The 144,179-nt window shown below is 41.1% G+C and overlaps 7 protein-coding genes and 1 long non-coding RNA gene across 10 annotated transcripts in view; 3 read left to right on the plus strand and 5 right to left on the minus strand.

The window, feature by feature from the left end:
* Positions 1–22,643: 22,643 nt before the first annotated feature.
* Positions 22,644–23,581, plus strand: LOC131682294 (uncharacterized). Its single transcript, XM_058963676.1, has 2 exons — positions 22,644–22,728; positions 22,816–23,581. Exon 2 carries the CDS (start codon positions 22,861–22,863, stop codon positions 23,467–23,469), a length of 609 nt encoding a protein of 202 aa, XP_058819659.1. The 5' UTR covers positions 22,644–22,728; positions 22,816–22,860; the 3' UTR covers positions 23,470–23,581.
* A 55-nt stretch (positions 23,582–23,636) lies between these two features.
* Positions 23,637–25,337, plus strand: LOC131686050 (MAPK/MAK/MRK overlapping kinase-like). The gene is made up of 6 exons (XM_058970168.1): positions 23,637–23,718; positions 23,781–23,985; positions 24,101–24,323; positions 24,384–24,835; positions 24,897–25,002; positions 25,070–25,337. Exons 1-6 carry the CDS (start codon positions 23,697–23,699, stop codon positions 25,283–25,285), a joined length of 1,224 nt encoding a protein of 407 aa, XP_058826151.1. The 5' UTR covers positions 23,637–23,696; the 3' UTR covers positions 25,286–25,337.
* Positions 25,338–25,655: 318 nt separating this feature from the next.
* Positions 25,656–52,449, minus strand: LOC131686049 (uncharacterized). Its single transcript, XM_058970167.1, has 4 exons — positions 51,967–52,449; positions 50,999–51,849; positions 48,499–50,696; positions 25,656–25,892 (listed from the first exon to the last, which is right to left on the minus strand). The coding sequence occupies exons 1-4, from the start codon at positions 52,064–52,066 to the stop codon at positions 25,805–25,807; spliced, it is 3,237 nt and encodes a 1,078-aa protein (XP_058826150.1). The 5' UTR covers positions 52,067–52,449; the 3' UTR covers positions 25,656–25,804.
* LOC131686051 (uncharacterized) lies at positions 43,364–44,649 on the minus strand. Of its 2 annotated transcripts, XM_058970171.1 has the most exons (3): positions 44,413–44,649; positions 43,878–44,348; positions 43,364–43,795 (listed from the first exon to the last, which is right to left on the minus strand). In XM_058970171.1, the coding sequence occupies exons 1-3, from the start codon at positions 44,444–44,446 to the stop codon at positions 43,704–43,706; spliced, it is 597 nt and encodes a 198-aa protein (XP_058826154.1). In that variant the 5' UTR covers positions 44,447–44,649; the 3' UTR covers positions 43,364–43,703. The 2 variants fall into 2 exon arrangements, with proteins under 2 accessions (XP_058826154.1, XP_058826153.1); XM_058970170.1 differs by having other exon boundaries at positions 43,365–44,348; positions 44,413–44,647.
* Positions 52,450–54,145: 1,696 nt separating the features above from the next.
* LOC131682295 (uncharacterized) lies at positions 54,146–55,913 on the minus strand. Of its 2 annotated transcripts, XR_009304058.1 has the most exons (4): positions 55,786–55,913; positions 55,663–55,725; positions 54,539–55,594; positions 54,146–54,480 (listed from the first exon to the last, which is right to left on the minus strand). It is a non-coding gene; the product is annotated as an uncharacterized LOC131682295 (long non-coding RNA). The 2 variants fall into 2 exon arrangements; XR_009304057.1 differs by having other exon boundaries at positions 54,146–55,594.
* Positions 55,914–72,440: 16,527 nt separating this feature from the next.
* Positions 72,441–73,615, plus strand: LOC131682296 (nuclear receptor-binding factor 2-like). Its single transcript, XM_058963677.1, has 2 exons — positions 72,441–72,551; positions 72,614–73,615. The coding sequence occupies exons 1-2, from the start codon at positions 72,528–72,530 to the stop codon at positions 73,319–73,321; spliced, it is 732 nt and encodes a 243-aa protein (XP_058819660.1). The 5' UTR covers positions 72,441–72,527; the 3' UTR covers positions 73,322–73,615.
* A 19,650-nt stretch (positions 73,616–93,265) lies between these two features.
* Positions 93,266–144,179, minus strand: part of LOC131686053 (delta-1-pyrroline-5-carboxylate synthase) — a 68,914-nt gene continuing 18,000 nt past the window's right edge. The window contains exons 2-6 of the mRNA XM_058970173.1: positions 94,925–95,921; positions 94,626–94,867; positions 94,081–94,564; positions 93,735–94,016; positions 93,266–93,674 (exon numbers count right to left, since the gene is read on the minus strand). Of these exons, the coding sequence (XP_058826156.1) occupies positions 93,415–93,674; positions 93,735–94,016; positions 94,081–94,564; positions 94,626–94,867; positions 94,925–95,921 (2,265 nt within the window). The 3' untranslated portion in view covers positions 93,266–93,414. The remainder of the gene's footprint in view (positions 93,675–93,734; positions 94,017–94,080; positions 94,565–94,625; positions 94,868–94,924; positions 95,922–144,179) is intronic.
* On the minus strand, positions 138,908–141,963 carry LOC131686054 (uncharacterized). Its single transcript, XM_058970174.1, has 2 exons — positions 141,038–141,963; positions 138,908–140,802 (listed from the first exon to the last, which is right to left on the minus strand). Exons 1-2 carry the CDS (start codon positions 141,302–141,304, stop codon positions 139,597–139,599), a joined length of 1,473 nt encoding a protein of 490 aa, XP_058826157.1. The 5' UTR covers positions 141,305–141,963; the 3' UTR covers positions 138,908–139,596.

Genomic DNA, 144,179 nt, shown 5'->3' on the forward strand with positions numbered 1-144,179 from the left:
TGGGGTGGCGGCGGTTTCGATGATGGCTTTCTCTGGTGATTATTAATCTCGGCGAAGCAATGCGCAACTCAGCAACGTCACGGAGGTTTATCCGTCCAGCGGTAAGTTTTCGATGGTCGTACTGTTGTTGGTCGTAGATGGTTTGCGACCAATCGCACTGCAATGGCGGACTCACGGGTCACGCGGTCGTCCTTAGCTTTTAGCGGGTGGAGCGAATACCGACTAACAATCGGGGAACCCGCGACGACGGCCTGCTATCTCCTCTTACGATTAGCCGTATCAGCTCGAAAGCTGATCAGGGCGAGACAGGCACGATTTGACTGGTCCTTTGCGTTTAGCTGGCGGTCGAGGACCACACCAGCGACCAGGGCTATCACAGCCGGTTTCACCGTATCTCCAGGTTTGGTATAATAACTAGCAGCTAACTTAAGCACGTCTTCTCGCTTCCACGGTCGAAACCTCAAGACCGAGAGTCTCTTCATCATGATCACTCGACCCATCTCATTCCATTTTCCAACCGTTCCGCGATCATCCGTTTTGCCTCACTGCAGCCAACCACCCACATAGCCACCTATTGAGAGATATTCCACTGCCACCCACCAGAATTATACCCACTAAACAATACGGTTTTCTACCAAATTTTTCTAATAATCTAACGAATATATTTCGACCACAACCACCATAACAAACTATCCAGATAAACAACAGAATTTATACAAAAAAACATTTTGTAACCTCAGCGGTTACAATCCGCCCGTGGTTGGTAAAAAAAACAAAGAATGCAGTTTTTTTCCACTTACTTTCAGTTTCGTGACATAGCTGGAGCTGGCGACAGAGGAGCTTGGAATATGTCCGATATTTCTACGTCTTTCAACAAGGGAGATGACGAGCGGGAGGGCTTGCGCAAATCTGTCTTCAAGCTTTTAAATTCAGATGATAAATCCTTAAACAGATTTCCGATTTCCTTCATTGCCGAAGTGAAATCGTCTATCGTAACATATCTGGGTTTTACTTTCTTAGGTATTGTGCCGGTTTTGGCGGGCAATGTTTTATTTTTCATAGCAGCTGCCCCTGATGGGGTGTCACTACTGCTTGAAGATAAATCTTCATCAGTAAAAAAACTTATCTCCTTCCAAAAATGCTCAGAAAACAATAAGGCGACTTGTTTATATTCTTCCTGGCATTTTACTTTCAATTCTTCATTGCTGTGATTTTTAATTAGTACTAGACGATGGCCTAAATGTAGCAACCGTGCTTTACAATGACTGTAATTCTTTTCCCTCGAAGCTAAAATTCTATTAATTTCCCGGTACAGTGTTTTACAGCACTCAAAATCCATTTCGGGGTCTTGATCATAACTAGTAAGAAACTCATGACCGGCTCTTTCTTCCTGTAGGATCTGATTAAGTCTACATCGGCGCTTACAACGCGATTCGTCATTGTGTATTACTATGTCACGGAGACGAAGCTCATAGTCTAGCTCGGCGGGAGCCAGATGGTCGACGCACATTGTACGGTATAAGGCACAGAAATTAGGACCGGAAAATCTAGACATTTTGTGAATAATAGTTTAATTCGTCTATCACGTAAGTTTCGAAGTGTGAATAAATGTTCTAATGGGTGATGGTTCTGTAGTGGGTGCTCTAACCTACTAAACGATGTATTATCCGAAAATCCGGAGTTTGGCGAAATTCCTCAAAAGCGCGTGGAATTCTTGGTGGAAATTAGTAAATTAACGCGAACCGATGGATGGTACTCGCTCAGATTTCTTCGGGCAACTCTATATCTTTATCGAAAACCACGTGTCACTCGCGTTGTAAAACCGACTAATTTCACTTGCACTGGCTATATCCAACAAACCTTTTTAATCGAAATAACCAACCACGGCGATTTATTTGATTTGAGAGAAAATGCTATTTTCACGAAAACTCCCCCACAACTTGAAAGAAAAATTATTTCAAGAATAATTTTCCTTCTCCTAGGAAACTTTCCAAGATTTTAGTTGGGCGCCAAATGTTACCGTTTACGGGATCGCGGCTGCTCTCAGCCCCCGAGGATGGACGATGCAGTTCCTGAAGGGAACCTGCTTAACGCCTGGTATGGACGTTCCCGGGGTGGGCACGGAAGGCCTCTTTTTGGTCCTCGGGTCCCAGGGTCGTATATTGTTGTGGGAGGGTTTTCGGATCTGGTCGAAGGGTGTGAATTGAATTTAATTTTTTCTAGATTTATTAACTTACTCAATTAATTTGTTCAGCTTCCCAATTTGTGGCGGCGGGCGGATGGGCAGGGTAGGGCGTGGTGGTGCACTGGCGGTAATCTCTGGTGATCGCGATAGGGCAGATCGTGCCTGGTGTCAATCTTTCTGCTGCGGCGGGCCCTCGAGCCACGCGGTCGTCCTTGGCGTTTAGCGGGAGGAGCGATTAACGACACACGGTCGATGAAACCCGCGACGACGGCCTGCTATCTCTTTTACGGTTAGCCGTATTAGCACTAGCACTGATCAGGGCGAGACAGGCAAACTCTTCGCTGGTCCTTGATAATTAGCCGGCGACTTCAGTCAGACCGGCGACCAGGGCTAAGCAAGCCGGTTTCACCACTTCTGGTTAACAACAATAACTTGAATAACTTTTATTTTGATCCACTCGCTTCCGTGGTTGAAACCCAAGAGAACGGCTTCCCGTCGTGCAGCTACTACGAACCTCCTCATTCCAATTTCCTTCTGTTCCTTCTTGTACCAACCCTTCCCAATGCAGCCAACCACCCTCGTAGCTGACTCCTGCCAGATTTCCCAAATTCCGCCCACTGAAGTTGTACCCACAAGGCTGATAGGGTTTGGTTTTATTTTTTTTATATATTATTATTTACATCGGTATTAAACCTTCCACCAGATTAAACAAAATTGCATCTTAACTTAGAAATATTTATTATTTGTAACCGAGCGGTTACAGTCACGAAACCCTTCGACCCGAAAACGGAGTCGATACCGCGAATGGCCAACTATACTCCCAACCAATCCCGGTCTGTGAAGTGACCATGGCCGTAAGTCAAAGTATCCCCTTTCCACCACAGACAATCGGAAAATACCACGATACGGTGGCTGATCAGACGTTTTCCGCTACACCGAAAACCACTCCGTTCGAGAGCACTAGATTTTCATCCAACCACACTTTTCCTAAACCACCGTTGTTGTACCAAGAAATTAGTACTTCATACCCTTCAGCTCAGTACCCTACGTGGGCTGACCCAAATAGATATTCAAAACCGATCACCTGGTCAGGTCCCACAGTATCGTTCGCTAACCCTCTCAATGTCACCCCGATGATTTCGCCTTACGCGCCACAAGTTTTACCTCCCTTGATTCCACCACCGGTAAACCAGCAGCGTTTTGAAACGCACTCTCGCAAAGTTATACCAGTCTCGCAATGGAAAATACAGAAGTACAAAGCTGACGATCAAGGACTTGGGATGAACGAATTTCTGGAAAAGGTAACTCAGATGGCTATATCGGAGCATGTCTCTGAAGTTGAATTATTTGACTCAGCCATACATTTATTCGAAGGCGCCGCTTTAAATTGGTATACAGCCATGCGAAGCCAAAACCGTCTCTATAATTGGAGCCACTTAGTGTCAGAGCTCAGAGCTGCGTTTCGCCACCCCGATTTAGATGCTGTATTGCGAGTTAAAATTTACCAAAATCGCCAACAGCGAACCGAAAGCTTCCAACAATATTATCTTCAGATGGAGAAATTGTTCCGAAGCATGTCGCAGCCTATGGCCGAAAGTGACAAGCTTGAAGTACTGAAGATGAATCTCAGGTACGACTACCGAAAACTCCTAGTAGGCAAGCGAATAACAACGCTCACACAGCTAGTGTCTTTAGGGCATGATCTTGATGCAGCGGACTCCTCGGCTTTCGCTAGGGTTTTTGGCAATCCAAAGAAAGAAGCCTGTGCAATTGCGAATAAAAAGAGTGATTCCCCACAGCCTACGAGAACATTCCATAATCGAAATCAACCCTCAGATCAAAATGCCAATCCGAATTATAAAGGCCACCCAAATAATTCGAATCAGACGTTTCAGAATCGATCTACAAAATTGGAACAAAAGGAACCTACGCCAGGTCCCTCGAAACCTAAACCTAGTGAATCGACTACGAAAAATAATTCCACTAATGCAGACCAAGCTTTCGCCAAGCTGGTTAGAAATTACCATCCACCGCGTAATGGCGAATGTTACAATTGCTTGGAGTTTCACAAACCCTTGGAATGCTCATTACCAAGGAGACTATTTTGCGAAGTATGTGCTTTCCCTGGGGTCGCCTCCCCAAGTTGCCCATACTGTAAAAAAAACTCCCCGAGGGAATTCTAAAGTCGCAGAATTCTCTTCTAGCGCCTCTTAAGGAATCATTTTCATTATTACTTTCGGAGCTTGGCGAACATTATTTGCCAAGAACGTATGAAAATGAAAATGAAACCACTTTTACCCAAGTTAGTAAAATTACGCTAACTTCACCCGACGGTAATGATGACCGTCCTCATGTCGAAATCAATATTTTCGATGTTCCACTTAGTGCACTGCTCGATAGTGGAAGCCACCGGACAATGTTTAATTCCAATGTGTTCAAACAATTACGCAATGTTCGGCTAAGACCTCCAGTCGCGCCCATAGAGCTCGTGACTGCCAGTGGCGACCCCTTAGAGATCGCCGGTGAAGTGCTGGTACCATACTCGTTTCAAGGAAAAACCAGGGTCATCCCCACCCTATATGTTCCCGATCTGACGAACGACTGTATATGCGGGATTGACTTCTGGCGTGCGTATAAAATCCTGCCGACGGTGGCCTCGTGTTCGATCACCACAGTAAAACCCAGTGCAATTATGAACGAAGCAAGCCCAGTCACTCTAACAGAATCACAGAAACTACAACTGGAACAGGTTAAGAAGACGTTCAAAGTAGCCACCCCTGATAAATTAGATACCACCTCACTAATCGAGCATGAAATCCTTATAAGATATGATTGTAAATCAGAAAAACCCGTTCGTCAATACCCATACCCCATTGCTCCAAAAGTCCAGGCAGGTCTTTTCGCCGAAATAGATCGCCTTCTCTCCCGTGGGATTATAGAAGAATCCAACTCAGATTGGTCCTTAAACATTGTCCCAGTTCGAAAGTCTTCGGGCGATATCAGGCTGTGCCTCGATGCTCGCAAACTCAATGCACGGACGGTTCGGGATGGCTACCCGCTTCCACACCCTGGACGCATACTCGGTAGGTTGCCACGAGCCCGCTTTTTAAGCACGATCGACCTCACGGAAGCGTTTTTGCAAATTCCCCTGGCTCGAACCTCGCGAAAATATTGTGCGTTCAGTGTGCAAGGAAAGGGTATGTTCCAATTCACCCGCCTTCCCTTCGGTCTCATCAACAGCCCGGCTACTCTTGCTCGTTTAATGAATCGAGTTCTGGGACAGGGTGTTTTGGAACCAAACGTCTTTGTGTACTTGGACGATATTGTCATAGTCACAGAGACGTTTGAAGAACACGTCCGTCTGCTCAAAGAGGTCGCGAGGCGCCTGCGAGAGGCCAACCTTTCCATCAAATTGGAAAAGTCCCATTTTTGTCTTTCAGAAATCCCATTTTTAGGCTATATTCTGTCTTCCCGTGGATTGCACACCAATCCTGAGAAGATCAGACCGATCGTGGAGTATGAGCCGCCCACAACGGTTACAAAATTACGCCGTTTCATGGGTATGGCCAACTATTATCGGAGATTCATTTCTGATTTTAGTAATATCACCGCCCCCCTTTCAGAACTTTTGAAAACCCAATCAAAAAATCTGAAATGGACTCTAGCCGCGGAAGAATCATTCCAAGCAATTAAATCCAGGCTCATTACTGCTCCCATTCTAAATTCCCCTAATTTTGACTTCGAGTTCATTATTCACACCGATGCCAGCGACCATGCCGTTGCAGGAGTTTTAACTCAGAAAATTGATGGGTGCGAACAGGTAATAGAATACTTCTCAAAAAAATTAACTACACCCGAGCGCAACTATCACGCCACCGAGAAAGAAGGTTTAGCTGCCCTTCTCTCGATTGAGCATTTCCGTGGTTACGTGGAAGGTAGCCATTTCACGCTGGTAACCGACTCATCCGCGTTAACATTCGTGATGCGAACGAAGTGGAAAACCTCATCACGTTTAAGTCGCTGGAGTTTAACGCTCCAGCAATATGACTTGACCTTACAGCACCGACGTGGTAAAGAAAATGTTGTACCTGACGCGCTTTCTCGGAGTGTAGCAACCATAGACGCCAAAACGGAGTCGGCTTGGTACAACGAACTGAAAAAAAAGATCGAGGATACACCGGAGGATTATCCAGACTTTCGAATTAAAGATAATCGTCTCATGAAATTTGTCTTCTCAAACGATCCTACAGATCCTCGATTCGATTGGAAAACCGTTCCAAGTCCCGAAGCCCGCAAACTAATCATTTCCTCTGCACACGATGATTCCATGCATATAGGGACCGATAAAACAATCGCTAAAGTTCGCCTACAATATTTCTGGCCTAAAATGACTTGCGAAATACGTGCTTATGTGCAGAAATGTCAGGTGTGCAAAGAAATTATACCAGCAAACATACCAACCACCCCCTTGATGGGTGATATGCGAGTGGCTAGCCAACCGTGGCAAATCATTGCGCTCGATTATATCGGGCCATTAACAAGAACCAGATCTGGAAAACAGTATATCTTGGTAATTATGGACTTATTCAGTAAATGGACACAGCTGCATGCATTCCCTGCTATATCGGTTGGATCCCTTAAGACAGTACTGCGAGATCAATGGTTCTTCAGGAACTCTGTTCCATCCATTCTTCTCACTGATAATGCTAGCACATTCCTATCCAAAGACTTCGGCACATTACTGGAAATGTATGGAGTAAAGCATTGGCTCACATCCAGATATCACTCGCAGGCTAATCCCGTCGAGCGCGTGAATCGATCAATAAACACGGCTATCAGATCGTACGCTAGAAACGATCAACGGTCCTGGGACACACGACTGTCCGAAATAGAACTGGTGATCAACTCCACCGTTCACAGTTCTACCGGTTTCAGCCCGTTTTTCGTTACCCGTTGCGAAGAAGTAGTCTTAAAAGGTACGGACTACAATCTTATTCAGGATGAAGACGAAATGTCAATCGAGTCACGGGTAGCCCGCATAAAAGAGAACTCGCCTAAAATTTTCGAAATTGTGACTAACAACCTAATTAAAGCACATAAAACATCCACCCATAATTATAATCTGCGCCACCGCCGTGCAGCCAAACAGTTTGAGGTGGGCGAGACTGTCTACAAGCGCAATACCAGGTTGTCAAACGCGAATGATCATTATAACGCTAAATTAGGTCCCCAATATGTACCTTGCACAGTGATCGCCCGACACGGTTCATCCTCATATGAACTGACTGATTCGGCTGGCCGAAACTTAGGCATATGGCCTGCCAATCTATTAAAGCCTGCATAGTTTGCGTTCCCAGTCTCTGGAGGCTGAAGCTAAAAAAAAAAATTAAAGATAAGACAATAGACTCATGATCGTTGCTCATATAAAACTATAGCTATCGGGAAACTCACCGTCAGATCTGATCCTCAGCTGCCAGGTCCTGTAAGCACAACCGCGGAGTGTGGGATAGGGTAGATATGTTGGAAAGTGTAATAGACACGTGCAGGTCTCATAGTAGATGCGTTAACTTGTGAGGAACAAAACCGCGTTACCGTGATATCACTTAGTCAATCAAGCTCACGCGGACTCGCATCCATAATAACCAAATGGTAATTTGGAACTATTCTCGGTTAAAACTCCGATCTAAATCGATTGATTCGCGAATCAAAATTTGACCCGATGGAAGAAAACATCGCAAACCCGAATAAAGGGGAAATAATACGGTTGTACTACCAATAGAACAAATCTTAGTTGCTTTGCTGTAGGCGAACTACCACAACAACGACTTTCGGTTCAGTGTAAGGCTGAATGTATGCGCTTCGTTGGTTGATCGGTCGCTGCCAAACACGAATAGATCACATGTAGGATAGAATAAGAGGAGATTGATTAGGCCCGACAGTCGTCGTATGACTCTTCGCTGGAGTGTTTCTGCCAGTTTACGGCAATTTTACCCGCGACGCGCGCGATTAGGGTGTCGGGCAAGAAAAACCCATGGTGTTTAAGAAGATCGATATTTATTTAATATTAGTGTTCATTATAAGTGTCTCAAGTTTTTGTTATTTCTCATTATAAGCGCATGGAATTTTGATTAGATTCGGTGTAAACCCGCTGTTGTTTGAGTTTGTGGTTGTCGTGATGAGTGTTCATAGGAGAATTCACTGTCGACGTCGTTAAACCATTTAATGTTCTTTAATGAGCCAGTTAGAAGAATGGTTGCACCAGTTATATTACAAACCAAGAGTAAGTGTAAATTTAAAAAAAATCGTTCATTTTTTTTCAACCAACCACGGGCGGATTGTAACCGCTCGGTTACAAATAATAAATATTTCTAAGTTAAGATGCAATTTTGTTTAATCTGGTGGAAGGTTTAATACCGATGTAAATAATAATATATAAAAAAAATAAAACCAAACCCTATCAGCCTTGTGGGTACAACTTCAGTGGGCGGAATTTGGGAAATCTGGCAGGAGTCAGCTACGAGGGTGGTTGGCTGCATTGGGAAGGGTTGGTACAAGAAGGAACAGAAGGAAATTGGAATGAGGAGGTTCGTAGTAGCTGCACGACGGGAAGCCGTTCTCTTGGGTTTCAACCACGGAAGCGAGTGGATCAAAATAAAAGTTATTCAAGTTATTGTTGTTAACCAGAAGTGGTGAAACCGGCTTGCTTAGCCCTGGTCGCCGGTCTGACTGAAGTCGCCGGCTAATTATCAAGGACCAGCGAAGAGTTTGCCTGTCTCGCCCTGATCAGTGCTAGTGCTAATACGGCTAACCGTAAAAGAGATAGCAGGCCGTCGTCGCGGGTTTCATCGACCGTGTGTCGTTAATCGCTCCTCCCGCTAAACGCCAAGGACGACCGCGTGGCTCGAGGGCCCGCCGCAGCAGAAAGATTGACACCAGGCACGATCTGCCCTATCGCGATCACCAGAGATTACCGCCAGTGCACCACCACGCCCTACCCTGCCCATCCGCCCGCCGCCACAAATTGGGAAGCTGAACAAATTAATTGAGTAAGTTAATAAATCTAGAAAAAATTAAATTCAATTCACACCCTTCGACCAGATCCGAAAACCCTCCCACAACAATATACGACCCTGGGACCCGAGGACCAAAAAGAGGCCTTCCGTGCCCACCCCGGGAACGTCCATACCAGGCGTTAAGCAGGTTCCCTTCAGGAACTGCATCGTCCATCCTCGGGGGCTGAGAGCAGCCACGATCCCGTAAACGGTAACAATTTCCAAAAAAAAATCCACCGATTCCCCTTTCTAGCCGTGTGCTTCCAAACGGTCCTTGGGAGATACTGCAGGTAGACTTTTTGTCTATACATGGATGCGGATCTGGACAATTTCTGGTGAGTGTTGATACGTATTCTCGTTACCTGCACATCGTTGAAATGAAACACACGGACGCCCGTAGTACAAATGCTGCCTTATGTAAAATCTTTGTTGTTTGGGGACTACCGCTGATAATTCAGAGTGATAGCGGTCCTCCTTTTCAAAGCAATGAGTTTATTGATTATTGGGAAGCGAAAGGTGTGCGAGTTCGCAAATCGATTCCTTTAAGTGCTCAATCGAACGGGGCCATCGAACGACAAAATCAAGGCGTGATCAAGGCCATGGCAGCGGCAAAAAGTGAGCAAAGGAACTGGAAGGAGGCTTTGGATGAATATGTGCACACTCACAACACTAGAAAGCATCACTCTCGATTGGGTATCACGCCGTTTGAATTGTTAGTGGGATGGCGCTATCGCGGGACATTCCCAAGCCTGTGGAGTTCAGAGAGGATCCTAGACAGAAATGCTGTTCAAGAAAATGATGCGGTGGATAAGCTATCGAGCAAGAAATATGCTGACAAACATCGAAGGGCAAAAGAAAGCAGCATAGCTGCAGGCGATATGGTCATAGTCGCTGTTGCGCAACGAACCAAGACTGACCCAACTTTTTCCAAGGATAAGTATACAGTTCTGACTAGAGAAGGAGCAAAAGTAGTCATCTGTGGAGAAAATGGCATCAAATTGACCCGGAATATTCAAGACGTGAAACGTGTTCCAGATCAATCTAACTCAGATAACAACGTGGCATCAGCCATCGACAATTTCCAAAGTAGTTCAAGTATAAAATCTTCATATTTCAGTAAAAATACATTTTTATTCCAGATCAATCAATGGAAGATAGCGTCGACACCCGGCTTATAGGACATTCCGGAGCTCATCCCCATACCTTAACAACAATACCAACAGAAGATATAAAAAAAGCATCAAGACCCACCAGAGAAATTCGGAAACCCGAAAAATATAGGGATATGGTGATGTATCAAGTTTCTCAGCAAAGTGTAGATAAGGTGGAGAATGTAGGGATTGAGTGGGGCAAGTAGGAGAGTAGAAAAGGATTTAAGAGAGTACGAGAGAAAGAGAGAAATAAGATAGAGCAATATACATTTGATAGTCTGTAAAATAAATTCAGTCTTGTGATAGATTGCGGAAAGGAAGGACATACGCGTTTTTATTTAACGGCAAAAAATGGCGTCCGCTCGAAGCAGAAGTCACGACAGTCGAGATTTTGTGTTATCTACACGGAAACGAAAAACTACCTAAAATTGAGTTCCTTTGACTCAATCTCGTGGTATCGTGGGGGAACTTAAAATTAGGTAAACCGTGTTGAAGGTAGTTTCCATTTAACCACGGCAAAAATTACAACTCATTGATAGGTTTTTCATACTCAAATTTAAGTTGAATTCACCTAATTTTGAGTATACCCCAAACAACTCAAAAGTACCTTCCTCCACGGAAGACCTCGACTGAGTCGAATCTCGCGTTTTGTTTTTGACAACACTAATAAGTGCGAAAGCGACGCACAACTCAAAAGTAAGTTAAAAGAACTGATGCTGCAGGTTGTTTTATTTAACCGTGTAGAAAATATTTCATTTTTAAGAAAAAAATTTTTTTTAATAATATTATCAAAAAAATAACGATTTTTTCCAACTTCCCCTTCGACGCAGTTCGGACTCGGTACACGCCCGAATAGAAATGTACAGCAGCAAAACCATGATTGTCACTGTGACAGTACAGTAATTTTACATTAATTTACAGTAAGTTTTAGTGTTATTCTACACTACAAAAACAATAAACTTTAACGTTTTTACAGCAAATTTCTATGTAAAATAAACTTTTACTGTAAAAAAGGGGGGTGGTTATGTATCTTAACATTTAAAAAAAATCGATTTTATTTATTTATTGTTTTATGATTGTTTGTAGAGTAAAGGCTATTGTAAAATTCTATCCGGGCGGTAATCACAACAAACTTTATTATAACTATGAAGTACGCATTTTGGTGGGAAACTATGGGACTACCCATAAAATGAATATATTGTCAAATTCATTGTACTTTAATTACTGAAACAATTTTAAGTAAAGCGCCTTCGTACTTTAAATACGCAAAATACTTTTATTACCGTCAAGATGTATTTTAAGTACGTACACATCGACATTAATTACATTAAGTACTTTATTAAATACAGTAGAAGTATTTTTAAATACTTTCATTACTTACTTCAATTATATTCAAAATACGTTGGTATTTTCAATACGATGCACTCAAACCTGCTAGTGCTTGCCCCTCGGTTTTTACTCTCTTTTGTGTAAACAGAATGTACGTCAGAATCTGCACATTGAAAAAAACTTAACACGTTAACATCATGTGGGAATCTATTGAATTATTTCAATCCACAAACACATGAAATGCACAAGGTTGCTACTTGAATATCCATTCGAGTGTGGGAAATATGGTTTTCAAATGTAACTCATACGGGTGAATGACCTATTAGGCTAAAACCCGGTCAATAAAATCAATCAATCAATCAATGAAATTCATGCGAATATGGTGCGAAAAGCACATCAACATCATAAGAAATACTATTGACTAAAATTTCCAAATGAATTACACACGAATATCACATTGTTTTACTCATAGATTTCATTGGCAGAAGAATCGGTGAAATCAATTGTTTTACAGGTAGAAATGCACTACATGTTTTTCGTGCGAAAGTCAATAGCATGGCAATGAACATTCAATGGATAAATATGTCGTATTCACGTGGAATTTGTTTGAATTTAATTTAAAACACCACATGAAATGCTTTTTAATGGATTTTTATGTGAAATTCCAAGGGAAATCGTTTCTTTTACTTTTCACATGAAAGTGGTGTTTAATTGCATATGATTTAATCGTGTTGATTATTTTCAGTGCATACTTTCTACTCCACACAACAAAGTAAAAAATGATAGTTTTGACTCTTTCAACGAAGTATAAAATGGGGAATTTATACTCATACCTACGAAGTTAAATGTATAATTATTTTTTACTTCTTCGAAGAAGTCAGTTAATGCGTAAACACTGTAAAACTTTTGTTTTAAATTTTCCAAGAAGTAAAAAAATCAAATTAATTTTTATTTATCTAATTTATTTAAATACAGTCAATAATAGTCGATAGTCGTCATGTGCTGTAATCGACTCAAGCATTAAACTGAGAGTCGGGTGCTGTTATTGTTAACTTTGTAACATACAACTTCGTATGCGTTCGTATGCCTTTCGAAACTGAAACAAACGAAGAAACTTGATATTTCAAATAAAATTAACAACAAGAAAACATACATACCATAGCACCATTATATGATTTATAATGAGGTTTAGAAATTTCTCTGCCTTCGATAAATAACCGCGGAAGTAAAAATGAAACGTTGTTTGCAACACAAACACTTATTTGATAATGGCCTCACGTCGAAGTGTAACAAAGACGGATCATAGTAGCCATGCATGTTGGGTGCACCAAATTTTCGCTGTCGTCAATTTTGTAAAAGTTTTGTGATTTTTCGCCTAGCTCAGGATTAAATAGTCAGTAGAATATTGAAAAGGAACTACCTTTTCGATATTCTGCGATTGGAAAAGGAATTATCCGTGTACAAATGGAGTTCAAGCTATCCTGCAAGACAGAAGAATTATCGGTGACAACTTTTCACTGATATAAGAACGATTTCTTCGTAGAACCGACAATGGCTACATGTAATGTGAAAGCGGTTATAGTCCTGTACTCTGAAGATTATTACACGATTAGGACGTCGCCAAGGCGAGCGGCATGAATAAGGCATCTGTTATCGAAAGTGTAAATTCTCGAAACTCTTTCCTTCATGTATGACACTTTTTTGAGGCAACTCGCTGCTTCTACTATACCTTTCTCAGGACTCCAGTGAATAGTAAGACTAAATAAGGAGCCCTTTTCCAATCAAGCCCCTAGATCAGAGATGTGGGAAGATAACTATCCAGGCCCCGGAGTGGCTGACATTTGATTTATCCCAGTGCACCTTTATCGAGATTGAAGAATACAGCGCAAAATGATTTGCCTTCCCGACCTTGAATGCAGCTGTCGAAAAACTAACATTGGCATACACGGAGAATGAGATAGAACCTGGTGCTTAACGACTGAACCTGTTATAGGGCATTCAAAAAAATTTGGTGAGATCAACCCAATTTATTATTTTTTATATATTTATTTCGTAACCTTCGTTAACAGTATGCAAAACTTTTGTTATATATCATATAATTCGTACCAAATCTGATTCGATGCGTAATTTTTGTGTCAAAATAATTTTTATTAATGGCTCACGAAGGTTCTATTAATGAAAATATGCGACCAGTTGTTGATGTTCTAGAGAGAATCAATTATGACAATGGAACTAGACTTAGATGTAAACCTACTGTCAGGAGTCTAAGGTTATATCTGAGAGTTTCATTTTAAGCTCATAACTTCTATAACGTATAATCATCTTTTTGTTTCACTTGTTTCCTTTCTGTTAGTCATCAACTGAACGAAAATAACCATTCTGCCACGCTCCAATCTATTTATACTTAAATACTAAAACTAGGAAATAATCACATATATTTTTTTTCTCGAAATAATCTGCTAAGGACAAGGAAAGTTTAAAGCACAGGTGCATGCTAATGCTGATTTTATTTTTGGATCGCGGTCGCTCTATGTTCACTCTGAACTGTCATTTTAATATGGCTTTTGTAAATATTAGAGCGCACCTGGAGCGATTCGGATCTAAAACCGATGTCAGCATTCGTTTGGAGGAGAGCGAATAAAGGCGCTTAAACCTAGGCTTGATGAGCCAGGGCAAGGTGTAAATACCTCTGTCCCATCCCGAAGGAGCAAAGGAGTGACATTAACCTTCTTAGCAAAGTCACTCCCAACGTTTTATCCTAACCCCCTATAAACTGAAGCGGTCGGTACGGTTGTCCTCGTTTCTTCCTCATTCAAGTTTCATTAAATGAATAATTCAATTGCCGTATAATATTGAAACATCTTCAAACCCAACTCTGCACCGTAGGCCTGGCTGTTTTAATATTTGCGACATATTGTAATATGCTTCAAATATTAATGTTGACAAGAAAAACACTAAAGAATATCTGCAGTGTTTTCCAGGATGCTTTTCAATACTGGCTGTGTAAGGGTTAGAATAGAATAGAATAGAAAATGGCCTCACGTCGAAGTGTAAATTTTCTTCTCTGTGAGATATTCTTTTTACGATTTTTTCTTTAGAGTTGACATTCTTGAAAATGTGTAAAACATACTCTTCGTTCATAACTAAAATTTAATCACTTTTTGACGTATAAATGGTATTCTCAAAAATTTGTGAAGCATATTAATGAAATAGCTCTAGACTTACCGTGCATCTAGACTTACCGTGCATGCAGGTAGATCGCCCATGCCTGCTCGAAAGTAACTGATACAATTTCTAGTTACATTTCTGAAAGTTGTCTTTGCGCGCAACGGCCTAAATCGCTGCATGATACTAACTAGTAGTCCCTTCTGTCCGACGTGAAGATTTTTCTGGATCAACCTCTCATTCACGGGATATCCATAAGTTTCTGCGAAATTGTTTTTTTTTTGATTCGATGTTTTCGTTACAGAGAAAAACACTAAAACAAGCTTTATGCGGTCAAACTTTCCCCGGTGATCAAAGAGCAATAGCTTAACACATCAGGAAAATCTATAGTAGCACTCGTTCACGTATTCCAGAAATAACAACTAGATTCCTACTCCTACTAATTTGAATCTTTATCACTGAAAAGCACTGGTTATTTTCTGGGTATACCCTTACTTTTCCGCATATTTTGTCCGAATTTCAACCAGATATGTTTTGAAAAAAATACATTAACATGCCACATGCTAACTGCAGCTAATACCAGCTACAATTTCTTATTGGATTATTCCTACCTTTTGGAAATTGCAGACTGAATGTTTTACGATTAATCATTTCGTGATCGGTAAATAGAACACTCTATATTTTCAAAGACCCATTTACCGATTATGATAGTGTGGGAAATTAAATGAGTAAGCTTTGCTAGATAGGAAATATAAAAGGCAGATATAAAGTAATGACTGACGTGGATTGATGTTCATAAAAAAGATTGCAGAAAAGATTATGGAAAGTTGGAATATAGCTTCATTTAAATTTAACCATCTACCAGAAACCAAAATTCGCAAGGAATGGTTAAGATGGAAGCGATACTTCGATGTTGTGGCCGCTGCAAGTGAGTCGTCGTGAATTGCCAGTGAAAGCGTGGGTCGATGTGGCGAATAATTTTATGGGTCCACTTCCATCAGGAGAATATTTACTGATAATATTTGATTTTTTGAGCAGGTACAAAGAGGTAGAAATCATGACACGAACAACATCTCGAGAAACGGTGGACAGACTAAATACAATATTCATCATATTGGACAACGCGAAACAGTTCATGGGAAGAGATTTTGAAGAATATTGTAAAGTACATGGAATATGCCTAAATCATTCTACTCCTTACTGGCTACAGAAAAATGGACTTGTAGAACGTCAGAGTCGTTCACTCTTGAAGAGACTACAGATAAGTCATGCTTTAGGAAGCAATTGGAAGAAATATTTAAACGATTATCATGTACTATACGACACCTCATTCATCTACAGGAAAAACACCAACAGAACTGTGTTACGGTCGAACCATATGCTCTAAACTTCCATGTATTGAAGACATAGACCCTGCTTCACCTACTTCGAATTATCGTGATCGTGATTGCATTAGAAAACACAATGAAAAAGATGGGTGGGTAATGTCTGCGACATAACCGGAGAGATGTAGAATACATAAGGAACACGTTCTTTAAATATTTTGATACTCATTGGAATTTTCGGACAAAAGGTGATTTGGGCGAGGAATATTTCAAATTATTCTTTACAAAAATGATGGTGGTCCTGAAAAGGACCGGTTTTGTTGGCGTTGTTGGCCTTGGTGAGGGAGATGGCTAACGATGAAATTAATTGTTAGCATGAGGAAGTCGCGTAGTACTGGCCAATGGAAGAACAGATAATAATTGATTCCTGAAAATCAATTTTTCTTTATTCATGTAAATTATACATACTTACAAATCTAACAGAAGATTCCTGATCATATTTCTGAATCATTAGTGCGAACATTGTGTAATTTGGTTAAGTACAATGAAAGTTACAAACTTTCCAAACTCGACCTTCTGTTCCTTCAGAAATATTGAAATGGGGTGTCTATATTAAACCGTTAGTCGTGGTCACAATAAAAAAAGATGGGTGGGTAATGTCTGTCACATAACCGGAGCGTCGTGATTTCAATTCGAGACGTTAATTTAAATCTAATAATATTCAACAGAATCACGTTTGAGTGGGAAATTTTCAAATAATTCTCTATGGTAATAATGGTGGTTCTGAAAAGAACCTTTGGTATCGGCGTTGGTGTTGATGGTGATGCGCTGGATCGTTGGATATTTTTGGCATGATAGTTACGTGCCTGGCGAACTGTTTTGTAGCCTCGAACAAAACGACAAGACTGGCTTCTTCGGGTACCATTACGGCTGAACTTTATAAGCTTAGCTCGACTTTGAAATCTTGCACAATCTCACGAATCAGACACTAGTAGGGCCATTTTGTTTGCTACTAGCACGGAGCTGCACAAAAAAACCATTTAATGCAGTTAGTTCACGGGGGCTGCCAAAAAGCTTGAATATAAGCATGCGACTTCAACGTTTCTCTTAAACACATGCAACAACACATTCGTTTTGGTAATACTGATAATAACAGTAGAAAGGAATGGAAAAGCAGTGCACGAAACGAGCGAGAGGATAATTTAAATTTTTGTTCCGTGTGCAAGCTACTTCTTTCCACACAACGTATTATGTTGCTTGTTGAAAATTTGCTACACACCTTAAAATGAAAGTTTCAGTTTAACTCTCACTAGAACACAATTGATTGGTCCTGAAAAGAACCGTTACTTTTATTGTAATTTACGCCCACTCCCACAAACCGACCAAGTAGGCATCACTGGCTTCATTACGGCTGAGTTTTGTAAGCGTAGCTCGACTTTGAAGTAATACACAACCTTACGAACCAGACGCTGGAATGTTAGCCAGCGGATTAGTTGCTCCGTTGCCCTTTAGTTGGGGCGAAATACTAGCACGGCGACAGTTCCTGATCGGTAGTTGATTGCGATGGGCCACCAGTAGCTGGGGCACTTTTGCGGACCGTCATCATCGCCAACTGCTTTCCTCCGGTGGACTGGCTGCTTGCTAGTGCTTGAACGAATACGAATGATGAGAAAAACCGACCGACCAATATTCATATATGAAAACACGAGAAAGCACTACTATCGCTCTCTCGCTCGTTTTCGTGCCATTCCTGTGCCTTTCCTTTCCGTTCGGCTACCAATACTAGCATAACCAAAACGAATATTCTGTCTTTCCATCGCCTTCAATTTAGTGGCCAGTGCTAGCAAACTTGCATGTTCAGTTTTTCAATAACAACATTTTCAATATTTTCAAAGAATGTTGCAGATTTGAAAAGAAGGAAGGAGAAGATTTTCACAAATTTAAATTCTTTTGTCTTATTTGTTAGCGCTGATAAAGGCTATTTAGTTTGCTACTAGCAAGGAGCTGCACAAACAAATCGATTTATGCAGTTAATCAACGGAGGCTGCCAAAAAGTTCGAAAAAAAGCATGCGACTAGTGTACTTTGCATATTCTATATTTTATCAATACTAGAGAGGATCAATAAAATAATTCAAATTGTTATAGCGACATGCAATTGTGGCAACACTGGCCATGAGATGGTGGGAGAACACGCACATTCGTTTTAGTTATGATGGTAGTAGCAGCAGAAAGGAATGGAAAAGCAGTGCACGAAAACGAGCGAGAGAGGATAATTTAAATTCTCTTTCTTTCTTTCCACACATCGTATTTCTTATATAGCTTTCTGAAAATTATTTGTTATACACCATAAAATGTAAATTTCAGTTTAACTCTTATTAGAACACAATTAATTGGTCCTGTAAAGAACCGTTTATTGTTTTATTGCGGGAGCATAATTCAGACGCACTCCCCGCGGACACGGTGAACCACTTTAACTCTTATTAGAACACAGATTAGTTTCTCTGTTGCCCTTTAGTTGGGGCGAAATTCTTGCAGGGCGACAGTTCCTGATCGGGTTGCGATGAGTCACCAGTAGCTGGGGCACTTTTTCCGACCGTCGTCATCGCCAACTTCTTTCCTTCGGTGGACTGGCTGCTTGCTAGTGCTTGAACGAATACGAATGATGAGAAAAACCGACCGACCAATATTCATATATGAACACACGAGAAAGCGCTACTATCGCTCTCGCTCGTTTTCGTGCCATTCCTGTGCCTTTCCTTTCCGTTCGGCTACCAATACTAGCATAACCAAAACGAATATTCTGTCTTTCCATCGCCTTCAATCTAGTGCTAGCAAACTTGCATGTTCAGTTTTTCAATAAAAACATTCAAACAATATTTTCAAAGAATGCTGCAGATTTGAAAAGAAGGAAATGATTTTCACAAATTTAAATTCTTTCGTGTTATTTGTTAGCGCTGATAAAGGCTATTTAGTTTGCTACTAGCAAGGAGCTGCACAAACAAATCGATTTATGCAGTTAATCAACGGAGGCTGCCAAAAAGTTCGAATAAAAGCATGCGACTAGTGTACTTTGCACGTTCTATATTTTATCAATACTAGAGAGGATCAATAAAATAATTCAAATTGTAATAGCGACATGCAATTGTGGCAACACTGGCCAATTGCTGGCTGGGGGAACACGCACATTCGTTTTAGTTATGATGGTAGTAGCAGCAGAAAGGAAAGGAAAAGCAGTGCACGAAAACGAGCAAGAGAGGATAATTTAAATTCTCTTTCTTTCTTTCCACACATCGTATTTTTTATATAGCTTTCTGAAAATTATTTGTTATACACCATAAAATGTAAATTTCAGTTTAACTCTTATTACAACACAATTAATTGGTCCTGTAAAGAACCGTTTATTGTTTTATTGCGGGAGCATAATTCGGACGCACTCCCCGCGGACACGGTGAGCCACAAAGCACTATTTTGCATCCTCGAACAAACCGACCAAGTAGGCATCGTTGGCTTCTCGGGGCATCATTACGACTGAGCTTTGTAAGCGTGGCTCGATTTTGCAGTCCTGCACAATCTCACGACCCAGACGCTGGAACGATAGCCTACTCTGATGCCCTTTAGTTGGGGCGAAATTCTTGCAGGTCGACAGTTCCTGATCGGGTTGCGATGAGTCACCAGTAGCTGGGGCACTTTTTCCGCCGTCGTCATTGCCAACTGCTTTCCTTCGGTGGACTGGCTACTTGCTAGTGCTTGAACGAATACGAATGATGAGAAAAACCGACCGACAGATATTTATATAATCGCGCTAATATGCACTACTATCGCTTTCTCGCTCGTTCTCGTGCCGTGCATGAGCCTTTCCTTTCCGTCCGGCTTCTAATGGCCTAACCAAAGGAATATGCCGTCTTTCCCCCACCAACTGCTCTCGTCAAGCAACCCAATGCGAATAACCATAGGAACAAACATGTAGTGGACCTATATATAAACTTTTCATTATTTTATTGTTCGGTTGGTCCACCATTTTGACGGCTCTGTGCGGGATGGGCTGAAAATTTTCACTTTTCCGAGTCGTTTTCGAAAGATTTTTCAAAACACATTTTTTTGTTATTAGTGCATGTTATACATACTTCAAATTTTAATACAGCATAGAGGAACATATTTGCAACAAATTGGCCTAAAAATCAAATCATTCTGTTAAGTATGATAAAAGTTATTAACGTTCAAAATCTGACGCGGCGCCGCAGCCGATATTTTGAAACGGGACCCCTATATTGAAAGCTTAAATGTATTCTACATTAAAAAAAAAACGCGAGGACACCAGGCGACGCGAAACGGAATCGGATGTCCAGACAGGCGACACCCTCAGGTAACCAATAAGCATGTTCAGTGCGTTTCAATGGTTACTTGATAAGCACTTAAGTCATTTTAAATGATATTTAAAAGTCGCTTTTGGCAAAATATACGGATACATTTTTGATGTGTCATGAAAATGTTTTTTTTTACTGCTGTTGTGCATTTAGAATACTGCTTACTAGCAAGAAGTTTTTGACCGTTTTTTGAATGCTGATTAACAACAGTTATGCATAACGAATGCTAGTATACTGCAAGAAGCATATGAAATGCAAATTTTATGCTTCTTTATTGCTCGTTGGTTATCTGAGCCGTTTTAATGCAACATTTGACACCATCCAACAAAATGCAAATAACCTTTAACCAAAACAGATATACGATTGTTAGAAGAACAAGTCCAAAGGAAATAGTTTAAGATTCAAGAACAAATGTTCCAACAACGTCAAAAACCCCAGATAAGGAAATAGAATTAACTTCCACTAATACAAGTCTAGATCCTGAAAATGTTTATGGATTTGATCATGAAGACAGAGATTCAAGACAGTTTCTAAAAAACAAAACCACGAGCTCGTGAGCTTCCGAATAAATATAAAGATTATATTATGTACTTAACCATTCATATAAAAAAATGATACAAAAGGAGATGTGATACTGTGGGAAATGAAATGGGTACCCTAACCAAAGGAGAAAACAACTCAAATTTAGTTAAAATCAAACAAGGATTCTGTTGGTTTTTAACAAAGGGAACAGTTGGATCTGACAAATTTTATTTTGTTTCAACAAAGTTTCTGTTCAGAGGCATTGTTGAGCCTAACCAAATACGTGCTTTCGAGAAACACCCATTTCAGTTTGAAACAATCATTCGTCAAATTTGAAATTCAACTAAACGTTTTGTTGTTTCTAAAAGGCCTGATACTTCTGCATGTGGGTTAATAAGTTTTTATTCGCAGAAAATTAGATCAAAACGTGTTCTGTATGCCTTGTGCATACTGTTTGTAAGTTGGTTACTCTGAAATATTAGCCATAAAACAAGTTTATCTCCTTAAATTGCAAGATAGCTTTTTGGGCGACAAAAATAACAGAAGCGCAAAAATGGCATTTGATGCAATGCATCATACAAAAATGACTATTTGGCGAAATAATAAAAGTTGCATACTGAATATTTATATTATATCGATGTTGTAAGTACTGCTTCCATAATTCATTTTAATTTTAATTTCTTAGTTCCATTCAGCGCTACAAAATTTCAAAATCAGTTACCTATTTCTGCTTGCATTTACCGAAACCGACATTCAGATTCAGCGCTTCCCTCATTCATTAACTTTCCAACTGACTGTAATTTTACGCAGAATCGAATGTTTGAGTGCGAAGGAAATATAAATTCATTCACCAACCAAAGTATTCATTTGTTATTATGTGCAAAATTTGAAGCCAGAAGTTAGCATCTTCTACATTCTCTCAATCATAAGTGAACTGCGTAATCTATATCTGGGGCACTTTTGCTCAATAATCCCTCTCAGAGCTAGCATGGAAACAAAATTCAGTTTGCTTCTGAAACCGAGCATGTCCGAACCTGAACGCGCTGCGTCGGGGGAACGAATGACGAGGGAAACGAACCAAACATTTCATTCATCGCAGCGGGCATGAATTGAATTGGTTTCATTTAATATACGAAACTTTTGCGTCAAAATGATTGGTGAATGGAACCCGATCGGTGGATGGACTGTGTACGGTAGATGCAATCTTGAAAAATAATCTTAAAAATTTCATGCTTAATTTATGTGGTTTTTGTTTGAGGCGAAACTGAGTCAGTTCCTAACCCCAACTGCTGTCAAAATGTATGAACTGACAGTAGTTGGGGTTAGAACCTGACTCAGTTTCAGGTTCAAGCGAAATCGCCATTAGTGAGATTCAAAACCCGATTATGCATCAAAAATAAAAATTGTTCGAATAATCAAACCTAGTTTCGACCCTGAAATTTCGTACCAAACAAAAACGACAAACCTGACGTTCGATTTTTGTTGCACAAGGTAGGTAGATAAAAATTGCGTCGACGTTCGACTTTTCAGCCCAACCCCTTTTTGTCACCGATGCGTCAAAACATCGTTTTTAGCCGATTGTGTTTACCTGGATGCCGACACGGACAGAAAGTGTACAGAAGAGGATGCAAAAGGTTTGCGCTGAGTAATTTAGGATTTATAACATATCCTGGCTCGAAAACTACCTGCTCGGTTACACGTTTCCTTTCTCCTCATTCCAGAAATAGGCTGGCACTATTTAATTTGACTTCCGCCCCCTGTGAATCATGACCGAACCAGGTAACATTCAGCAACATTCCTCGCCAGTGCACGAAAACCGGATGGATTGGTTAGCTCAGTCCGATTCCTCATCAGAAGAGGAAGGATACGTATCACCTTACTGTTGTTCGAGCGACGAAGAGCCCGATCGATCTCACCGCAGCTTGCTAGATGAACTGCCAGCTTTTTCCACCCAATCGCTGTCGCCTTCCGGGAGATCCCTTTCACCGATCGATTTGGATTCATCGCCACCGCGCAGATCCTGGAGTTCCACATTCTGCAGCACACCGGTGGATAGTCCCGCCCAGCAAGCGCCAGGGAATGGTTTCGTGACGCTAGAGGAAATAAACGCTCGCATTGGAATTACACCGCCGGCGGATGCCGACCGGAGCCGGTCGCGTAATTTGGAGACGATATTCGAGGACAAGTTCCTGGAAACCCCTCCGAGCAAGGAGTTCGAATCACGGAACAGTAGAAATCTTTTGCGACGATCGGTGCGTAATCGGGTACTGCTAGGGGTAACGGCCGGAAACTGGACGTCCGATAAGTCCCCGTCTTCTCCGGTGGGAGGTCTGAACAAACAGTTTGATGGAAAGCGGAAATTATCTTTGGACTAGGTTGTGCAGTAAGGTTAGATATAATTTTCACTTAGCTTATAAGAGCCTTTTTCTGTCCGGAATTGAATGAGTGGACACTTTTTTTTAAATAAAAGATGAATTTATATTTGAAGATGGGGTGCATTGTTGGTAGAGGTGTGCGATTATTTTTCAAAAGAAACCCAGCCTACTTTGGGGCATCTGTCATCTTATGCTGCTGTTTTCAACCTTTTCGCGAACGGCGAAAAATGCCGGAAATTGACCTAAATGGTAAGTAACGATGTTCAAAAGTACCGGAATTATTTCCGCGAATAACGATGTATTCGAATAAGACTACAGGATTTTGGAAAAAATCGGCGAAGGATCATTTTCTGAGGTTTACCGTGTGAAACACAAACGAACCGGATTATTTTATGCGGCAAAGAAGCTCAACAAGATCTACCTGGACACGGCTGAGGCGCTGCAATGTTCGGAGATTCAGGTTATGAAGGTGCTGGACTATCATCCGAACGTGGTCAGCTTCGTAGATATACTGCAGTAAGCATTTTGAAAATATTGTCGAGTAGTTGGGAAGCAGTGCACGTGGGCTTTGCTTAAATTGAATTGAAGGAATTATCAGCCTTATTCGGATAAATTTCCCAATTACTTTCAGCGATGAGTTAAACGGCAACTTGACCCTCGTCATGGAACTGATGGACATGAGCATGTACGATTACATAAAAAATCGAAAACGGTGCCTGTCGGAGAAACGTGTCAGGCGGTTTCTTTTTCAGATCGTCTGCGGACTACACCATCTTCACCGGAACGGTATTTTCCATCGGGACATTAAACCGGAGAACATTTTGATAAAGATTCCCCACAAGCTAAAGGAAAGTGTAAGTACAGTCCATATTTGAATAAAAGAAAGATTTCATAGAAAATTATACCTAATTTAGGAACTGGTTCAAATAGCAGACTTCGGTTCGATCTGTAGTATCACTCAGCAGCCACCGTTTTCCGCGTACATCTCAACCCGCTGGTACCGGTCGCCGGAGTGTCTGCTCACGTCCGGCTACTACGGACCGAAGATGGATATTTGGGCAGTTGGTTGTTGTTTCTACGAAATGCTGACCCTTAACCCTCTTTTTCCTGGCGAAAATGAGTTGGACCAACTGGATCGGATCCACGAGATTCTTGGTTCACCATCCGTTCAAGTGTTGGATAAATTCAAACATATAAATCAGTTGAGTTACGATTTCCCGAAACGAAAGCCCATCGACTTCCGAAGTCACATTCCGCTTCTCAGTCACTATGGGGTGGACGTGCTGACGAGGATGTTGACCTACGTGCCGGAAGCGAGAATAAACACCACCAAACTTATGCAGCATTTGTACTTTGAGGACATATGGTAGTCTCCTAAATATTTCGTTCAGTTCTGGGTTCTGTTCTAACGAATATTCCTCTCTCAGCAAAACCAAGAAACACTCCCGTCTTTCGTCTTCCATGCAGTGTCTGGATGAAGGTGGCGATGGCCAGCACAACAAGTCTAGCCCTCGTAGAAAAAGTACAAAAAGTGTAAGTATCACTTACCATATCATCATATCAGAATTGATCTAGATGCCTCTTTATCTCTACGATCCAGTCAATTGGTAGTACCGAATCTCTGGATCGAACGCTTCGTAGCAGTGGCAGTAGTATATTGACAACCTATACCAGCTGCCGATCTACTACCAACAGCTGCAAGAGCACGCTGACTCTGGAAATGATGAAAAACAAAAACCTTGAACGAATGTGGGGCATGAATCCTGGTCCGGGGAAAACGCGCCTAGGTCTGCAGATACATACCAGCAGAATGTGACGAAGGGAAGGTCAAGCTGATGGAGGGGCTGTTTCTTTTCTGGTTGACAAGTGACAAGTTTTTATTTTTGTAGGCACATATTTTTTTTCCTCTATTTCTTATACTTAATCCGACCGATTTTATTTCGTTACGCTTGGCGCATTTTTACAAGCGCAAATAAATTTTACATCGCACAATGAAACGTTTGTGAAAAAAACCATTGCCTTCGCTTGAAATTTTTAGAAATCAGGTACACGTGTTTGGTTTTGAAGCTAGTGCATAGCTTTCGTCTATATTACTTAACAATGAAGTTTAGTTCACCTGAGCAACAAACAAAATGGCAGCACTGTTAAAACTATTTAAGAAACAAAAAAAATCTTTCACTCCTAAATGCGGAAGAAATCTTGGTTTTTGGTTATTTATGTCAATCAATTCAAATGCTTATCATAAAATAGGTTTTTGATTGTCCCATTCTCGTTAAAATATAACTTACACGAATCCAATGCACTGACGGTGGTTGTGGGTTGAGGTCCGGTTCCGCTAGCCATTGGATACCATGAGTCGATCCAGCATGTCGGTGTTGTTGTACAGTTTGATCTTCAGAAATCCTGGATTCAGTTCGACACATCTGGAAGAAAACGTTATGAATTAAACAATCATCAGTGGTTCTTAGTGGCTTCCTTGAGTAATTTCAAGTAAGATTAAATATCGCTACTTATTACCCGGGACGTTCTCCAACTAAAAAAGGCAATTTTCCGATATATATATCTCAAGAACCAGATGTGTGTTCATTGCTATTCGGAAGATTATTCTTATACAGTTACCGAACAGGACCTTGCTGCAGTAACAACAAGTAAAATGATTGTTATAATCTTGATTTCAAGTCGCAAGAACAGACGCAATCTTACACATCGCTTGGTCCTACAAATATTCAGAAGGGCCCTGCCAATGTCAGCTAGATTAAAATTAAAAATTACATTGCTAAATAAGTTGACCCCCGAGAAAAGGACCCGGTCAGCAGATTTTATAGGATAATGAAGGTTAGAGCTCGTTAGACGTGAGAAAAGATGCGTAATACTGTCAGAGCAGAGAGATAGATCTAGCACATCTCTCGTCTCAGAGAAATGTTTGGCAATTTTCTGCGTTGAGCAGTTATATGAAGATATGGGCTATCCATTCAAAGCCTTGTTTTGTTATGATATAAAACACTGGTTCGAATATTTTATACTTTTATATTTAACTTTATGCGATAGCGTCTTATTCGGCTGGCTGTTCCTACTTGAATGACTACCTGTGTTGTTATGATGATGTGTGTGTAATGTTACTGCAGGAAACATACGAGGGGTCACTACATAACGCAACATCTTCCCCTCAATAAAATTTAAAGATTTAGTTGGTATTCCATCAAACGGGCCAGCAGGCGTGTCTCTCTTCTCGGGCGAAGACTCTTTTCCTGAGCTGGTTTGCTTTTGGTTTGCGTATCGCTGTCATCACTGTTCACTGTACTAAACGCACTCTGCGGGAAATTGTTCGAATCCAACACAGCAACCGGTGTGTTAGTTGAATCGGTAGAATCTTTTTGACGTGTGCTTTTGTCATCGTCTTTATTGTTTTGTTGTTCTCCACCTGCTGAGTTCTCTGGATTATTTGCTGAATGCTGTGGCTGCGATGTTCGCGGTTTCAGATGTACAAGACTTCGCCGATACTTATTACCTCCCACATCTACTAGGTATGAGCGTTCATTCAAGCGGTTGTTTATGGTTCCTGGAGTCCATATTTTTGATGATGCCGGATCCAGCTGTACAAACACAGGTGCACCAACTTGAAGCTCCGGTAGGTAGCGAATCTTTTTATCGTAATGCTGCTTGTTCCGCTTACGTTGTATTTCTATCATAGATGGAACATCTACCACCTTCAGGAGTAAACGATTTGCGCTGGTTGCTACTCAACTCCTAGTCGAACGGGAAAATAGGCGTGCGACCGGACTCGAACCGATTTTATTTCGCCAGTGAAGTAACGCATACCAAAATTCCGACCCACTTTCTTCGGATTTCTTCAAAAGATGTTTTGCAATTTCGACGGCGGCTTCCTACTTCCCGTTTGCCTGCTGATGATGAGGCGCTGACGTGACTTACTTGAAGCACCAGTCGGAAGCAAATTGAATCATTTTGCGGTTAACGAAATTGGTTCCGTTGTCAGACAGTACTAGTTGAGGAATGCCGCGACGGGCAAAATTTTCTTTGCAGATAGCGACCACGGAATCTGGCGTTAAGTCCTTCAGTACTTTGACCTCAAAAAAATCCGAATAGTGATCCACCGTTACGAGAAATTTATGCTTTATTCCTTTGTAGTCCGCGAAGAACACGAAACCAACGAAACCATCTGGAAAGGATACACTGGAATCTGATGGGTTTTTATCGGTGGATTTGCCTGCGATGCGGCGAATTTTGCGCATACTGCGCACTGCCTTACGACGTCCTTAACCTGTGAGCTCATACCAGCCCAGAACAAGTTAGCTCGTGCCAGCCTCAAAGTGGTTTCCATTCCGTTATGGCTTGCATGACAATTATCTATAAGCTATCTTCTTAATAAGTGTGGAACGACAGTGCGATCATTACGAAACTCTAAGCCGTCATGTGATGAGAATTCATGTCGATGATTGAAGAAAATTTTTACACCATCGGGTACTTGGTCGACTGATTTAGGTCAACCTTGTTGGATGAACTTGGTTATGATCTGCATTGTCTGATCCTGTGCCGTATGTTCTGCGATCTCTTGCATCCGAGTCACTGAGAAAGCTACTGATTTTCATTTGGGCAGCTTCATCGAGTATTGTGTATACATTTAGTTTCTCGTACGTGTCCGAAATCTCCTGATTTACAGCAGAGGCACGAGAAAGCGCATCTGCCACCACGTTATCTTTCCCGGTTACAAATTCCAGTGTCAAGTTATACCGCTGCAATTTCAATAACATATGTTGCAAACGTTTTGGCGATGAAAGAAGAGGCTTGTTGAACACGTTTATCAATGGCTTGTGATCCGTTTCGGTAATTGTTCGAGGGTTCCCTACGATTATCTGGTCAAATCTGGTGCAAGCGAAGATAATTGCCAGGAGTTCCTTCTCTATTTGGGCATAGTTTCGTTCGGTGGATGTCAGTGTTCGTGATGCGTAAGCTATGACACTGTTTTCTTGGAAAACTGCCACTCCTAATCCAAAGCAGCTGTAATCGCACTCGATGGTTAATGGTTTTGTCACGTCGTAGTACTTCAAAGTGCCTATATCGGATACCTACGATTTCACCTGCTCAAATTCATTCTGTTCAGCTGACGACCACTGCCAAGGTTCGGTTTCCAAGATAAGCTTGCGGAGACATGTGAGATTAACGCTCAAGTTGCGAATGAACTTGCTCAGGTAGCTGACCATACCCACAAATCTGTGTTGTTATTTTCGTTTCATCCGGTCGTAGACCCTGGGTGGTTAAAACGTGACCGTAGTACCTAACCGATGTCTGGCAACGATTCAATTTTGAACGGTTCAGTTTGACATTATTTGCTTTGAGTCGATGAAGAAGTTCCTTTAGACAGTGGTTGCGATTTGATAATGCTTCTTCTAGCGTGTCTCCTACGCCAAAAACAAGCAAATCGTCTGCAATGCACTCAACACCTTTTAACTCCTGGATAACTTCTTGCAGTTTTAATTGAAATAGTTCTGGTGCGGATGCTATTCCAAACGGTAGACGGGTCCAACGATATCTGCCAAAGGGAGTCCAGAATGTTGTTAATTTACTGCTGTCCACGTCTAGAACCACGTGCCAGAATCCTTTCTTCGTGTCCATTGTTAAGAATACACGAGCTTTTCCAAGTTCTGGTAGAATTTCGTCCAGTGTAGTGAATTGTAAATTCGGTCTACGCAGTGCCTTGTTCAATAACACCGGATCTAAGTAAATTCGTACGCCTGCACCCGGTCCGCCTCGTTGTACTAAGACTAGATTGCTGACCCATTCGGTGTGGTTGGCTTCCTTGACGATGATTTCGCTTTCCTCCAATGACTAGCTCTTTCTTGAGCTCATTGCGCAATGCAATTGGTGTACGACGTGGCAGTTGGATTGATAGTGTCACGTTGCCGTCAAGTTCGAGCATCACTGTTCCCGTAAATTTTCCGTATCCTTCAAAAAGCTCTTTATGTTCTGCTGCGCTTCAACTCGATAAGCATAAAGTAATTTTACTGACGAAGTACTTGGTTCCGGCGTACTAAATTCAACTGCTTTACAAAACTCAACGAAACCAAGCTCTCGAGAAGCCCTGGCTGACAGTAGCGGACGATGATCCACATCCACGACTTGCAATATCAAACGATATTTGCGATCTAAACGACGACACTTCACTTTTACTTGTCCCAGTACCTTTATTGGGCTACCACCGAAGCTTTGCAGTCGAACCGTCGATGGCTGCAAAGACGGTTTACGTTTACCTGTGAGCTCCGCTAGACGAGTGAAACCAATTAGGCTAGTACTAGCTCCAGTATCCAGATCGCAGAGTACTGATTTCCAAGACTTGTTGAATTTCAAATCCAGCTCGGCTGCTACACCACCTCCGTTATCCGAGTTATCAAAAATCTTAGATATTTCGTACTCCTATTCACTTTCGTTCGACGACTCTTCATCTCCGGAATACTCATCATTAGAGTTATCTTCCTTCACCTCCCGGACAGATCGAGATCTCCGGTTCTTTGATTTTTCCGTAGCTCTACATACCTTCTCGAAGTGGTTTTTTCCATTACATCGGTGACATCGTTTACCAAGAGCGGGGCATGTCCCCTTCGAAAACGCGTGCGCGTCTCCGCAAAACTTGCATCGGGGAGATTTCCACTGTTTGGAACTAGGTTTTCCCTTGCTGACCTTGTTGACTTCTGATTCTGCAGTTGTATATGTCAATTCTTGGGACTTTTTTCCGTGATTTTTTCTGCTTGGCATAGATCCCTTGCTTTATCCAATGTTATGTCGGGTTTAGTCAACATTTTGGTTCTTAGGTGTTGCTATTGGGACTCTAAACAGAGCTGACACGATGGTCCTCCGGCGAGACAGGGGTTTGGGGAAGGCCCAACAAGCCGCCCTGGAAAACTAACCGTTACGAACAATGCAGAAGAAAATACGAATCGGAACAATCGGCAAAGACCTACGCGACGAAATAAGGACTACGATTGGAAACTCGGAACATGGAACTGTAGGTCACTTTGCTTTCTAGCTTTCGACAGGATAATCTACGAGGCTTTGCTTGACAGGACAAAAGGTATGGAAAAGCGGGCATCGGGCGGCTACTTTCTACCAGATCGAGCTGGAAACCAGCTTTGTAGTGCTGGGTAGGATGCGTCAACGCGTGATTGGATGGACTCCGATCAACGCAAGGATGTGTAAGTTGAGGATCAAAGGCCGTTTCTTCAACTATAGCATCATCAACGTACACTGCCCACACGATGGGAGACCCAACGACGAGAAGGAAGCGTTCTACGCAAAGCTGGAGGAGGTGTACGACGGCTGTTCGCAACGGGACGTGAAAATCGTCATCGGTGATATGAACGCTCAGGCAGGACGTGAGGTAATGTTTAGACCGGCAATCGGGCCAAACAGCTTGCACACCGTATCGAATGGCAATAGCCAACGATGCGTGAACTTCGCAGCCTCCCGCAGCATGGTAGTCCGAAGTACCTTCAACGCACCGAACACCAAATCGACCACGTTCTAATCGACAGGCGATTCTTCTCTGATATCACCAACGTTCGTACATACCGCAGTGCGAATACAGACTCGAACCATTACCTAATTGCAGAATGCATGCGCTCAAAACTCGCGACGGTGTACAACACTCGTCGTAGTCGGACGCCAAGGCCCAATATCGCGCAACTTCGCGATGCCGGGGTTGCCCAAGACTACGCACAACGGCTGGAAGTAGCACTACCCACGGAAGAACAGCTGGGCGCAGCTACTCTTGAAGCCATCTTCAGAGAAGGAGATCCGTTCCGCCATAGGAATTACTGCTATAGCGGCACTAGGTACAGAGATTCCGAATCGAAGAAACGACTAGTTCGATGACGAATGTAAGCAGTTAATAGAGGAGAATAATGCAGGACGGGCGAGGATGCTGCACTGCGGAACGAGACAGAATGTGGAGCGATACAAACAAGCACGGAACAGGCAAACTTCGGTCCTCCGGAGAAAGAAGCGCCAACAGGAAGAACGAGATCGCGAAGCAATGGAACAACTGCACCGCGTAAACGACACACGGTAGTTCTACGAGAAGCTGGACAGGTTGCGCAAAGGTTACGTGCCGCAAGCCGATCTGTCCAGGGACTTAGACGGCAACCTTCTTACGAACGAGTGTGTGGTGATTGAGAGGTGGAAGCAGTACTATGACGAGCACCTCAACGGTAAAGCAGCAGAGGACGAAGGCAACGGATATTGGAGCACGCGCAGAAGACGATAGGCTGCCGGCCTCTAATCTCCAAGAAGTCGAGATCAGCTATGGCAGATAATGCACGAGTACGGTTTTCCGGATAAGCTAACACGATTAGTCAAAGCGACGATGGATCGGGTGATGTGCGTTGTTGGAGTATCAGGGACACTCTCGAGTCGCTTTGAATCTCGAAGAGGGTTACGGCAAGGTGAAGTTCTATCGTACCTGTTGTTCAACGTTGCGTTAGAAGGTGTAATAAGGAGAGCGGAGATAGACACGAGTGGCACGATCTTCAGGAAGTCCGTCCAGCTTCTTGGCTTCGCCGACGACATTGACATAATGGCACGGAACTTTGAGGCGATGTCGGAAACGTACATCACACTGAAAGCTGAAGTCAGCAAGATTGGACTTGCCAGCAACGTTTCGAAGACAAAGTACATGAGAGGAAGAGGTTCTAGAGACGACAATGTGAACCTCCCATCCCGAGTTCGGATTGACAGTGACGAAATCGAGATGGTCGACGAATTCGTGTATTTGGGCTCCCTGGTAACCGCCGACAATGATACCAACGGAGAGAACTACATCCGTAAAATCTTCAACTGTGAAACTGAACCCCTCTCGTCACCCGGGACGTTATCCAATAAAACAACGTCCCCTAATTTTCGGGAGCACGTCGTTTGACATAAGCTCGTTTAGCATAATGTTCAATTGGCATAACCGCAGCTGACACTTGCTTACTTTTGGCATAATGATCGTTTGGCATAATTTGAAGTATGCATTGAATTATCTGTTATTAGGCGTTGGCGCCTAACGTGGCTACGCCACATCGCTTTCAGTTTAGTGATTAAAGTAGTTAGTATGTTTGAATAATCCGAGCAAACGAGTGGATCACAGGTTTGCTTGCAAGGGGCCGCCGCTTCCAACGGCGGGTCGGCGGCCACCAAACCAGGCGGAGCGCCGCTTCGGATTTTTGGTCTCGCTTATGCGACAAAGCCAAGGGTAAAATGGTACATAGGTTCAAGGACTGTCCATGTTTGAAAGAAGAATCATCCCTTATGTTTAAGTAAACCGGGCAAACGAGCAATATAACAGTGTGCTTGCGAACTTACTTGGCAAGCAGATTCAAATAACTGCTCATGTTTGAAACCAGGATTCAACACCTAAGTTTTGGGAAACCGGGCAAACGAGTGGATCACCAGCATACTTGCGAGGGCTATTTGGTATATACATTTAAAGAACAGCTCATTACTGAAAGAAATAATCAACCTTTGTGGTTCTGGCAAATATATACATATATTTGTCAGTAACATAAGTGTTGAGTCCTTCTTTCAGACATGAGCAATTCTTTGAATTTGTATACCAAATAGCCCTCGCAAGTAAACTAGTGATCCACTCGTTCGCCCGGTTTATTCAAACGTATGGAGAAAGCTGGAGTACCGTTGTATGTCAGAAGAAGAAACACGGGAAACAGCAAATGCAGAAGGAAGAGCAAAAAGTAGAACAGAAGAGAAAAGTAAAACCTCGGGGTCGTCAGAAGGCACCAAAGAGAGAAGCCGTGCTCGTCAAAGTCAGGAAAGCAACGACGTATGTAGCGCTACTCAGCAAGGTCAGAGAAGACCCGGAGCTGAAATATTTGGGGGGAAACGTGGTTTGAATAAGGCGAGATTCTCTTCGAGTTGAAGAAGGATTCCACGACTAGTAGCTAGACCTTGCAGGAGACTATAACCAAATCGATGGGTCAAAAGGTAGAAGTTAAAGTCTTCAGCTCGGAGATGGTGATTGTGTGCAAAGACCTTGATGAAATCACGACGGAAGACGAGCTGAGAGGTGCACTGAAGCAGCAGTGTAACCTGAGCGAGGTGCGCATGACGATCCGGCTTAAGTAGGGATACTGAAGAACTCAGACAGCGATGAGTCGTTTACCGGTAAACGATACCGATAAGGCACTGGAGGTAGGCTAGGTTACGGTTGGATGGTCGAGATGTCCATCGAGAACCGCCCCACGATTGAATAAACAAACGGAGAAATGCTTCAAGTGTATGGGTTTTGGACATTTGGCTGGGGCTTTCAAAGGTCCGGATGGATCCGGGATGCGCTGGAATGCGGGGGGACGGGCCGTCTTGCGAGAGACTGCACGCAGACGCCGAAGTGCTTTAAATGCCCTACCTATAAGAAGGCGATTACAGGCCAACGGTAATGGAGATAAGCCAGATAAATCTTAATCGCTGTGACACCGCATAACAACTGTTGTGGCAGTCTACGAGAGAAACAATGCGTGATGTCGCTTAGATTGCAGAGCCGTACCAAGTCCCCTCTGATAACGGTAACTGGGTGGCGGATAGATCGGGAAAAGCTGCCATACAAGTTATGGACAGATTCCCCATTCAAGAAGTGATAGAACTCTCATACGATGGCAAATGATTACGGCTTAAAAGCCAACTGTCAAAATTCTCTTTGAAAGGGAATTCCGGATAAACCGTTACTGGCTAACCACAGTTCATAGCAGTTAATGAAAGAGAAAACTTTTCTCTTTTGTTTACTACCAACATCTATGATTGGCGAGTAACAGTTTGTCCGGAATTTCCTTTCAAAGAGAATTTTGACAGTTGGCGCATTCTGTAGTCCTTCATTGACGGCGAACATGGATTGGAGAGTATGCGAAACGTATACGCATAGTGACCCCCAGGCGATTCGCTACTGTATCGGTCAACGGAACCCTGCTGCAGCACGGAAAAGGATGACCGGTGAGCGAAAGTGGAAGACGAAAACCTTCAACAACAGACCTCTTCGTTTAAGGGCACTTCGGCCGAACGGCGTGATGGGAACGTGGATGCGGCTGACCTAACAAGGATTGTGGCGGCTTGTGGCGCGAAAACTGGAAACACGCAATAAACGGCGTCCAGTTTACTGGTGGAACGAGACGGGAGATCAGACTTAGCAGGTCAGATTGCCACAAGAAGCTGTGCTGAGAAGCAGACGCCAATCGCTGGGGCGACGCATAGCGAATCGTGATGGCGAAAATGAAGGGCTCGACGACGCTAACCGAAAAGTGGCCGAGCAAGCTGAAGATAATCGTCGAGGGTCTTTTCTCGAAGCACGATCCAACTATCTGGCCACCGGCACCGTACGTCGAAGAAGAAGGAGCAAACACGGACAATCGGCAAGTGACTAACGACAGGCTCGCAGAAACATCGAAGCGCCTGAAATCAAAGAAAGCCCCCGGTCCGGATGGAATATCAAACGTGGTGCTGAAAGCTGCGATCCTGGCATATCCGGACATGTTCAGGATGGTGCTGCAGAAGTGTCTAAATGAAGACAACTTTCCCGAAATGTGGAAGGTTCAGAAGGTGGTGTTGCTGCCAAAGTCAGGGAAGCCATTTGACGATCCAGCCTCATCTACTGGATACACTCAGAAAACTCCTGGAAAGGATCGTCCTTAACAGGTTGATGAAATTCACGGAAGGTGAGCGCGAGCTGTCCAATATGCTGTTCGGATTCCGAAAAGGAGCATCGACAGTGGATGCAATTCGGACAGTGCTGAGAGAGTGCTGAGAAAGCATCTAAAAAGAAGCGAAGAGGAAATCGATACTGCGCTGTAGTCACGATAGATGTGAATAATGCATTTGACAGCGCCAGCTGGGAAGCCATCGATGCAGCGCTGCGCAGAATGAGGGTTCCCGACTACCTACGATCCTGAAGAGCTATTTCCAGAGCAGAGTGCTGCTGTACGAGATGAGCGAAGGGCAGAAGTCAATGCGAATTACAGCGGGCGTTCCTCAGAGCTCCATTCTCGGTCCAACTCGATATACGATGGGTTGCCCAGGAAAAATCGTGGGTTTCGCAGACGACGTGTCACTAACGCTGATGAGTGAGACACTTGAAGAATTGGAGGTGTCAGTGACGGAGACAATAGATACGATCGAGCTGGATGAACGGGATCAAGCTGCAAATAGCTTTGCAACCAGCAACTGCAAAGCGGTTCAGCGGATGCAGATCGACGTCGGAGGGCACGTGATTACATCGAAGCGAAGCAATTGGGAGTAATAATCAACGACCGGTTAGGCTTCAACAACCACGTCGACTACGTCTGCGAAAAGTCGGCGAAGGCAACGAACGCAATAGCGAGAATCGTGCCAAACGTCGGCGGCCGAGAAGCAACCCGAGACGTCCGCTATCTACTGTTTCGTCATTGATCCTTCGATATAGGGTTCCTGCTTGGGATGCTGCGCTGAAAACCAAGCGGAACCGTGAAAAGGTGAACAAGACGTTCCGGCTAACGGCCGTACGAGTCGCGAGCGCGTAAAGAACAATATTGTCGGAGGCAATATGCATTATCGACGGGATGATCCCCATCAGCATAAATCTGACTGAGGACGTGGAATGCAACCAGCGGAGTAATGCACGTAATGCAAGGAGACTGGTCTGAGCGGACTCGTTGGCTAAATGGCTTTCACCTAAGTCTCATCATCGCTTACGAGACTTTCGAGACAGTGCGATTTCGTCAGCAACTCAGTGTAGAGCTTCCGCACCGTACAATTACTAAAAATAACAGAAATAATGGATTTTTTGAAAGTGAACCTGGCGAATGACCTAAAAATGTTAAAGCCACAAATAAACAAAAAAAGGATTCTTGAAAGTAGCAATTATCTGATCCATAATTGGTCGGTACAATTCGCTCAAGTAGCAAACGTTGCTAGGACTGCCTCTTTTTCATCGAATGAACCACGACACATATAAAAAGGGAACTTAAAAAATATTCGTAAGTTTGTGTTCTGACGTTGTAAGCGTAGCAGCTGCTGCGTTTCATGTCCGCTCGCATTCTTCAGTGATAGGTAATACATTGCATAACTGCTGCCAGGTGCTGATAGCATTTCATTTTTATGATGCACTGGCGTGCCAGTTTCATGCATACACGGAAGATACTTTCTTTTGGAGCTAAAGAAATGGATTGGCGATGGGGTGGTTTGGTGCGAGAGAACCGTATGTGGAATTATATGTGGCGTCAGGTGCGTGTATAGATAAATTCACCACGGCGCGCGTTCTAGAGTGCACTGTGGTGTATACAATGAAGTTATAACTGGCGTGTGCTCTTTGGTATGTTTTCCTCTGGCAAGCGGTAGTTAGTTAGTTATTTTTTTATTTGGGCTTTAACCATAAGGTCATTCGCCCATTAGGGAAGAAAAGGTATGTTACATCGCATTAACAAGTGTATGTCATTTAGTTATTGCTTGTGTCGTATCTTGTTCGGTGCAGATGTGGGTCTTAAGACCGGTGGGTCCGCAGTGTTTCATCCTTCTTTCGCATTGGTTGCAGCTCGATGGGTCGATGCTCGGTAGTGTTGATGGTCCGCGGGAAACCTCCCCTACACCCGCGCTAAAGGTGATGCGGAGGGCCCGCATGGTTTGTAGTTATCATGGATGTTGCGGGTGGTCGTGGTTGTTTGTTGTTTGTGAGCCGCGGTTAACCTCCCCTACACTCGGTTCGAGTGAGGCGGAGGGCCCGTGGGATTGTACAAATTAGATTGCAAGAGATGTTTAGTGCGTTCGATGTTCGTGTACTAGATGCGTTCGAGTAGCCTCGCATCTCTTAAAAAGGAGATTAGAGTGTCTTCGCTCACTGGATCGTTTGCTAGGATGTTCCTGATGGAGAGTGGGAGTCGGTGGAGGATACGGAGGTTGGCGAACTCCGGACAGTTCACCAAGAGGTGTTCCACAGTAAGCCTTATTTGGCATATAGGGCACACAGGTGGATCGACCCTGGTGATTGTGTGTTCGTGGGTGATCTTAGTGTGGCCAGTTCGCAATCGGGAGAGGGCTCTCTGCTCGAGTCTTGTGGGGCGGTCAATCCAACATGCTAGCTCCCCTTTAACCTCCTGGGGGTGACCGTATTGGTTCCTCCAATGGGTGGTGAAATGTTCTCTTGTTTTCCTCCGGAATTCTGTGACTATATCTGAGGAGGGTACCAATTTGGTAAGAAGTTTCACGGTACGTCTCCCGCGCGCTGCCAGGGCATCGGCTTCTTCAGTTCCGCTGATCCCACAATGACCAGGAACCCAACAAATTGTAGTCAGCGAATCGCAGTAGTTCTCGATAGCCTGTATGTACGGGTGGCGGGATGTACCAGTTTCCAAGGCGGTGATTACCGACAGGGAGTCGGATAGTATAACGGTCGGGATGCCATCTGTTTTGTTGGCCAGCGCAAGGCTAATCGCTGCGGCTTCTGCTGAGAATACGGAGCAGATTGGAGGGAGGCGGAAGGCGAGGCCTGTGCCTATCCCCCGGATTCCCACTCCAACTCTGTCGACTAGCTTGGACGCATCTGTGAAGATCCGGGCGGTTTGTGAACCGATCTTTCATTAGTTGGTGGAACTTAGCTCGGGCTACCTCTGGGGAGGGTCCAGCGCCAAGTGACCTAGATAAGCTGGTGTTCGTGCACGGCCGACTTTCTTACCAGGAACGGTCCCGGATTCTATGAAGAGGAGCCAGTTGGGGAAGTTCCGTACCGGTATACTCGCGAAATATGTTTTGGGCGGACTGTAGTAAGCTGCAGTCGTTGCCCGATGTCCTCTCCAGATATCTTAGGGCACATCGGATCATAATGTTTTTTGGTTTTGTTCCGGTTAGGCCGATTTCCCCCGGGGGGTTGGGTCACGGGAACCACTGTCGAGCTTCATGCTGAGTTTGTTGAACGCGTGACGGAGGGATTGCAATTCGGCAAGGGTGGTTTGACACTGTTTTTGTAACTTCGCGCCTTGTTGTTTGAGATACTTGATCTCCTTGTCCTTCTCATCCTCTGTCTGTTGTTGTTTGACCTGTTTCAGTTGTCGGATTTCCTCACGGAGAAGTTGGATGGTTTTGTCCCGGTTGTCGGGTTTGGGTTCTCCGCGGACTGCATTGGAAAAATTCATGCCGGAGGTTTTCTTAGCTAGCAACGCCCTGGCTTCGGGGAATGTCAGGTTTCTGTTGGTTTTGATCTTGATGACTTCTTCTTCTTCCAAATACTTCGGGCATTTTCGGTCACGAGTTGGGTGTTCTTGGCCGCAATTTACGCATTTGCTGGTGTTGACACAAGGGTTTTCTTTGCTGGATTCGTGGGCTTGGCTACAATTGAAGCAGACCGCCTGATTCGGACAAGACCGACTACCGTGTCCGAAGCATCCGCAGTTGTAACACATCATGGGTGCTTGGTAGTAAGGGCGTATGTTGGTACGAAGAAGTCCGAGGTAAATGCTTTCTGGGAGATTGGAACCAGCGAAAGAGAGAACTACGAGTGGCGTGTTCGTAGGGCTCTTGTCGATCATTTTGGTGATCCTACGGATCCGAACTACGCCTTGGTCTTGCAGTTCCTTTAGTAAGTCACTTTCACTCATGTTGATTGTATCAGGGTCATAGATAACCCCTTGCACTATATCAAGTGTAGGATGAGGTATAACCTTAACTTTTTGGCCATTTGCTAGCTCCTTCTTGGAAAGTAGGGCGTTGTAAACCTTTCTAGAGGTAGTACGGAGTACATATCTAGATCCTCGTGCTTCTTTGGTGGCGCTGACCAGTTTGGTCGGGTCGGCTTGAAGGACATCTCGTACCGAACGCATGATCAAGAACGGATCCGATGGCAAGCGTTGTTCTTCTTGTCCGTCTTCGTTAGCTGCCTTCATCAGCAGGGTTCGTCGATCGATCACATCCCCGGAATTTAGGTAACTCGGGAGGGAATGACTGATGGGAGGATCCCCGCCCCAGTCAGGGGGGATGGTGGTGGCATATCTATGGCGTGCCGGCTTATTTATGGTTGTCTCCTCTACGTCGCACAGTGGGGCGAAACAACACTGTTTCAACAATTTTTTTTCCCAAAGAGGGGCCTTGAAAGGAAAGTTTTTAAGCCCTGCAGGGTGGATTTGCCACTAAAAAAACACTTGTCCTTCTTGGTTAGTCGCTGCCGACACTTTAAAAAACTTTTCTTATTTTTTTTTTGATCTTCCGACGCACTATTATTTTTCGACTATAAATTGTCTGCTTCGGCCCACAGTGTTATCGCCTACAACTGCACTGCTGAACGAGACACTCCCGCCAGGAGAAATGGCGCGCGATTGTTTATTTTCGTTAGTGTCACTGGTTAAGTTTTCTATACCGTTTTTAACCACTTGTAACACTATTTCCACCAAATCTTCACTATCTCTCGCATCTAAATCACTTTTTAATACCGCTCAAATGTTTTCACTGTGATTCACCCGCGAAATATCGCCAATAAAACCAAAAATACGCGAGATCGTACGTTACTGTTCCGTACAGGTACAGTGGGCTGACTCGAGTTGTGGCAAGCGGTAGTTCGGGTGCGATTGACGATTAGATAAGCACTGGTTGTTTCGTTGTGTAAAGGAGATGGTGTTGGCTTATTGCATGCTGATATTATGATATTCTGTCGATGATTTGATACGAGATACTTCGGAAAGTTTATTTACGAGTTTGTAGAGCATTTTTACACTACCAGGGGTAATTTAAAATACTCGGTCCTCTGAGCAAACTGAGAAGAAGTTTTACGTAATAACGATCCATAAACCCCATTAATTGTATCCACATCTTTTTACACCGTGTAGTTTGTTTACAAGGTGTTCATGCTTTTTCGCTCAAGTGAAAGATCAATTTTATGTGTGTTATACCTATCGTTTTCTAATTCTAGTGCAAAAGTGCCTTATTTCGCCTTGTGAAAACTTCGTCAGTCTACGGAAAAACATAAACGAGCCAGTCAACACTCTCTCTTTCGATATCAGCAAAATAATCAGCGTAATCTTAAGTCGCATCCTAAACGTTTCTGGAAATACGTGAACGAGCAACGTAAGGAATCCTGACAGCCGTTGCACAGTGGGAAAAAATGAACCCAAAACGCAACTTTTTATGAACAGGCCGACTAAAGTAAACCAAAAAGTATTAGAATATTTCGAAAAATGACTGCATAAATTAGAAGACAACATAATGCGGTTGGCCAAAAATAGCATTCCTTATGTCAAAAAGTGCTAGAAATCTCTTGCACATAGCTAGAATGGCCGCACGAAACATTTTGACCCGTTTTATCCCAATTCTTCCCAAAATTCAAATTTGGTGTTAAACAAGGATCTACATTTCGGAAGTAGGCTGACTGCGGTTGATCAAAAGTAGTGTTTATTATATAAAAACGACCATAGAATCGATTTCAATTAGTTAGAATGACCGCACGAAACGTTTGAATCCGTTTTACCCCAATTCTTCCCATAACTGTAATTTGCCGTTAAACATGGATCTTCATCTCGGGAATAGGCTGAATGCGACTCATCAAAAGTAAAGTGTCTTATGTAAAAAAGCTCAGTGATTCGATTGCAGACAATAGTAATGACCGTACTAAACGTGTGAATCCGTTTTACAGCAATATTTCCATTACTCAAGTTTTCCATTAAATAGGAATTTATATTCCTGAAAGAGACTGAATACGGCTGATCAAAACTAGTGTTTCTTATGTAAAAAGCTTAGAGAAACGTTTGCAGATTATCGCACGGAACGTTTTAACCTGTTTTCCCACAATTCCATTGAATACTTTACGGAGACGTCATAAATGAATTGAGTGTTCATTTTTGATAGTTCGCTTGTACTGTTTACATGGACTTAGAAAAATTCTTTACGATTTTATGGGAAGAATTGGGGTAAAACGGATTCGCATGTATTGTACGTTCATTTCTCGACTAACATATGATTAGGGCCGTAAAGCCAACGATGTCAAACCGAGAAAAATGGGAATGAAGTTTAGCATATCTTTTTTTATTCATTAATTAAAGTGGTCTATTATGCCGAATGAAAAAATATCGCTATTTGGTAGATAAAACATTATTATTTCACATCAAAATACAAAATAGAAGCAAAACATTACATATCACCACTTTTTTTAACAAAATGCAATTTACGTCCTTTTTGCGCACTACTGGCATCCCTGGTATATTATCGGCCGTTTGCTCCACGCCGTTTACATCAATGCATTAGTTTTGTTTTGGCTTTCAAGTCCTTGCCTTGCGCCGTTTACTTGACTTGTTTGTTTTGTTTTGGTTTTTGAGCCGCAAGTTAACGGTGCAAAAGTTATAAAAAATTTGCTTGTTCCTGCTTCTGATTACGAGCATTCTGATTGTGGAAACGGCCCAAATCGCCCGGTGGATCACAAGTGAAACCGTACAGTCAAAGAATAACTGGGCCACGGGTTTGTGAATTTTGACGGTGTCTATTACGATGCCGTGGAGACCACCAGAGTTTAGTACGTAGTGCTCGACAATATCGAATGTGCCGAACCGCGGGAGTTTATGCGGGACGGGTTTCCCTGCGTCAAGTACACGGACCATTTTCTTCGTGACCACACTGTTGTACAGTATACTGTTGGAATTTCTGGGCATTTAGTGATTCTGTCTCGGTCAGATCGGTATCGCCGTCGAAAAATTGCTCACGCTGGGAGGCGTCGGAATCTGGTGGATTGTCGATATCGTGCTATTAATAACGAACAATCTGCTGCCCGGGGATGGGAGTAACTGGAACTGGAGGTGTAGCGTAGGGAGAGGTAAGTGGCTTACGGGTTTATCTTCAACGGAATGGGTGTTGATTGGTTGAATTTTATTTTAGTTATAGTGTGACAATTGAATAGAGGGAACAGACTGATCGACTATGGGAATGGATAATATGTTTCTACAATACCATGGCTTTCGAGGGCGCCATCGAGGAGCCGTCTGGATGTTAACGTAGGAGATGCCATATGTGCGCGACTGCTAATAACCAATCGGGATTTGGAACCGGAACTGATTTGTGTTGATTCCCGCCGGAAGAAAGGCAAAATTGGTGTACTTCGCGAGGAATACATTTTTGGTTGCAGCATCAATTTGGTACGGAAAACTCGTAGTCCAAGTGCTGGCGAAACAGTAATGGAAATTACTGCGGTCGGCAAAGCGATATTAGCCGTGGAATATAAATCTAACGAAGAGTTGAAGGAGTTTTGTGATGAAATAGGGAATCACCTAGCGGGATAGTGTAAGAATTTTATGATTATATTTTCTCGTTAACCGATTCTCTAGTTTGTAATTAATTTTTTAATGTAAAACTTTCCATAACATCTCTCCTTGTCCTGCTCCTGACAAATAGTTCATCCACCAGACTCTCGTTCGCTTAATAAATTTCAAATTACAATTGGATTACTTTTTAATGGCACGAAAAATCAGAAAGCATATCGTTACTGACCATTTTGGGTAGCGTCCAAAATCTAGTATTAAATGTTTTATTCGAAAGTAGAACTGTTTTATCGTTAAATTGTAAATAAATTTAGCTATTTCAAACAACTTTGTCACTGGGATCTACCAATAAGTTGTTTAAACTAAAGGGCTCAAACGCGCTTACGTTTTATTTGAAAGTCAGTCAAGGACTCAAGTTAACGGCTCAAAAGCCAAAACAAAACAACCATGTGAAGTAAACGGCGCAAAGCAAAGGACTTGAAAACCATATCAAAACAAAAATTTTGATTTGGCTTTTAAGTCCTTTGCTTTGCGCCGTTTACTTCAACATATGTTTTTTGTTTTGGTTTTGAAGCCGTTAATTTGAGTCCTTGACTGACTTTCAAATACAACTTAAGCACGTTTAAGCCTTTTACCGTTGAAATATATATAATACTGTTGTATTTTATGTAAAATAATAAACGTTGCATTTTTATTTTTATTGTCAGCATATACACAAACAATCATATGAGAGGATCACACTCGCTAAACAAAGGGTTACATCAATTTCTTCTTCATGAAGTTCCATGTCCATATCCATATCGAAGTTATCGGGAGCTTATTCACTGGTTTCCGACCTCTTTTTTTTGGGAACTATTTCTTTGAGGAACGTTTCGTAGTATGGTTTGTTTTTAATATATTTTAATTGCTTCCTCAAATCATCCAACTTAGCTTGTGGCAAAGCGATTGGCTTTCTGTTAATTGGATCCGGTCAAACAACAGTTCTTATATTAGCACTCCCAAATATGAACTGTGACCAGGTTGGATTTGATATATCGTATTTGAGCTCAATACATCCGGGAAGTGTCGTTTGGTACCTGAAGCACATAATTTTTTGAAATCTTAAACCATTACCATCACTATCAGGAGAAGGCTTTTTGAACATTTTGTCCAAATCACCGGCAAAGTAAACCGAGCGTTTGAAGATTTTTCCAGATATTCGACAGATTCGGGAAGAATCCCTTGATGAGTGGACGGAAGAGATGATATGGTTAAGCTTTGGTTCTGTTCGGGTATCGCCACACAAATTTATCGTCTTTTCCGTTGCTAACTTCTTCGGAGTATTACTTTTCGGCATAGCCAGATCTAATGGAACATCGCTAGTGTGGATCGTTAAATTTAAAGGTTGCTCGTTCTCAATCATTGATACTGACAGATCTAGTGGAAGTGTTTGTCGGGGATCAGTGAATGTTATGACTCCGCTTCTTCTTATCGGCGTTGACGATATAATCATCGAAACACCTTCGAGGAAAGTGTTGTTTGTAGTTTTGTTTACAAATTCTACTTCCTCGAAATTTGCAACCGTGGGAGTATCAGCAACTATACTTGCCACCTCTTCCCCAACTGGAGGGTCAGAAATACCAGCGGCCACTGAAAAAGAAAATAGTACATTGCTTTGTGTATAGACAAAACAGTAAGTTGAGGTAATACTTACGAAGATGTAAGTCGAATCCTGTTGACGAGAACATTATTACAAATCGTAAATCGATCAGTAGTATTCGGGAGGTTTGCTTTTTTGCCGTTCACTCTGTTTGTTTATGTTTGTTTTCGTACAGTTTTTGAGCCGTTGAATGAATTTTGAATATAGCGTAAGCGTTTACTGTTAAATTGTAAAAAAATTAAGCTATTTAAAAAAGCTTTGTCACTGGGATCTACTAATAGGTGGTTTGAACTAAAGGGCTCAAAAACGCTTACGTTGTATTTGAAAGTCAGTCAAGGACTTAAGATAAAGGCTGAAAAGCCAAAACAAAACAAACATGTGAAGTTAACGGCGCAAAGCAAAGGACTTGAAAGCCAAATCAAATCATTTTTATTATTTGGCTTTCAAGTCCTTTGCTTTGCGCCGTTTACCTCAACATGTTTGCTTTGTTTTGGTTTTGCAGCCGTTAATTTGAGTCCTTCACTGACTTTCAAATATAACGTAAGCACGTTTGAGTCTTTTAATATATAATATTATAACAAAGTTTTCATTGGTTTTACTGTTTTTGTTAGCAATGTTGCACAGGTTACTTACAAAAAAAATAGTGATGCAAGAAGTCCATTATTGTTTGAAGGATCAGGCAATAACAATTATGTACAAAAATTGGAAAAAACGACCAACCACAAATTTGACATATTAAATATTAATATTAAATTTTTTACATTTGATACGATAACTCTTTGGTTGGAAATCGACATCAATAAAGTCAATAAAGCCTATACAATAATAAAATCCTCCTAAAATAACTCACAAGATTATATAAGGACAAAAAGTAAAGGTCCGGAATGCCAATTCAAGCGCTTAATGCAGCTAAGCCGTAAACTGAAGCAAAGGGCGTGAAAACCATTCGTTTAATATGGATTGTGCGCCGTTTACTGTGAACTATAATAACATAATTTTGATAATTTTTTTCGAATATAAACTCACAATAGCGTAAAGAATGAATAATAAGGATGCTATTTATACAATAAAACGAAAAACATGAATTTGGCTTTACGGCCCTAATCATATGTTAGTCGAGATTTCATCCATTTACATTTGTTTCATTGGACTATTTACATAAAAAGCAATACTTTTAATCAGCCGCAATTAGTCGTATTTCGAGATACAGGTTTAACTACGAACTTGAGTCATACAAAGAATTGGGGTAAAACGGGTTCACACGTATTGTGTGGTCATTCTAACTATTTGCATTCGATTCCTTTGACTATTTTACATAGGAAGTAATACTTTTGATCAGCCGTTATCTATCGTTTTCTTAGATGTAGAGCCAAGTTTAACTTGAGTTATACGAAGAATTGGGGTAAAACGGGCTCACATGTTTCACGTGGTTATTTTGCGCTCGGCAATAGATTCCTTGGCCTTTTTTACATAAGAAACACTAGTCTTGATCAGCTGGGTGTAGCCTCTTCTGAAACGTAGAGTCAGGTTTAACTACGAAATTGAGTCATAGAAAGAATTGGGGTAAAACGGGTTCATGTGCTTAGTACGGTTATTTTGACTATCCGCAATCAATTGAATAGACGTTTGCATATAGAAAAATACAACTTGTGATCAACAGCATTCAGCACACAATTCAAGATGTTTAATTGAAAATTATGCGAAGAATAAGGGTAAAACGGATTCACACGTAAAGTGTGGTCATTCTAACTATTTGTATTCGATTCCTTGGACTATTTTACATTAGAAGTAGTACTTTTGATCAGCCGCATTGAACCACTTTTCAAAATGTAGAGCCAAGTTCAACTGCAAACTTTAGTTTTAGGAAGAATTGGGGTAAAACGCGTCCCACGTTTCGTGCAATCATTTTCACTAGTAACAATTGATTCCTTGGACTTTTTTACATAATTAATGCTTGCTTTGGTAAGACGCATTAGGTTTTTTCCCGAGATATAAGGTCAACCTTGAAAATAAACTCAAACAAAAGGGAGATTTGGGGTAAAATGAGCGATTAAATAGCTTCAATCGATTCCCCAGACATTTTTACATAAATAACATACATTTTAGAAAACCTCTAACTATTGAGCAAATCGAACTCGCTGCTAGCAGAGCTCCACTTGTAGGCCAAGCTTTGGGTGCTATCTATGTCGATGCAACCAGACCTTCCTCTCGGCTTAAGTCATCTTTCAATCCGGAACCCGACGGATTCCCCTTCGTTATCCTGAAAAGGCATATCGAAGCTTTGATTTGAGTTTTGGAGCATCCATTACTAGAGGAGTTTTCCCATGTTGCTGGAAATACGCGAACATGTTCACAGTCCACAAGAAGGGTAATAAGCGAGGCGTCAATAATTACCGTGGAATAACTTCATTGAGTGCTGTTTCGAAGTTGTTTGAGCTGGTCATTATGGAACCTCTCCAGGCTCATTGTAAGCAGTACCTAAGTGACGAACAACACGGCTTCACGTCCGGACGGTCAACAGCATCTAACCGACTTATCTGTTGTTTTCGATAAGATAGATCACGATATCGCAATCGCAAAAATGAAGAGCTTTGGAACAAATGGTAGTGTTTTTCTGTTGTTTCTATCCTACCTCACAGACTGAGAGATAGCGGTTGTCATAGGAGACTGCCAGGCCCCTATATTCACTTCTACATCAGGAGTACCTCAAGGAAGTCACTTGGGACCGTTGATGTTTCTGCTATACTTCATTGATGTACATCTAGCTCTGAAGACTCCACGATTGTCCTTCGCAGATGACCTCAAGATGTTTCAACTAATTCGTTCAATTGAAGATTGCAGCTTGATGTCTTTGCTGATTGGTATAACACGAACCGCATGTGCGTGAACCCGAAGAACTGTTCGGTAATATCTTTTTCGGTTTTAACTACCTGTACGTATCTTTACATGAAGAACCAAAAATTCGGATACGCAATTGCATTATTGCAGGGCGGTAATATTTCAAAAAAATGAGGTTCTCTAATCGGATTCACAAAGATCACACGAATAATACTCAGCACGCTGAATAGGGGTCATGTGCTATTTGAGTTTGCAATATCCTGTAAGTGCCCTGACTAGAATACTGCGATTGTGCTTGGAAAAATACGCAACCATCTAAGCCGCAAGCTCAAAATTAAACATCAGAAGCGAGGTCCGCGCGAACATTCAAAACTCCACGCGAATGTACATATGACCGCATGGCTTTACAAACGAATTTATATACGCGAAGTTACATGGATGCTAACACGCGACAAGCAAACGCGACGTGATCAAACACGTTAACATACAATCGCTTGAGCCCTTCGCGAACGCGAACCACTAATCAAAATCGAATACGTACGTGCTCAATGTGAAACACTCTAACACAGAAACATTAAAAAAGTAACGCTTATGCAATCAAGAAACGTCCACGCAATGTTCAAACAGACACATACCAAAGCGCACAAGCAAACGAACGCTCATTAAACGTCGCAGACTCGCACACATACTGAAAACAATCGAAGTACATTTCCAAACGTAGAACTTGTTATTTCGTTGATCGTCATTGTTTTGCGTTGATATTGCTCATATACGACACCACATTCTAGTACCTTTGTTAAGAATGAATGGAACCCGAAAGTCCCCACCCTAGGCCCTAGCAGCCTATGACGAAACAAATAAATTATTCGGCATTAGATCGCCTTATAATCGAAGTGCCAAAACTTCATCCATGATTTACTAAGAATGCGCTGATATCGTGTGAGCATGTTCCTAATGGCGATTAACGTCTACGGTTGGTGGCATAGTCAACTGTATCATACCGATAAAACGAAGTCGAAACGTTACTCCCGATTTTTTGAGAACACGGTGATCTTGATATACTTAGTCGCAATTAGCAGATTATCCCTAGAATATAAAATAAGAGAATATTTACACCCTGAAGCAAACCACGACTCTACTTCAAACGGAACAAACACTGCTCTCCTGAAGGTAAATGAATGAATCAGATCTACGGCATACTGACAATCAGCTACAATACCAAAGGGCTAACAACAATCTTCTTGAACAATAAAAAAAAGTCACGCAAAATTACCGAATATAAAAAAAGTAAAAACCACTCACCTTAACCCTAAATCACGCAGCATCGCCTTCACTCGGTGTTTGATAATCGGAATACCGTCAGCCGAATGCAACCCTCGACCGGTGATGATGAACAGCTCCTTGTACTGTTGCTGTCGATGCTTTAGCCTTCCAGCTTGTTCGGCCAGGAAAATCTCCAAACACCGGAGGGCTTCCTCCGAGTGCAGATAATGCAAATCCAGCACGTCAACGTTGTTCAGCGTCAGCTTGTGCACCTCCATGATCGCATTCGAAGCCTTACTGTTGAACATATCGATCTTTGTCCGATGCAATCGGGCTATTTGGGCGTAGTACTCCGCCACTCCAGCCATCCCCCGCTGGATTGCGTTACGTGCCTTCTCGTGACATTCGTTTTTCAGCTCCTGGTGATGCTGAGCCAAATTGCGACACTCTTCTGCCGTTCTCAAGTGCAGGTTGATGGCGTCCTCGCCGGTGATTCGTCCGTTCGTGTCCTGTTCCGCTAGGTTTTCGGCAGGTACTGCCATCGGTGGGGAAGGTGGTTTGTGTTTTTCAATTTCTGCCCGTTTTAGCAGAGCTTCTCTTTCGCGAGCAATTTGGTTGCGCAGTTCTTCCGGTATCGAGTTGTTAAGTACCTTCACCGTATCGTGGAATTTGTTGTCGTGCGCGTGTAGGATTTCGGTCAGGACGGTGTGTTCTACGCTGGGGAACATTTCAGCTAGTTTCTGGCGGGTCATTTGTGATGCCAGATCTTGGGGGACATGCTTAATCCAGCCATTGATCTCGTTCCGATATGCCGCCAGAGCATGCTCCATTTCGATTATGTCGTTTAGATTAGGGGTATCCGAGGGATTGTCGATGAATAAGGCAGGATATCGTTGTCGAGCTTCAAATTGTTGAGCCATGTGAACGTCTTTCTTCAATGTGCTGAGTTTCTTCTCTTCGCTTAGACTGTAAGCGGAGTCCATGAAGGAAAGATACAGCTGTTCGGCCATTTCGTTGGTCACGAACACCTTTGTCTGTTCTGCAGTTAGTTCATCGATTGAAACCGATTTCAAGGCATGTTTATCTTTAAAAATTTCGTGGAGTTGTTTCACAAGATCTACCCCTAGCGTTACTTCCAACACTTCTGGAACCGGTTCGGTAGCTTCCTCTATGCAGGTTATTTCAGGCTCTGCAAAATTGCGATTGGCTTCCTCCTTACTAATGATTCCTTTTGCGGCTCGAATCTGCTGAATATGGTCCGAATAGTGTTCCTTCCCTAGAACTACGAACGCTTCCAGTTGTTTCTTTGCTTGCTGTAAATCTCCCGATAATGGTTTTTCTTTCTTTTTTATAGTATTTCGTGGCGAACCGGAACTCACCGTGGATCGATCCGTTTCATAACCTCCTGTAGACGGTACTTGCAAAGCTTGTGTTTCATTACAATTACAGTCAAACTGACCGCCGTCGGTTTCCGTCTCTAACCCTTCTTTGCCTTGTTCAAAGTCGTATATCTTTTGTTCCTCCAATAGCAAATTGGCAGTCCAGTCGCCATCTCCGTTGCACTTCTCGAACAAATCCCACAAATAGTGCGCTGGAATTTGCGGGTAAAGGTTGCAAATTTCCGAAAAACTAGCATTCTCGTTCTGACAGCCCCTCCGGTGCTTCACCAGAGCAATTCTGCTCTCATCGGATTTTTTCTTGTTACTCTGCCTTACCGGGGTGACACCGGTTGAATTTTCCGGTGTACGCCATTCGACAGGGATCGTCACATTCGCCAGCAGAAATGAGGTTCGATCTGAAATCGAATTTTGCTCGGAGGGCTTTGCTCGTGGAGTTTTAGGAGGGCTCGGAACCGAATTCGTAATCTGCTCACCAGAGTCCGGTTTCAGCCAGAATGATACGCTTTCCTCGTCGTACGGTTTCCAGCTAGATTCCGTATCCGATGGCCATTTCCACTGGGGGTTATCACTTTCGCCAGATAATGGGATCGATTGAACGGCAAGTACTTGGTTCGTGTTTGGATTTTCGAACGTTGGAACACTGGTGCTGGCAGAGGCAGCCAACACGTGTTTTGGAGTGTTTTGCCGTGGTGGTTTCGGAATGGGACTGTCCGTTTGACTGGTGGAGCCATTGTTAGGGTCGTGAGGTAAAGGTGGTCCATCGTTCGAAGCATCCCAATCGACGGTCGTCCAATCTTGGTTTTCCGTATCCGACTGGACAATTTCCACGACAGGTTCCTGCAAAGAGAGATACATTTTACCAAGATTACAATCATCAGTAGGAAAATCAGTGAACAGTGAAATTGAACTGATTTCCATCGAGCATATCTCCCGGCGAAATAATTTTGAAATTTTATGAAATGACCATTCTTTAATTCAAACAGTTTTGTTTCCAGTTTGTGTACGAATTCAAAGCATATATTTTTGTACCGTTCGGTTCCGTCACTTTCTCTGCGCTAACATGGAAGAATTCGGATTAAACAACTTTGCGCAAACCAAGTTCACACTCACGCTCACTGACGCTTCCCCTTTGCCTTTACCTTCTGCAGCAAATCTTCCTTCACGATTGGAAAATGCCTCTTCTTCGGAGGCAAACAAAGTGCGTGTTCCAGCTTGCACAGAGTGTACAGCTCCGTCACATCCTTCAACTTTTCGTAGTTTCCCAGAATAATCTTAATCTTGTACTCCGGCACCCCGTGTACGGTCTTAGCTGACAGTCCCTTCGCGTTGTTCTTCCAATGGGTAACCGGTTCCATCACTTCCAAATAGTACCCATGCTCCGCCGCCATCTGTACGTACGCGTACATCTCCCACAGCTTTATGTTGGTATTGTCCACCACGATCGGACTCCATCCGTCTCGGGCTTTTGCCTGGACATTGTTCTGATTGAACCGATGGGCATCCTCGATTCTGTCCGATTGATACCGGTACACCCCGTTGACTAGAAAATAGTCATCCGCACTGAAAATGTGATTTCGATAGTCACCATTTCCGACTGTCTTATCGATCAGAGCTCGCGAAAGATGCGATTTGCCTGAACCGGGAGCACCGCGCATCAGCACCATAACCCGGTAGCCTTTATTGATTATTTCCACTGTGGACTCAAAATTCGGTGGCCATAGATCGTTTCGACGACCGGCATTTTTAGAGGCACGTTGTGGTTGTGAGGCACCGCCAAAACCTTGATTGTTTTTTTGAATAAATGACGCAAAACTATGTGGCTCTGATGCTTTTGCTGTTTGGAGTACCGTCTTTTTTATGGCACCGGTCGAGACAGTTGGTTTTGGTTCCGAGGCAGGCATAATCAGCAAATCTTTTTCTACTCTGCACAGTTGGTCTTTGGTTTCACTGGTTTCCTGATGGTTGAGAAGCGCTTCGATGCATTCTTCCACTGCAATCGTTTCAAAACAATAGATAGGGAAGTAAAATCATTAATAATGTTTACCGAGCGGAGGTCATCAACTGACTCAATACTCAAGGTGGATCAAAGTTCTATGAAAACACTTACGATCGTTGTTATATCGCTGCACCGTCGTCTGAATTCGATGCTGGTCGATGTAATCGCCAAACATATCAGTCAGATGCGCCAATATTTCGTCACTTTGCATCTTGGCAGGATTTTTGCGGTTATTGTCACCAGTATCGTGTTGTTTGATTATAGCTGTGAGTCAACTGATTGGATCTCACTTTTACAATTTCAAGGTCGAAACACTTCGCAGTCAACACTTTTGAAGCACAATAATTACGAACATAAGCAAAAACACAAGCTCGAAATTTGGTGTCCGATTTCAAACAATGACTAATAATCTAATCACTCCCAACAATCTTCTACATAACACAACGAATCGATAGCGGGTAGATACCAATTTTTATCTAAACGTTAGAACAAAGCGAATCTCTATTTTCAGAATGAAAATAATTTGTATTATTGTCGAGATTTTATTCGATGCTAATGGAGATGCAAAAGTAAAATGAATAACAAACATTCAACACCTTCAGAACGCTTTCAACTTCTTTTTGCCGCCGCTGAGAACTGTCAAACAATCAGAGACTCGGAACGATTACACGGTAAATGTGGACTGCACATTATATGGCTATACATTATAAACTTTACCGGGATATTTTTAACCCTGTTCATATGCATTTTTTGTCTTTTTTACTGCCATTTTTTTCCAAATTCGTTTCACTTTGTCTTAAATTTGCTGATAATAGCCAACAAAATCGATGCAGTAGAACATTGCGGTAATTAGAGCATACTAACAGAATTCGTTTGGTTTGATGAAGGCAATTATATCCTTTGAGTTGTCATCGAAAACGATTAATAATTTCACGGTTTCCAAGAGGCATCGGTAGCAGTGATCTAGATTCAGAGATTGAGATTACTCTAGAACTGTATGTTGTACCAAATACATATTTGTATTTAGTTGTACGTTTACTCTCTAGCTTTACACGATCGGTTAAAGTATTCGTTCGGTCGAGTCGTTGCTAGAATAGTCGCTGTCACTTCATTGTCAATCGGGTTGTCAAAAATTAATCGAGCTATTCAGTTCGGGCTAAAGGGACCGTTCATGAACCACGTAGACCGAAATTTGAGAATTTTTAACCCCCCTCCCCCCTAGTAGACCTTAGTAGACTTTTACCAAATACAAATATGTTAATACGGAATGCTCTGATGATTTTTCGTGGACACGTTTTAAGCTACCCTGTACCTGAAAAGGTACAGTGTCAAAGTGACAGCGTACTTTGATACAAATATATAGAAAACTAGGACCACTGTAGACCGCATAAACAATCTATAACAGCGTTACCATGGATAAGATTTATTATTTAGAAAATATCGAATAGAGAGTTTCAATTGAAAATGTGTGATGGGAATTCAAAAATAAATACTTTGTGACGACCAACGTGCTAATTTTTCAAATTAGTGGTGAATTTATCAGTAGCACAAATCCTTCGAGGACGGCCGGGAAATCATCGAAGACCAACTCGCGGAAACTGTCGACATCGAAATGTCCTGCATAGCAAATTGTTGCACAATACGGTGCGGCAAATTTGGATCTAGCTCCGCCCACGTTTTATTTTGCTTCAACCTGAATGGTTTTCTCCTGGGCGACTTTCATCTTCGACTTGTTCCCGGCTGTTCTTGACGGCCTTGTGCCCCTGGTAGGTTTGCAACCAGGACGGAACTGCATGTCCGTAGGCCTTTAAAAGAAGGACTTGAGTCCTTTTTTTAATGAGATTCACATAAAACTTAATTGCTTAGTGCTACTTTATCGAGCGTAACGTTTTTACAACTCTAATTAAGTAACAGCACAAGAACCACTTACATGTCAAGCGATGCTACCCCAACTACTAACGTCAGCAACCGGCGTTGTGTTGCATTTGAAAGGGGAATATTTAATGAAACTTCGGATACCTCGAAGCCTCGGCATGACAAAAGTTAGGTTACTTTCTGTATGGTGGTAGTTCTATGCTTCGTCAACATGTTCTCGCAGATTACCTCAGGTTGTTAGTCTTAAGTAATACAGAAGTAAAATTTCTCGATTAGGCCACAAGACGAGGCAAATTATCAAACTTTTAAGAACTTGCTGGCAATTTGAGCTAAATCATTTGGTTGATTAATTTCAATGGAATTCTGGGAAGCTTCCCTTTATGAAGCTGGCTTACTTATCAAAAAACTTCTGAGATATGAATTGAGCATGAATATGTGAATTTATTTCCTTTCATTTTCAGTAATAATTGGTAGTACATATTGAATTATATAACGTGTACTTTTCCGTTGAAGCATTGATTTGCCAATAGCCTATTGTACTCAACTCCACTGAAAAGTCAACTTCAGCAGATTGTGGACAGAATCGTCAATCCATAATGCGCTGCTTTCGTTGTCTCTGCGATCCACTGATTGGCGCTTGAAGACTATAAGCTGCTGTACTCCAGGGCCGGGATTTTGCGCCGGATTTTGATCACGGTAAATTTTCTGCCGCAATCTCTCTAGACAGTCAAACCAAAAGTTCTGCTGCTTCTAAAAATACAAAATCTTTCTAAAATGGCACAGAATTTTAAAACTAATAAATATGTACGTTTATCCCGTCGGAAACAATTCATGTTGGATTGCCCGGCCGGATTATTTGTGTGTAGATTTGTTAAAATCCGTGATGTTTTCCGCGATTGAGTTTATACCTCGGGAATACTGAAATTCATCTCCCATTGAAAATACATGGGGAACAAAATTCCGCGTAGCCTTTAAGGCTACTTTACACCCCGGGAATCTGATCGCGAATTTTGCTCTCCATGTATTTTAAACGGAAAATGGATTTCCGCGACGGGAAAAAGTCTACACGAAAAACTCAAGATTCGTAAAGTGTAAATCCAAATTCTAGAAAACGTCACGGATTTTTAAAAATCTCCACACATGAAATCCACTCGGAAACAATTCAACATGAATTGTTTCCGACGGAAAAATGGTGTTTTATCAAGTTCAAAATTCGGTGTTATTTTGAAATCGGTGGTATTTTTTTAGAAATAGTAGAACTTTTGGTTTGACAGTTTCTAGAGATAACAGCGGAAAATTTTCCGCGCCAAAAATCCGGCGCAACATCCCGGCCCAAATTCCGTGATCAAAGTGTACAGTAGCCTTAAAGGCTTGTTTATAGTTCGAGAAATGGGTCACGGGATTGGTGTCGAGATTTGATCAGCGAAAATTTTCCGCCGAGATTTTTCCAAATTGTCAAACCAAAAGCTCTACTGCTTCTAAAAATACCAGCAGCATCAAATTTTAAACCAATTTTAAACCAAATTAAAACACCCTTTTCCCTGTAGGAAACAATTTCTGTTGAATTATTCCCGGACGGATTTTTGTGTGGAGTTTTAAAATCCCGTGACGTTTTCCGCTGTTGGGTTTAAACTTCATTAAAACGGTCATGTTTGTGAAGGCTCATTTCCTGCTACGAGATTTGAAATCCCGTGCTCCATTTAAAATACATAGGAGCCAAAATCCCGTGACACATTTCCCGAATAGTAAACTCGCCTTAAAGTTCGTGAAGTTTTCCGCGGTTGGGTTTACACAATTCCTGATGAGTACAGTACCTTTATATCAGCGCTATCCGCCAACAAGTTATTCGGGGAAATCCTTTTTCCTGAAAGGAAATGGCCATTCATAATTATGGAACTGTGAAGTGTGCTCATATTGTTCGAGTTGTTTTACCGAGGAGCAGCGAAAAGTACCTAGTATAGCCTTTCAACTCGCGTAACATTCCGAACTCGTGACCTGTATAGAAAATATGAGCAAAATTAGTTATCAATATTTTGATATGAACATTTATTTCACCAGTTCCACAAGTCTGGTTGAATTTTGAATCCTGTATTGGCTACTTCCACTGAAGCAGAAGCTGTCGACGACGGTAACAACATTTTTTATGGCTTTATAAACAAATGAAAATAGCCAAATCGGAAAACTCCAAACTGTCAAAGCGACACAGAGGAATAGGGTAGCGAAATTTGTTTGATCGGTGAACCAAAAAGTGATAACCCGTTTGTATGGGACCTTTACGTATTTAATTTGTATTTGCTTTTACCAAGCTCCCCCCCGCCAAAAGTCTACGCAGACTTTTATTTTTTTTTATACGCGGGAAACGTGGAATTAGCAAGAAGCACATTATAATGTTCAATTAATAAATAGCGTTCAGATTTATTTTAAATTTTTTAAATATTAAAGGAAGGTTTTTCACATTGGTTTCTTATCACTCAAGTATATGTAAAAAGATACATTGCTATAACTAGTTCAAATTTTGGCCGAAGTGAGACCTAATCCAACAATGCACAATTGCTAAACACGTTTTGAGCCTTACTGGTGTATTCAAAATTGTTAAATTATAAGAAGCAATTACAAAATAATGCTGTCGATGTGTACTATCATCTAGACTAAAATAATAAACCAAACATGCACACAAATTTTACTTTTCGTGAACTAATTTCAATATTTCTAAGGTAATAAGATTATGTAAATTGCCTTATTTGATTAAGGGAACGAAGCTTTTTAAATCTTCCCAAAAATATTTATTTTTGTTATGTAATTAATAGCCTGAGAGTATTATCGCAATGTATCAAAGCTTAACTCTGAATATTTTTGAAGATAAATATACTAGAACCGGTTTGCACGAGTTGCGTAGGGTCAAGACGTAAAATTTAACGGGTGTTTGAAGATTTTAAAATCAGTGTAAATAATTGCAAAAGAAACTGCTTAACTCGAGTAAACACTTTGTTGTAGAAGTTTAACTACACCACTGATTTAACCAGCGAAATCAATGAATAAAAAAATCAAGCCACTTACTGTTAAAAGTCGGGTGTTTTGTTGTTATAATGGTGGTTTTATTGCTTAATTTTGACCATTTTTTTTAACTTTTTATGGTTCATACATTTAATGGTCTATGCATGTGTCTCAGATGATTTTACAGTCAAAATCTTCCGTAGAGAGGAATTTTGGGCCATCATCTTTAGAACTGATCAAAACTATATCAAAATATACGCAATGAAACAACAACGTGTGAGGTTGCCCAAAAAATCGTGGGTTCTGGGTTGAGTGGTTGCTTAATGAGTAGTTCGTCGCTGTTGTGCTATCTTGTGACAAACGCCATTTTGGGGCAAACTGAGTTAGATATGCCACATTACTTGTCTGAAAGATCTCTACAAAGTGGCGTTATTAGAATTTTGAAATTCTACTTGGTTACTAAGACATAGCGAGAAACATAATGAGAAACTATGAGTTTTTTGTTTCAAATCACTGTACCTTGGGATTTGCTCAAGTGTTCAAGTTATATTGAAGTTTTAGATGTTTTTATATGTAAAACTGTCTAAGGATGACATAAAAATTTTCAAAAGAAAAATACACGAGTTGCGAGAAAAACACCGTTTAAGTTTTAAACTGGAAATATAGCACATTTGGCATCGCTCTAACCAAAGGCTACTATTTTTTCTAGATTTTCTGATTCATTTCCTTCAAAATGCATCTAATCGATTGTGTATAAACCAAATTAAACTAAAGATATGAAAAAAAAGTTTATAATTGATGCTTTTTTTCTAATATTCCTTGCACGATTATGACACGCCATACAAACTTTGTCATTAATACACACCTATGACACACATTTTTAGTAAAAACTCGCAATATAGTTCACCGATCTACGTCATATTTGGGAGTTTAATACAGAACAGATAGAAGCATCAATTGTCTTCTCTGAATTGGCTCTACCATTTATAAGTTATAAGATATTCAATCTCAAACTTTAAAAATCGTTTTGCTCGAAATGTGCTAAATGGCGCTGATCATAAGATAGCACAACAGCGACGAGTTACCGCAAAAGTGTACTACACGCAGAAAAAAGATTTGTAGGTTCAATAAAATTATGCATTAAATCCAATAAATTAAATTATTGGTCGGGAGACAATAAAATTATTTATTGAATTCAATAAAATTTATTTATTGTTTCAATAAAACAAGGTTATCGTTCCGTTTTTCTATAATTATTTTATTGAAATTAAAAAAAAATTATTGATACTAAAAATGTATTTATTGAAAGCAAAAATTTTTTGTTGTTCTAATAAAAAAATATTTTCAAACCAATAAGTTTGTTTGTTAAAGTGATAAACAATAAATGATTGGATTCAATAACACATATTTTTGGTTTAAATATGCTAATTTTTTCTGCGTGTAGCTTTAAAGTGTCTCTATAAATACACCTAGCTGAATAGACCAATATTTTGAGTACAACTCTCTTTAAATGCCATTTATAATTAATGACACGAGAATAACAAAAAAATAAAAGTCTACGTAGAATTTTTCAAAGACCCCCCCTCCTCCTCGTAGACAAACGTAGACTTTTGCTAACCCCCCCCCCGTCCCCCCTTTGAATCTACGTAGTTTATGGACGGCCCCTAACCAAGAAGATCGGTAGAGTGTTTTTAGTGAAAACCCCGCATAACGGGCCGTCGACTCCCGGTGCGGGGCGATCAAAAAATTTTAACGACGAAGCCAGCCAGTACTAATCATAATCAAACCTCCGGCTCCAGGTTCAGTGCAGTAAAGGATAGACTCAGTGCGGTTCAAATAAACAGCTCCCTCGCGGGGCAAGTACAGTCCTCTACAGCATCAGTTACTGGTGGAAATCAGCTAGCAATCGTTGGAGGGATCGTGACAGAACTGTGGCGACGCACATATGCCTAATAATTGCCACGTTGCAGAAGCCGCAACAGAAACCATGGAGCTGCCGACAGAGAATGCTCGGAAAGGTTAAGAAGAAAGGCGATAGTAAAGGAGATGGCAACACAGCGATTACCTTTTGCAGAAGCGGAGCATTCCTTCCCATTAACGACGAATCGGTCGCAAACTTGTCGGAAGAAAATTTCTCAAGCCTACCTACTATCGAAATCGACGAGGGCGCAAGGCCATACGTCCAAAATGGAGAACACTACCCAGAGGGCCCCAGCCAGAAACCGAAGCAGAAGCGCCCTCCGCGAATTGTACAACCAGGACAACGAAAGGAAGAGTATGCGGAACCTTTTCAACCGAAAACCTCCTCAGAGCCAAAGAATTCGAATCATTCATCAATCAGCTCAGAAAGCTGCTCCTTAAGCACCTACGATGGCACCGCTGGCGTATTTGAGAAACATGATCACAAATAAAATAAAAGGAGAAATATCCCCAACAGAAATAGATGGCCCCTTGATTGAAATCCGAATCATTTGCTGCTCAAAACCCCAGTAAAATTTTACTTTATCCAGTAATTCAAATTAAGTGTGTAATGTTCAACCTTCACAAGTTGAGAATGATTTTAAAAGATTTTCAACGAATATCTAATCACGTCCTTGTTAGACACCGGTCATACTTGACAATAGTTTTTACCTGAGTTTGTTATAAGGAGAATGACAACAACTGGCACAAATGGCACAATGATTTTTTGTCAGTGTCATTCCAAAATTTTGTGAGCAGAGATTAAAAAAAATTCTGAAAATCCGGCTGATCTCGAAATCCAGCCATTATGATTTTGAAATAAATACTACTATAAGTTTACTGGTTGAATTGTAATGTTTGTCGAAAACTCTGAAAAATAATACAATGAACTGCATAAGAGAAGCTTTTCTTTTTCGATAGGTTGTTTTTGTTGATTTTATTCACCAACGGTCTAGAAGCCATGATTAATTTCGCTAGCAAGAAACAAACACATTGCTTATGTTTTAACCTCCTATTTTGTCATCTCTTTGTGAGTGGGATAAAAAGACTAAGTCTTCAACGATATTCTGTGACTTATATTTACATTTATGTGATCAATTAGATGATGGGAAATAAGCTTTGTTTACCAAAACACTTCGAAAACCACATCAAAAAGAGTTTCGATTCTTCTATAAAGCATAAAGCATCATTCATTTATTCCACTTCTCGTAAAAAAAAGTCATTAGGAATAAATTTTTTAAACACTTTTACCGTTGCTTTCCGTTTTAATTCCACTATGATGTGGAATTAAAACGGAAGACAACGGTAAAAGTGTTTAATATAACATTCCACTAAGTCGCTCAAAACAGTGCTGTAGTTAAAAAATAAATTTTTAATCCAAACAAATTATGTACAGGGCAAAACCAACATATGGGCAACAATGCTGTATTACTTTCAGCAGGGGTCAAAAAATTAAGAAGAGACTTTTTGCTTGGAAAAAACTGGAATCAACACAGCGGGGAAAAAAGGCCAGCAGGAAAAACGATCGCTGCGCCACCTACATGTCAAAAATTAAACTACAAAGCCACGCCTTTTCCCGCTAACTTCACACACTCTGGCAGGAAAAAATAATATATGCTCCGCCTTTTCCCGCTAACTTCACACATTCTAGCAGGAAAAAGTAATATATGCCCCACCTTTTCCTGCTAACTTCACACAATCTAGCAAGGAAAACAACAGTATGGCCCGCCTTTACCTGCTAACATCACACAATCTAGCAAGGTAAACAAATATAAGGGCCCGCCTTTTCCTGCTAAGTTTACAGAATCTAGCCAGAAAAATAAAAAATTCCTGCTATCTTCCACAACATGGTAGAAAAAATTGAAAAAAAAATCTCGCAAATTTTCCTAACTTTGTATTTTCAAGAGTACCTAAATGTATACCGCTGGTTACATACTTTCATTTTTCACGCAGATGAACGGCGCATTCTAACAAATTAGCGGCAGAAAAAATTTAATTTAGTTGTTAGGGGGCAAACAAAAAAGATAACAAATTAGACATTTAACAATACGACGGATTGATTTTTGGAAAAAACGTAGTTCTAGATAATCAAACTGGTGTTAAAGAAAATGAGAGTCGAACACTGCCGCTAGAAGCATAATTGTCCCATGTGTATAGGGTTTCCCATAGCACACGGGACAGTTATGCTTCTAGCGGCAGAACACAACCTGATCAAATGGGTCGTTAGACCAAAAGGCATCGATTCAATTGAAAAATATATGCATTATATAGTATTTTGGCGTTTTATTTTTGCGAATCTACTGGGTCCATATGGAAGAGTTAATTTTTGTTATAACTAGTTTCTTTTTCCCTCTCGTGAGGCTTTTTACTACAGCTCAGTTGGCTACATGTTAAAGGTGGTAAAATCATGAAGCACTTCAGCACCAATATCTTCCTCATTGGAGTCCAACCTATCACTGACATTCACATTCAAACTTGATTAATTCATAATACTTCTTTAGCAGCTTTCTAGTTCCCTCTTGAGCGTTCTCCGTAATTCGAATTGCTAGACGGAAACTTATATTTTCATAAACATCATTAGAGTACAGTTCGAACGCAGACCCTATCATCCAATGCAGCGACCAAAACAGGCGTAGGCTTTCCATGGACAGTCTGGCTTACTGTCAGCAATCATTGCACTACGGCATACAGTGGGACGGAATCAAAAAAAGCCGGACATTGATATTTGGGACGAAATTATTGGTTAAGGCACTTTAATGTCTTCGGAAAGATTTCTTTATTTTTTAAGTAGTTTAATATAATGTTGGGAAATTTTTATTTAAGTGGGTATATACACAGTTTAATATAACATTATATTCAACTACTAAAAAAATTAAGAAACCTTTCCGAAGCCATCAAAGTGCCATAACCAATAGTTTCGTCGCAAAAATTTAAATGTCCGGCTTTTTTGATTCCGTCCCACTGTGCGGCACTGGAAAATCGAGAGAAAAAACCTATTTTAATCCACCTAGCGGTGCAATTGTGCCTTTCTCAATCATGAATCACGAGAATGTGTGCGTTGTTTATACTCATTAAAAACTTTTAAATGCATATATTACATTTTATTATCATACATCACATGACAACTATATACAGGAAAATAAATCATTATTCGAGTTCTAAAATTTTGAAAAAGAAAAAACAGCCACGGTAATATTGAACTGAAAAAAGGTGCGAAATCGGCAAAGTCCCAAAAAGTCGATTTTTATAAAAAAAATTTTTCGAGATAACATTAAATCTCGACGTTTCATGCATTTTAAAGATATTTGGCATCAAAAATACGAATTCGATTTCTGAAATTTCATGGGGTCCCCCCTTTGAAAAAAAATTTTGAGTTCCGGCTTATATGGGAATTTCATGTGTGACCGGACCGTTCAGTCTATATTTCCGGAACCATACAAGCGATCCGTGCGAAATTTGACAGACATCTGTGGGGATAATATAGCTATCATTTGGGACTAAGTTTGTGAAAATCGGCCCAACCATTTTCGAGAAACTGATATGAGTTTGCTAGTTATGAAAGATGGCCGCTTTTCCCGGGCACTTCTGGAACCGTCTATGGTGGTCAATGTAGTCAACGAAAGTTTGTTTGGCCGTCGGTGACCTAGAACTGCAAAGTTAAGTTATTTGAGAGACATTTTAGCGAAATTTTTACCTTTTTTGCTTCCATCGGGGTATCGGTTTGAATCACAATTTGCTATGTGATCGCACGCCACAACCCGTAACTCCGGAACCGGAAGTCGGTTGGGGATAAAATTTAATAGCCATTTGCGGGGACGCAACATCTTTCATTTGAGACTAAGTTTGGTTGATTCGGTCTAGCCATCTCCGAGAAACCAATGTGACTGTTACTCTGAATTTGGATACTTCCGCCGGGGCTTCCGGAACCGATGATGGTGGCCAATGTGACCAAAGAGACTTTGAATGGCTGTTAATGACCTAGTACTACAAATCGAAGCAGTTGTGGTCACATTTTGGAAAAATTTTCACCATTATACATTCATTGCAGAATTTCTTAAAATCGACGTTTTCTGCGTGATCGTACTCAGCACCCTGTAATTCCGGAACCGGAAGTCGGATCCATTAGAAATTCAATAGCAGCCTATGGGAACGTTGCACCTTTCATTTGGGACTAAGTTTGTAAAAATCGGTTCATCCATCTCTGAGAAAAGTGAGTGAGATTGTGTTCGCGTACACACACAGACGCACATACACACACATACATACACACACAGACATTTGCCGAACTCGACGAACTGAATCGAATGGTATATGTCACACTGCCCTCCGGGCCTCCGTTAAAAAGTCGGTTTTCAGAGCAATTGCAATACCTTTCTATTGAGAAAGGCAAAAAGGTGCGAAATCGGCAAAGTCCGAAAAAGTCGTTTGTTATAAAAAATTTTTTTTTCGAGATAACATAAAATCTCGACGTTTCATGCATTTTAAAGATGTTTGGCATCAAAAATACGAATTCGATTTTTGAAATTTCATGGGGTCCCCCCTTTGAAAAAAAATTTTGAGTTCCGGCTTATATGGGAATTTCATGTGTGACCGGACCGTTCAGTCTATATTTCCGGAACCATACAAGCGATCCGTGCGAAATTTTACAGACATCTGTGGGGATAATATAGCTATCATTTGGGACTAAGTTTGTGAAAATCGGCCCAACCATTTCCGAGAAACTGATATGAGTTTGCTAGTTATGAAAGATGGCCGCTTTTCCCGGGCACTTCCGGAACCGTCTATGGTGGTCAATGTAGTCAACGAAAGTTTGTTTGGCCGTCGGTGACCTAGAACTGCAAAGTTAAGTTATTTGAGAGACATTTTAGCGAAATTTTTACCTTTTTTGCTTCCATCGGGGTATCGGTTTGAATCACAATTTGCTATGTGATCGCACGCCACAACCCGTAACTCCGGAACCGGAAGTCGGTTGGGGATAAAATTTAATAGCCATTTACGGGGACGCAACATCTTTCATTTGAGACTAAGTTTGGTTGATTCGGTCTAGCCATCTCCGAGAAACCAATGTGACTGTTACTCTGAATTTGGATACTTCCGCCGGGGCTTCCGGAACCGATGATGGTGGCCAATGTGACCAAAGAGACTTTGAATGGCTGTTAATGACCTAGTACTACAAATCGAAGCAGTTGTGGTCACATTTTGGAAAAATTTTCACCATTATACATTCATTGCAGAATTTCTTAAAATCGACATTTTCTGCGTGATCGTACTCATCACCCTGTAATTCCGGAACTGGAAGTCGGATCCATTAGAAATTCAATAGCAGCCTATGGGAACGTTGCACCTTTCATTTGGGACTAAGTTTGTAAAAATCGGTTCATCCATCTCTGAGAAAAGTGAGTGAGATTGTGTTCGCGTACACACACACAGACGCACATACACACACACATACATACACACACACACACACATACACACAGACATTTGCCGAACTCGACGAACTGAATCGAATGGTATATGTCACTCGGCCCTCCGGGCCTCCGTTAAAAAGTCGGTTTTCAGAGCAATTGCAATACCTTTCTATTGAGAAAGGCAAAAAAATACGAACTCACATCAGTTTCCCGGAAATGGCTGGGCCGATTTTCACAAGCTTAGTCCCAAATGAAAGGTGCAACGTTCCCATAGGCTGCTATTGAATTTCTAATGGATCCGACTTCCGGTTCCGGAATTACAGGGTGATGAGTACGATCACGCAGAAAACGTCGATTTTAAGAAATTCTGCAATGAATGTATAATGGTGAAAATTTTTCCAAAATGTGACCACAACTGCTTCGATTTGTAGTACTAGGTCATTAACAGCCATTCAAAGTCTCTTTGGTCACATTGGCCACCATCATCGGTTCCGGAAGCCCCGGCGGAAGTATCCAAATTCAGAGTAACAGTCACATTGGTTGTAAGGGGGATTCTGGTAGGGCCTCTAAATACCCGGCTTATGCGCCAGACGACGAAGTCGTCTGCCGGGATTACAAATCAGTTTGCCCTGGCTAGCTTTAATTCCTAACCCTACCGCAGAATCCGCCTCCAGTTCATCTCCCACTCCAAAGCTCCCAATACCTATTCCTACCAGTCTTTACGAATATTCCCAAAACTTTCCAAAATAATGAAATTCAAATTATCTTGCTTTAAAACAGTCTACAGAAACTTTTTATTTAAACCCTTTTATTTTTAATTGCAAATTTCGTCGACTTTAATATCGTTTCAGAGTTTATTTTCCTGTTTCTCTCCTATCGCTATCCTACCTTCGTGACGTCATCTAACCTTGGTTTCTTAATTTCTCCCGAACTGTGCGGGGCCTAATCTCTCTCTCACTTCTACCCTACTTTACAATTTCCAATTCCCTACTCTTAACGCGCACTATGAAAGTTCGTATGTATGGTTGTGGTTGGTCGTACTTACAGGCACTGGAACGGTTACCTGGTTCGCACTCGAGTGGTGAATATGCCAATGGTTTCGGCTCACCGTCGGGTGCTGATGGATTCGCTGCCCACCGGCGATGCTGGTTCGTTGCTACGATGTGCGACGAGGCGTTCGTTGTAGGCCACCCGGTGGGTGGGTGGTAAATTGCACCGTATCGATGCTCGACGGACGATGCTGTGTTCACTGTGGTCCACCAGTGGGTGGTGGCAAAGCGTGCTGCTTCGGTTCGCCCACGGACGATTTGTACGGCGGTCGATGCGGGCCACCAATGGATAGTGGCGAAGCGTACTGCTTTGGTTTCACTGTTGCTGATGCTGCGGTTGGATGATTTCGAGCAGCGCGAAGCGGAACTGATGCTGTTCGCTGCGGCGGGGACGGCGTTTGACAGCCGGTGCACTGCGGGCGGTGATGGCGTGCACCAAGGATTGCACACGTGGTCGCACGACGAGGACGCGGTACAGCGTCGCTTCTGGGCTGTTAGCTGCGTGAGTAGCAGGCGAATCTCTCTGGCGTTGGGGAAAATCTTTCCCTTTGAACACGACTCGCTTTCGTGGCAACCGGTAATGGCGGGTGGTGCCGCGAGGCCGAGATTTTTATTGCAGCCAACGCACTCCAGATGTGCCAATAGTAGCACGCAGCCACGAGGCGATTGTCACATCCGGGGGATTGCCAAGAATACCCGAGGTCACTGCACTCACCAGAAATAGCAGAATTAGTCCGTCGCCGCCCTGCTGGGTGAAATTGCGTTGCACTCCTGTACTTAGTAGGTCCTTATACCAGCGAATAAACAATCGGAAAACCCAACGATGTTGACCACCAACGTGGCCGCTGTGGAACAACCAAAATTTTAGAATACGAACTTTCAAATATTTTCTCCCACTTTACCTGAGTATTCTCGATTCCTAAACACTTTATTTTTTTTATTCTTCTTTATTTTCAACTCATTCTCTACCTAAACTTTCCTAAAGCAATTAATAACAAATTACATTTTTTTTTTATTTCAGAAATTAAATTACTCACATCTCAAATATATATTGTGTTTTAAACTCACTCACGACTTTTTAAAAGATTGATCACGAAAAGAAACTCTGAAATTATCAAATATAAACTATCAAAGAGAAGACTTTTTTTTTAATAAGCGATTATCTCCTACTTCGGGCTAAATAACTAGCTTCTCTCACTGCACTTTTTTCAGCACAAAAAATTTACTGTTGTTCACTCGGCGGTTCGCAAGGGAAAGAGCCGATCTTCCGTGAACGACGATCTACCAGCTAAATTTCTCTTCGATTTTCCCCCTAAACAGATTTCCGGTTTGATTGTGTTTCCGGTTGCTTGATTTTATTCCTCTACTCGATATTTTGTTGTAAAAACAAGGTTTCCGGTACAACTGGTTAATATTAGTTTTCCCCCCTTTCTCCCACATTACACTTACGCGAAAATTTATATTTGCGATTCGAGCACTGTCCTCCACGTTGCATACGTGTAGGCTAAATTTACTTAAAACTATTGCTTCTATGAAACGACTATGAACTCGTTTCATGGTTTCTCGGAGATGGCTAGACCGAATCAACCAAACTTAGTCTCAAATGAAAGATGTTGCGTCCCCGTAAATGGCTATTAAATTTTATCCCCAACCGACTTCCGGTTCCGGAGTTACGGGTTGTGGCGTGCGATCACATAGCAAATTGTGATTCAAACCGATACCCCGATGGAAGCAAAAAAGGTAAAAATTTCGCTAAAATGTCTCTCAAATAACTTAACTTTGCAGTTCTAGGTCACCGACGGCCAAACAAACTTTCGTTGACTACATTGACCACCATAGACGGTTCCGGAAGTGCCCGGGAAAAGCGGCCATCTTTCATAACTAGCAAACTCATATCAGTTTCTCGGAAATGGTTGGGCCGATTTTCACAAACTTAGTCCCAAATGATAGCTATATTATCCCCACAGATGTCTGTAAAATTTCGCACGGATCGCTTGTATGGTTCCGGAAATATAGACTGAACGGTCCGGTCACACATGAAATTCCCATATAAGCCGGAACTCAAAATTTTTTTTCAAAGGGGGGACCCCATGAAATTTCAAAAATCGAATTCGTATTTTTGATGCCAAACATCTTTAAAATGCATGAAACGTCGAGATTTTATGTTATCTCGAAAAAAAAATTTTTTATAACAAACGACTTTTTCGGACTTTGCCGATTTCGCACCTTTTTGCCTTTCTCAATAGAAAGGTATTGCAATTGCTCTGAAAACCGAACTTTTTAACGGAGGCCCGGAGGGCCGTGTGACATATACCATTCGATTCAGTTCGTCGAGTTCGGCAAATGTCTGTGTGTGTGTGTATGTATGTGCGTCTGTGTGTGTGTACGCGAACACAATCTCACTCACTTTTCTCAGAGATGGATGAACCGATTTTTACAAACTTAGTCCCAAATGAAAGGTGCAACGTTCCCATAGGCTGCTATTGAATTTCTAATGGATCCGACTTCCGGTTCCGGAATTACAGGGTGATGAGTACGATCACGCAGAAAACGTCGATTTTAAGAAATTCTGCAATGAATGTATAATGGTGAAAATTTTTCCAAAATGTGACCACAACTGCTTCGATTTGTAGTACTAGGTCATTAACAGCCATTCAAAGTCTCTTTGGTCACATTGGCCACCATCATCGGTTCCGGAAGCCCCGGCGGAAGTATCCAAATTCAGAGTAACAGTCACATCGGTTTCTCGGAGATGGCTAGACCGATTCGACTAAACTTGACCTCAAATGAAAGGTATTGCGTCCCCGTAAATGGCTATTAAATTTTATCCCCAACCGACTTCCGGTTCCGGAGTTACGGGTTGTGGCGTGCGATCACATAGCAAATTGTGATTCAAACCGATACCCCGATGGAAGCAAAAAAGGTAAAAATTTCGCTAAAATGTCTCTCAAATAACTTAACTTTGCAGTTCTAGGTCACCGACGGCCAAACAAACTTTCGTTGACTACATTGACCACCATAGACGGTTCCGGAGGTGCCCGGGAAAAGCGGCCATCTTTCAAAATTTACGAACTCACATCAGTTTCCCGGAAATGGTTGGGCCGATTTTTACAAACTTAGTCCCAAATGATAGCTATAATATCCCCATAGATGTCTATAAAATTTCGTACTGATCGCTTATATGGGTCCGGAAATATAGACTAAATCGTCCGGTCACATATGAAATTCCCATATAAGCCGGAACTCAAAATTTTTTTCAAAGGGGGGACCTCATGAAATTTCAGAAATCGAATTCGTATTTTTGATGCCAAACATCTTTAAAATGCATGAAACGTCGAGATTTTATGTTATCTCGAAAATTTTTTTTTATAAAAATCGACTTTTTGGGACTTTGCCGATTTCGCACCTTTTTTCAGTTCAATATTACCGTGGCTGTTTTTTCTTTTTCAAAATTTTAGAACTCGAATAATGATATTTTCCTGTATATAGTTGTCATGTGATGTATAATAATAAAATGTAATATATGCATTTAAAAGTTTTTAATGAATATAAACAACGCACACATTCTCGTGATTCATGATTGAGAAAGGCACAATTGCACCGCTAGGTGGATTAAAATAGGTTTTTGCTTTTTGCGGGCACTACCGGAACCGTTTATGGTGGTCAATGTAGTCAACGAAAGTTTGGTTGGCCGTCGGTGACCTAGAACAGCAAATTTAAGTTGTTTGAGAGACATTTTAGCGAAATTTTTACCCTTTTTTGCTTTCATTGGAGTATCGGTCACAATTTGCTATGTGATCGCACGCCACAACCTGTAACTCCGGAACCGGAAGTCGGATCGGGATGAAATTAAATAGCCATTTACGGGGACGTAATACCTTTCATTTTAGGCCAAGTTTAGTGGTATCGGTCTAGCCATCTCCGAGAAACCGATGTGACTGTTATTCTGAATTTAGATACTTCCGCCGGGGCTTCCGGAACCGATGATGGTGGCCAATGTGGCCAAATAGACTTTGAATGGATGTTAGTGACCTAATACTACAAATCGAAGCAGTTGTGGTCATATTTTGGAAAAATTGTCACCTTTATACATTCATTGCAGAATTTATTAAAATCGACATTTTCTGCGTGTTCGTACTCATCACCCTGTAATTCCGGAACCGGAAGTGGGATCCATTAGAAATTCAATAGCAGCCTATGGGAACGTTGCACCTTTCTCTTGAGACTAAGTTTGTCAAAATCGGTTCAGCCATCTCTGAGCAAAATGAGTAACATTTTCGGTCACATACACACACATACGCACATACACATACATACATACACACATACATACACACAGACATTTGCCGAACTCGACGAACTGAATCGAATGGTATATGTCACTCGGCCCTCCGGGCCTCCGTTAAAAAGTCGGTTTTCAGAGCAATTGCAATACCTTTCTATTGAGAAAGGCAAAAATATTGCTTAAATGTTGCACTATTGACTGAATAGACTAACACTCTAGTTCTCGCCAATTTTTTTTTGGATACGATATTTTTTTCAACAATAATCCTACCCCCTTAAGTAAGAACGGATTTCATCAGTAGGTGTCAACTAACGGGTAAAATTTGACGAAGATCGCCGACCACTCCACCAAATATTCGATTGGTTCTTTTTATGGGTCATTGTGAATTCGTCCTATATAACAGTGTTGCGTTCTGTCAGCATTTTGCTTACATTCGAATTTTGATTGACATTGTAAGTAACGTTTTCCGCAAGCGCAAGATTGAGTGGCTATTTTAGGGAATTTTTTGCAATTTTCAATATAAATTTCGACAAATTCATGCAATTCATCAGTATTATATTGTTATTCGCGTAATAGATCTCTATCAAATAAATTCTTACATTTCCATTTATGTGCTGGTAAACAAACATGCAACAAAATTTTAGATTTTTGAAGTAATTGATAGATATTGCACCAGAAACCCTCCCTCTTCTTCAGATTCCGAAACCAACAATTATGTCCACCTTCTTGGTGGAAGAAATACGTATGCCAAATCATATATAATATATACAGCTAAAAAAAGTTCTTCAGTACACCCCCTCTCCCTTTCCTCGGCTTAGGTACTTCTCACCCACCCCATCGTGCACAAAAACCACCCCATGACCATCTCCTTAGTGGAAGCTATTGTCAATTGAATTCATCGCTAATAATCACATTGAATGAATAGAACCCTCTTCCCAACCCTTTCGTGGTCCACTCCCATCAACCATTGGCTCAGTGGGAGAAATACATATATTATATATATATATATATATATATATATATATATATATATATATATATATATATATATATATATATATATATATATATATATATATATATATATATATATATATATATATATATATATATATATATATATATATATATATATATATATATATATATATATATATATATATATATATATATATATATATATATATATAGATAGATTTCTTCAAAAACGTTAGTAAGTTTCAGGACGCGATAGTCATAAACTTTATTGATTGTATTCTAACGTCTGAATTTCACACTTAAGTCATACTTTTAAGTAGTTTTAGTGGGTAACATTTCCCGTTTCATCTGGTATTTCAGGGTCTTCAGTTGGACTACTCAAATAGCAAAAAATTATCCAGATACAGCAAAATAAAAAACAAATTTCTTTACTTGTAAATAAAACAAAAATTTCTTCACATAATTAAACGCATAATTGAAAATATTGCAGATTACTATTCTGACCTTACCTTCTATGTGAATACAACGTGGCTGCTAGAAGTCAGATAAGACTAATAGGTACTCATATAAACATTTTTTGGATCAGCCAAGTGATACGGCAAGACGTACCCTAGCTTCCTCAAGAATTTCAAGGAAAAAATGTACACCCACGAGTTATATCAGCGTGCCTTCTATTTTTGAACAAAATGGAAGCCAAAACTTCTCCAATCTTCAAGCTGGCCAAGACGTGAAACGGAGATAACGATTATGGAGCCTGAATCAGAAAACTGGATGCAGCGAAAGAAAATTTAATAAGTAAACTTTTTTTATATAACACAAATATGTATAGTATAAGTCCAGATAGGTAGTATAAACCCAATTAAAGTCAAGATAGGTAGTTTAAAGCTAAGAACGACAATCAATTTTTTGAATAGAAAAGCTCACATTAGCTAGCTATATATTCAGGGGAATAGTGTTACTAGACGGTTGAACGTCGTACAACAGAGATTATTCATATAGATAATTCATGTGGGTTAAAGCACATTAGTAACCAGAGGTGTAGGCAAAGGTTTTAGAAAAACCCTTTCTTTTAAGTTAACACTTCCCTTCACAGAACCAGCGTGTCATGATTATACTCCCCAAATAGTGATAAAAGATTAAATATTTATTTCAAGCAAATTATCGGTAATAAAAATAAATCAAAATAATATGTGAATAATACCTATCAATCTTATAACAATATGAGCCTCGTAAAAACTGTTGTACACAGACGCCTCTGAAGTCGCCCAGAATCATTCAGGAATGAGTGTGGCATGGCACATGTAACGAAATAAGCGACTTAGCAACGCTGCATGTTCAACATAATCGTTTACTCGTTTTGCTGTGAGGATCCCATCATAAAATTTATCCTGTTTTTCCTGCAAATATAACAATTTATTTGATCCATCCACCACAAGTTGATCCAGTTTTGTCTTTTTGTTCCAGCTCACTTCACGAACCGTGGGGGGATATTTTTTTTAATTTTTGCTCCGCTCACAATCCACTCTGTCATTTTACCCGCTTACTTCACGAACCTATTGGGAAAAAATATTGTTTTTGTTTTTATGCTCCGCCCACTAACCAATAAGTCTCCACCTTGTTGTTTTTTCCGGCTCACTTCACGAACCTAGCGGGAAAAAATATTGTTTTTGTTTTTATGCTCCGCCCACTAACCAATAAGTCTCCACCTTGTTGTTTTTTTCCGGCTCACTTCACGAACTCGGCGGGAATTTTTTTATTTTTTTTTCAAGCTTTTCATTTTTTTCCTGCGGACTTCACACTTTTTATTTCCAACATTCACATGTAGATGGCGCGGCAGTAGAATATATTTTTTTTCCTGCTCGTTTTTTCCCGCCCGTTTGACCGAAGTTGGAAAAAGAAAACAGCAGTTTGAACCGTTGGTCGCCCTATTAAAATTTTACTCACAATGAAATTCCAGAGACTAGGAACGTTAGCACCGAATGCATGAAACTAGCAACACGCTTCTTGAACAGCTGATGACTGCAGGCAAAACAAAACAAAATCACCAAACAGTATCGTTTTGGAAAGCGAAGTCGACGTATTTTTTGCCTCTATTGCATTCCCAGTCTAGATTGTCGATCTATGGAAAACTCATATCTAAATGTGGTAAGTCACTATTTGTATTCTTGTCCCAGACCACATAGTTGCAGTTTCAGAATATTTCCCAGGCTCACGTTTACGGTCGGAAAGCAGAACACTATGCCAAACATCGTCGCTATGATGAAGCAATCGAGAGCCATCGTCGGGCTGTATCAAATATGGACGAAGCGTTGAAGATATCACCTCCGTCAGCAGTTATCCTTGAATCACTGCAGCTGCAGCGCAAGTATCACCTGAAGCAGGCCGAATTTCTTCGCCACAAGAAGCAACAACACGAGCGCTACATGAAGGCCGTCGAGTATCAGCGACGGAGAAATCCGGAGTATCTAGCCCAGCAGATGGAGAAGTTAGAGAAGGCCAGCGAGCTCCAGGTTGCAATCTATCGCAACATGGACGAAACAGATTCATTGCTGGAGACACTGGCTAAACCTCGAAGTGGCGGTGGCCCGGAAATTGCTGCGGGAAGTGAGAAAAAGACACTCGCCGTTGAAGAGCTTATTTCTTTGAACCACTCACTGCACCTACTGATTCACCGGATGGTTCAAAACTTGGACGAGGCCAGTACGGAAAATGAAGCTCTAAAGGAAAGGATTAGTATGTACGAAAAGGAAAGTCATCCTGCTTCGATGGGCGCTGGAAAGCGAGCTATCGATAGGGGCCGAGATCCGTTGCTGGAAACCGGACGAGATGCGCTGGAGGCGATGGATTATCACTCGGAAGAGCTACCAGCGCTCGAGTTGCCCACGTTCGATCTGTCGGGGTTTGAAAATCATTAATATGTATTACTAAGCTCATCAACTCTGATGAAATATTTCATACACTAAGTGAAATGTGTGCTTGAGCGTGGTGAACGATGACGCTTCGTTATTGAGTGGGGTAATGATTTTTTTCCTCAGAGTTGGTATAACCATTTCCAATTTCTTTAGGTAGTGCCACGATTCCGGTACAATAGACAGATTTTTAAAATATTTTATGCAATAGTTTAGTTTTATTTGAATGTAGTTATATATTAGTATTATATCAGAGCAATCGATTTTATGTGACCCGCGAAATAAATTCCACATATACAAATATAACATCAATTTCTTTTACCCGACGATATGATTTTGTATCTGAGTGAATCTAGGGAAAATTATCAGTAGGATCTTAATGGGTGTACCCCATATGGCGTAATGAACGTTTGGCACAACGGTTTTGGCATAAGGACGTTTGGCATAATGACCATTGGGAGAATACCTGTTGGGGGTTTAGGGACATTTGGCATAATACCTATTGGGGTTTAAAAGACATTCGGCATAACGGACGTTTGGCATAAACTTATTAGGGCGACCCAACGCGTTGCGTTGATTCTCCCAATCTTCACGAGTAGCTGTCCCAAGAAATTGAGGCCTACATACGTTAACGGTTTAGTGGATGCGGCCATGCGTGCAGCTGTTAATGGAACCATCTGCGGAGTCTGCAGCTTGATCTTATTTATTTTGCACCATTGACAAGCTGTTGCTCGCTGCTTTACTGCTACTCTCAATTCCGGCACATAATACTTTTGGTGTATTTTATTAGTCACGGTTTCGTGGTTACCATGACGAAACTTACGGTGGTAGTCGTCCACCAATAGGGCGGTTAACCTACGATTTCGTGGGAGTATGACCGGAAACTTCGCATCTAGGTCGGTATTAGGGGCTTTCCCAATGCGTCCGCCGATCCGGAGCACCCCATAATCATCCGCGACTTGCTCCCCTCTTATGTTAGTAAAGGGAAAAGGTAGGATGTGGGATACATCTTGTAAAATTAAAATTCTCGTTGGTTGGTTAATGATTGTGGGGGATATGCAAACTTTATTGTAATCGCAGGGGCGAGGAGAAGGTCGATATTTCGAATGATTATTGGCATTCCGATGCTGTCATTATGTTCTGGATGGACGGTTATCAAGAAGGTTATGCATCGTAGACTCGTGAAGCAAGGCCATATTGTAGATACAGGGGGAGGTTGATGGGGTTCTACTGTGAATGAGAGGAGAAAATGTATTAAACTTGGACATCAATAGTTTTCAAAAAGATATAGATAAATAAATATAACTGTGGTCACGACTTGCCTGGACATCCCAGACTGGCACAAAATGTGATCTACCTCGGGCCCGAAGGGAATCTATTAGTTGGGACCTGGCAACACAGTACTCTGCGCACAGCCAAACAACATGCTCGATGTCGTGATAGCCATTCTCACAAACACAATGATTACTTTCGGCAAGTCCTATACGACGAAGATCCGCATCAAATGTGTAATGGTTGGGCATGAACCTTGACATCGTACGAATAAAGTCCCGGTTCACATCCAAGCCCTTAAACCAAGCATTCGTTGATATCTTCGGGATAATGGAATGTAGTCACCGATAACTTCACTGCGAATCTGCTGCCTAACCATTTTTGCTGACTAATCCCATCGCGGCAGAGAACTTTACCTGTTTCAAACTTCCAACGGGCTTAGTCAACAAATCCGTTGTCATGTCTTCCGACGCACAATACTGCAAGGTAACTGTTCCGTTCTCCACAAGTTCACGAGTGAAATGCATTCGAGTGTCAATATGTTTTGACCTTCGTGACTGACGCTCGATTTTGACAAAATTTATGCAGCTTATGTTGTCTTCAAACATTATTGTTGGTCCTTCCTGCCTGCAGTTCATATTTTCCAGTAGTCTGCGGATCCAAATCAACTCTTTGCACGCTTCAGATAGGGCAGTGTACTCTGCTTCCATGCTTAAAAGAGAGACACACGTTTGTTTTCGACTAGCCCAAGATATGGTAGCTCCACTCAGTTTAAAAAAGTATCCGGTGTTTGACTTCCGGTCGGTGATATCACTACTCCAGTCGGCGTCGCTAAAACCATGTAGTACCAAAGAACTCTTCCTGTCTGACTTCAACATCAACTTATAGTCATTCGTCTTCAACAGGTACCGGACTACTCTCTTGAGCTTCAACCAGTTTACTTCTGTTGGGCCACTAACGCTTCTGCTCAGAATTGACACGCTAGCAGCCACGTCAGGACGCGTGTTCACTGTCTCGTACAAAAGTGCTCCAACTAGGCTGTGGTAATCTTGATTATCCGTTAACTTCTTGCTGCTTACACGATTTTTGTAGTAACCGGGATTTAGAGGTATCTTCGATCCTTTCGAATCTGCAAGACCGAATCGGCTGGTAATCTTCCGAATAAACGTTTCTTGATCCAGTGCGAAATACCCGTTGTTGTCCTTCGTTATACGAATACCTAGGAACTGATTCACCGCTCCAAGAGCCGGCAACTTGATTTTCTGCAGTAGCTCTTGTTCTACATTGATGATTTCCGCTTCGTTAGTGTTAGCAATAATCATATCATCTCCGTATATCAACAAAATAATCGCTTCTCTCTACGACAAATTTTTGTATACAAGCAAGGATCGGACTGCGAACCTCATATCAGACAAAATTCTGTCAATCATGTCAAATCCTTTGGGTTGTTGCATAAATATCACCTCTTGTAATTTTCCGTGTAAGTATGCACACTTCACGTCGACATGCCGCACAATCATCTGCTTCTGTCCCGCTATTGTTAGAAGGGTCCATAATGTGTTCTGCGTAGCGACCGGTGCAAATACCGCATCGTAATCGACGCCATATCGTTGCCAGAAGCCTTGAGCAACTAGTCGGGCTTTGAACCGTGCTACGTTACCTTCAGCATCCTCCTTTCTTTTTATACCCATTTACATCCGATGGGCGAACGACCCGCAGGCAACTCCACCAACGACCACGTTCTATTCTGCATTAAAGACTCGTACTCATCTTTCATGGCCGCTTGCCACAACGATCGCTCCGGACTGCTCAACGCCTCCTCGTAGCTGGTGGGGTCAAGCTGTGCAATCATAGCAACGTCAACTTCGTAATCCTTCAGCCGTTGCGGAACTGGCTTCTTCACTAGTCTCGTCACAGCCGAAGTACTCTTCTCCCGAGTCACTTAACTCCTCCTGAATCGATGACTGTCGTTCACCTATCGGCTTCTTCGGCGCAACGTCGATCAGCTGTTCCTCATTCTTCTCATCAAGATCATCGTTCATCAGCGAACCGTTCTGCAGCTCAATGAATCGAGCATCTCGACTGATAATGATTCTGTCGGATGTCGGATCCAGGAACCTATAGCCCTTACGGTTGTCGCAGTAGCCTACAAACACTAACTTTTGCGTCTTGTTGTCAAGTTTCGCCCGCTTCATATCAGGAATTTGTACCTAAGCGACACTTCCCAAAATGCTTCAGTGAAGGCGTTTCCCCATACCATTTTTCGTACGGAGTCGTGTCCACTGAGCGCGAGGGTAATCTATTCTGAACGTGCGACGCAGTCATGATCGCCTCGCCCCAATACCTTTTTGGAAGTCCCGCGTCCAGCAACATATAGGTGCCCATCTCCTGCAGGGTACGGTTTTTCCGTTCGGCCACGCCATTCTGTTGGGGTGAGTACGCTGTCGTAAACTGAACTTGGATCCCTTCTAACTCATAAAACTCCTTCAGCTCCTGATTTGTGTACTCGCCGCGCCCATCTGAACGAATAACACATGGTGCCCTGCCGAATCTATTCTTCACGTGGGCCCCGTACCGTTTAATGCACCGAGCTGCATCGGATTTCTGTCTCAATAGGCAGACTACCGTGTACCGACTGAAGTCGTCAATAAGAGTCATAAGGTAACAGCAGCCCCCCGGGGTTACGTTCACAACCGGTCCACATACGTCCGTGTGAACCAAATCTAATACCCGTTTGGCTCTACTCTTAGTTGATTTTGGGAAGGAATTTCTAGGCAGTTTACCATGAAGGCAGTGTTCACATACTAGCCTTAATCCGCAATCCTGCACTACTAGTCCATCGCCAAGGTTTTCAGCGACAATCTGTTCCAGCACCGCTGAGTCACGAAGCCCGAAACGTCGGTGTCAAATCCGCTACTGCTACCACCTTTCCTTCACGATCAACGATTTCACATTTCGACGCACCAAATTGCACAGCCTACCCCTTTTGTGTCAGCTTCCGAACGGAGACTAGACCGCTGTCAAGATCGGGAATATACAAGACTTCTTTGACCAAAATTTGCTGTGCTGTGCCATCGACGCTAAGGCACTTTACATATCCTTCACCGATACCGACGGATTTTGTGGTAGATCCATCCGCCAGCACAACTTCGATCTTCACATTGTCGTTGAGCTTCTCGAAAAACGACCTGTCATTGGTCATGTGGCTGGAGCATCCACTATTTACATACCAACGACCTTTTCGCCGGATGCCACCAACAACGAAACACAACGAATCAGATTGTCTGTTTCAGCAATCTGCTTTGCTTTTGTTCCATCCTGCTTACCACCGCTAGCTTCTCCGTTCTTCCTCTGCTGCTGATGTAGCAGCCTGCAATACCGACGGAAACGTCCGGGTTTCCGACAATGGAAACAAACCTTTTCCTTCTTCTCAGGCCTCTGTTGCTTACCCCACAATTTCATAGCCTTCTCCCCTGTGTCGCCAGATCGCTCGACACGACGCTGATGCTCATCCAACAGTTTCTGTTTTACCAATTCCATCGTTTGGTCAGCGTCCGGCCGGCTCTCCATCGCCGTAACCAAGCCGCCAACGCTTTCTCATCGGACTTTCGCCAGGCTACTTTTTGATTTCCTGTTGCTTTTTTTGTTGGCGGATCACTTGACACTATGCGACAGTTCTTCGCGTTTAAGTAACATCTCCGTACGCGTTTTCCAGACGAGATAGTTCAAATTATTGAGCCGGGGAAAAAGCAGTTTCTCAGCCATTCTTTATTAACTACGTGAAACAATAATCTTCCGTGTTCAACCAACAAGCGCACTGTTTGTGGAAATCAAAATCGACCGCACCCAAAAAAGTAAACAAAATCAGTCACTTTCACGCCATTCCAGTACCAGCTGCCGTTCGCATACACCAAAAGTTCGAACTGTGCTCCCGATAAAAAAAACAATTGCAGACTTATCTCACAAACGAGTGTGCAAATTCTTAGAAATACACTCACACCGTGTAGCAGCGGCCGCTTTCGGTTCTCAGCCGAACGTGATGCCAAAAGTGAAAAAATGGGAACCACGCGCAAAAAAAAAAAACAATTCACCATCCACTTTCACAATCTGGGCCCATAACTTGTTAGCGGGGACAGGGTCATCAACACGGACTCACTTTCCGGATTATGCAGCGTACGCCGAAAGACCGAACACCGACGGATAATGCGGATGCGCGTGATCGCGACAGATAAACGTAATACGAAAGTATAGAAAACACGTCTTTATTGTATCGATAGCGTTACAGGAAAGGAAAAAAGGAAAGGAAAATATTCTTCTTCACTTATGTCTACAGTGCTGACAACCGTCGTTGGCTGTCATTGCAATCCAGTGGCGCAGGGAAAATATCGCTCATATCTATACTACCAACATTTCCCCATCAAATACGGTGAGTGCTTTCCAGGCTTAGCCGCACGGGTGGCCTCAATGGAGCTGAGACTGTCCGAAACGACAAAGCAATGGTCTGCGGGCACTTGTGGGCGAATGTGATCCGGGATTTCACAAACCTCTTCCTTCATGGATGTGTCGAAAAATACAGGATCAGAAGCATCTAAGAGATGAGCACGGTTAACGTTTTACGAAGATGAATTGATCTTCTGTGCCATGTAATCGAAGTACAAGGACATCGCCAGGCACCTTTAGAGTCGAACCAGACCCCGAGATATTTGTATGTTGAAACCTGAACAATAGTTTTATTTATTTTTTTCCTAGAAAATACGACAAGCTCAGTTTTCTCCGTGTAGCGATGTAATGAAGCTTTCGAATAAAGATCGATTCGGCAGAAGAAACAGTCCCCTCGAAGAGACTGGAAGAAAGAGAACGAGAGTAGGAAAATAGAGAATGAGGGCGAGAGTAGAAAGCAGTTGTCTGTTGTGTGATGGGAGAAATACATATGGCCATCCCTGCTTTGACTGTTAACTAAATTGGAAGTATAGTTACTGTGAGTCCGAAACATCCATTTTACTCCGTAGAGAACTCGATACCCAGCTGGAGAACACAAGCAGACAAATTGTCCAAGGTATCTTGCAGTGGTCCTTGCAAGTCGACGGCCTTGGGACCTGAATTGACAAGACATTCGACAATGTCATTTTCGTAAAAATTGTAGAGAAGAGAGCTTAGACATGAGCCCTGGGGAAGGTCCATGTAGATAAATCGTGATGTCGATAAATCACCATGCGAGAAATGCATTTGTTTTTCAGACAACAGGTTAAGCAAAAAGTTGTTTAAAATTGGTGAAACACCATGCTGGTGAAACTTCTTATAAAGAATGTTGATACAAACTGAATCGAAAGCCCCCGTAATATCTAAGAATACTGATGCCATCTGCTCTTTGTTAGCATATGCCATTTGAATTTCTGTTGAGAGCAACGCAAGGCAATCGTTCGTCCCTTTGCCATTGCGGAAGCCAAATTGTGTATCTGACAGTAAGCCATTTGCTTCGACTCAAATGTCGAGGCGAAACAAGATCATTTTCTCGAGTTACTTCCGGATACAGGATAGCATTGCAATCGGTCGATACGAATTGTGGTCGGAGGCTGGTTATCCTGGTTTTTGGATAGCGATGACAATGACAATGACAATTGTCTCCAATCATGTGGGACAATATTACCCTCAAGAAACTCATTAAATAAATTCAACCAGCGTCTTTCGGCAGAGTCTGGTAGATTCTTGAACAAGTTGAATTTGATTCTGTCTAGCTCTGGAGCTTTATTGTTACATGATAAGAGAGCAAATGAGAACTCCACCATCGAAAACGGTGTTTCGTTCGCGATATGGTGAGGCGACGCGGCGCGGTAATTTTCTGTGCCGGGACGGAATCCGGACAAACCTTCTTGGCGAAATCGAATATCCCAACGGTTTGAATATTCTGTAGCCCCTCGACTTGCTCAGTGGGTGGTTGGAGGGGGATTATGCTCTCTACTGCTGGTATACATTCAGGGTTTTAGTTGTACTCACCACGGAACTCATTCCCTTCGGGAACAGGGGAAACCGGACCATCAATCGCTGCTGGAACCAAGGTGGACAACTAAAAAAGTAAAGCAATATTTTAATATGCTCAAAAGCGATACCGTGAATGCTCTTTCAGCGGAAACATCCTAGGACGAGGACTGACGACTCCTTTCGAGTCCGGAAACCGATTCAAAGTAGTGGTGTTATTGTACGGACAATGTTATACGAGAATATACAGATGGTACAGAATTTTAATTTATACATACAATTTATTACCATACCCTAACTAAACTTAATGCTATGTGACGTCACGATTTAGCTACTTGCGGATCTTTTTATCTGGTGCAGGTTTACAGTGGTTGTGCGGCTGACTATTACAGCCATGGCAAATTCTGGTGGATCTGGGTTCGCTGGTGGCAGGAAAACGGTCCGGAACTTTGAAGGCGACAAACCTGCCGACCTCGTAATTGTACACCGTCAATAACAATGGCGGCGTTAGCACACTGGCGGAGTTGCCAAAAATGGCGGCGAATCTCCCCAGCGCTTCGGATCTAGGGTTCTTCAGCAAGGACTCTCGGTTCTCTAATCGGTTCGCTTTGAGGATTTCTGTTTAGCGTGCTTCCTGCGAAGAAACCCTTCGGACGTAGTCCGAAGCCAGAGAAAAAAAGGCCCGCTGTGGACCTGCACAGCGCAAATTAGCATATACTAAGGTGTTTCGAAACCCTATCCTGCACCATCTTTTAACCTGTTTTATGTAGCAATTTTACCTTTTTAACTTGATTTTAATTTGTATGTGATTCGTGCTTTTCAATTTCTTCGTTTTTTCTTCGTTTTGTGACACTGTTAAAATACATACAAAAATTTACAATTTGTTTTATACTAGGACAATACGCTATCACTATTTACTAACCGTACTATAACCGTTTACTTTTACTGTTGCAAGTTTTCGTAGTCCGTTTTTGCGTGACTCGAACTATAATGATTTTTATTAGGCCAAATTCATTTAAATCCATTAATTATTACTTACAATAAGTTTCCTTGCGAAATATTTCAACGGTAACAAATTGTTGCACCCTTTGGGGAGATTTTTTCCAAGTAGTCTAATTATAAGTAGGAATATGATTACATAATACATAATTGTTTCACAAATTCATCGGTCTTACTTTAACTCTATCGCTCTAGTTTCAGAGGGAAATGTATAGTTCCTATATGATTCTATATAAATGTGCCTGCCACGAAATAGTAAGGATTTGTTAGGTTGGGTCGCAACAAATTTCCTTCGCGGGACTCGGCGAGAGAAATTATTCGTTATATTATTAATATACCTGTTCAACGATATCAATAAAGCGATCACGAATAAAGCGATCACGAATAAAGCACATATGGCCTATTTTGTTCCAAACGACCTGCTCCTAGTTCGTCTAATCTAACGTGGTTTCGATTTACTTCAGTTAGTCTACTGTCTCATTACCGGAGGATCGCACAGTGACGGCGCCGCGTCGAAGTAGCTTTACACACTCAACGCATCGCTTTTCAGAAAACGAGGGGCTCGATAAAGAGTGCCCTAACATTTACATTTAATCTAATCTATCTATATCTAAAACAAAAAAAGAACATTATTCACACAATACACCACTTAAACTGTACAAGAAAAATCACATTAAATAATGAGAAAAAACCGCGCGCACTTCTGACTTCCTCGAATGTCGAGAACCGAAAGAACTATCTCGGCGACCGCCGAGCCTAACTCAGCTCGGATGATACCGAAAAAACCTCAATTTTTGCAATATCATCCGAACTGACATTTAAATTGTCAAAACCTTGGCAGCCCTTCCAATGGCTGGGACAGCGATGGATAGCATGTGGCGCTACGTTATGCTCACACCGTTGTGATGAGACACCTTGGGTGAGCGCCTGCAACCATTCTGCGTGAGTGACCCACCCGTCTCAGATGACAACCTGGACTTGGAAGGCCATCACTCACACATTTTGATGTTTTACACAGAGTAGGAGTTAGGGATTGGGAAAGGGAATGAGCAAACCTAGCGACACTTATCAATTTGGCAAAGCCAACTAACAACTGTCGTAACCGGTGGTTACAATTCCACGCTCTCGTTAGTACATCCTTCCACTTCTCTTGCTTAAATACTTCTGCTCTTTCTACTCCATTCTTCCGTCACCTCTCTCTTCTCCATCCTTCCCGCTCTTCTTACTCTACTCATTTCACTTTTCGGTGTGCACCCTCACACTATATGCTACGACTCACGAATTCCGATAGCCATCCATCTGCGACGGTGAGTGGTTCACTCCCTGACGGTCACGCCGTTCAAACTTCCCAACGTTGTATTTGTCCGTCTGAGCCACGTGCTTCCGCCGCTCCTAGCGGTTGCTCGTCGGATGCTCGAGTCTAATCGTCGACACTGCTTCCAACCCAGTGGAACTTGAACCAAAGCGATCCACCAACAAAACCCTGGAAAAGTATTTACTGCCCATGAGTAAAGGTGCTTACAGAGTGGCGGCGAGAAGCTGAGCTGGGGCTGAAACTGACATTAAGATGCGAGAAACCTGCTTGCTGCAAACCAAAGGATGGATGTCAGAGTGAAAGCTGAGCGGATCGGCGCCAACTGCCTGCTTTTACTCTGACAGGCTCCATTTGATATGCTGCGAGCAGGTTTCTCGCATTCCAATATCAGTACAAGCGCCTACTCAGCTTCTCGCCGCCACCCTGCAAGCGGCCTAAGGCATTACTACGGGTGCAAAAACCTTACCTCTGGTGAGGGTTTTTAGGTGCTCAGTTACTGGTTACCGCCTCTCGTGGTCTTTATGTAATGCCACGCGGACTGTAAATTCTCGCGTCCCGGATTTGTGTCGCGTGTTCGCCGTTTGTTCTGAACGGAAAAGTTTGACGTGTGTCAAGTAAAGCTCTACAAATGAGAGTGATAAGTGTTTTACCTTTTCCTGCGTTCAGCAACTGTGACTACACGGTGTGCTATCGGTTGCCGTGAGCTGTCTTTAAGTCGGTCAACACTTTGCAGCTGTAAGTGAAGTAGAAAGGCGATTGTTTCCATGTTTTGTATCTCAGAATGATCATCAAATTACCTTGCTCGTTTGTGTCAATGCTCTAGCCTTCCGACGGAGTTTTACTGACGAGGGTGCTCTGACACCTTCGCTGGGTGTCGTTTCGGCCGCTTGTCCGGTTTTAAACTTGACGACTTCAATAATGCACCACCTTCTTTAGTGCTCGAAAACCTACAGCGTCCGTGGATTGGGTTTAATGCCACAGCTAAACAACAGCTTCTCGGATCCGATGTTTCCAGCGGGTTCGATACTTGAAGGTGTCCGTGTTGAACCACGCGATACTTAACCCCACTTTTACGTCGCTCGCAAAACTTGCGACGTCAGTTCGATCTGAACATTCAGAGTGACCGGTGCTATCAATCGCAAGCTATTTTCCCTGTAGTTTTTCGACAGTTTAAGGGTATTTATTGTGGTGATAGTGACGATTAAAACGCTGATCGGTATACTGGCCGTCGATTCCCAACGGGAAGTGCCAGCTATAGGGTGAAAGTAGTGCGATTTTTGGAGATAAACAAGACGAAGTTCTGGTATAGAAAGTGCTATAGCTTGTGATACTAAGCGAAACTCGACCAGGGCAAGGCATCACGACACCCGGCGAGGACGTCATAGTAATAAACAACGTACAGAAGAAAAAAAGCTTCGCATATAATCCGCAAAGGCTCAGTTGAGTGCAAGAAAAATTCAAGCGTGCAATCTTGACCGCAAGATAAGAGAGGTGGGATAGCAAAAGTGCGAATCGCGAATGGGCCGTCTACTCCCAAAGCGTAGTGAAAAATCTGCCTGTAGAAAAGAAAATTTCGGATTCCGGTGTTAAAAGTGCAATCCCGTGACTAGGCGAGTGAACTCCGGTAAAAGTGTCGAGCTCCGTTATAATCGTGCATCAAACGTTGAACGCCAGTCGAAAGCTCCGACTGAAATCTCACGCAGTAATAAGTTCAGTTTATTGTGTACAAGGCAGCACATATCGTGACAAAGTGCAACAAGAATCTTTTACTTGCGACCGTAGTCGAATAGGGGAGGGCATTCTTCGGCCAGTAAATTGAACCACCGAGGATACTGCCAGAAGTTTTTGCAAGCTAACGAATGATTTCGGACCTGCGGCCCCCGGACGGGGGGCCGTCAGCTAGTCATGCTATACCGCTTTACATGAATACCGGCGACGTTATCGACCAGCAAACCCGACGTCGACGGTAACATTGCAAAATTGCCACCTGATCCTTTCATCATTCATCACACGCTAAAACAAGCGCTGGGTATCGAACCAACGAAGGTTATTTCGGCGGCCAAAGAGGCGAGAGGTGCACAATATGTACTCCGAACATCTTCTAGGAAGGTATACCATCATCTGCTAAAAGTCGACAAACTAACGAATGGCCAATCAGTGGAGATAATCCCCCACCCAATTTTGAACAAAATACAAGGGGTAATACACAACCTAGATACCATAACTATGGATACCGATACGTTGCTGAGTAAGCTAAAGGAGCAAAACGTGATTGAAATAAGGAGAATAACAAAAAAAGTAAATGGGAACCATGTTAACACACCGCTGCCATCGGCCTAGTGAGAGTGAAAGTAAGGCGGTATTACCCGAGCCCCATGCAGTGTTTCCGATGTGGGAAGTTGGGACATGGAACAAGAGTCTGCACCCAAAAATAGGTATGCCTGAGCTGCAGTAGATAGCACCAATCGAACAAAGACAATCCCTGTTTAGTACAAAGCAAATGCGTTAATTGCGGTGATGAACATTCTGCGAGGGATAGAGGGTGTCCGATACAAAAAATGGAAACCGATATAATCAAAGTTAAAACAGACCGTAATATTACTTTTTCCGAAGCAAGAGCGATAGTCAGCCAAGCCAGCGGACCTTCGTATGCCGCGGTACTGAAAGGGAAGATTACACCTGATTCAGACGTGAGAGACCGAATCATTCGTACACTACAAGACGAGGTCGCCAAACTCAAAGAACAGGCGTCAACCAACCCGCCGACCGAAGATAAAGATGACGAGATAAAAAAAATTGAGAGAAGAATTAACTAAAACAAGGACAGAAAACAAAGAAGTGAAGAACTGGTCGCTCTGAAACGCGTTTTTAACGATATGAGAAACCACCTCATGTCGAAAAGGCAAGAAGAACAAGCAAAAGCCATGGGACCTCCAACACCAACGACCAACACAAACAACCGGGACCCGAGAACGACATCAGCGCATAGAATACTAGCATCCAAAGTGACTGCTGCTCAGACAAACCCAGACGACAGAAGGGCCAGTCGCAGCAGAGCGAAAGTGGAGGGCGAAACGGAAGAACAAGTCACGTAGCCCACTCAGTAACAGATCAACTTCAATCAACCGCGCATCTATAACGGAAAGACCCACCAATAAAGAAGGCAGAGAGAACATAGATACATCTGACTAAAAAACCCACGAATAACAACTGCAGCTAAATATCAACAAACACAAAAAGCAAAACAACAACTAACAAATGGTAACAACACCAACAACAGAGACAGCTACAGCTGCAACAGATACAACAGCAACAACGGATCGCCTAAGGAAAACAACAACGAACCGTACAGCAACCTTAGAAGCAGCAGCAATAACCGAGTCAACAAAGATCACGGCGAGAGCATCAACAGGGCAAGTATTGCAACATCATACAGTTCAGGACCAACCACTCTCACCCTACTTCCCCACCCACCCCACAGCTCGCTGTCGAGAGTGTTCGCCAAAACGCAGTGCAAAGACAACAACTTCAGCCCACACGAAAATAACGTCGACTCGCTGAGAACAACAGATCCACAACACGAACAAGATAACACCACCGACAGATCACCCATAAGAAGCAGAGCGTATAGGGAAAAAGTCTTCTCTCCTGCACTAGCCCCGACCGGGGAAGTCCCGAGCGTGGTCGAAGAGCCCCCGGCGGCTGCTGGTGTAGGGGACCCGGTTCCCCTCCGGGTAAGTAACCAACATCGTCATGCAGCGCCTGAACAAACTACTGCCCCAAAACTAATCACAGGGAAAGTGAAAGATTACATCGAACCAACACACAGGACGTCTACCAACTGCCTGAAACCAACAGAGAAGACAGCCAACGAAGACTTTAGGAAAAAGCCGCACGAGACGAACTGTCCTCCGCACACCAGATCAGAGACAACAAACGATTACCATTAACAAGCAGAACGGCCTTTCATCCCCGATGACTTCGGTACAACAATCGCCTGATCGATGTTCCAGCCCGATCGCTGTGTGCTCTTGGCACCCGTTATCCTGCTGCCTTAAGCACCAGACAAGGAAGGCATCCGAACGGAAAAGGAAACCCTACGTTAACACAACGATGAACACACCAGCTACTCCGCATCTTGTCACCGGCGATCAGGTTTCGCCGAGAATCATCATCCAGTTGCCTTCAAAGGCCACGTCCGGTACTGCATCGCACCCACCAAGCGGACACAGCCCAACAACAATCTTAACAGCAATAAAAGAACCGGGAAACAGGAAAGCACAAGTCATCATGAATTACAACCAGATTTAACACAGCACCGGCAATATTCCCCCAACTTCGAAGAATATTATATTTAACAGTCGGCAAGGAGAGACTTCCAGTCACTCAACAGTATTCAATCGATTAGGGGAAAAAGCCTATTCCCCCGTGCCGGCCCTGATCTGCGATGTACCGGTACCAACCGATGAGCTTTGGGCGGCTGCTGGCACGGGGGGCCGGCTCCCCTCCGGGTAAGTCGCTCTCGCGTCAATCTGTACGACCCTATTGCTGCCCCCATTCTTTTCCCAGGGAGCAACACGTTCAACTCATCACCAACATCAGAGTTCACTCAATCGCTCATCAGTAACACCTACTCTTCGCTGCCTAGCCCAAGAACGACCCCTCGACAGGAACACATATCGCTTGCTATCCAGTGGAATACAAATGGATTGAGACAAAACCTCGGTGATCTACAAGCCATAATTAGTCGGTACAACCCGATCGTACTAGCTATACAAGAAACACACATTCTACCCAACACCGACCTATCCCCATGGTTTGGTAACCGATACGAATGGGATCTTGCCGGAGGAACAAACATCGGCATTGCAATTAGGTCTGCGTACCAGCCGAAAAGATTCACCTGGGCACCGAGTTGATAACAATTGCTAAAAGAATCACGTACCCTACCCCGTGCACTATAGTATCTGTCTACATCCCACAAGAAGTTGAACAAGTAGGCTCGAAATTGGACCATCTTATCCGTCAGCTACAACACCTTTTCTTGATCATGGGTGACATCAAATTTCTGGCTACGCCACTGTGTATGTAAATTAATTATCGTCACAAGCGTATATCTAATTTTACTGAATATGTCAAGCCTGTCGACGAAATCTAAGATTTCGTTTTAAACTTGTAGGATTAAGTTATAATAAAACTATCAATACTTATAACACGAGTTTGCATATCAGGTGCCTCTGGTCATTATAAAACTCTCTATACGATGATACGTAAAAAGTTTTCCCAATTTGCTCCGAGGACCGAGTACTTTTAGTTTTGCAGGTAGTGTAACAATACTTTATAAACTCGTTCGCTTTACCAAGCAACTTGTATGAAATGTTCAGTAGAAAATAATATAAGCTTGAAATAAGCTACCACCATCCACACAGCAAATGCAAATCAAATCAATCTCACTCGCAATGCCGCTTGTAAGACGAAAACAAACCAAAGATCACACGCCAGTGAATACACGCCAGTGAAACCACGCCAGTGAATACACCACAGCGACTCTGGGGCGCGCGCGGTGGTGACTTTATCTGAGCGCGCCACAGAGAATTGAAAGAGCAAGAGAGCACGGTTATCTCGCACCCAACTACCTCAACACCAGCGCACACTTGAAATCGGTCTATACAGCTCCGAAAGAAAGAGCGTTCTGCTTTTTTCTGTGGTGTGTGATCATTGTATCCTCTGTGTAGGCATCACACTTACGCGCCAGTGCATCACTAGGGTGAAATGCCATCACTGGTGACATGAATGCACACCACAATGCCTGGGGCTCCAACCGCCCCAACCAACGAGGTCACAGCATCCTTGAAGCGGTTGAAAACAACGAAGCCGTTATTTTTAACCGACGGCAGTCCAACGTTCATAAGAGTACGAACAGCATCGTCGATTGATTTAAGCATATGTTCAAGTGGTATGGCCCAGGAATGCCTGTGGTCAGTACTCGGCGATTTGTGCGGCAGCGACCATTTTCCTATCAAAATATCCTACAAGCGTGCACCTCCAATGACGTCACGACGTAGAAACTGGCTATACAAAGAAGCTGATTGGAATGTTTATGAGGAAAACTTCCTCAATCATTTCGGCGGGAACAAGCAATACTCCCCCGACGAGCTATCGGAAATAATTAGTCAATCTGCAGAACCATGTATTCCTAGGACTAGTGGAAGGCCCCCTAAGAGAGCAGTGTACAGGTGGGGAGCTGATGCAGCCAAAGCTATCAAGAACCGTCGCAAGGCCCTTCGAACGCTAAGTAAAACACCAACCGGCTGGTAGAATTTCGTAGTACGAGGAACACGGCGAGGAAGGCTATCGCGGATTCCTAAGCTTCTAGCTGGGCCGAGTTCCTCGACGGAATCCACCCGAACTCTTCAACGGAGAAAATCTGGAGGAGAGTGAACGCTTTAGGTGGCAAGCGAAGGCACGACGGTTTCACACTTGAAATTAACGGTGTCGTGACTGCCCAACCCGACGAAATAGCTAACGAACTCGGCCGCTATTTCGCCTCGCTTTCAGCAACGGACTCCTTGCCACCGGAATTCTTTAAATGAAAGAGGTTGATCGAAATGTCACCAGTTATTTTCGATCTCGACTCTAGTCAGGATTGGAACAGACCGTTCTCTGGCAGAGAGAAGACAGACGCACTCAGCACAACGCGCGGTAAAGCAACTGGTATCGACAATATCGGGTACCCACTGCTCAAACACTTGCCACCCGAGGGCAAGAGGGCGTTGCTGGATGGATTCAACCGTATATGGGAAGGTGGACCACTTCCAACGCAAGGGAAAAGATTTCAGACCCATCAGTCTTCTACCATGTGTCGGAAAAACTTTTGAACGAATGGTTAATCGCAGACTAGTTACGATTCTAGAGCAACGGAATCTTTTGGACCAACGCCAGTTCGCATTCCGAAAGGGTGCGGGAACCGGGACATACCTTGGTTCCCTTGGAGAAATTCTGCGCAGCACTTGACATCGACAAAGCCTATAATACCGTTTGGTGTGAGGTAGTTCTTCAGCAGCTCCATAACTGGGGAATACAGAGAAATCTTGGACACTACATCCAACGATTCTTCAAAAAGCGTAGCTTCCGAGTCGGTATCGGGAGCAGTACATCAGATCTTTTCATCGAGGAAAATGGAGTTCCTCAAGGTTCAGTCTTGGCCGTCACGCTCTTCCTGGTGAGCATGCAACCTCTTTTCGCGGTTCTGCCGAAGGGAGTGTTCGTGTTTGTTTACGCAGACGATATTGTGCTATTGGTAGTCGGTAAAACAACTTCCAGAATACGGATAAAACTGCAGGCAGCCGTAAATGCGGTTCGCAAGTGGGCCGGGTCCGTAGTTTTCCGAATTTCGACAAACAAAAGCATAATCTCTCATTTCTGCCCAACAAACCACCTTGCATCCAACAGACCTATCTACATTGATGGTGCCGTTGTCCCGTTCAAAAAAGAGCCAAAGTTACTAGGGATAACATTGGAGAGTTTACGGTCCACTCTCACCACACACTTCCGGAAACTCAAAAAAGAGTACGAAAGCCGAAAGAGACTGGTTCGCACCATTTGCTCCCGGCACACCAAAAATAACCGCCAGCTCGCTCTAAACATCAGCCAGGCTATAATCCACAGCCGTATATATTACGGTATTGAACTGACCTGCAGAAGTTTTAACGAAATGACGACCATCCTAGCTCCGCTGTACAACGGTACCATTCGTGCGGCCTCCAGCTTGCTACCTAGCACACCGGCGGACAGTGCTTGTGTAGAGGCAGGTGGCACTCCGGCGAGCACTCGGTTTCCTCGAACGAACTTCCGGCGAAACAGAGTGCATAATACAGAACATAGCCAATACGATCTACGAGGAATTCTCAGACTCTCCCCTGCCTCCGCTGGTACGTCTCCACCGGGTCTGGCATCGCCCATGGAACTCTAGACCCCTCAGCATCGATTGCTCGCTCTCACGGACGATTAAAGCGCAATTGCTCGAGCTGCTTATCACCAACTAATGAATCGCCGTTTCTCAAACCACACGAAACTATTTACTGACGGATCAAAAACCGACACGACTGTTGGAGTGGGTGTCAGTGGTATAGGGAACGGTCTTGCCTTCAAACTGCCAGCCGCTACCTCCATTTTTTCGGCCGAAGCCGCGGCTATAGTACTGGTTCTAGCAAGAAAACCCGACGGTGTTGCTACCGTTATTTGTTCCGACTCCCTATCCGTGATTTCAGCACTAGAAACCGGAAAATCGCGTCACCCTTTTGTTCAGGCAATCGACAATTACAACGACCCTCTCACCACCATATGCTGGGTCCCCGGACATTGCGGGATACCTGGCAATGAAAATGCGGACCATCTCGCCGCACTTGAGCGCTCATCACGATCGTATCACCAAGATAATTAAACGAGAAGTATACCTTCACTTCGAGAGGAAATGGAGAAGTTCCTCAGGCCATCTTCACAAGATTAAAAACTCCGTCCAAAAATGGGAAGATCGTAGCAACAAGAAGGAACAACGAATATTCTCGAGGCTTAGGACTGGACATACTAGGACTACACATGCCCACACTCTGGCCCGCGTTGACGTTCCGATGTGTAACACGTGCAGTACAAGGCTGTCCGTTGAGCACATCCTAGTCAACTGCATCGAATTCGCCGATCTTCGCAGGAAATATTGCTTGCCCACTTCCATCAGGGACGTACTGGCTAATGACTCCGCAAGCGAGGAAGCCCTTCTCTTAATGCTACTATTTCAACGGACTTAGCAAATCCTTCCAGAAACAGCAACAAGGACAACAGATACAAATCTTAACATTTCAATATTTTCACATCTACCTTTGTAAAATGACATGTAGTTTATTCAATCCTTTCTACAGGCGAATGACCTCCAAGGTTAAAGCCTCAATAAACAATAACAACTTGCGACGTGACTGCACTCTGTGCGCCCTTTTTCTCTTCTGTCCGTCTCTCCAACGGAAGCGCGGTTTTGACAACTTTTGCAAGCAATTTTGTGGCAAACGGAGTGTTTTCAAGCTAATTTTCGTGTTGTGCTGATATCGGTTAGCTCTATTGTACACATTTAACGTATACTGACTAATTTAATGCATACTGCGGGGAAATTAATAGCCTAACGACGTTTGCCCTATACAAATGTAACAAAGAGCAACTTGTCACTAGCCGGCGCTACGAATAAATTATTTCATTTGGATCCAATCTTGTTGTCTCCGCAACAAATATCCTTGAGAAACAGCTTAAATAATTTCTGTTCATGATTTACCATTTTTTTCGCCACTCTCACCGCATGTCAGGAAACGCTTTTCCAAAATTTTTAAATTCATTTTCCAAACCGTGCATCAGATTAATTTTACCGTCTGGCTGGCTAGGTGATTCCTGATTCGTGATAGTCGCAATGAAATATTCTTTAAAACGACAACTTGTCTGTTTTTAGTGGAGCGCTACAAACAAGGTTAGTCCAACAGAATAGTGAGGTGTAGCACATACGCTTCTGTTTTGCTTGCAGCTTTATCCATAATTCATAATTATGGCATAATTCAACTTTACTTAAATTCGTTTCGAATTATCTTTCCGTGACACACGCTTAATGCATCCAATAACACTTTGAAATAACTCCCTCTATTCACCTATATTCTGGTCGATAATTATTCCATCCCACACTGGGGAGGATAATTGAAATGTGTATTCACACGCCGTTATAGTTTCAAAACAGCAATTATCTCTCTCATGTCAATCAAATCAAATAGCCGATAAGGATCCACCATTAATATCCGATGATCACAAACCACAATTACCGTTTACATCTGATCCGAAATTTAACGCACGCTTGCCGGAGTAATTTGCTGTTCCATTTCCACTCACCACCAGTTGGGGATCCCTCGATGGCAGGTTCGAAAGTATAATTACAGATTGATGTGAAACGATTAAAAGTTCCATTAGGCTAACTTTTCCCTAAATCGGTGTTGGGTGATTGTTGTCCATTACGCTCACTACACTACGTGATACGACACACGACAGGAAATACGCTGTCACTGTTGGCGTAGCAATTTCAATGCCTACTGTTCGGCTGTCAGAATAACGATTCCATCTCTGCCTCTGTCTAGATTTGATCAACAAAGCTGCCGCCAATGCCACTGAAGCTTTCGCCAAATGAATACTGTGGGAATTATTTATGTCGAAATAATATAATGATTTAGAAATCGGCAGTGTTTAGTTTGTCCGTGGCGTTGTTGATAATTAATTCGATAAACACTGTACACAAGCCAACATATCCAACCGTCGTGTGAAAATGACGAGGGAAATTGCCAATTTCGGATTTAATTTAAGCCTGTACGTGTACTGAAATTTTTCGTTTATTGGGTCGTGCTTTTCGTGCGATAATTGAACAATATACGCCTACTAGTTAATGAACAAATGAATTGATAAATTGAATTTTCTACAAATGCTTAAACCTATTGAAAATCTTTGCTAGCAAGCGTTCAAGTCAAGCGAGAGGCATCGACTCGTGGATCCATTTGCGAGATCCATCGCTAAAGTCGGCTGCAGCATGATCCACGCCGCTTAGGATCCACTTAGTTGTTAGCAGACCTTCAACTCCCACCGGACCACGGGCATGAATCCTAGCAGTGGAGATTCCAACCTCTGCTCCCAATCCGAACCGGAATCCATCGGCGAACCGACTACTGGCGTTATGGAAGACACAAGCGCTGTCCACGTGGCTTTGGAAGTACCGAGCCGATGTATCTGAAAATAGCGTAAAATTGTGATTGAAGATACCAATTAAAATCAATCGAAGTAACCTACCATTTTCCGTCACTATGACATCGGTATGTCCGCTACCGTAAGTGTGGACGTGATCGATAGCTTCTTCTAGGTTTTTCACCACCTCAATGGTGCACTCTAGAGCACCGTATTCGTGTTTCAGCGACTTGGCCTGGGGTGGTCCGAATGTCAGCTGTTGATGCAACTTCGGTCCCGAATTGATCTTGACACCTTCCCGTTTCAACATATTGCAGGCGTCCGTAAAGAAGTTGCCATCCATCAACAGATCTTCGTGAATTAGAAGTGTTTCCATGGCGTTGCAAGCTGAAGTTAAATTGAAGCAATTGTTACAATGATCGTTATTTTAATGTTTGTTTAACGAACTTACCAGCCGGATAATCGCACTTTGAATCGCGAACAATCTTCAGAGCCTTCTCCAAGTTAGCTTCCTTGTCCACGTACACGTGACAAATTCCTTCCGCGTGTCCCATAACCGGAATGTGCTGCGATTTCTCCTGAATGCTGCGGACTAATTCGCTGGAACCACGTGGAATGATCAGATCAATGTGCTCATCCATTGAGAGAAGATCACTGATTTCCTCGCGTGTTGAAACCAAAGAGATTGCGTTGGCAGCTCCCACCGCGGTTAGAGCTTCCTTAACAAGTTCCATCAGTGCCTTGTTACTGTGAGCCGCCTCCTTGCCTCCCTTGAGCAATAGACCATTACCGGAGGCCATAGCCAACGCAGCTACCTGTGGCAAAGAATCGGGCCGTGATTCGAAGATCACTAACAGAACACCTATCGGAACGGTGACTTGCTTCAGTTCTAGTCCATCCGCAAGCTTGGTTCGGCGAATCACTCGACCCACGTTCTAGAATTATAAATCATTGGTGAATGCTTAAAAAATAGAGTTTTCCTAAGACATCGTTTACCTTGTGGCTATCGTCGGCGATCTGCTTCAATCCGACAGCTAAACTTTCGATTTTGGACGGAGTTAAAGACAATCGTGACAGTAGTGGCTTTGCCAATCCCGACCTCTTTGCAATATCCAAGTCCTTTGCATTTGCCTCCAATATTTTCGACTGTCTGGAGACCAATAGATCAGCTAGAGTATTCACACACAGCGCTCGATCGCTGGCTGATAGATTCTGTAACACTCTGCTACCACTACGAGCTGAAACGATAATTATAACATTAACTTCAACGTTTAATCACGTTAAAAGCAACTAACCATCCTCTGCCAGATGCTCAACAGGTGCCGCCTTTTCCGCAGTTGATTCGGTGAAGAATGTTCCCACCTTGCGTCCAGTCAAAATCAGCTTGATCGCCCGCTCTTGAGTGCCGTTGCAAATGACAACACTTACACCGCGATCAAGAGCCCATGTTGCAGCCGTCACTTTGGAATCCATTCCACCCGTTCCGACCTTTGACTTTTGCCCGAACTTGATCAAGTCCTTATCAGCTGAAGTGTACGTGTGCATCAACCGTGCACCGTCCTCCCATGGCGGCTTGTTGTAAATTCCGTCGACGTCAGACATCAGAATCAGCAAATCTGCATGAATCTCTGCAGCCAACAGTGCTGCCAAGCTATCGTTGTCCTTGATTTTGATACCCTTCTTTCCCAATCCCGGGAGGTCCTTATTTACGATGAACATCGGCGGCATCACGGCATCGTTCGTATTAATGATCGGCACAATGTTCAAGCTGATCAGCTCCGACAAGGTGCTGAACAAATTCTTCCTGGTTTCCTCATTGTAGAAGTCCGGTTCCGTTACCAGCACCTGAGCCGTCTTGATCCCGTACTGAGCAAACATCGCATCATACAACGACATCAAACCGGACTGACCGACAGCCGCAGCGGCTCTCGGTTCCACCATCGTTCCCGCATCCTGCCGGGTGTGATCCGTCGGCGATAGCGTCTCCCTCATCGACATCGACATCAGCAGTTCCTGGGTGAGCTTCTGCTTGCCGAATGCCACCGCACCGCTGGTGACCATGATACACTCGCGACCCTCGACATGGTACTCAGCCACCTGTTCAACGATCGAAGCAAGCCGGCCCAGCGCTAGACCGTGTTCATCCTCGCGCGTTATCACCGCACTGCCCAACTTGACCACCATGCGGCGCGCATTTTTCAGATGGCTACGTTCCGAGATGGTGGCACGGGTGCGGTCGTGAATCGAGTGCAGAGTGCGATTCGACGCGATACGTCTGGTCGTCGTACTGATCTGTGTGTGTGTGTGGGGTAAACGGGAAGGAAAGAAAATTGTGCGACAATCAGTAGGCGGTCTGCAGAATATGAAAATATTCGGGTACAATATAGTAGTCATAGTAACCTTTGTAACCAGTAAATAAATATGGGACGTTAGATGACCAATAGCGTATACGGGAGAAAGGGGCCGAAAATATTTTGCGTGAAGCGAAATGTGTAAATGATGCTGATTAAGTTAATTCGTTAGTCTTTTTTCAAGTAGACGTATCTAAGAGAGAATCTCTTTTTATTTTCTTTTTGCATTATTACGGTACGACACCATTATAACACTATTATTTCCCAATACGAATGAGTATTTTTTGGGCTAGATTATTATCCAAAGAGTTTAGGGGCCAACGTAAAATGCCTAAATAATTGACAGAAGTGAAAGTAATGTAGTAATGAGAGTCTCTTCTTGATAGACAATTTTATATTAACGTTTTAAAATATCAATAACCTATTGTTTTAATCATCAGAAGTTTTTTGGAAAATTGTGGGAATATATTGATCTTGGAATTGATCTCTTAGTCAGGATCCCATGATTGTTATTTTAAAGCAGGACCAAATAAAATATATACGTTAAAACACTCACATAGAAGCTGATGTCGAAATAAGGAACTAATCATAAACCTCAGATTTCAAATTGTGTATAGCTCACCTTTGAAAGGTCAATACACATAATAACAATAACTAGAATAACTCCCTCCAAAAGTATTCATCATTGGTTTCATTTGGTTCATCGATTGAAACAGCCGCATTGCGGCTGTCGAATACGACAGTAATTTTTCTCAATCTTTATTAAGTGGAAGATTTTCTGTAGGTTTAAAATTGAGCTTAGGCTTACGGAAGTCGTCTTTATCCAGTTTCATCACCTATGCCATTCAGTACTGAAATCATTCAACACGTTAGTCTAAACAGGAAAACACGTGGTTGACAGTGAGTTGGGATTGGCAGTGTTTGTATAGAAAACGACAAAATAGAGATACTACTACACGATCTGGCAGCGCATACTTGTCTCAAATTCATTAAAAATACACGTCGCAATGCAATGCAATACAATACAAATCTCATTCTGGTAATTCGAACTCGTGGGTCTTAGTGCGCGCAGTGGTTACCACTGAATCGGTCAAGCTCCATACAAATCGCCTGGAAAAGATGGAATCTTTCCCGTGCTGCTGCAAACATGTCTTGAAAAAGATTATGCTTTCCAGTCTGGATACCTGGTATATCCCGAAAGCATGGCAAGAAATAACTGTTAGATTTATTCCCAAAGGAGAGGCGCTCGAGCTATGAAGAAGTCAAGAGTTTAAGACCTATCAGCTTAAGTTCTTTTCTTCTAAAAGTTTTGGAACGGATAATCGATCATCACATCAGGAATGTCAGTTTAGTAGTTAACTGCACAATATGCAACATGCATATCAGTGTGGGAAATCCACGATCACTATATGCTTCACGATGTTGTTTACAAAATTGACAAGGCCTTCTTGCTCAAGCAATCTAGCTTGGGTGTATTCCAATATTTTGAAGGTGCTTTTGACAATGTGTTCTTCCAGTCTATTCTGGCAGTAACGGGCGGTCATGGGGTATCTGCATGTCTCTCGGGTTGAAAAAACGCAATACTTAGTAACCGAATTCTTTACTTGTCATGGAGACAAACAGAGATACGGAAGTAGAGTATTTGCGGTTGTTCTCAGGGTGGCGTTCTGTCAGCTTTGTTATGTTTTCCTTGTCTAAACTGATTTTTTTTCAATGTATTTTTATCAAAAACAATGAAAGTCATAATCATCTCAGAATCCAATTTCTCAACTGATAGTTGCCTGATACATGCAAAAAGTATCAGTAACGAATTTGGTATATATTCATAACAAACGTGAATGAGGACAAAGATAAGCCATTTAACATTATCGATATATGCAAGATTTAAGTAAGTACCACTTCTCCGTGTACGAAGAAGTATTTTTTCTATGTACCCGCCCGGGAAGTTGAGATTGATGGTGTAGTCTCCAGCAGGGGCCCTAATTGCGAAGTATGGGATTTGCTCCTTCAAGAACCCTTTGCTTCGGCCAGTGAAAATTCTGGTTGGAACCTTTCGTCGAATCTGCTCTTCTAAACTTTGATCTTTTGCGCGGGGCTAGTCTACCTGGTCGCTTTTTTGTGCAGCGAGGCATGAACTGCCGTCGTTGCAAACAATTGGGCCTACAGCGACTTATTGTAGGAACAAGGCACGCTGTGGATAATGGGTAGAGAATCATGAAAAGTTTCCCTACTGTGGAGAGACTCGGCATGATCTCTTGACATATCCCGCATATAAATTATATGGAGACAAAATGAAACATTCTTTTAAGGAACGCTCCGATAAGAAATGCAAATGCAACAACGACAAATTTCTACGTTTCATTGTACACTAAAGAGCGAGAGTCTGACCATCCCATCGTGGGAACATCTTCTAATGTGCCTATAAATTTCCGAAAGAGGAAAATCAGTTTTATCTCCTAAGCTTCCTCGTAAAGGCTTGAGAGTGTCCCTTGAAGGGTGCTGTTACAAAACCGAAGTAAGTGATTCCTGGTCTCGGTAATCCTAGAAACTAGCTGGAATTTCCACATGGGACATCAAAAAGCCCAAGTGTCTCTATATATTTCAGTCCCTACATTTCCCCCTAGGTTTTACACAATGCATTTGCACTACGATTAAAGGTCAGACGAAACGAGCACCCGACGCGAACAACCGTGAACATTCTCTTACTTCGTGGTGGGCAGAGATTGCTTAGAATTGCACGCGAAAGGGACTTTTGAACGTCGGATCGCCCGAATTTTTCCAAATGTACACGACGCTACGAATGCAAATGAAAAATTTGATGAAAGCTGAAAAACGCGATTACTGGCACCGGTCCGTCGACGGATTAACGGACGGATCATCAGAGATACAATGTTTCGTCTGGTAGTTATTGCCTACGTTGTGCATTCGATTCATTACAGGAGGCTCTCCGTTTGATGGAGCATTGAAAGCACTCTTTGTATTTCGTGGAGAAAACATGGGAGTTTTTGAGTACTTTATTTGAAAAATCATAGCAGATTACCTTAGTTTGAGTTGTTTCGCAGTGCTCCATTTCGGGTAATGAAAAGGCGGACAATTGGATTAGAATGATAATGAGAAGATGGACATTTAGGCATTAGAAGGTGATATTTATGAAAGATATGACAAATTTTGTGGAGCGACAAAGTTCAGGAATCCCAAAGGTATCAACACACCTTGGTCCCAGAGAATGGATGAGGGTCATGACTTCATTCGGGTGATATATCGCGTCATGTACAATCATTATACGAAGAATGCCAAATCTGAGGATATCCAAATCTAGCTTTCCACACCATCGTTCGATCAATGAAACGGCGACTTGTACGTTCGTCGATTCGATACTCGGTTTAACAATACTGGGGAGAAGCCGTTTTAACAGTCACGTATCTGCAGAACCGTTTGCCATCAAGATCTCTTACAGAAACACCGCACTAATTGTGGTGGGGTAGGAAACCGGATTAATGAAGATGATTTTGATACTGCTAGCCAGGATGAAGGTGCATCTAGTGGAACTAGACGGCCAATGAGACGGAATTTGGGAGCTAATCCAACGCGCGGAAGCTGTCGAGCATCCGGAGTGGCGCAGGGCCATGGATGACGAAATGGACTCTTATGAACGTAGCGGCCCTTGGGATCTAGTACCGTTGCCAAAGGGGCGCAAGATAGTTGTATCCAAATGGGTATTCAAGCTTAAGCGTGACGAGGCAGATGAAGTGGTCAAATTCAAGGCGAGAGTTGGGATCGATTATGATCAGGTGTTCGCATCGGTTACTCGTCATGCAGCGCTACGGGCATTCTTGACAGTACCCGCTAACCGGAAGCTAGTGGTTCACCATTTAGATATTAAGACGGCGTACCTTAACGGAATCTTGGAAGAAGAAATATTTATGCGCCAAACTACTGGCTTTGCTGTAGATGGATAGAAAGAACTAGTGTGTCGGTTCAAGCGAAGTCTGGTGTTCTGATCAAGTTGGAGTTCCAAGTGTCGTTGACGGATCGGTGTCTACGTGAAGAAAATTGGTAAAGTTGAGATGTTCCTGTTAGCTTACGTCGACGATATGCTTCTTGCATCGACCGATGAAGCGGAGTGGCAACGGATCTACGAAGACTTGGCAAAACAATTTGAAATCACATGTATGGCAGAGATTCGACACTTCCTCAACGTCTGGTTTCATATTTTACTTGGGCTAGCCGTCAACAGTCGCGCATAACATTCTCGTCCATGCTATTCAACAAACAATCTCCACTGAGTAGGGAAAGTTATGAAAATTAGAGCCATAGTACTCAAGTGAGAGCACGGTTGTGAAGTAAACAGATCGGAAAACCAGAAGTGGCAGGGTCATTAGAACAGGCTTAATATCGTACGGGCCCAAGCTTTGTCTTCTGTTAATGAGGGTCGAGCTTAGGCAGTATAACTACGAAACACCCGAATTCACTAACATGTGTCCTGGTAACGATAGACGTGTCCATTTTTACCGTGACAATCGACTGTGGTCTCACTTGAGTACTATGGCTCTAATTTTCATAACTTTCCCTACCCAGTAATTTCTAGCTAATTGAATGTCGTTAAAATGTAAAAAAGAAAATATGACTAACATAGTCGAAATAAAAAAGGAAAAAAGCAAGTTTCAATTCGCATACCAAAATAACAAATCAACAGTACACATGTTGGTCAGCAAATGGGAGAATTCCATCGTAACAAAAGAAATTTCACTGGCTGCCCTTCTTAACATAGAGGGAGTTTTCGACAATGCTGCAGGTAAGTCGATAGATTCGAAAAGTTGTTTGCAATAGCTCAATGCGGAATGCTATGAGGAACGATGGGTTCGATATCTACACAATAAATTGGATCAATTCGATGCTTATAAAGCGTGAAGTAGCTAGAACGCTTGGAAACACGTCACTGCCTATGAAAACAAATAAGGGATGCCCTCAAGGCGGAGTTCTATCGCCCTTATTGTGGTCATTGGTTGTAGACGAACTATTGAAATCATTGGATTTGCAGATGATATTGTAATCCTCGTGAGGGGAAAATTTGACACTGTTATCTTAAATAGAATGCAATCTGCACTGAATTTCACTTCGAAGTGGTATAAAAAGAAGGACCTGAACATAAATCCCTCTAAAACAATCATAGCCCCATTTGCTCGAAAAAGGAAATATTGCATATCAACACTTTTGCTCAACGGAACAGTAATTGAATTGTCTTCTGAGGTAAAGTGTCTGGGATTGATACTAGATAAAAACTAAACTGGAATGCACACATTGAGCAGGTTATAAGCAAGGCAACTAGTGCTCTTTGGGTGTCCAGTAGAACATTTGGTAAAAAATGGGGTCTCAGACCTATCATGGTTTATTGGTTATACCCCCCAATTGTAAAACCAAGAATAACATATGTCTCGCTAGTTTGGTGGCCTAAAACAAAAGAGACATCAACTCAAAAAAGCTAGGTAAACTTCAAAGGCTTGCTTGTGGAGCGATAACCGGTGCCATGTGAAGTGCTCCATCGAAAGCATTAGATGCAATGTTGCATCTCCTTCCGCTTCATCAGACGATAAAATTAGAAGCAGTAAAAAGCGCATTGGAACAAAACTCGTCATAAACAATTATTATCTGGAGAGTTAACAGGACACCTTGCGGTTCTGAAGGATTTTCCTATAAATAACCTCGTCATTGCAAACGAAGATTGGCTACAGATAATGCTGAACTTTGAAACTCATAAAATTAATGAGTCTGAACGGTCAACCTGGGCAGGGCCGGCGGAACACCTTTTTCCCGAATGGGTAGTAAGATTCGGAGTGATTTCTCCCCGTACTGACGAAAGTTCAGATATGGCGTACAGTGACACAATCTCATATTCGTACACCTATAGTGTATATGTTTAATATTGTTTCGCAAACGTTTGCGCTATTTAATATAGGTATTGTTTTGTACATGTGGTAGTAGAATCATCATCTGTCATCATTTATCATTTGTAATCTAATGTATGCAAGTTTCCGTACACTACACACAAGAAATCATTACTTGGTGTGAAAATGGCACAATTTCATATTCGTACACTTTTGAAAAGTCATTTAATTTGTAATTTAAGACCTGTCATTTCTTTATGTTTTTTGTTTTACTTTGAAAAATAGATTTTATGACTACAGAAAAGTGTTCATTGGCACAGTTTCCTCAACACTAGTTTAACCCATTCATGCCCATGTTGTTTGTGGACAACAACGTTTTTAAACAGCTATAACTTTTGATTGAGGCGAGATTTGCTCACAAAAACAAGTAAGGCTCATTAATGTGATTATTGCCTTTCATTTGAGTATTAACAGTTACAAGGATCAGCTCTAGAATTGAAGTTATTGCAATTAGTCTGATTGGATTCCGATGGAGCAGTGCTGTCAGGGACAGTTTACGTTGACGACGGAAAATGATTTTTTCATATATCTTCGTTATGGTGCAATATTATTCAAAACTGATAAATCTTATCAATTTAAACTGTCGTTTGCTACGTTTTCAACGTAATTGGACTATTGTAATTAATCTAGGTGAATTGTATTGAGCATTAGAAGGTAAAAATTGACCAGCTTCTAGCACTGCCATGGAAGCACCTATCTTTATGAAAATAGGCTTTTCGTGTTTCTTGACCCCACTATTTTCAAGGAAAAATAGTTTTGAAACCCTACATGCACTAGAAAAAAGTTGGGCATGAAAGGGTTAAGAAATTCCCTCAAATTAACGTAATGGTTAAAAAAAGTAAACTAACTGCCATTATGGGACGGAAACTAATTATTGCTCATCAAAATGAAGCTAAATCACTTCATAAAATCTTTGAAATTGTTCAAAGGTTGCGTCCAACTATTTAACATGATGTTAAAAACTTTGATTTGGCGAAATGCAGAACAGATATAGCGGAAAACTTGAACCGTTAAAAAATTTACGATGAGGGATAAACGATTTTTAATAAGAAAAATTTGGGAAAATTGAGTAATTAATGTTATATACATGGTAAATAAATTGAATCATAGCATTTAAGTATAAGTCTGCTCTGGTACGGCTCGTAATGGACGGAGAACGGACAATTACAATGACTGTGTTCTGAGCAAGAAGCTGTTCATCAATGAGAATAACAAAGAATTGATTTTTATACACTAAACAACTTTATTGGAATATTGGAAAGATGTTAAACTTTGTCTACGAGTCCAAGTTCAACATCTTTGAGTCAAATGGCTGTTGTTTTGGGTGGAGAAAATCGAACTCAGACCTGGACGTAATAGTCTTATAACAGCAGCTAAGCGCAGGACAGTGGAATTATTGTATGGGGTATTATATGTCCACTAGAAGTGCTAGAAATTTGGTCTTCATTGATGGATCAGAATGTGTATTTTAACATGAATATCTTAAAATAAATTTTAAGGCAAAGCTTCCATAAAACGATACTTTTACTAAAAAATGGTGGACATTGGAAATTCGATCAGGAGAAGAACCTAAAGCATGAAACGTTTAGAGGGAATTTATAATTGTTTAAATGTTATGGATTCTCCACTGCATATCCCGTTTATTAACTGATTAGCAAAATAAATGGGAGTATTTGGATAAAAAGTGCAAAACTATCCGGATTATAATGAGAATGATCTTAGAAACTACTATTTAGAAGAATGGTATAAAATTTAAGTTGAATGCACACAAAAACTAGTGGTTAGCATTCCAATACGATTGAAAACTGTAATTACAAACAAAAGGTACCACATTGAACATTTATTATAGAAATTTCAATCGATTTTTGAAAAAATATGTGTGCTGTACGAATATGAGATTGCGTGTATATTTGACTATCTTTAGAATTATGATGTTTTGTGAAAAAATGAGCATTAGTAGTACAAAGATAATTATTGTATCTTCCTTATGCTGTCTAGTAAACTATTTCCACACAAATAAAATGTCTCGTGAACTAATTTTTTACTTGTAAAATGCAGATAAGCATTCCGCACAGCGGTGTACGAAAATGAGATTGTGTCACTGTAAGTGAAAATTAAAATTCCCTGATAATATCTGGTGGCTATTTGGAAACACACTTTGTTAACACGGCTGTATGTCTGACGGCTCAGCGAAAATGCGTTTGTTGAATACAGATACTACAAATGTTCCACAGCAAAGTACCAATTATTCCATTCTTTTAAATTTCGTTGCGTTAATTTTCCGTTCCCTGGTATAAAACCTTCCTTTCGCGGGTACTGAAGCCCGCATGATAGTTTTGACTAATGGGAAGGTAGTGGAGGTCGTTTTGAATATTTCTCCGATGGCAAAAATGATGCCGATAAGTCTCATTTTCGATGCTTATTATATCTAATACAACCGGCTCCTGGATGGTCTTCTTCCGAACCAAAGACAAGCCATTTCACATCATCGATATATCGCGTGATCTAACTAAACAACACTCGACCGTGTACGAAAAAATATTTTGTCTACGTACTCTCTCGGGAAGTAGAGATTGATGGTGTAGTCTCCGAGAAGGGCCTTGATTGCGAAATAGGGAGTGCTCCTTCCAGATCCCTGTGCTTCAGTCAGTGAAAATTCTGGTATGCAAGCAATTGCGTTCAGCAAAAATCGAGGATTATTTTCCATCAGCCTCATTTCAAGTCTTTAGCCGGATTTGTTCTTCCAAATTTTGTTCTTTTGAACGGGGCTCGTATATTTGTTCGTCTTTTTGTACTGCGGGTCATGGACTGCCGTCGTTGCAAACAACGGGTCCATTGTAGAAATAAAGCACGGTGTGGAAAATGCGGTGTGGAAAATGTCGCTTGTTAAATCCAAATCATAGACAAAGATTTGATATTGTTTCCATATACATCGCACTTCAGCTGGTTCTAGAAGACTTCAACTCACACGCTTCATTCTGATAACCGATCTAACTTACTGTGTGATATTCGCGACAATTTCAATATGACCATCTTGAATACAGTGGAAATGAAACGAATGCCTACCAGCGCGGCCAAGTACGTTAGATTTATCATTTTACTCTACCTGATCAGTGTGCTCATTGATCGAAAGAGCAACGCGTCCACTATATCCGAAACAATCGAATCAAAATAAGAAATTCTTCCGTGTAAGTGTCCAACGTTTTGACTGGCTGGTTTCTCTACACTGCGATTAAAGGTCAGACGAAACGAATATTCGGCGCTAACAACCGTGGACGTTGTTAGAGCTGTCCCACTCCATTATTGTCAGAGAGTGCTCAGAAATGAATACGAATAGGTCCAATGAGGACTTTTGAGCGTCGGATCGCCCAATTTTTTTCGAATACTCGCGACGTTAGAAACGCAAATAAAAAACTTGATGAAAACTGAAAAAAGTAGTTATAGGTACCGGTTTGTCAACGGATTAACGAGAGAAACAATATTTCATCTGGCAGCTGGGCCCTACGCTGTGTACTCGATTCGGCCTTTGATCGGAATACCTGTAACTAAGAATCCTTTAATGGCGACAACAGCATTCCACGTAGATTCACATTCAAATGATAGACGATTCGCGATCAAAATGTAATATTGTAAACAAACGTAATATTTGTTCTTCAAATACATAAATTTATCTGACAGCAAAGATACTCGCGCTAAGCATTCTCCCCCACAAAACTTATGGTTTTATCCAACCATGTCCACATCGTTACTGTTCCAAGTAGGCGCTTCGATCGATAGAGCATGGAAAGCGCTCCTTGTTTTCCTGGCAAAAATATGGGCGTTCCTAGATTTTTTGTTTTTTTTTGATTTTATTAACGAAACTTTACACCGGCGGGTACATTCGTGTGGAAGTTAAGATTTTTTATGTTAAATTCGTTCTCGATTGCCTGATACAAATATTAGTTTGAATTCTTTCGCAATGTTCTATTCCGGGTAATGAGAAAAGTGGCACTTAGATTTGAATGGTAATGAGAAGGCAAACACTTGTGCATTAGAAGGTAACATTTGTGAAAGATCGCACAGTTTTAACGATTTTTTTAGTATTTCTTGTTAGAGGGCGCTCGAAAATTGGTAAATTTCGTGGGATAATGGAGGTTTCGGAATCCCAAAGGCATCAACCAACTTCGGTTAAAAAGAAAGGATGAAGGTCGTGACTTCCTTCGGGTGGCAAGCATTATACGTTGAATGCGCACCTCCGGCATATTGGGGTGGTGGAAAATGTTATCTGTGCTTGCGATGACAGCTATCGCGACATTAAACATGTTGTCGGGTCGTGCGCCTAGTGCTCTACACACCAAAAAAATCTGAATTTTACCGTTGAGGTAATTCCAAATTTGCCACATTCCAACAAACCGTAATTGACGAAATGACGAAATATAACCGTGTTTAATAGTTTAATTTTACATGAAAGATGTACTTTCCATGCGCAGTGACATAAAATTACACTCCACTCCACATTTTAATCAATCATCATATGTAGAGTAAAATTACGTGACTCGCAAAATTCAACGACATGTGAAATTAAAATCAAACGTCAAGCTATGTAATTTTTGATACTCTATATGTCATGGTCAGGAGACGCAAATTTATACAATTTTTTCTATGTGTCTAGCGCCAGATCTCTGGTAAACGAATCCCTTCGACCTGGTTCTAGTCCGAGATGTGCTGGCTATCCTCCACATTTATTTATATCTTCTCTTTTGGTTGGCTTGCTAAACAGCTACCTACAAATGTGATCCCAAGAGTTCCCAGTGGATCCAAGGAGGCTTGTCGGCGATCCGGTTCGTGATGTCCTGATAGTGATCTTCCGTTTGCTACAAAGCTACAAGTTGAATTTCTTTTTATCCTTGTTATTTTTGTCCGCCCTCCCCTCGCTTTCTCTGCTACTGATGTTGAAATCAACACTATTTTGCTTTCCTTATAGAAATTCTACTGATTGTCTAGTTATTGTTTCTCCTTGTTCCCATTTTTAATCAAATGATTGTTCATGTTAAAACATTACAAATTATATATATATATATATATATATATATATATATATATATATATATATATATATATATATATATATATATATATATATATATATATATATATATATATATATATATATATATATATATATATATATATATATATATATATATATATATATATATATATATATATATATATATATATATATATATATATATATATATATATATATATATATATATATATATATATATATATATATATATATATATATATATATATATATATATATATATATATATATATATATATATATATATATATATATATATATATATATATATATATATATATATATATATATATATATTGTGTCCTTAAAAATATGTATAACTGCATCCCATAGTCTGAATAAAATTGCATTAATATTATTTGTCTATCGATCTGAACTCCTTGTTTTAAGATGTAGATGTGTTAAAATGTATTCCCATGAGCATAAGTATAAAAAAAATCCAAATTTCTAGCAGATCCTAATTATTATTTTCCCATATTCTCAAAAAAAAGTGAAGAAAAGAAATTTGTATCTGAATAAAAATATGCAATTGTTTTACGTCGAGGATTTCCAACGCAAGAATTTTGTGCGCAAGACACACACGTGGTTAATCTTAGGTTTTGGTTTGTTCCAAACTTTCGAGTGAGTAATTCCCCCCTCGGTAATTTTCGAGTGGGTAGTACTACCCATACTACCCACGCATTCCGCCTGCCCTGAACCTGGGAACAAGGTGGCCTTATTCTCCGTCCAGGCTCAGTAATTTTCTACACAGATGGGTCTAAAATGAACCAATTGACGGGATCTGGTATTACAGGACCGGGAATAGACACTAGTACTCCCATGGGATTCCGGGCGACAGTTTTTCAAGCAGAAATATATGCCATTCTAGAATGCACCTATGTATTCCTGAAGAGAAGATACCGTTATGCAAATATCTGCATTTTTGGCGGAGAAAAATCAGGGCAATTTGTACTGTACTATTTGTATTCCGACAATAAGTTAGTGTCGGTTTCTGAGGAGGCGAAGCCGAAACGCAACTAAGTATGAAAAAGCCGATGAGTTAGCAAGAAGAGGGTCTTCCGCCAATTTTATTCGGACCAGAATCATTCTGTGGAGTCTCATCGTGTGCCCTCAAAATGGAGCTGAAAAAGTGGAAGATCACAACTATAAACAACAATTAGAGTACCATAACTGGACTACGACAATCAAAGAAATTTATTTCACCTAACGATAAAAAATGCATTATGACAGTGACAGGACTACTTATCCGAAAACTGTCCGAGTAAATATCCTCTTATGAAGATTGGTAAACTTACAAACGATATATGCCGCGTCTGCGGATCGGAAAGTTAAATATCACAGCATTTGCTCTGCGAATGCAGTGCATTGATGCAACGCAGACTTAGAGTCCTCGGTAAAGGAACACTGGAGCCTTTTGATATTTGGACTGCAAATCCCAAACAGGTAATAAACTTCATCCGAAGTTTAGTGGCTAGCTGGGAAGAGTGTGTATCTTAATAAAGACAATCATTCTTCAATATGTCATAGTTAATAGTACGCTTAGATTAAGGAAGGGGCATGTCATAATAGATCTTAATGGTGGTCGCAGTGGTCCGTCTCCAACAAAAAATGCTGTTCAACTCAACTTATGATGGCTGACATCATGACCAAGTCTTTGGATCATCATAAGCTCGGTTTTTGACTCATTCACGGCTATTAAATTCAAAATGCAACCTTGAATGTTACAATCTGATATACAAATGGTTGTCAAGCTTGAGGCTGCTTTCCAGGTTATAATTACAACTGCAATAGCTGCGTCCAGCTCCTCCAAATGGACATTAGTGAGTAAGGTAATACAAATGACGGAGAGATTACACTGGTGATCGGTAAGTGTAGGAGACAAAAAAGAATAAGAAATTTACCAGTGATGATATTGACGTGAACGACAAAATGAGAGTGATCAATGATCTCCTGTGATGCAGTAGGCAAGGAAACAAATGATTTCCTATTTTGGAAAGAAAGTCTCTACGCGCAATAGCACGTTGCCTGCACGAAATTTGACAGACACCTTATGATATTTGATTTTGTTTATTTTTTTTTCATTACACAAAAAAATCTGTTTTGAAGTGCGAAATGTTTTGGACTTTCATTTCGAAAACCTAAATCATCAATCTACAACTTCTGTAATATTTTTGAAATGACTGATCTTTTCAGCGGACTTTACAGGTCTCAAGACAAAAGTTTCGAATTTGTGCTTCATGTTAGTTGTTGATTGACTGTTGCAACATTGGTGTTAAAATTTTAAAATAGATTTTGGGATTCTTGCTGGGATTCATTAGCAGACAGTAATATCTTCAACTTCTACATATTAGAGTAGAAATCTATCTAAGGATGTTTGAAAGCACTCCTGTGTTCATTCTTCAGGTTTGTAGGCTGAAAATGATACTTGTAGGATAGTTTGTAATATTTTATCGGAGATACTCCTTTATCTGCAAAATAGTTCCAACTACTAAATTTTCGTTAACAGTAATAAAAATGACAAATACATCAAATTTCCGGCTGTAGATGATATTCCTTTATCAGTTTTTAAGCTCATTTCAAGGCGAGTTTGTTGTTCAGTTTCCACCTTCCTTTAGGAGCTCTCTCTTTAGGAGCTCTTTCCAACAGACTCAACTGAAATCTATAAATATTCGAAAAAAATACCCCGTAACTTTCTGAAAATTAAGCACTATCGTGAACCTCCTCTTCTAACCCAGAATGCCATGTCTGTTAGTTCTAAACGTTTTATTCTGAGCATGTGCTGTGATATCATAATGTCTCAGATAATAAAAACACATGCTTAGTAGGTAGTATGCAATATTATATCCGAAACTATGAGTGCGTTAGTGCCGATGAATTCCATTGCAGCATAGAATCCATAATGGCATTGAGCAGATATCGTACTATGAAAGTCATGCTGCTGTGGACCTTGTCACGGATATTCTGTCAAAACTTTCAATATAGGAATCGAAACATGCACACTAGTTGATAAGAACTATACAACATAACGTGCTTTTCAAACCGACAACCGATAACTAGTGGCCAAAAACACACATAAAAAAGCAAAGCATCCTCGATTACCAACGCGTTTTCTGCTTGATATTTCGAGAGACCCTCTAATACAACATGAGTTAGTGCCCTTTTGAGCCATGGAAAACTCGTAGGTCCCATGGAAAACTCGTAGGTCTATCGTCTCTATTAGTCTCTGGTTGACTAATATTGTCTCATCCACAGATAGCGTGCCAGACAACTGTCTTATTCCGTGGTACCCGAATCAGCTAAAATGGCCATGGTTACGATTTTTTCAATTTCCGGATACCTGCTTGCGGCCAGTTAAAAATGTACACAATAGCTAACCCCGTTATTAGAGGAACACGGAGCTAGGTCGTGTATTCGTACATCGATTGTGTCATCGCCTATATATACAGATGTACGGACATCAAGTTGCCACATTCAACAATATATTTCATTTCGAGAAACAAACGCTTCAATTTGATTAATAGTCTGAAACACAATCAAAACGCTATGTCTAATATTGTGAAATTATAGGGTGTAAACATTGACCATCCTTAGCTCAATTTGTACATTTGTTACCAGGTGTATAGGCTTAAATCCGCTGTTTTTTGTCAAATAAACACATTTTATATATAGAAAGCAAAATAATAATTTATTCAAAGTATTTCCACTCGCTAGCTATACCATTTTCTCATCGCTCGAGTATTTTGTGTATACCACGCCAAAAGAATGTTTCACCTTTCGAGACAAACCATTCGTCAAGCCATCTTTGGACGTCTTCGTACGAAGTGTGAATTGAATTGATGAAAACAAATGACAATCGTAAGGGGCCAGGTCTGAGGAATAAGCGGGTTGTGGTAGCACCTCTCAGTTGAGTGTCTCTAAGTAGTTTTGGACCATTTTTGACATGTGCGATGGGGGCTTCTCATGACTTTGTTTTCATAAACTGGCCTTTTCCACGTAAAGCAATGCGCAATTTGATTCGTTATTGTTGGTAGTTTCAGTTTTTTTAAATTTTCTTTTATTTTTTAAATTTTTTTTTTAATTTTTCGAAAACGCACTGACGAATTTCGTGCCAACTCGAACAAATGTTGGCTGCACCCTCTCAGATTTTAATGAAACATTCTGTACATGAAGACTTTTGACAAAAAACCACTTTGCATATTTAGTTTTTCCAAAAATGATCTAGACTGTCTTTTGAAAAGGGCCAAACTTTTTTTTACCATTTTTTTCAAATGGCTATAGTCTAAAAATGACAAATCTTACAAAAAAATGTTGTAGGAGTGGTTTTTACAAAATTAGTCAAATTTTCGCATAAAAATATTGAAAAAATTCTTCATTGACTCCTACACTAAAAAAATCGATTTTAAAAATTTAAAGTCGATTAACAAAAAACCCCATTTTTGATTTGGATGAAATTTTTGTTCCAAGATAGATAATTATGTTTTCTACCTACTGTCAAAAATTCATGTTGGGCACTTTTGAGCTAAAAATGATCATCTCAGAATCCATTTTCCCAGCTGCTAGTTGCTTGATACATGCAAAAAGTATCAGTTACGAATTTGGTATATATTCATAACAAACTTGAATGAAGACTGGATGACTGGAAGATTGAAAGACTAAAAGACTGGAAGACAAGAAGACTGGAAGACTTGAAGACTGCAGTTCATTTACTCCTCTCAAAACTGATAGATTTTATGAAACAATTGACAAATTTTTCTAAAATTTATTTTATGTCTGATGGAGCAGCAGCACAATACAAAAATAAGAAAAATTTTGCAAGCTTGTGTAGATTCCAGTCAAAGTACGAGTTAAGGTTGGAGAGAGAATGGGCCAAAATCGAAAACGAAAAAAGCAGTTTTTTTCCACACCGAGTGTTAGATCTTCATAAAAATCAATCAGCTTATGTAAAATGTTGTTACAGTACTGCTGATTGATTTTTATGAAGATCTAACACTCGGTATGGAAAAAAAACTGCTTTTTCGTTTTTGATTTGATTCTCTCTCCAACACTTAAGCGCAGAATAGCATTTTGTTGCAGCATCCCATGGAAAAGGACCCTGTGATGCTATTGCTGGCACTCTCAAGCGAATGGCAAAAAGAGCAAGTCGTGCTCGCGACTATGGAAATACCATAACAAGTCCCCAAGAGTTATATAACTGGACAGTTGAACAAACTGATAAAAAATTTCTGCTACATATTCACTGAACAGCACAACAAAATGTCAGAAGAACTCTAAGAGCTGAATAATAACGCCAAAATAATATCTGGAACTCAAAAATTCCACAGTTTTGTGCCTATTCCTGGGGGCAAAATAGAGACGAAAAGGTATTCTAATTCAGAAGATGAACCAAAGATATTTTCCTTGTATAGAAATAATACAAATTAGCATGCATGAAGATAGTTTTAAGACAAATGTAAAATATAAAAATAAATAAATAATTATGTAAAATTCAATACATAATGTTGTGGTGGTTATTTCTTTCTCTAATTCTTCCTCAGCACTAAACAAGAAAATAAAAAAAGTAATAATGGAATATTTGTTTAACGACATAAACTCTTTTAAATGGGATTCTTGATTAAGGTGTTACAGACCTTTTAGTGATAAAAATGTCAAGAAAGTTTGAATTTACGTAAAGAAGTAAAGGATTAATTTCATTACATCAAACTTATAATATTTTGGTAGTACATTTTTCAGTCAAATAAACAAGCATATGTTTATAAAAATAAGTTGATAATTGGCGGAGTTATGGCTTTTTCCCCGAAACCCTTTTTTATTTGAGAGGTTTGCGGTGATCACGATTGGAGACCAATAGATCATCTAAAAACCCAAAGCTCAAAAATTTTTATTAGTATATGAGTATTTCTCGTACCTTAATGATCAGTTGAATAAATAATATTTTTTTCCTGCATTCGAGAACGTTTGAAACGACTTTGACTAATTTTGTGAAAACCACTCCTACAACATTTTTTTGTAGGATTTGTCATTTTTAGACTATAACCATTTGAAAAAAAGTTGGGAAAAAAGTTTGGCCCCTTTCAAAAGACAGTCTAGACCATTTTTGGAAAACAAAATATGCAAAGTGGCTTTTTGTGACAAAGTCTTCATATACAGAAAGTTTCGTTAGAATCTGAGAGGGTGCTGCGAACTCTGAATACGATTTGGAGCGAAACTCGTCCACTGTTACTATAGGCCTCCACAAGCATTTGGTGCAATTAGGCAGACGATTTCTTCAAATTAAAGCAAAAAAGTAGAGCTTCCTGCATATACTCTTTTTGTGGCACAAAATTAGACGTGATTACGCAAGGGAAATGTAAGTTGTTATATGAAATCACTGATGATGTGCTGAAATGGGTGTACACAGATATTGAGCTCACACAACAAACGGTTGACGTTTCTATGATGGCTAAACAGCGGATTTAAGCTTATACAGCTGGTAATTCTTTCACTTCTCGAACAGCTCGTATTTCTCGTTCAAAAATATAAAAATAGAAAGATTTTAGATTCACATAAGTTTATCTCATATTGAATCCAAGAAAAACTAAGAAAATGCAGTTTTTTGAGGAAAACAATAGGACCTGTATAATGTAGAAGTTGGTTTTGATACGCTGTGAGAGTATGTAGTAACACAAAACGCAGTAATAAAAAAAATCAGACGCAAATAAAACAAATGCCAGTACAGCGGGCAAACGAATGCAGGTACTGATGGCTGAATTGAACTGAATTGATTTCTTAATTTCGCACATAAAAATTGGAACCTTATGGTAGGTATCACAAGCATCTTTGGCGAGGCCCAAAATTACTATTCTTAATCATACAATGCATTTTAGGGAAAAAGTTACCTTAACGTGCTATGAAAATACAAGAATACTTCAATTAATGGTTTATTAAGGTCAGTCTACCTTCTCATCTCGACCAGAGTTGAAGCTAAAATTCGTTCCACTATAGACACACGGCAGAAACTAGCCCTACTGCAGAAGAATTGCAATTAGTTTTGGGAAATGTCCTGCAAGACCAGCTACTCGAGAAGTGAACCAAATGCCTGAAGTGCAGATAGTGCTCAATGTGGCAGATGCTAAAACCCTGCAAATGCACCATATCAACATTAATCAAGCACAGTCGTTCTTTTCGTGGAACAACATACAACACACCAATGAATGCGACAACGTTAACTACCACATCCCTGTATATAATGACAAGGACTCTAGAGAGGTACGCGTACACGATTTCTCTCCGCGCTCTCCTGCCATAGTGATTACAAACTTTATGTCAAAATACGGAGAAGTGGATTACATAACTTCGAAGAACATTTTCCGGGGTATTTCTAACTATTATCCTACGGTGAGAATGTTTGCGAACAACCCAAACAGAACCATTTCATGCAGATCATCCGAAATGGGACGTTTAATCAGACAACACTGCTTACGCACCCAGGCCAGATTCCAATGTGTAAATTCTGCAAAAAGACACGGCACGCCGGAAAACCGTGTGCCTACTACTATAATCATAAACAGCACACGCTATCTTATGCCAAACCACAAACGCCTACAAAGCCAATATCTACGGATCTGACAGGAACAAATATTCACTCAACAACAATTGCGCCCAGTGTCTCCAAGCCAACAACCGGTACCACCAGCAACGAAGCGATCGCAGAAGAGGATAGATATGTTCGTTCGTGTACTCGCTTTCCGTTTGATGCACTAATGCTTTCTTTGAAAATACATTGGGTTGGCTTCTTAACATTTTGTACTGTATTCCATCGATTCAAGCAATAAATATGGGTTTTTACCATGTACATAAAGTAGACAACTTTCATAAACATGTTAGTTTTAACAACCTTCAAATATCAAAAAAAGTTAAAAGCTCAAATTTTCAAGTTATTAGATTAAAATGTCTTTCAATTTTTTCCCATTTTCATCGTTCAACAATTTAATAAGGTTAGTGAATACAAAAAAAAAACAATTACTATTTTTATAGTTAATCTATGAATACCAGCATTTTTCGCCCATCGTCTGTGCATCCAATTTTGCTTTCAGGTAGAAGTACGGGATATTGTAACATGATAGACTAGCAAGTACCCTTAAGTAATGACGTACAATACTGAAAAAAAATGCACAACAACGTTTGCAGCCAATATATAAAACCACATCTGATAATTGTGTAATCACTATGCCAACAGCCGCATAGCTTTCTTCGATGGATGGTGTTGCCAACAAAATAAACCATTAACTTGGGCTGGCATTCATTACCCCATTGTGTGTGCTTGAACTGATTGCGATATAAAAACTGGAACCTCCTTCGGCAAGAACCACCGGAAAATTATGTCGTTAATAATTTTTCAATTCAGTTTTTTTTATTATATCTACAACCACTCCTCTAGTTTTTTCCCTATTCCATCGTTTGTTCATATACCTACGTGTACCAATAAATTCCGCTCGAAGACACTTTTTAAATTTATTGAATACCATTAATAACTCACACCGGAACTTACTCCACGGTACAGAATAAGCGAGTGAGGAAAAAAATAATGAAACAGGATGTCCTCTCCTCGTGCTGCAGGCAGCACTTTGGTTTGAGGCTGTATTCCAGGACATGTGATAAATTGACGACATGCATATGCATGGCAATTATGCACTATGGACTCGGAATCTAATGATGATAATGATGATGATGCTGATAGCATTAGACTGTATGATGCGAATACCATAGGCATCGGTCGGGTGGCTTTGATCACATAGGCCCGAGTAGTTTTCTATGACAAATTAAATCAGAAAGTAGGCCAGCATGAAGCATGAAGGCAGACACGGTGGGAAATTGTTAGTCAAAACCGAGAAATGTGAAAATCATCATCATCCATTTTGCAATGCCAATTTCGGAGCGTAAATCACAAAAGACTATGATTAGGCGATTTCTTATTCAGTAGTTCAAATCAGCATGATGATTCACACAAATAATCATAGCCTGCTTCGATGCCGAGTATCGCGGCAGGATGTTGAGATATAGATTGAGGATGTGGAAATAGTTCAATTAATAGCAAGCTCGTTGACGTCTCTGCACTCGAATGCAATTGACAGATGAACAGGACTATCAGTTTCGACATGACACTCGCTTTGATATGCAATCCTGGTTTGCTCAAACTGAAACCGTATAGGCCTCCGGAATAGTCTTCATTCACGAGTCGTTTATTAACATAATTTAATGTTTCATTCGCTACTCAACTCGCAGTTATCTGTCATGGGACAGCTTAGAAAGGATAGCACCGACGCTTGGTAATGGGAATATGTCCGGAAAGTTTTTAATTGAGACATCAATCATAAAAGTGCACGCTTCTTTACATGTAAAAGTGGTGCAGTTGAAGCTACCAGCAGGATTCCTAGAACCTTTACGAACCAACCCATTTCATTACAAACTCGTACAATTTGGAGGGGTCGAGAAAATCAGAATCTTAATAGTTTAACCAAAAACTGCCTTGAATTAGGGCGTTATCATCTGATCACGCAGTTAAACCTTACTTTCACGCTCTCCAATAATAAGCTATCATTTGTTTAGACAATCGGATCGCGATAAGCGCCTACTTCGACTAAACATTATAGGCTTCCGCATTGTGTAATCGATGGGCAAGGTTAAATCGGCACGTGTCCCCCGGTGGCGGATTGCAAAACCTACAGTTTACAGCTTGTTTATTTGCCCCTGTACAAATGTCTTATTTGCGAGGGCCGCTTTCAATCAATCTACCGCAGCGCCTATATAGAATTTAGATTTGATTTGATAGCGCTTTTCTGTGCGGCTTGGCCCCGTAGTTCGGATTCCCGGTAGTTCCCGGTTTGTTTGCCGTTCACTTTTGGTTGATGGGACCCAGACAGGCAATACTGCCATTATTCATGTTGTTGAGTAGCGCACCCGGTTTTCGCTCCGGTCAATTTACTGATTAGATCGAGTCAAAAGAAAAAAAAACAGTCAATTTGTTTAGCAGATTACATCAATCCTTTGAGTGGAGTGATTTCTTGGCTTTTGGTTCGCTTTGCAGTCAATACAAACATCAGCTATTGAAGTTTTCTATCACCGTGGAATAAATATTGTTGATATTTAAACAAAAATCAAATCGTGGTTTGAAATCGCAAAAACGAGCAATTGCATATAGAAGAGAATCAATATCATCGCTTGCTGCGATGTGCAGTCAAAGGACTGCTTGTTACGTAATTGTGTTGATTAATTTTAATACAGCCAAAGCTAAAGGCTATTTTTCATTTCGAAAAATGGGTCACGGGATTTGGAAAGGAAAAATTTTCCGCCAAAATATCTCCAAACCGTCAAACAAAAAGTTATGTCGCTTCTAAAAAAAGCCAACAGTATCAAAATAGCACCGAATTTTAAATCTAATAAAAACACCATTTTCCGCGTCGGAAACAATTCACGTTGAATTGTTTCCGGTTGTATTTTTTGTTTAGAGAGCTTTAAAAACCCGTGACATTTTCCGTGGTTGCCTTTATACTTCATGAAAACTGTCATTCTCATTTCCCGCCACGGGATTTGAAATCCCGGGCTTCATTAAAATACACAGCGGTTCAAATATCGTGACACGTTTCAAAAACTCTAAACTAACCTTAACCCATTCATGCCCATGTTGTTTGTGGACAACATCGTTTTTAAACAGCTATAACTTTTGATTGTGGCGAGAATTGCTCACAAAAACAAGTAAGGCTCATTAATGCGATTATTGCCTTTAATTTGAGTATTAACAGTTGCAAGGATCAGCTCTAGAACTGAAGCTATTGCAATTAGTTTGATTGATATACGATGGAGCAGTGCTGCCAGGGACAGTTTACGTTGACGAAGAGAAAATTTTTTTTTCATATATCTTTGTTATGGTGCAATATTATTGAAAACTGATAAAACTTATCAATTTAGACTGTCGTTGGCTACGTTTTCCACGTAATGAGACTATTATAATTATTCTAGGACAATTGTATTGAGCATTTGAAGGTAAAAATTGACCAGCTTCTAGCACTGCCATGGAAGCACCTATCTTTATGAAAATAGGCTTTTCATGTTTCTTGACCCCACCGTTTTCAAGGAAAAATAGTTTTGAAACCCTACATGCCCTAGAAAAAAGTTGGGCATGAAAGGGTTAAAAAGGGCTGAACTCAAACTTTTCGTGTAAATTGTGTACGGTTGTTGCAGTAAATGCGACATCAGTTTGGTACTAGAAATAAGCCACAATTGTTTGTGGACACGATTGCAATACGTTGCATACATGTATCAAACGCGGTTGAGGCGGTCTTATCACCGTTCGAATGCTTATCGCTTTCGTAAGGCTATACTTTGAGTGTCGTCAGCAGCACTAGTAACAATGTTATTGCTGTTATTGTTGATGTTGCAATCACTTGCTGTTTGTAAACAACCCGACAGGAAGAAAATCTCCACTTCAAAAGGCTCATCGTTTCAAGGTACAAGGTACACGGATGGAGAGTAATGATTGCGGGCTATCGTCCCTTTCTTATCAAAATGGGTACTCTATCGGATGTTACAACGCACGCAACAGTGTGACTGATACCGGTTGAAGGGTTGCACTCAAGTACACCTTCAAGGGGGGATTAATAAAATCCTCTGACTGCACTGGGGCCTGTTGATGTTGCCGGTTGATTCTATTCTTGGGTTTTGTGTGACCAGGGTGATCTGTGTGTTATTTTGTATGCAGTCTTATTTGAACTCGGGAGGCTGCTTTGATGGGAATCCAAGCGGTTTATGGCCTACTTTGACACACTTGTAATTTTATCATGTAGACTTACTTTTAACCATTTTCCCAGAGCTTAAAATCAAGAGTATTTTCCAAAATTCTTTTAAAAAGTTCAGGTTTGATCGATACATTCTCATAGTGGTGTTCAAGACATTGGGATCAATTTAAAAGCTACAAGAAAACAATGAACAATGATTAAACTGATCCGACGATTAAAATAGTTGAATCATATGTTTATTGTAGCTTAACAAATTTATTATTATTGATGGCATAGCTTATAAAAAGGTAATTGAATGCAGTAATTGTTGTTTATTGTATTTTTACATTTCTTATAAAAGAAATGTATAGAATTCGCTCAAACTTTGAAAACTTTTTCCGAGGCCCGGAGGGCCGAGTCTTATATACCAATCGACTCAGCTCGACAAATTGGGACAATGTCTGTATGTGTGTGTGGGTATGTATGTATGTGCACTTATGTCATGTAATTATCTCAGTAACCGCTGAATCGATCTTAACGAAATTAGTTTCAAATGTTTTTCGATATGTTGTTTACTTTCTGAGATATGAGTGATTTTGTCAAACCACAAAGGGTTTTAAGCAAATAACTTTCGAACAAAGCGATCGCGCATACGTTATATAAATAGAAAGTTTATGAAAATACCTTTCTAACAAGCTATGGATTGTCAAAATCCGTTTACGAGCGGCGGAGATATTAAACATTTTGTATTTTCATTCCTCGCATACCAATTTTCACTAATCGTTACATGCAGACTATTGCTTTACAGGTTGTTTTAGGGGCAAAACTAAACCAATTTTGAATATCGGGGTATGAAAACACATCTGCGTGATTCAAGGAATTTGATTCCGAAAACATTTTGTAAATTTACTTAACAATTAATTAATTAATTAACAAAAATTAATACGCAAGTTCATTTCAAAGACAAAACAATGTGTAAATTCACTTCAAAGTGCAAATTTGTCCAGAGTTGATGTATTCACCCGTTGGATTGAGCAATTCGTTATCTCGTGAGATAAACGTTGGATGCAGATGTCCATAAGATATTGAACTAATCTGAAATATTTATTAGTATCCAAGCTAATATCTTGCGATGTATTTGTGCAGGTTAAAGAAAACAAACCTATTTTTGTCTTCTGTTTCCCTATAAATAGTTTTCTATTTTAGTGTAGAACACAGCCACTTGCGGAAACAAACTAAATACAGTAATGTTTCGATTATATCACTATGCGTTTATATCAATACTCGTTTATATCACCCTCGATTATATCACGGTTTTTGAAAAACAGACAAGGCACACTACGTTGTGATCCAATTAGGCTACATATTGTGTCCTGTCACTTTTAAGATATTTTTACAATTGATTTGCTTATTTACATGTAGGGTAATGAGCCTATTATTGGGTTTCGGACTATTTCATTAAGGGTTTATACATGATGAGGTCGGTTAAAAGTTTAGTTATTTTTTCTTTTATCTTAACGAATAGATTCTTAAGAATGTATCTGAATTTTTTTTAGATGTCCAAGCAGCAGAAGCAATGTTATATCGCTGGTCATCTTCGACGGAGGGCGTGGTGCGAAACTTTAAGCGTTGTTGCAATGACTAGGATTGCCGAAATATCTTTCGGCTGTTTCCAATTTTTGTTTTAAATTCTTCGTAACCGTATTGCCGTGTCCTAGGGCATGTTCAGGAGCGTTTTATTTTGTATAGGAGTTTCAAAGTAGAACTGGAACTGAAACACTCACATCCCCAGCAGAGCGTTTTATTTTATAATTTCGAACAGTTTTGTTTTAAAATTTAAAAGTGTTATACGACGCCGTTCTATTTGTTGCTGATTTTAAAACACGTTTAGAACTGCAAAGTTTTCAGCACAGACACTTAGACCCGATAGGCTGGGGAAAATAAATTAGAATGTAGTAACGCTGAAGGCATGGCGAGACATGAATTTTAAATTGAATAGAACATCTGCTAAAACTGCTGCTGGGGAGAGCAAGTTATAGTGTAAAAAATTTCAGTTTTATATTATAGAACTGTCAAAATTATGAATCTAGAACTGAAACACTCCTGAATATGCTCTTAAGAGGGTGTCTGGTATAGTGGGTAAAACACGACTTATTTTTCATTCGCTTAATTGTTAGTTATCTGCAGGAAAATCTAACAAAATAATGAGCAAAACAAAATAGTGGTGATATGGTGGGTATTCCGAGATATGCATTTTCTCTTGAATGGATGTGGATACTTTTCTTTTGAAAGGACAACATCAGCGATTGGATATGGGACTATTTACATGGATGTTGAAACAACGAAAACTGAATCGTAGTCCCTTCGAATACACTGTTTTTAATAATCAAGATATTTTCCCAAAATCTTAACGTGCCAGATTGCTTCAAGTTTAGTTTTGGGTGGTTCAACAATTTTAAGAAACGGTACGGGATACGTGAAGTGAAGCTGTGTGGGGAAAAATTATCCGATGATGCCATACCATTTGATCCAATGCGTTGAACAAAGATGACTTCAAATGGGTAGTATGATAATAGAAACATGTCAAAAATAGGCTCATTACCCTACTATGATTTATTATTTTTGGCTCCAATTTAATTCAAATCTATACCGAGCATTTGTATTTACTATAATCCGTGGGTATTTCAATTTGGGTAATATGATTGTTTGAAGACAAAAATTTTGAAAAGAGATATCCCCACGTGCATTTTTTTAAACTTTTCTCTACAGAATTTTGAATGAAACTAATGTTCAAATAAGTTATTTGAAAATTAAGAATACCGGTTTTGGGTTAATATTATTTAAGAAATTACCAATTGCATTATTGATAATAAACATGTAAGGAATCGAAATGAGCAGCCGCTGGTGCTGAAAGAAGATTTCGCTAGAGTTTCTGAAGGTGTTGCACTAAATACAACGGCGCGAGCGCCGGAGGGTTAAGAAAAATAACTGATCAAATTCCCAAAAAATATGCACAAATTAGATCCGGGAAAAAATTGGTCGCCGTGCAAGTAAAATGATGCTTTTAACTTATAGCGATGGCTTCAATTGTCCAAATTTGCCTTATGCTGAGAACGCTTCACTTGAAGATTCAATGCCAGAATTAGTAGAGGTATTGGATAATTCAATGGATGTTTCGTTTGAGTGCTCCGAATTCTGCACGTAAATTAGCGAGGAACATAATCAGAGCTTATGCATTTGACAGATAGTTGATCTCACTGAATTTATGTCACACATATTACTGTGTAACTACAACTAACACTGAGTTGTACTAAAAACCCCAATATATATTTTTCATAATCAATGTGACTAAAAGCATATTTATTTGCGAAAAAAAACGACATGTAATTTCAAGAATGTTCGTGTCTCAAAGCAGGCCAGGGGCACTTTCATTACTAACTGGCTTCTCGATTAATTTAAATACTTCTTCTGGTAGCTTGAACCATTTCTTTGCAATGGTATTGTTTTGTATAGGATTCATTAACCCATATCTCCATAACGAGAATTCCAAACGAAACAATTCGCAAGTAAAGAGACTGCATTGTAATCGACTGAATGTACGGCTTTTGTGCCATCGACAATAATATAATTGCTAACTTATCCTGGACACTTGACACTCTTTTCTAGATATTCTAATGAAAATGAAAACTATTTACAGGTGGCCTTATCTCAGTTTACTATTTCGAATTACGCGTTAAAATACTGCACCTGAAAATTCTACTCTGTACAAAAATAATTTTTCAGATATTTGTGACCAAAAATATATCTTTTCATTCCAAAACAAATTCCTGATTTCTAGATTTCCTGATGAATAATTTAGGCCCATCCATAAAGTAGACACCAGATAATCCTAATTACGCCGTCAAATAACCTAAACCATTTAGTCAGTTCTCTTTGTTATTGTATGTTGTTATCTTGAAACAATTCTTAATTTCATAACTTTTTTAATATTGTGTAATTTTCATTTGAGCTAATTCGATTTATTTATTTTATTAATTTGATTTATGTTAATCATTCTATCCATTTTATGAATCACTTTTTTATTTTTTGCTTCATAATTATTTTAAATTTTTATTTGTTTTATTATTTTTCTTTAATTTATGCAGTTTATTCGAAGCGTTATATTGCAGGACTCGAAACTGTGCTTATCTAACAACTAGTTGTTTGTAAACTAAGCGTGTGATCGGCAAATTAATGAATAATACAACAGTGATATGTGTAAGAAATGTCTCATCTCACTGATAGGTGGATTAAATCGGTTTTTTACTTTCTAAAGGATCTTTCGCCGTATTTTACAAAAATAACATTACATTTCACCAACAGTTTCATTTTGGCATAATTTGTATTAGACAAGATTTAATCCGATGTTGACCCGCCTTCCAAAAGTTCGGGATTTCTGCAGTGCTTCGAATTCGTCTTGAGCGATTCTGGGTTTGGATGATGACATCTCTTCTTTGCTGTTTCAGCTATGCTATGTGTGTATATGCTGTGTTGTAGGTTGGAATTAGATGAGGGAGTACGTGTGCTATTTGGTACTTGTTGGCCGTATAAGACAGGGGTTTACCGGGGGAAAACTGTCGGGGTGTTAGGCGAAGTGGATCAGCCTGTCAACCAATTGCGAAGAGGCAAAAAGTGTTTCCCGAGCAAATAAAAAGCTCATAATACCCCCATGCTCATGTCTCAGGTTCACATCCGCTATTTTGTAGTTTGATAGTGTCCATGCTGCATTTCTTTGTTCGCTATGGAAGAGAGCATCGAACATTTTTGAACGGTCGTAGAGCTGAAATCCCGATCCCATCGCAAACGCTGCAGGGAAGGTGATACAAAGAACTATTTCCAAATGTAGCAATAAAAACTGCACAGCGGCAATACCCATCTGATTGGATTGAAATCTCCCGCGGCACTTCGTCGGTTCCATCTCCTGAAAAGACGAACTCGCGCGAAATCCCGAACTAGAGTAAGAATACGACAATGATGCATTGTTTAGAAGTATACTACATCCGGTATCACCTAGTAGTGAAATCAGCCAGCACGATAACGAAAGAACTAGTGTCCTTTGACGCTTCGGCCAAGTGGATGAATTAATTAATCTGGACAGATTCGTGTGTAACTCCTTGCCTCCAAGTAAAAATACTGTTTTTCGCCTAGAAATGTGTGCTACGACGATGGCAGCCAAAGTAAACTCCCAGATCGTTAACACTCTCCACAATTCCCATTACTAGTTCGTACATTTGATCCGACTCAATCGTAGCCCAGGAATGACGTCTAGCACCCCATAACATCTGGAATACAATCAAGGTTAACCGCAGTATCGAGTATACTAGGCTCTATACACGGTGGCTCTCGAAATTAAGTTTCCAGTATGGCGCACTCTATGTACCTAGCATCATGCGGCATGTACATTGACGAGTTCTGGTCATCGAAAGATAGACGAGAGGCTCCGAATGCTCTCGCATCTAGAAATGAAGTAACCAGGCATGCAGTTTCCGGGCCTAAGGCTTTAACTTCTGCCTCTTCACCTAGTGATTTGGTAATAATTTTCTGCATAGTCGAGCTGTTAATCATCCTTTTTCAACTCGAAGATCATCTCACATTTTTGGGTACGTCTGGTTTTTCTCATGTTTTCCACTAAATCAGCTCCGGATCCTCACTGGCCTTCTTGGCTGCATACGTCGTCGCCTCATTGGCATTGACGAGCACGGCTTCTCGTTCTGGCGCCTTCTGACGAACCGGAGGTTTACCTTTCTTCAAGCATCCAGAGGTTCGGATAATACTTAAAAAGCACACTTTAAAGTTCACATAAACTTCTTAGCGAACTTTCAAGCTGCTTAAGCTTTAATGGAACTTGAAAGCTGCTTAAGCCGCTATTAGAACATAAAACGTACTGAAAAATTACTTAAAACGAGAGGCTTATGCAGCTCCCTCCCCTAGGAAGAGATAGTAGCCTTAGCCGAGGCCACTGCTCGCTCAGATACATCAGCTCTCAGTGTTGCCGTGTCATGCTCCTTCACGGTAGACTGTAGCGCCTTTCGGATTCTGAGAACCATTCCCTTAATGTTCTTATGGATATTGTTTCTCGCGTCCACAAACTTGTGAAGCTCCTCCACCAAGCACTTCGCTGTAACTACTTTCGACTCAGTTCGTCGAGGTCGGAAAATGTGTGTTTTTTTATCGTGAGGGAATCTTCAAAAGAGACCATCACCGACTTGGCCGTGGTACAGTCGGATTTTTATTGCAGCTCTTTCCCCCAAGCCTACCGACTAAACCTTAACCTCCTGTATCTTCGTATTCTCTTCCCCCCGGGAGCACCGTTGGGTATTACTTCGGGAGGGGATTATTTATTTTTGTTCTTATGTTTTATCATATTTTAATTCTTTCTTATATTTTTCCTTTTGCATTTTTTGAATCTATTTTTATTTTTTTCTTCTGCCCGCGTATAGTAGGGTGACAGGAAAAAAGGACCCCTATCGGCCATTTTTAGTCCTACCAGGAGTACTTGTTCCAAATTTGAGGCAAATCGGACAAGTCTAGCTACCGGACCAACATGCCTGAAGTTTGTATGAGATTTGAGCCAAACCTAACGATTATTTCACAAAAATGTACAGTTCGTGGGAATCGAGTACTGATACACAACCATGCACTGCTAGGCCCCATGGAAAACTGACTCAGACATCACTTCGTTAAAATTTTAATAACTTCTTTTACCAAAGCCGGATTGACTAGCAGTCTTCGACAAAGTTGTAGACAATTAAATTATTTTTCTTATTTTCACTTACAGTGATAATACGATGCATGCAGTGCCACCTAGCTGTAAAAATGCGAGTTAGTGGTTTTCTCCATGTAAATTGTCGAAAAATCTCATATAAACTTCAGGCACGTTGGTCCGGTAGCTAGACTAATCGGACAAATTTGGTGCAAGAACTCCTGGTGGGACTAGGAATCGAATCAGGGGTGGGCCGATTATGTTATCAAAAATTCATTATTTTTCTGGGCAGTCTAGCGTACAGTTTGTAACGTTACCGGTCCACCGGCGACTGCCGTTGTCAAAATGTCCAGAAATACCAAAAACTTAACTTAGGGTGATGAGCCCATTATCGCTATGTTTCTATTATTACGCTACCCATTTGAAGCCGTTGGTTAGAGCAGTGTCTGCCATCTTTGTTTAACGCATTGAGTCAAATGGTAGCGCAACAATAGGGGCACTCGATTCGTGTTTTCATTTTGCTCAAACACGAAAATTTCACTGTTTTCAGCGCATGTATGTTATTATCTTGGTACTTAACAACGAAGCAAAGCTGTTGATGCCAATTTGTGCGTATTCCGTTGTTTGTGGGCCGAGTAATTAATGAATCAGTGAGGCGCCCTCCTTAGTATGGTGAAAATAGGCACTTCACCCTACATCTTTTCACACCCACCTTCGCAGGATTTTTAACTAACGTGAAACTACTTGTTGATGTTGCTAACTTCGTGCTCGTTTCTTAGCACTAACTGTGTGGCATTGAAACTCAAACAAGTTTATCAGAGATGGCTGAACCGATTTACACAAACTTAGTTTCAAATGAAACGCTCCCATAAGCTACTACGGGTCGAAGAGTGCAGTCACACAGCAAATTCCCATATAAAATGGTAACACCATGATTAATATTACATATATTGAAATGGGACCAACATTGCTTGGATTGGCGGGTCTAGATCACTAATGACCAATCAAAGTAGCTTTGGCCACATTGGCCACCTATGACGGTTCTTGATGCCCCCGAGGAGCTCGCGAATTCTTGACAGATTTGTACAAACTTGATTTAAAATGGAAGATACTGTAATCCCATTGACTGCTATCGAATTTAACTCTGTTCTGACTTTTGGTTTCGGATTTAAAGGTTGGTTAGTAAGGTCACACTGGAATATCGCTACAATCGTAATACCTCAGAGGCTAAAAATTTGTTGCAATGGTCACCAGTGGTTATACGATTCGTAGGTCTAGGTTATTGATTGCCAATAAACCGTTCTTCGAATGTATTATCCTCTATCGACGATCCTGGCTTGTGGGCATATTCCCCAATTAAAGTCACATCGGTTCTTCGGTGACGACAACCGTTTTTTTTGAAACCAAGTCTCAAATGGAAGGTAATAAATTATCAGTGTTAGCAACGACATGCGACCTCTAGTAGTTATAATCTCTTTTGTTGGTGTCTTCGACAAAGTTTTAAAAATGCTCGTAATAAAGAATTTGGTTGAACTAATTGAACTTGTAGGATTTAATGTTATCGATTTGTAAAGCGTTTTCTATGACAACCCCCTCAATTTTTTTTTAAAATAACTATTTCCACTGTGACTTTTCGTGCAAACCGTGCTACAGACAAATGTGGAGGAATTAAAACCATATAATATTGTTGAAGACTGTAAGTAAAATACCCAAGTAAAAAAACATTACAAAATGAGCTTAAAACCTTCTTACCTTTATTATGCGTAGTCCGGACATTGAAAATAGTGCCATCTCGTCCATTTTGGTTTGTACCTTTCTCTCTTATAGGCAGTTGAACTTGGTGTAAAAAAAATTAAAATTCTTCAATAACTCTAAAACGAATGAGTATTTTTACAAGAGGTGTGCGCACCGCCGCCGATTTCAGGTAAAAATTGTATATGCAGTGTTCAACAATATTTTTACATGCAGCCTTCAACAATAATTTAATTTTTACATGCAGTCTTCAACAATATTATGTGATTTTAATATCTCAACATTTGTCTGGAACATCGTTTGTACGAAAAGTCACAGCCAAAAAATCTATATTAAAAAGCTAAATTTAAGAGGTTTGCCTTAGAAAACGCTTTATAAATCGATAATATTAAGTCCTACAAGCTCAAGTTCAGTCTCTACGCATCGCTCGATCGAGATAGAAGTGTTTTGTTTTCGGTCTGTTGGAAAAAGAACAGTGCAGTAATCCGCGTTCAAGGTTATTTTGCCATTCTCTGCCTCTTCGGTTTGGACTTTTATTTTCTTTTGTGCGTGTGTTAACCGTTAGGCCACATTCCTCAACCTTTTGTTCGTAAAGCGAGGATTGAACAATAACCATCTATTTAAGCTGGACTGGTGCGTCGTGGGAAACGAGTATACAGATAAGTGAAATCTACCTTTTTGATACATTTACGGCTTTTTCCCGTCTGCGCGGGTGCTGACCCCGTGCGTTGACAGTGTCGATGGCTTCCTCCCCGGATGGCCAAATGGAGATCGAGTCGACTCCTAAGGCTCTCCCCCGACCCAAACAATATCCAGAGCTCTCGACCGGTCCCTTTGTGGTCTTCTTTCGGCCCAAAACAAAATCGCTGAATCTATTACAGATTTCAAAAGACCTAACGGAACGGTTCTCGGCTGTGATCGAAATAAAAAAGGTCCGCTCAGACAGGCTGAGGGTCGTGCTGACTAACTCAAAGCAGGCAAACGATATTGCTTGCTGCGAGCACTTTACGAAGGACTATCACGTGTATATTCCAGCTGTGAAAGTACAGTCTGAAGGCGTTGTCACCGATGACAGTTTGACATGCGAGGATCTGCTGCAGTACGGGGTTGGCCGTTTCAGAGACCGCTTACTTCAGCCAGTGAAAATACTCGAGTGCAAGCGTTTGCACTCAGTAGTAGTTGCGGGGGATGGTTCAAAAACGTACCCCCAATCAAACTCTTATCGGTTGACCTTCGCTGGTACCGCTTTGCCAAATTACGTCCTCTTGCACAAGGTTCGTCTGCCTGTGCGTCTGTTTGTGCCGCGGGTCATGAATTGCACAAAGTGTAAACAATTGGGTCACACAGCCACCCATTGTAGCAATAAGGCCCGCTGTGGAAAATGCGGGGAGAATCATCTAGATGATTCGTGCAGTAAGAATGCTGAGAAGTGTCCTTACTGTGCAGAGAATCTGCATGATATCTCGGCATGTCCCGCGTACAAACTACGCGGGGATAAACTAAAACGTTCCCTTGCTGGACGATCCGAACGTTCTTTTGCAGAAATGCTAAAGAAAGCTACACCACCAACCTCAACAAACATCTATGCTCACTTGCCTCCTAACGAGGGCGAGGCTGATGACCCACAAGAGGGAACATCTACTAGGGCGCCTAGAAGTTATAGGAAGAGGAGGAACATTTCCTCTCCTAAAGTTCGTTGTAAAGGCCAGAAGGTATCCCTTGACGGGACTCAGAAAGTCACATCTATTGGAAGTGTTGCAACCAAACCGAAGCAATTAGCTCCTGGTCTCGGAGGATTAAACTCAGAGAAGGAGTTCCCAGCACTTCCCGGAACATCAAAAATCCCAAGTGTTCCTCTGTTTCAGTTCGAGAATAATCGCGGCACTGGAATTATCAAACTCTCGGACATTGTGGACTGGATAATAAAAACTTTCAATATAACTGATCCTATTAAAAGTCTTATGTTAGCTTTTCTCCCTACAGTAAGAACATTTTTGAAGCAGTTGACTGCTAAATGGCCCCTCCTTTCAGCGATTGTATCCCTCGATGGCTAACTCATCGAACGAGGTCACGGATTTGATCACTGTTCTACAGTGGAATTGCAGAAGTATCATCCCGAAAATCGATTCCTTCAAAATTTTAATAAATAATTTGAGTTGCGATGCATTTGCATTATGTGAAACTTGGTTAACTTCCGACATAGATCTCAACTTCCACGACTTTAATATTATTCGCCTGGATCGAGACACCCCCTATGGAGGAGTGCTTTTGGGGATCAAAAAGCGCTATTCCTTCTACAGAATTAACCTTCCCTCGATAACAGGTATTGAAGTTGTCGCTTGTCAAGTAACAACCAAAGGCAAAGATCTTTGCATAGCTTCCATATATATTCCCCCCAACACCGCGATTGGGCATCGCCGGCTACATGACATCATAGAATCCCTGCCTGCACCGCGACTAGTTTTAGGCGACTTTAACTCTCACGGTACGGAATGGGGTTGCCTTTATGATGATAACCGTTCCTCTTTAATTCACAATATTTGCGACAACTTCAACATGACAATTCTAAACACGGGTGAAATGACACGGATTCCTCCCCCACCAGCGCGCCCAAGCGCATTAGATTTATCCCTTTGCTCGACCTCGCTAAAGTTAGAATGCGCGTGGAAGGTAATTCCTGATCCCCACGGTAGCGACCATCTGCCGATCATAGTCTCAATCAATAACGGCTCAAGGCCATTGGAAACAATCAATATTTCGTATGACCTCACACGAAATATCGATTGGAAGAGCTATGCTGCCGCGATATCCGACAACATCGAATCTACTCAAGAACTTCCTCCGGAGGAAGAGTACAGCTTTTTGGCTGGCTTGATTCTCGACAGCGCGAATCAAGCTCAGACTAAGCCAGTACCCGGCGCGAACATACAAAAACGTTCTCCCAATCCCTGGTGGGATAAAGAGTGCTCAGACGTGTACGCAGAGAAGGCCGCCGCGTTTAAGACCTTCCGGAACGACGGGTTACCCGCTAGTTTTCGACAGTACGCGACGTTAGACAAGCGAATGAAGAGTTTGATGAAAGCCAAAAAACGCGGTTATTGGCGCCGGTTCGTCGACGGATTAACGAGAGAAACATCGATTAGCACTCTTTGGGGAACAGCCCGACGTATGCGAAATCGAAACAGTACTAATGAGAGCGTGGAATATTCAAACCGTTGGATATTCGATTTCGCCAAGAAGGTTTGTCCGGATTCCGCCCCGGCACAGAAGATCTACCGCGCCGCGTCCCGTCACGATAACGCGAACGAAACACCTTTTTCGATGGTGGAGTTCTCACTTGCTCTCTTGTCGTGTAACAATAAAGCTCCAGGGCCAGACAGAATCAAATTCAACTTGTTGAAGAATCTGCCAGACTCTGCCAAGAGACGCTTGTTGAACTTATTTAATAAGTTTCTTGAGGCTAACATTGTCCCACACGATTGGAGGCAAGTGAAGGTCATCGCCATCCAAAAACCAGGAAAACCAGCCTCCGACCACAATTCGTATCGACCGATCGCAATGCTATCTTGTATCCGGAAGTTGTTCGAGAAAATGATCCTATCCCGCCTCGACAATTGGGTCGAAGCAAATGGCTTACTGTCAGATACACAATTTGGCTTTCGCAAAGGCAAAGGGACGAACGATTGTCTTGCGTTGCTCTCAACCGAAATTCAAATGGCCTATGCTAGTAAAGAGCAGATGGCATCAGTGTTCCTAGATATAAAGGGGGCTTTTGATTCAGTTTCTATCAACATTCTTTCAGAGAAGCTGCACCAGCATGGTCTTTCAGCGACTTTAAACAACTTTTTACTAAACTTGTTGTCGGAAAAGCACATGCATTTTTCGCATGGTGACTTATCGACATCACGATTTAGCTACGTGGGCCTTCCCCAGGGCTCATGTCTAAGCCCCCTGTTATACAATTTCTACGTCAACGACATTGATGAATGTCTTGACAATTCCTGCACGTTAAGACAACTTGCAGACGATGGCGTGGTGTCTGTTACGGGACCCAAAGCTGTCGATCTACAAGGACCATTACAGAATACCTTGGACAATTTGTCTGCATGGGCTATTAAGCTGGGTATCGAATTCTCCACGGAGAAAACTGAGCTAGTTGTATTTTCTAGGAAGCGTGAACCAGCACAACTACAGCTTCTATTAATGGGTCAAACTATAGCTCAGGTCTTCACAGTAAAATATCTAGGGGTCTGGTTCGACTCGAAAGGTACTTGGGGATGCCATATTCGGTATCTGAAACAGAAATGCCAGCAAAGGATCAACTTTCTTCGTACAATAACCGGAACATGGTGGGGTGCCCACCCAGGAGACCTAATTAGGTTGTATCAAACAACGATACTGTCGGTACTGGAATACGGATGCTTCTGCTTTCGATCCGCCGCGAACATACATTTCATCAAACTCGAAAGAATTCAGTATCGTTGTTTGCGTATCGCCTTAGGGTGCATGCAGTCGACCCATACGATGAGTCTCGAAGTCCTGTCGGGCGTTCTCCCGCTGAAAAATCGATTTTGGGAACTCTCATATCGATTGCTCATTCGATGCGATATCTTGAACCCGTTGGTGATTGAAAATTTCGAAAGGCTTGTTGAGCTCAATTCTCAGACCCGTTTTATGTCCCTGTACTTTGACTACATGGCGCAAAATATTAATCCTTCTTCTTACAATCCCAACCGTGTGCATTTCATAAATACTTCTGAATCTACTGTTTTCTTCGACACATCCATGAAAGATGAGATTATTGGAATTCCGGACCACATACGCCCACAAGTGGTTCCAAATATTTTTTATAATAAATTCCGAGAAGTCGACTGTTCTAAGATGTTTTATACTGACGGATCAAACCTCGAAGGGTCCACTGGCTTCGGTATTTTCAATCAAAAGTTCACCGCCTCCTACAAACTCAGTGACCCTGCTTCAGTTTACGCCGCAGAACTAGCTGCTATTCAGTATACCCTTGGAGTCATTGACACATTACCCGCAGACCATTACTTCATCGTCTCGGATAGTCTGAGTTCTATTGACGCTATTCGCTCGATGAAACATGGAAAGCATTCCTCGTATTTTTTGGGAAAAATACGGGAGCTACTGAGTGCTTTATCTGACAAATCTTTCCAGATTACCTTGGTGTGGGTCCCTTCTCATTGCTCCATTCCGGGCAATGAGAAGGCGGACTCCTTAGCTAAGGTGGGTGCCATTGAAGGTGACGTTTTTGAAAGACCAATTTGCTTCCACGAATTTTTCAGTATTACTCATCAGAGAGCCCTCGAAAGTTGGCAAACCTCGTGGAGCAATGGGGAGCTAGGAAGGTAGCTACATTCGATAGTCCCTAAGGTATCGACGAAACCTTGGTTCAAGGGGATGGATGTGGGTCGTGACTTCATTCGTGTGATGTCCCGACTCATGGCGAACCATTACACGCTGGATGCACATCTCCGACGTATTGGGCTCGTGGAGAGTGGTATCTGCGCTTGTGGCGACGGTTATCACGATATAGAGCACATAGTCTGGGCGTGCACCGAGTACAGTTCCGCCAGGTCTCGGCTTATGGACACACTCCGGGCCCGAGGAAGACCACCCAACGTCCCGGTTCGAGATGTGTTGGCAAGCCGCGATGTCCTCTATATGTCCCTTATATACACCTTCATAAAAACCATCAATATCCAACTTTAACTGCCCCTTTTTCCTTATCATTCTCAGAAGCGCTCTCTTCCACCTGTACCATACACCCACGATGGTTTGATGCGACTCCAAGGCGACACAAAACATCCCTGTCGAATGAGCCAACAAACACGGGACCTAAAGCACGAACATCACACGCACAACTCGAAATGTAGCCGATCAACATCTGAGCCGCACTACGAAATCGTCTGGAGAAACCCCTGCCATCTCGAGAACGACCACCCGGCGTCCCAGTACATGATTCTTCCTGATGAAGACCACTGATTCTGTAATCCATCCGTTGATCTCCCGAAGTCTGAAACTGAAATAATGTTCTCCCCCTGCCATGTTTGTCCACCCTACTTCCCCTGACTCTTATACACAGAAGTAACACCCCTTCCCCCCCCCCCCCCCCCCAAATATCTTCATGAAGCATTTAGCTCTTCTTGCCTTTTCCAGTTTTAACTATTATATTATATGATCTCGTTGAAAATGCCCAACTCTACTACCACATAAAATAACTCTAATTAATGTCTCCGAATCTTTACAAAATTTAATCACGCCCTCTAATTATTTCTACTTTTAAGATAGTCGTAAAAATTTTCCCCCTTAGTTAAACATTATTTGCTCCAATAATCTCATTGCTAAAAATGTTAAACCGTATTGCCATAAAAACTAAATGACCCCTCTAATCTTACGAAAATTATACTACCCCCTTGTGTATATGTATAGCTATAAATTAGCCTTAGTTTAATTTCAAAAATCAATATGTAAGCCCCTAGTTTTAAGTAATTTAAAATGTAAAACAAAACAAAATTGGCACCTTTAAGCTAACGCAAACCTGCCTTATCAAATAAACGAATTGAAAAAAAAAAAAAGCTCAAGTTGTTCAACAAAATTCTTCATTATGAGCATTTCTAAAATTTTGTCGAAGACATTATCTTTCTACCTCGTCAGTATAAAAAATTGATTTTCCTAGTTCAATCATAATAAGCCATGCCTCAATTTAATTTTTATCGGATTGTGGGGAATATTCTTACGAACAATTCCTCCAAAGGTACCCTATGAATATTTTCAATGGTTTGGTCTCTAGTGACGTTTTTGGCATTTCCGACCACTGTGCGTTGCCTGCTGGCTCGTGGTTGATTCAGATTGGTTTGTAGTAGTTGTTAAGCCAACCGACTTAACTTAAACCTCTTGTATCTCGTAATCCTCATCCATTCGGGGCAACCGTTAAGTACTGCTTTAGTAAGGATTGTGTTCATGCTTATTTTGTGTTGTGTTAATCGTCATGTTTTCATCCATAGCTACTTTTCCTTACTTGCTGTCGAACCTTCGCGATATATCTTACCTGCGCAGGTCTGCTGCAAATATCGTACCCTGTTGAGACATGAACCGATCCGGGGGTGTCGACCATAAGGATTTACATCTGTTTACAACCACCTTCGCCGGGTTTCTTATCCTTCTTGATGCTAGCCGTTCCTATTTATCTGTTAGCTGGTGCTGAGAACTTCTTGGCGACAGTATTTCACCCTATACCGATGCCCATGTTCGCGATCCATTTCGCTACCACTCTAACGGAATAATCATCAGCGGTAAAATTTCTCTAGACAGTGATATCCCGATTTTCTCCAACTTCGTGTTTTTCCTCCTTGATTACCATTGCTAGCCCGCTGACCGACATCTGCTGTCTACTCACTACTTTTGCTAATATCGAAGCTTGTCGAAACGTTAACTGATCCTTCAGAGTAGCCGTTCAACTTGACATACATCCCTTTCCAGCCACCCTCGCAAAGTTTCGTCCTTGGTTTCTTCATTGACTTGTTTCTAGAGTGACCGAACTAAAATGACACTTTATGTGTCCAAACGGTTTGCAGTATATTTTTTTCCTGGACAGGAAGATAATAAATTTTTCATGCTATCTGCTTTATAGTATGCGGGGAACTGTTTGGAAGCAGCAAGGGTAATCTTTAGGTGTTGCCTATTTTTAAGGTTTGTTTACTTGTTCAAAGAAGCAAGTATTTATTAGCAAATATGGAAAAGTTGAAATTTTGCAGAACGCTGTATCAAAAAGAAGTATTTCGATTTGATTAGTCAACGAATCAAAGGATCTAAATACAACAAATAAAGGAAAAATGGTCTGAGAAATCCGAAAATGATATAATTTTGAATGAGAAAAGGTCTTGAAATTAATCCCGAGCGAAACAAATCAAGAAAGCGTATTGTTTCGTGGATTTGAAGAAATTATAAAAAGTTATTAAAACAGGTTTGCAGTCCTAGGTTGGCCCTAAAACTCATCTGTTTAAATATTTGTTGTACTTGATAGATGCAAAAAAACTGAAACGTTTTCTATACAGTATTATTTTCACGGTAAAATAGGATAATATTTTAGTGTATTGATCGCAAATCCAAAGAGAAAACATTTACAATTTCAACAAATTTTGGAGAGTTAATTTACAGAGACCATTTAATCACACTTACAATTGAAGTAGGAAGCAGACATTATGCCAATTTTCTTATAGCATTTGTACCGACGAACACTGTAACCGTTGAAATCGGCACACCCAAAAATGACTTATCGATCAAAGGGATGCTCCTTTGTGAAAAATGCCCCTATATTTATGTGGTGAACGATACATATACATAACTAATTGAATTCAAAGAACACAAATGCGTCATTGGCTAAAATTTATTTTTCAAAAAAAAAGTGTTAGCTTCTTTGGTCGACGTACAAACGCGTAATGAAATATTCATATGTAGGCAGAATGGGGTCAAATAGGTATGGCGGTACAATATAGGTATAGGGCATTTTCTTTGCTATGTTATAGCAAAGGTCGCTCATCTTATGTAAATTAGACACACAGATAGAGAACATCGTTGACGACTGCCATTTCGACTGTTACCGTGGATCAGTTGTATTAGTTACGGTGCAACCACGTGAGCCGGAATGAACAACTTCAATTCCACACTCTGGTGATGAAGGGGACACCGAAGAAGTCACTCGTAAGTACAAAGCTTGACGCAGCTGCCGAAACAATATGTTTTTTTCAACATTTCCTTTCGCGGTTTCATGATTTTTTTTCACATCATTTGCCACTTCTTATTTTTTACCTGAATGATGTCAATTTTTAAATAATTTTTAAATAATTTGAAGTATTAATACTGTTCAAATAAAAGTTGAACCGGTGATTTTTTAGGCGTGTACATTGTTTAATTTAACCTCGAATATAATGACCCATCGTATCCCCAGATTTTTTAAGCATCGAAAAAAAGTACTTTCGCATTATTGGATTTAGCTTGAAAAATATTTAGCCAGACATAAAATGTATGTCTAAAAATTCATTCCCCTAAAAGTGAGAATTATTCTTTGAAAAGCAACCCTTATAAATAATTTTAAAAAAGAAAAAAAAACTTATGTCTAGATCCCCCGATAGAACATTTCAACATTTAGTTTTGTGTGTACTTCAACAATACTGATTTTTTGTCTAAATATTATACCAGAGACACCCTGCGTCTCCATCAGTCAAAGAAGCTTTGGAATCACCCAGTTCCAAAATAATTCAAATAGAACATGCCCGTTTTAAACTTTGCTTCACCAGAGAAGGCAAGCTTCCCTTTCAAATCATTTCCCAGAATCAGTGCCAGCCAATAGATTTTACTAATGCCCGCCCAGCATGTCAGCATGTGATGTGCACTTCTTGCTCGCATGATTAGCGCTATGGCGTCACACAGAGTGTAAAAACAAAACATAGCGTTTAACCTCGTGAGATTGCCCAGCAAGAAATAGCCTCTCAAACGGCCGGTGTTACAACCGGCTGACGGATTCGTAAAAGGCATGCCCGTCCGGAGGGGTAGGAGAGGAAAGAGAATCATTTTTGTTAATGGAACTTGAGGAATATTGCATCGTAAATATTACCGTTTGACGATAAATTTTCATTTGTTGAAAGTCCCTGCAATCCTGCTGGATGAAGAAGAGTAAATATTTTGACACGACAAAAAAAATAATTAAAAATGTTCTTGTCGCCGATAAGACCTGGGATCCATGGGTGATTTACCTGTTTTAAACGTATCAGATATTGTGACACAGATTCCAAGGGGTATGATGACAATGGGTTCAACACTCTACCAACTCTCGTCCTGGCCATCGTAAAAATAAATCATATCCAATCGGGAATGATTATCTTCACGGCTTAATCCCGACACAAATTAATTTATACGGAATTGAGGTTAAGTAGGGTTTAAAATTCGTTCCACGCATTGACTTTTCACTTCTCACGTGACTGCTGTGCGTGATACATTGCTACGTAAATAAGGATGTGAGAAGGAAAATTCATCCTGCGAGATAAGAGTGGAGGTTTGGGGTAATACATTGTGCAGAGGATATGGAATTAGTGTTGCAACTCGTCTTTTGACAATGTTTTTCAAAACCTGACGTTAGTACTATTTCTTTAACTAACTAATTTCAATTTACTAAATTATGATTAGATTGAAAAAGTACACTGTTCAAAGTAAAAAGAAAAACCTGTTTCAATCCACCTATAGGTGCAATTGTGCCTTTCTCATTTCTCCAAACTATGATTTAATAACTGGTTCGTACAATATAACATTATGGAAATGTCTTTCATTCTTATTACACTTGGTTAGTATATATAAGAGCATCTTTTTGCATTCATCGAGGTATCGGTTTGAATCGGAGTTTTCTATGTGATCGCACTCCACAACCCGTAACTCCGGAGCTGGAAGTCGGATGGAGATGGAATTTAATATCAGTTTCCGGGGACGCAACACCTTGACGCAATACTCAACTGCATATTTTGCCTTCCATTTGAGACTTGGTTTGAGAAAATCGGTTCAGTCATCACCGATGAACCGATGTGACTTTAATTGTGGAATATGCCCGAAATTCCGGACTTCCGGAATCGTCGATAGTGGACAATATATTCAAAGAATGTTTGATTGGCAATCAGTGATGTAGATCTGCGATTAGAAGTAATTTGGTGACCATTTCAATAGTTTTTAGCCTCTGAGGTATTACGATTGTACCGATTTATATGGGAAATTCCAGTGTATCCTTGCTAACACCCCTGTAACTCTGGAAGCAAGAGTCAGAACCGAATGAAATTCAGCAGCAGTCAATGGCATTACTGTATCTTTCATTTGAAATCAAGTTTGTAAAAATCGGTAGAGAATTCGTTGGGGAATGGGTGTAATATTAGCTTAGGAACTTGGCGGGTTCCCCGGGGGCGTCATGAACCGTCATAGGTGGCCAATGTGGTCAAAGCTGCTTTGATTGATCATTAGTGATCCAGACCCGCATACTAGAGTAATGTTACATCAATTTCAATATGTTTTACATCATTTGAACATCATGGTGGTACCAGTTTATATGGGAATTTGCTGTGTGACCGCACTCTTCAACCCGTAACTCCGGAACCGGAAGTCGGATCAACTAAAAATTCAATAGCAGCTTATGGGAGCGTTATACCTTTCAGATGAAACTAAGTTTGCGAAAATCGGTTCAGCCATCTCTGAGAAAATTGTGTGAGTTTAAATGACACACACACACACACATACACACACATACATACACACACAGACATTTGCCGATCTCGACGAACTGAATCGAATGGTGTATGACACTCGGCCCTCCGGGCCTCGGTTAAAAGTCGATTTTTACAGTGATTGCATAGCCTTTCTTTATATGAGAAAGGCAAAAGACCCAAGTAACCATAAGCATTAAGCCATGACTCTATATTGGCTATATATTAGCATTAGCATTACATAAAAACTCTATATCAACACTTGCAATGCATTTATGCTCGGTATTAGCATCATTAATGCATAAAAGTCGTGTCAAAATATGGTCGCTCTATATGCGTATATAAAGCTGATATAATGCATAACAGCATCAAGAATCTTCGTGGCGTATATGCTCTATATATGCATTAAGTGCTATTATAGAGCTAATATAATGTCATATTAACGCAAATATAGTGCCGAGCTTTCATTTATAAAAAACTTTCAAAATGAAATTACGTTATCATCAACAACAACTTATGTATAACATGGACGTAAACAAATGAAAAAAAAACTTTGCGAAGTGGGAATTATAGACGAAAAGTGAGTTTGTATCGGAAATCGGATTGTCCTGAAATCCTTGAGCCTTCCGATAAAGTAATTCTGGAAACACCTAATTCTACACCAACAATTTCATTTGAAAAATCGGATGATGAAAGCTCAGATAATTCTTTGAGCGCCTACAGCCCAGATGAAAATTCCGATGAAGAGCCCAGCGAAAAATGGAGTATCTTATTTTCCGAAGATTCTTTTACCGGAGAATTGCAGGCGACTTCTTCGCACTCTAAGGATCAATGCTACAATTATAAATATAGATGGTGGACAATATTGGCATCAGGGTCTGGGTTAGAAATTGAATAATGATTAACTGTTTTCGTATTTTAACAATATTTTATATTTCTTCTATTTTAGAAAATTGCCTACGTCAGTCTTTCATCGATTTGAATAGTTCGAGATTACTGTACATAAATTACGTTACGTTACAGTAATCAATATCAATTATATTGAATCAATCAATGTAACAACATATCTTCCTTAAATTATACTTTTTCAATAGTGTTTATCGATAACACTGCCGCTATACACATAATTGTCCCATGTTCTATAGGATTGCCTATATACAAAAGACAATTATGCGTAGAACGGCAGAACACCTCCCACATCTTCAACCGTTTGGTTTGGTGATGCTTGTTTGTTGATGCTGATTCCGCCTCAATAAGATATTCTTCTAAAATAACTTCTGCTTCTTCTTCGATGCCTTGTTGAATCGCTTGGTTTGATTCAGGTTCATTTCGCTTGCATCGTCTTCTAGAAGCAGTAGCTCTAATACCCTTGATGTCCTCGTAGCGTTGCTTTGCATTCCTTAAGCAGCGATGTAGGAACTGTTCGCATTGCACTTTAGAGAAAGAAGGATCGGAGAAAAGTACAACCTTGTGGAACAGATCAATAACCCCACCAAACTTATGAAAAGGTATTTTGGAAATGATGTTTTCATTATCCTTCTTATTCCGGCTTATTCCACTCCAAGAACATTTCATCAAGAATTCACGCTCAAAGAAGTAATTGATTACTTGCAAACAAACAGTTGCACCTTCACGAGCATATCTGTGTTTTCCGTGCATTGAACCAAGAAACTGAACAACAGATTGTACGAATTGGTTATTTTTCGACTGTTTCTCCAGAGATTCCATGTCATCCAGAGATTTGACCGGGGTTAATGGAATCTTTTTGGATTCATAACTCTCTGTTTTCACATGCACAAACTCTGACGGTATTTTGGTAGCAATAACATCTAGTTTAGCGTTAACTTGAGAGAGCAAAGCACCATACCTAATGTGCGATTGCTTGAGAGATTCTATTTGCTTGGCGTTCTTGTCTATTTTATTGTGCAGTGAAATTATAAGTTGACGCATGGTTGATTCATCGGTATCTGTGCTCTGAATCATTGGTGTCTTCGATCCAGACTCATGAGATGTTGTTTCACTTAGAGATAGCGAACGTGACGTCATCACAATATCGTTTGGACAAGGCTCCAAAAACGAATCATCCGGATTAGCTGTGTTGTCAGTATGACCGTCCCTTGTATCATCGGCAAAATCAGTAGCCGTATTTGAACACGATGAGCTTGGTTTCGTTTGGATTTGTTTGAAAAGCTCCGCAGCAGTTGATGATTTCTTCAGTTTCTTTCTTGGCTCGTATTCATCGGTATCCGAATGAATTTCCATAATTTGCAGCTCGCGAAACGCCTGTTATGAATGAAATTAGTGTTCACACTAACAAAAGTATAATTGTATAAGCCGAAAACTGGAAAATTGGTTACTCAAAATAAATTGTTGTTCCATTGGGAATACAAAGTGGTGCAAATAAAGCGCTATATTGCACAATTTCCGTCGTGATGTATCATGTATGAAAAAAGCATTGCGTTTCGTAAGTCGGTTTTCCAGTTTTTAGCTGCGAAATCTCTATTCAGTTTGCACCAACCTCAGCGTAACTAGCAAAATTGTTTCGTTTGATTTTGCACCGATATGCACTCAGTACGTTTACATCCGGTGGAATTTGTGGATCCTTTTTTGCTTTTTCAAGCAGCCGGTAACCAGCTACACCATTTGGCCAGTAGCATAGATCCGTGCCAAGTCCCGGCAGATCCTTGCTCCAACCATTTTTCAGTACCCAACGTGAAGGAACCACAGAAAGCAAAACATCGTCATTTTCCGTCGTCTGCACAATAGCATAATTATTCGAGCTCATTACACCTGCAACGGAAAAAATGCATTTCTCTTTATACTTTTATATATTCGTAAAAAATATCTTACCCGTGAATTTAGATTGATGACAACTCGTGAAAGCTATATCAACAAAATTACTGCACGTCAAAAGTTGATCACTTTTTGACAGAGCTGCCAGATTTCACAATTCAAAATTATATAATAATTAATATCCGATAGCCACAATCGGATTTCTATTAAAGGCGATAATATTATGCAGATGCTCAGGAATTGTAACAGTTAGTTACCAATTGAAGCAAAAGTTAACCAAGCCTTTTATCGTTATGTGCGTTGTATTGGAAAAGTGATTTATCAAAGATTGCATTTTTTCGTAATATACCAATTGTTTAATTTAATTTAATGGCCAAACTGCGTTCTGGCAGCACCGTTTGCATGAGTTGTAACATGCAGCTTTTCTGGTGACTTATATTCGACATATTTCATTACGTTCGAACGTAACCAATATGGTCCAGGCAGCAAAAGGAGCGCTCCAACCCTGAATGATGATACAAGGTACCTCGGTTCGAGACTCACTTAAGGTAATGTTCACAACATATTTCATTTAGAGCATATTTCATATCACGCGCGAAGCGCATTACATGTAAATAGAATTTCAAGTGTTATCACATACCTAGTCATATACTAATATTCATCATAGATGATTGAAAGAACATAAAACAGTTATATTGTTTTCATTTTCCATATCATTGGCATGCTGAAAAGGAAAAAGAAGAAACGTTGTTCGAGGAAAATGACAACTACTTGAAGCTATCTAATAGCATTAGTAGTGCCAATAACGGGCTTTCAGTTTTGACAGTTGGATATAGGTGCTTTATAATAGCATTAGTGATGCAGAAAAAGGGCTATGAATCTCTGCATTATAATAGCACTATATTTCGCCTTTTCTAGCATTATATCAGCATCATATCTGTATATAAGGCTTCTGAGCCGTACGGCATCGCTCTATATGCATATATAAAGCTGTTATAAGGCCACGTTGTAATGCTTATTGGTTACTTGGGGATCTTTTGTCACTGGTTTCGACTCCCTGTGGGAACGTAATAAATAAGATAGCCACGACTTTTGAGACAGCCTCTAGTGCAATTCTCTGGTACGAGACGAACGCGAAGTATATTGTTCTTGTTTCGAATCTGGTGATAATCATTTTAATATCCGAAACATCGTTACTACATTGACAATGAGAAGAAACAATGTGAGTACAATGAGTATTGAAAGTATGACTTTTGATGAGCTTGTTTGCCTCGAAAATTCCACGAACCGTTCAAATCGAGTTCAGTTCGAAAGCTAAACCACGATGGTGAAAAGATTTGAACGAAATATTTCCATGGTAACAGCAAAATTTCAAATTTCCGCGGCCATCTATATATGAATTAGATTTCATGCATATGTAAACATTATATGTATGCATCGGCTGTTATGAAAATTAAGGGAGAAATGTGTTTGTTATGTTTGAACTTGACCTACTATTGTACGGAGAGATTAACAAGGGTGGGTTCCGCTTACGCGTGGTAGCTGAACATGTGATTAGGACGTATGTAATGATGGTTAGTTTCGAAAATAATGAGATACATGAAAAACAAAAAAAAGTGACATGCGGGAAAGTAGACTCATTAACAGAAGAAGAACTGTTTCGTCACTGTACAAAAACTGTATTATATTGTACGTCAAGTTAAGAGAGGATTCGCTTCGGTAGTTTACACGAATATTCAATTAAAAGGCACATGATGTCAACAAGGTGGTTTTGCCACTGTAAGTGAAAATCACCACACTAAATAAATTGAAAAGGCGGTTTCCCTCAAATAATAAATAAGGAAGGCGGGTTCCCTAGAATAAGAAAACAGAATATCGGGTTCCCCATGTTAAGCAAACTGAGAAAAGAGCGTTCGCCAAAGCGTTGACATGAGGAAGGCGAGATCGCCAATAATAAGAAGGCTGGTTCGAACAGAATAGAAGAATTCATTGAGTTTAATTCAATGGGTTGGCTGTAACTTGAGAGATGTGAAATAGAATCCGAATGGAGCGTGAATTATGTGATTGTTTTTCTTCAGTTTATTGCCAAAAATATTGGGTTTGTTTTTGTGCATTTTGTGGTATTAAATTCACAGCAATGCTGGTGGCGAAATTCGGAATAAACAGATGGCGACTTCAAGGTTGAACAGAGAATGGGCAAAAATCGAAAACGAAAAAATCAGTTTTTTCCACACCGATTAGATGATGGGTAAATTGATTAATTTTCAAGTGTTGATCGTGTCCGATTTACTCACGAAAAAGAATCAACTCCATTGATCGATTCACTGATTCATTTGCAACGATTAAAGAATGTCTGCTTGAAGTTGATTTGATTTTTGATTTCTTATATACAAATTTGAATTTACCAATGTGCTCATGTGTTCATCGCACTTATATACTTTTATGTGATTAATGGCCACTGTATGCTTCCAATAAATGGCATGTATAACAGTTAGCGAAATTATTCCGCTATAAAAGTTGAAATTATACATTCCGATTTTCACTCTTTGGGTAATCCAGTTTACAGAGGAGCAGAATGTTCGTGAGGGAAGCAAAAGAAATTGGATTTATCCAAGAACCATGGACTGTATAAGATCGTGTTCGCAGTCTTCCAACACAAAGATGTAAGTAGCTATACTTTCAAGAAAAAGGTCATCCAAGAGCAGCTCTGCTCTTTGCGAGCGATATTAGATTCTTTCCATTAATCGTTTTTATTTACAGGGATCTAGTATCTGCAATAGAAGAAATTCCGACAGATAGAGGACACCAAAAGGTTGTCGTTGGTCTACCATATTTTCTACAAGCTTGAGGAAATCCGTCACCGTCGG

The sequence above is a fragment of the Topomyia yanbarensis genome, chromosome 2 (assembly GCF_030247195.1).
Source record: "Topomyia yanbarensis strain Yona2022 chromosome 2, ASM3024719v1, whole genome shotgun sequence".
NCBI classification, from domain to species: Eukaryota; Metazoa; Arthropoda; class Insecta; order Diptera; family Culicidae; genus Topomyia; species Topomyia yanbarensis.

Excerpts from the sequence above, each read along its gene's own strand:
- LOC131682294 (XM_058963676.1), top strand. The coding sequence starts at position 22,861 with ATGACCGAACCAGGTAACATTCAGCAACATTCCTCGCCAGTGCACGAA.
- LOC131686050 (XM_058970168.1), top strand. The coding sequence starts at position 23,697 with ATGCCGGAAATTGACCTAAATG. Across the intron at positions 24,836-24,896 it reads TTGTACTTTGAGGACATATG|CAAAACCAAGAAACACTCCC; the intron begins GTAGTCTCCTAA and ends TTCCTCTCTCAG. Across the intron at positions 25,003-25,069 it reads GTAGAAAAAGTACAAAAAGT|TCAATTGGTAGTACCGAATC; the intron begins GTAAGTATCACT and ends TCTACGATCCAG.
- LOC131686051 (XM_058970170.1), bottom strand. The coding sequence starts at position 44,446 with ATGTTCTCGTCAACAGGATTCGACTTACATCTTC. Across the intron at positions 44,349-44,412 it reads AGGATTCGACTTACATCTTC|TGGCCGCTGGTATTTCTGAC; the intron begins GTAAGTATTACC and ends TTTCTTTTTCAG.
- LOC131686049 (XM_058970167.1), bottom strand. The coding sequence starts at position 52,066 with ATGCAAAGTGACGAAATATTGGCGCATCTGACTGATATGTTTGGCGAT. Across the intron at positions 50,697-50,998 it reads AGGAAGATTTGCTGCAGAAG|GAACCTGTCGTGGAAATTGT; the intron begins GTAAAGGCAAAG and ends CTCTCTTTGCAG. Across the intron at positions 25,893-48,498 it reads CTGCGTGATTTAGGGTTAAG|ATGTGTCGAACTGAATCCAG; the intron begins GTGAGTGGTTTT and ends GTTTTCTTCCAG.
- LOC131682296 (XM_058963677.1), top strand. The coding sequence starts at position 72,528 with ATGGAAAACTCATATCTAAATGTG. Across the intron at positions 72,552-72,613 it reads AAAACTCATATCTAAATGTG|GCTCACGTTTACGGTCGGAA; the intron begins GTAAGTCACTAT and ends AATATTTCCCAG.
- LOC131686054 (XM_058970174.1), bottom strand. The coding sequence starts at position 141,304 with ATGAGCTCGAATAATTATGCTATTGTGCAGACGACGGAAAATGACGAT. Across the intron at positions 140,803-141,037 it reads ATTTTGCTAGTTACGCTGAG|GCGTTTCGCGAGCTGCAAAT; the intron begins GTTGGTGCAAAC and ends CATTCATAACAG.